We start from the raw sequence: 144,179 nt of genomic DNA on the forward strand, positions 1-144,179 counted from the left end.
GAGTGTGAGCTTCATCTGACTGGACATCTGAATTTTTGGGTAAAAGAGTCCAGTTTTCTGATCTTCACAAACGTTTGTGTTTTTACTGATTTTCTACGAAGTGCATGGAGACTTAACTAATACATTTTAACTGGAAGTTCCATCAGACTAGATTTAAAAAGAAAAAAAAATCACACACACACACAAAATATCACCCTATTTGTGAATTCAACAGAAACATTGATTTGAAAAAAAAAAGTCTTTCGTCATGTTTGCACTTTTTTTTTTTTAATTAGAAAATGGGTCCTTGATTGTTCTTTTTTGTTGTCAATTAGGAAGAGTGATGTCAGTGGAGTAAGGGCATTGATTTGTTTTTGGTTTTTTTTTAAATATTAATTTAATGAGACACTCTTTGCATTTTGTCTATGCGAAATAAAAGGGTCTTCTGCCTTTATTTGTGATGTCTTCTTCCATTACCTCCTGCAGTATTTGGTTTTCCCACAGTGTAATAACTGTGTCAATACCGTACTCTGAACAATGTCTTCTTGTACCTTGGGCAGAAAAGGAAAGCAGGGGCCATATCGTTGAGAAAAAAAATAAAAATGGGGTTCCCTTACCCACAGCTTTTTTGCTACCATGGGGCAGAAAACCAGAACGACGCAAGTCCCAAGTGCTCTGAATCAAACTCACACGGGACTCTCCGCACTCGCTTTATCTGCCACCGGGAAGCTTTCGTTTGGCCTCAGTATTTTTTGGATTAGGAGAAATGTGTCGATGTTACTTTACTTACTCCCTAGGAATGGATCTTTGGTCCATTTGGGAGTAGCACTTACAGAAATTAGTTGCTTACATAAGGACTGAGGAACGAAAAAAATTCAGTTTTTCCCGTAAGAGGAGAAAGAAGAGGAAAAAGTTATTCTGGGTCTAAGATAAATGTGGCTTTCTTTAGAGGAAAAAATCTTTTCATGGAGGACCTGTCAGCTCGTATTACTTTGTTGCATCTTTGATTACATGAGAAGTAATACTGGTTGTTTTATACCAAGCGTAAATGATTGAGTACCACAGCCGATGGGTTTAATACAACTGCCTTCAAGCCACCTGGCTAAGTGTCTTGTATGTGTCCTGGCCACCTTGGTGTGCCCTGACCAGGAGAACATGGTGCAGAACATCCCAAGTTGGTGCTGATGCAAACACGCTGTTCAGCACTGGCTGGAAATATTAACTGGGTTCTGAAAGCAATTCAAATCGGTAAGTTTGAGCAGGCTGAGGAACCCTTGTAATTTCCCTGGCTGGTGACAGTGTGGGCACTGCTAGTGCCAATATTTCTGCACCATGCTCAATTCAACTTGTTTTAGAATAGAAAAATGCAGTTCTGTATAATTACTATTATTAATGTAATTATGTTGCTATAAGGGCACTGAATTAGCGAAGTACTTAAGTGACTTGAAATGAATCAAGTTGTACTTTCATCCTTAGCTCTGTCAAGCCCAAATGCTAAAGACCCGGAAAGTCCTACAGGAGAAGCCAAATGAAGACATCCTTGAGGTATGTACTTCTTACAGACCTACAGAGAAGTGCTGAGATGTCACTCAGATAAAGAACCATTTCCCATCTAGTTTGACTATATGACCAATATGGTGATAAAGCAGATGAGAAAAGAAAGATAAGAAAACAAAACAGAAACAAAAATAAACAAAAATAAACACATAACTTTTATCTCCATAAAAAATAAAGCATAGTAAAAAATTAAGAATTGCCTATTAAGTATTTCCAAAAAGAATGAACAAACTGTGTTAAAAAATACTAAATTATTCATTTGCTTTGGGTTTTTTTTTTAATCATATAGAAACATTTTCCTCATACAAAACTCATGTAAGCTTGCAGAAATAAATCTATTTTACTATTTCCCATTGAGAAACTCCACAGAAAACTTGATTTTTATTTCATTTTTGGGCAACCCAGTTATTTTTGTTTCCCACAAGGCTCGTTGCAGTGTGCTTAGCTTGAGCTGGATGAGGCACTAGCACTGCATTTACAAATGAAAATGTATCTTCTCAGTAGCATTCAGAACTTTCAAGTCTCCATCTTCCATTCAAGCTTCCTTCTTGTCCTCTGAAAAAGAAGACAAAAAGCTTTTGGGCAAAATCAAGGCTTCATCCATTTGTTCCCATGGCTGTTGGCTTCCCTCAAGCACAGAGACGTATGTCCCACAGCAGCACTCCCCACCAAAACTCGCCTTCAGTGACAGACAAGAATGAGCATAAGATGGAGGGAGGAAATATTCACATTCTAAGCTCCTGGTGACTGCTGATAGTAGAAATATTCCAACATCTCCCTAAATCTACATTTGCCTGACAATCTGGAAAGTGCCTACTGTTCTTGACTTAACAGGGCTCCCTCCTCATCTGTATTCAGTATGCCTGGTAATATTCGGCCTCCTTATGAAGATGCCTTTGGGGGCCTCATATTCAAAGAAATTCATGGCAAGTCTCCTGCTGGTTAAAATCAGAGTGGAAATGGGCTGCTGCTCAGCACACGGAGGCTCAGACCTGCAGGGTGCCTGGCTCCATGCCCTGGCTCCAGCCAGTTCTTCAGCACGCAAAACTGTAAACATGTGCATGGTCCCCTTGGCTTGAGGGTTTTGTTGGCTTTTAATTTTCCAAACAGCACTGGAGCTGTAGAGGTAGTTAAACATGTAACAGAAGCTTTAAGGAAATTCCTGTCCCACCCTCATCCGGCTAAGGTTTGGAGGTAGAAGTAATCTCTTTTTTTCAGATCCATACAGCTGGGAGCAGTCAAGTCCCTGCAGGTTTGTAGGATGAAAATAAAACACACCGATGTGTCCCTGCCAGCATCACTGTAAACGCTTGGCTGTAAAAGAACCATCAAAATCCATGGATCCTATAGGTCTGCATACCAGTGTGTGATATAATTGCCCCATTGCACTAAATGCCCTCTTGGAAAATATTCATGTAAGTGAAAAAAAAAAAAAAGAAAATTGGCATGTGATCTCAAAAGATACTCCTTAAAGTACCATAACCTTGAGGGATAGAGCAGGCACACCTTGCACAGAACTGCAGCTTCATCTTAGTCCTGAGGGTGATAGAAGGCTACTTCAAAATATGAATTTAAGAGCCAAAGTTCTTCTCTGTCTTCTCTCTACTAAAAATCACACCTCTGTAGAGAGACTCATTCTTTTTCACATTATACTTTTCCCCATGCCCCAACCTCAGCTAACCCTTTAATGATTCACAGATAGTAATTAACTCTCCCTTTTGTCTCAAATGAGTTAGCAACTCCCTCACTCCTGCCTTTTCTAAGAACCCTTTTATCCTTCTTTATGCCATTACCATTTCACTTAAATTGCCTGATTAGCACAATTACATTAAACTCAGTACAGTTTTTCCTTCTCCTTGTTTTTAGGTTGGAGCTTACTTCTATTCAGAACCAAAGAAATTTTGACTCTTTAAAAGTTTGCTTTTGGTTGATTATTTTTTTAAACAGATGAGCTCCACAGCAGTGTTACCATAGCTAAAGGAGTTAGGAGTTATAAGCAAGTTCAGCTATTATTATACCAAATAACATAGCTGAAATACAAACAAAAGCAACCCTGGACTACTCTTTGGGACAACTGAGAGTCCAGAGGAGCTTTGTACAACCGAGTTTCCCACTTTCCCAGGCACCTGGGGGGATGATACCCATCTCTGACTGGCAGGGGGGTGAATGGCAATAGGTCTCTGCCTCAATCCTTGAGTTAAGTAATTTGAGGTGTCTTCAGACTTTGACTCCCTGGATAGACAGGTATGTTTGAAGACCGAGTTTTTTCAGTTGGTCAGGCTTGGGTTTGTTTGTTTGTTTGTTTGTTTTGTGGGTGTTTGTTTTGTTTTTTTTTGTTTGTTTTCTGAAGACATGAACAGTGAAGAGGTAGGATAAAAGGAGCAGCTAGAATGGCAGTTTCCTCCAGCACATCTTTTTACTGAGTAGGCTGAAAAGTTCTCCCAGAGAAGGGAGCTCTCTTTTAAATAAAATAAAATAAAATAAAATAAAATAAAATAAAATAAAATAAAATAAAATAAAATAAAATAAAATAAAATAAAATAAAATAAAATAAAATAAAATAAAATAAAATAAAGGCATACAGTTTGAACAGCCTGTTCATTGTTTTAGTGGTAGTCAGGTTATTTTAGGTCACAGCAGTTGCTTAATGGGCTGTCGTGGATAACTATGAGGCATTTCAGTAAGGAAAAGAGAGTGCTTTTCACCATCAATTTTCTCTGGGCTTGCCTGAGACTCCCAAGGGGAACCTCACCATCTCCCCAGAAAGAAAATGCCTCTGCAGGAATTTCACAGCTAACACTGCTGGGAGGTCACAAAGTGCCCTTCCTTGGGGTTTTTTGTACTTTCTGAACTATTCCTCCTTTTTTCACAATGAATATTATGGTCCTTTGTTTCAGGATTTCATGGCAGGAAGGTGCTAGAATTGACTTTAAAAAGGATCTATAACTATTTCCAGGGTTTGCAAGAGCCCTGTAAACTTCCCAGCAGGTCTGGGAGCATTTGGTATGCTGGCTCCCCACCCCACAAGAACCTCCTCCTGGCTCTGCTCTAAGTGCCTTTGCCCTCTGAGCTGGATGATTTTCCCCCTTGCAGGCACCTGCTGAAGGTGTTCAGTGCTTTTAAGGCCTGACAGTAGGTAAGCAAACAAGTGTCAGGGACCAGAGGAGGGTCACCAAGATAATCAGGGGGCTGGAACACCTCTCCTATGAGGACAGGCTAAGACAGCTGGGGTTGTTCAGCCTGGAGAAGAAAAGGCTCCAGGGAGACCTTATTGTGGCTTTTCAGTACTTAAAAGGGGCCTAGAAGAAAGATGGGGACAGACTTTTTAGCAGGGCCTGTGATGACAGTAGAAGGGCAAGGGGAAATGGTTTTAAACTAAATGAGAGGAAATTCAGACCAGAAGTGATAAATGATTTTTTTACAATGATGGCAGTGAAACACTGGCCCAGGTTGCCCAGAGAGGTGGTAGATGCCCCTGAGCAACCTGATCTAGTTGAAGATGTCCCTGCTCATTGCAGGGGGTTGGACTAGATGACCTTTGAAGGTTCCTTCCAACCCAAACTGTTCTATGATTCTGTGATTCTATGACCCTGAGCACAGAGTTGGCTGAACATAACCAGGGTGAGAAGGAGCAGCTTTCCTGCCTTTTGGATAAATGGTTTGAGCTTAAAATGAGGATTCATCTCTGGGATGTGCTTGTCAGGAGGAAGCCTGCTGCAGGTATTTTTTATGATGATGCTGGAAGAGAAATAAACACATGGAATTTCTTGCCAGTTACTTTTTAATGGCTTTGGGGTTTGTGGTTTGATTTTTCTTTGTTTCACAGAATCACAGAATGTTAGGGATTGGAAGGGACCTCAAAAGATCATCTAGTGCAATCCCCCTGCCGGAGCAGGAACACCTAGGTGAGGTCGCACAGGAAGGTGTCCAGGCGGGTTTTGAATGTCTCCAGAGTAGGAGACTCCACAACCCCCCTGGGCAGCCTGTTCCAGTGTTCTGTCACCTTCACTGAGAAGAAGTTTCTTCTCAAATTTAAGTGGAACCTCTTGTGTTCCAGTTTGAACCCATTACCCCTTGTCTTACCATTGGTTGTCACTGAGAAGAGCCTGGCTCCATTCTCATGACACTTACTCTTTATATATTTGTAAACATTAATAAGGTCACCCCTCAATCTCCTCTTCTCCAAGCTAAAGAGAGCCAGCTCCCTCAGCGTTTCCTCATAAGGGAGAAGCTCCACTCCCTTAATTATCTTTGTTTTCCTGCACTGGGCTCTCTCCAGCAGTTCCCTGTCCTCCTTGAACTGAGGGGCCCAGAACTGGACACAATATTCCAGGTGTGGTCTCACCAGGGCAGAGTAGAGGGGAAGGAGAATCTCTCTCGACCTACTAACCACCCCCCTTCTAATACACCCCAGGATGCCATTGGCCCTCCTGGCCACAAGGGAACAGTGTTGGTTCATGGTCATCCTGCTGTCCACCAGGACCCCCAGGTCCCTTTCCCCTACACTGACGTTGTAGGGGTCGTTCCCCAACCTATACTGGTTTCTTTGTTTGTTTTTAATGGGAAATACGTACACGTATAAGATCTCAAAACGTCTGTGACCAAGTGTGAAAGAAACTGATCTTGGCCTTGCCCATGGAAGAGTAATGCCAAAACTAATTTCTCAGATTACTGAAACAAAAGCAGAAAAAGAAAGGAGAAAGGAGAAAGGAGAAAGGAGAAAGGAGAAAGGAGAAAGGAGAAAGGAGAAAGGAGAAAGGAGAAAGGAGAAAGACAAAGAAAAGAAAGGAAAGGAAAGGAAAGGAAAGGAAAGGAAAGGAAAGGAAAGGAAAGGAAAGGAAAGGAAAGGAAAGGAAAGGAAAGGAAAGGAAAGGAAAGGAAAGGAAAGGAAAGGAAAGGAAAGGAAAAGAAAAGAAAAGAAAAGAAAAGAAAAGAAAAGAAAAGAAAAGAAAAGAAAAGAAAAGAAAAGAAAAGAAAAGAAAAGAAAAGAAAAGAAAAGAAAAGAAAAGAAAAGAAAAGAAAAGAAAAGAAAAGAAAAGAAAAGAAAAGAAAAGAAAAGAAAAGAGGTTTGAGATAAATTGTGAATGTTACTGGTTTTACATTGAAACTGACAAGTTTTCATTCTCTGAGTTTGTCAGAAAGCACAAAACACCTCACCCCACCCTGACCCAGTTCAAACCTTTGGACTCTTTTATTTAATTGAGAACAAGTAAGATAGGTGTTTCATAAAAGGACATCATGTAATCATAAGATAGTAGAGAAATCCACAACACAATGCGAAAACAAGGTGAAAAACCTTGAGAAATGCACTTACTAAGGAAACTTTTCATCAAAACTGTAACATACAGTAATATGATTTTGGAATATTGCTCAAGTTAAGTTAAGCTACCTCTTTGCCCCTGAAGTTTTTCCAACATGCTTTTTTTAACTGTTTATCCTGATGGGATAACAAAAATAGCCTGATTCAACAGTTCGATAGAGAAAGCAGGGGGTTTCAGTGCTAGTTTTAATATAATGGAGGCCCTGGTAGGCATGAGAAGGGAAGGGAACATTGCAACCAAGGGCTTGGAAATAACAAACACATTGAAACATGCGTTGTGATAGATCTTCCACCAGCTAGAGCCTGACTATCGATGATCCTGCAGCTTTTCCCTAAGGAAAGCACATGAGATTCACAGGGAGCATGAAAATCCTTTCTTCTCCCATCCCTTTGCAGACTACATCTTTTTGTCCTGTCCTGCCTGTGATTTTCAGAGGCTTTTGAGGTTGCAGAAACTTGAGGCAGCTGCCTCTGTGTCCCAGGGAACATCTTCCTCTTCTATTCATCTCTGCTGGTAGCATCTCCAGCATCTCCCAGCTCCTCTCATGCTGTGGTTCCCACATTGCCCTGACCGCCTCTGCTGCCCCACACTGAGTTCCACACCCCTGCAGCAAGTGCTGCTTCCTGGGGTGGCCACCACCCTGCTCCTATAAAGCCAGAAAAGTGGGACCAGGGGCTCCCCTGTGTCCAAAGCAGGTCCTAGTGCATACCATTCCCAAACATCTCAGAGACTCAAGGACGGAAACTCAGCTCTGATGGATGAGGCTCAGTGCAGAGGCTTCAAAGCAAACAGCCATCCTGCCCTTGGCACCCAGTGTGCCTGGCCAAGGGCTGCAACTCCCAGCCCTCCCAGGGGACTCACATCACTCCCATCCTGGGAAGAGAGCTCCCGTTACAGTAGACAGGATAAACAGTCTGGTAGCATTAAGGATCTCACCTCTGTTCCCAGGTGGGGACAGGTCTGCTGGAGCCCATCCTTATCTTTGCACACAGCAGGATGGTGCCTGATGTCTGATTGTCACATCCTATCTGTCTGGGCAGCCAGGGACTCACAGGAAAACAGGAGCTCATTGGGAACATGTTTGATTTTAATAACGTTATCCCAAAAGCAGGCAGGGATACTTCTGCTCATGAAGAAATGCATTGGAGAGCTGCAGGGCTCTGCTCTGTACCAGCATCTGCGCCTCTGTGTAATTACTTCAACATTAGCAACAGTAAAATTATATACTTCCGTAAGGAAATTTAAATTAAATGTAACCTAAATCAATTTGAACTTTAAAACACTGAGCTCATACCACCTGTCTTTCCTATAGAACAAATTATATTTAGATCCAAGGTCAGTAGCAAAGGGAAAGCTTAATTAAATTGGATGGCAGACTACACAATCACACCTGAACTTACCTACAAACAGATTAAGCACCAAAACCCATCTATTTTATTCTTCTATTCTTGCCTGGAATCTAGTAAGATTTTCTTTTAAAATGGCAACAGCTTCAGTTGCATTTCATCTTACATGTACGGAAATGAATGGATACCTTGGCAAGCTGCTCTCCACCAACCACAAAAGCTCATTCATTAGTCTCTGACATGTTGGTCCATAGCTCTTTGCACTTCTAATTAAATCATCATCCTTGAAGGTGAACCCTTTAGAGTATTTATAAGCAGAATCACCTCAGGTGGAGGAGCCATGAACCAAAGCAATAGGCAACACAACTGATGAGGTGGTGTTAAAAATAACTCTGCAGTTTTCCTGTCATTTCGAAGAGAGCTGAGACAAACTCAAGAGAGAGGGTGAAGCTGCTTTCAGGGTAGACTTTTTTTTGAGGGATACTTGGGATTTTGCAGCTAAAAAAGAGTAGATGTGACCACCTGATTGTCCATTTGCTCATGTGGGTGGCTTGCAACATGCAGGGTATGTCTGGGACTTAGACTGCTCTTCACTGACATGGGGCAGGAGTAGCTGGATCTCATTTGCAAGGCCAAACAGAGGGAGTTGTTGTACTGGGAACAGGTGGGATTGAAGGTTATTTCTGGTCAATCTGGCATTACAGAGCCAGCTGCCACCTGTGCTGTGAGTAGATTATCTATGATTACAGCATGTAGGCACACATGCAGGTACTCATAAGCATACACACCTTTTCTCATCTGCACAGAGAACGTCAAGATCAACGTGAAAGATATCACCACAACCTTTTCACTCCCCTTGCATTGCACTTGGTGGAAGGGGGCAGGGAAAGATGCTACAGCACCAGGAGACCACAGCAATCAGTCACTTCCAGTCACATTACTCTCAAGTGTCAGTCTTAGCTGTGCACAGACGCACAGGCTGGTGTTAACTATTTACGGTCCATTAGCAAATACTGTCCTATCCAGGAGACAATATTTCCTGGCTATTTTTATAACCTCAGACTTTATTCTTTACTCCTCACATCAAGAATCTGATCTTAATCCATTCAGCACAAGAATACAAGTCAGAGACTTTTAGGGGCAGATGCTGAGGTCAAGGTGAAGGGTGTCATTTACTCCAACTATGACTAGAAGAGAAATCAAAAAAAAAAAAAAAAAAAGATTGGGTGAAGTCTGAGTGCTAGAAAGTGCTCTGTATCAACCTTAAAAGTACAGAAAACCCACGATCCCCTTTACAGCTGTGAACCGCTTTTCAGGCACTCATCCACAGAGAAGGTCCCTGGGAGCTGTATTCAGTGCCATCCCATCCCCTCCTAATAGCACAGCAAAAACACATCAATTTCCATAGGCATCCAGAGCAGACATGGCAATGCTCATTGTTTGCTTCCTCAGGAGCATGTAGAAAGCTTTATGCCAAAGCTGACAATGTCATGAAGAATAAATTTGTCCAAAAGACTACTGCTATTAATTATTATTATTATTCAATAGATTTGTTTCAGCGTAACCTCATGATTAGAGTTCTCACTGGGAAAGACCACTCAATGGACCCAAAATTTTCATGACAGTCTCTCATTTCCAGTAACATCCGGCATAAAACCAGCCTGGTCTCCTGCCAGTTCAATCAGTTGTCCCTAGATAAATGAGAGTTACCTGAGTCTGAGGCTGTGAGGCCAACAAACCATATACTAACAGGCCTTGACATCCCATGGCATCTACCTGTTGGTAGCCTTTTCCTCCTGGATTCAGGGTCTAGCAGAGTTTTGTGGGGATTCACCTTCTAGGTGGGAGCTTCGAGAGTCTGTTCCCAACATCAGGGCAGAGCCCCACACTTTGAAAGGCCTTGGCAGCTTCCTTCATTTTCCTGGAAGCGGCTCAAGCCACCCTCTACAGCCACAGCAGGCTAGAAACAGAGAGGAAACATTTTGATTTTTTTTTTCCTTATAAAATAATGACAACTTTCAGAATTTCCATTCTGAAGATACACATTTCTCTTCTCTGCCCTGGGAGGGAAATGAAAGCATTTCCATCACTCACATTATCTAAAGAACAGAAAGCAGTTTTAGCCACATCCAATGATTATCACATTGACGTTTTCTCTTTACTGTGCTGTCTGAAAAACAGAGCAGTCAGAACAAGGCTGAGCAAGGACTGGGGCTCAGCAGGCTTGATGAAATTAGCCACTACTGAGCCCAGGGTGAAAACAACTTGCCTAGCGCTTCAGTGAGGGTTGCCATGCAGAAGTTCTTTAGCTGTGTGTGCTGGGCCTGAAAAAGGCTTGAAATTTTACCCTGCAAATTCGTGATTGCTGAAGTGACCAGACAGCTGAACCAGCAGAGCATTCAGCTGATGCTGACATGTTTAAACTTATCAGAGAGCTCAAGGTCTGTGGAAACTAGGGTATATCCCAGCCCCTGGGGCAGCTTCCAAAGACACTAACGAAAAGCACAGCTGCTGACGGAAAATTGCACATTACCTGTATGGGAAACAATTTCCAGTGCCTGAGCTCTGAAGCAGTCTTTAGAGCTCAGTAAAGAAGCCAAGAACATTAGCTTGGACCACATGAGAAAACAGAAAGTCTTGGCCATCCACCAAGCAGTATATTGACCTGTTTCTGGAATTGTAACAGAACAGAAACTCAGCTCCAAAGTCTGCATAGTCCCAGTAAAATGTACAGGACAAAATCTTCCTTATTTTTACAGTCACTGAAGTCCGAAAATCTTCAGTAGCAGTTTAAGATGAGAGAAGCAGGCAGGTAAGTGTGTAATTAAGAAAGTGGCCCACTTGGATGAAAAAAATGACAAAGACCAAGAGCTAAAACCTTGGCAATATTTGCCACAACTTTAAATTCAGTAGGGCTTGCCATGTAGACCTAGTTATGCAGAGCTGATGTCTGAGTCAAAATGATGCTTTACAGTACAGATTCTACCTTTTGCAGTTTTATTAAAAGTCAAAAACTTCAGCATTTAGTACCAGTTGTAGTGTCAAATATTATTGTGGCTCTGACAGTGACATGATGTCCCCTCAAAGATGGAAGAATTTGAGGTTGGATGTCTCTGAGCTTTTCATTTAACCTTATTCACACTGAGAAAATAGGACTCTCCCTTCTGAATAGGGTACACCACCATTTCTAGTTGGAGGTATATCAGGAGGTATATCAGGAGCTGTATATCTCATGGGGGGAAAGCTTCTGGTATGATCTTTTGCTGACACTTCTGCAGCACTTATGAGGAGTGCAACTGAATGAGTCAGAAAGCTCAACTGCCTTATCTGCCCCTGTCATACCTATTAGGAAGGGAAGGCTGCAGGGATCAGATGCTTTCTTCAAGGTCATTCTGCAGACACAAGACTTGAGCCTTCATTCGATTTTGCACAGGGCTTGATCCTGTTCAACCAAGCTTGGTGGCAGGTTGCCCAGAGAAACTGTGGTGTTTCCATCCTTGGAAGTACTCTGAATTTGAGCAGACAAGTCCTGAGTCACCTGAGCTATGCTGGCCCTGCTCTGAGCAGGGGAGGGATAATCCCTGAGGTCTCCTTTGGACTAAATTACTCTGTGATTTCAAACCAGAATTTCCCGTGGGAGCAGAATTGCAGTCGGAGTGCCTCAGCAATAAGGACCTGCTTTTCTCTTCATATTCAATAGCAAAACACTGAAGTTTTTCTCTCCTGACTCCTAGGAAGGAGTCAAATACTTCAGCCTTTGAAAAAGAAATCCCTTTTCCCTGGTTCTTTAGTTGCACACCTTGCTGGGGGTCATGAGGAGACTTCTGGCTTTAGGTTTAACATGTGCTTCTATCCACGAACCTAGCAAGTTTCACTTCAGCTTTGCATATATATAAATGCTATAAATATTTTCCAAATTCGGTCATAACGTGAGGTCCCAAAAATCAGGTGAAAGTTTGGCCTCCATCTCCCTATACCTCAGTTCATTGCAGTAAAGGGTGTAGGTAGTTGCTACTTCATCTCACCATGACCTTGTGCAAACTCAGATATGTTTGTGGAGCACTTGGATGCTGGCAACATCATTCATGAAATGAAATTAGAATCATGAAATCTCCAGGGAGCCAATTAATAATTTCATGTTCAGTTCAGCCTCTGAACAGTGAATTCAAAATAAAATACAGGTAGCATAAAAGAAATTAAGGAGTAATTTCCCATTCACTGAAATAGGCCTGGGCTGGGGGGGCGGGGGGATGATATGGGCTTACGAAGTCAAAACCTGTGTCATAACACATTTCATCACAGAGGAGCAAGTACCATTAGTACTGCAGGGGTATCTAATTCTGGCAACTTCAGATGGTTGGCTTTGCAACCTAGTTATTTTTTTATGTGCTTTATAGTGTGCAGAAACTTTCTGATGTTTTTATAACCAATGACCTTGTTGGAAAAGAACATCTCTGGTGTTTTAATGACTTTCAGATAACTTTTATAGCTGATGTTTTCAACCAGCAGAGTACTCTTGGGTCCAAACCTAAATATATTCTATCTAAAGAAGTGTCAATTTAAAAAAAAAAAATAATAATAATAAAAAAAAGGATGTCAATCACACCTCAACATTCCCCAGAGTGTTTGAAAATATCAGCTGAATCAATATATATATATATATATATATATAGTTGTTTAAAAAATTAAAATAAATAAATAAATAAATAAAATACTTACAGCAAAGTATGTTACTCTGGAGAAAAAGTCAAAAAGTTGACAGTTTTAGGAAAAAATAATAATAATAATATTTCCTATACTTTTAGCAAAAGCTTGCTATTTGTCCCTCATTTCCTAATTCAGTGTTTACTACATTATTTCTACATACATTATTTTCCTTATGCAGGTAATTTCTAATGCTGTATGAATATGTCCTGAATGTCACTAGTTCTTTTTTACTGAAAGACAGTTCTATTCCAACAGTCTTCATTCTCAAAATAGCATTTTCATATATATATAAAATATCCCAGGATTTTCACAAAGAGTATTGTACACATCAGAAGACATCAGATATAATCTTAATTCTTCAAACAGTTGAGCAATCCCCTTACAATAAGATTCAAAGGACAAAAAAGACATTTCTTTGACACGTGCAGACAAAACAGTTTCCAGTTGCAAATGAAAACTGGATTTATGGTACTCTTCTATCATTAAAAAATGATGGTGTGCTCATTCTGTTAGCTGACAGGATTGTAACAGGTTTTGCCATCTGTGATACTCCTGAGATGGTGGTGAGGACAGTGATGGAAACCTGCTCCTGGTGGGACCTGCTGTTATTTCTCTGGGTTGTGTTTGAGTTGTTTGTCCTATCACGATCCCAAATGGTTATAATGTCCCCTCTGGGGACTCTCCAGGAACAGTGACTGATGTGCTCCCAAGGTCAGGTACCACGACAGAGCAGCAGGACTGCGGGCTGTGATGGTGAAGTCATTGGAGACTGAAAACGCTGCTGCAGGCTGGTACATGCACATGGTTCTGTGCTGGGTTGGGGGCATATTTTTATTTTTTTTTAATGCACATACATTTTAAAGGTTATGATCTTCTGTGACATTTCCATTTCTCTTTTCTTGCTGGTGGTGGTTCAGCTGACAAATTTAAGCCAAAGTGTAATACAAATAACTGCTTACTGAGGTCCTTTGTTTCCTCTTATTGGCTGCCTCTGAGACCTGGGTAGTCTTCATGTGTCTGATCATAAGCGCTTCTGAATGCTGAGTTTGACCTCGGTCAACCCAGACAACATCTGTCAGATGGCTAAAAGCAACTCCTGACTGACAAATAGAAGAGTAGTATGACTATAAAAATAAGGGTGCTAGGTACAGCTTTTGAAGCTATTTGATCATATATCACATGAGAATACCCCATGAGACTAATCCTCATTGACACTAACTTCCATGTTTTATGAAACCTTTTTTCATTATCATTACACTTTTGGGGGACTGTTCAGAACTTGTCTGTCCTAAAGTTAACCTCCAAAGATGCTACAGCTTCTTCAAGAAGGCTTTCACCAAGCAGCTCCTGGGGAGAGAGATCCCTACACTGCCATGTCCCTATGTCCTTTCCCTGGGTCCCATGCTACAGGCCACAACCACATCCCCAGCTACTAAAATTGAATACCCCTCCTTTTCCAGCTTATGAAATTATATCGATCGTCACTATTAATTAAACTGGTCTCCCTTTTTTTATTATTTTTTATTCTTTTTTTTTTCTTTTCTTTTTGGAGGGCGAACATGTGACGGTGGGGATCTACCTACAGATACATACATGATTTTTCATCTCTATGTATAGCACACACTGTTTAAGTTACAGGCACTTATGTATGTACACATGCTTAAATTAACATATGCTTGTAATCACCATGTCTTCAGTTCAAATGCAGGTAGTAGGTAATATATTGCTTTATACATAAACATAGTTGAGGTAAAGCATATGGGGAATAACTTTTGTGAGACCAAAGGCAGGAAAAACAGACATGGTTTCAGGAAAATGTGTTCTTTTTCAGGTTATTTACATGGCTCATGTACTACAAGCTTGTCTTTCTTCCCTTTTTTATACCAGCTACTCTAATAGCTGTATCCTTCCCTGCAAACCTTGCTTCACCTCATAGCCTTAGCCCACCACAGCTACGTCAGGGCTAGTGTTGGCTGAACACAAACTGCTGCTTTCTCAAAGTTTTCTCACGGACACATCATTCAGCCAAGGTAAAAAACAGCCCCTGTTTCCTAACCGTGGAAAACTACTGTTATTTTTCTAGTTTGTGTTTGGATTTTTTTGTCCTATCATGATCCCAAATGCCGCAATGCGTAACACAGCTCCCCTCTTTGGTGAGGACACGGGGGCTTGAGGCCTGCTGCTGTGTGTGCTGATTGAGGGGAGAAGGCTTAATTAAATCTGTCCATCAGCAGGTGAAAGGCTTCCCTTTCTTCTTTATAATGGGAAGATACACAGGTAATTGCGTTTTCGATTTATCACCTGCTGTATCAGGGCTGCTGGCACAAGGCATGGAGGTGGTGTACACTGGGTGTCAGGAGGAAAAGGGGAGGGAAGATGTGGAGGATTTTCTCCCGCAGCCTGGTTTGGAGGACCATCTGGACAGCAGCCTGGGAGCAATTCATCAGCTCTGTGAGATGAAGCTGAGAAGCCAAATGTCTTTTTTCTTCTGTTAGAGCTAGCTAAAAGTAAACCAGATTCTGCTGCAATGAATTATTAACAGGAGTTCATTTAACATCGCTGCGATCTGGCTTAAGTACAGACAGGCCAAAGTGGTTTCCCAAATCTTATTGACTTCCCTAAGTGTCCTAGTAGAGGACAAAAATGTGAGTTTGTCAGCAGAAATAGCTGCTGGAGCAAACCTAACACAAAGCAAAATGAACCCTGGAGAAGGAAAATAGCAGTTAAATGGGGGTTCCTGATGTAAAAAAACAAAAAAAAAAAAAAAAAAAACAAAAAAAAACCAACACTGCAATGTTTTGGTTTTAAGTGGCTCAATAACAAAAAATGTGCTCTGACAGCCCTCTGATACACCAGCGTCTGTGGGGCATAAAGGTTTCCATTTGGGACCATGTATATGTTCTATGAATAAGGTATAAACGTACATAAGGGAGCATATAGGTATGTGTGCATAGCCAACCACCGTAGGTCATCTGTGCACTCCAGGGTCAGGAGACATGCTACACCCTCTCCTTTGCCAACTCTTCTGCCCAGTCAGTATTTCAATGAATCATATTTCACCATCTGCCTTAAGAGCTGACTGTGCAATAATGTGCGTGGTGGGGTTCACTTGGGCTGGTACACAGCAGCTGGAGAACATCAAGCATGCTATTCATGCATTTCAGGATAAATAAGTGCAACAGCCCAGGGATTTGGAGTATTCATCAATCATTTCATTACAGACTAAGAGAAACACACACAACACAATGTTTTATTTATGTTGCAAGCTGAAAAGACAACAGATGAAAATATGAGAAGGCAACAAAGAAGACAGCAGAAGTTAGCAAACCAGTTCTGCAAATGTTGCACCAGTTTTTCTCAGATCTTACAGCAGAATTTTTATTCTCTCCAATCGTTCCTCTGTGCAATGCTGTGTAATTCAATTTCTCACAGCCTCATTAGCTTTGTCAGCAAGGCTTTTAACTTCTAGTTTTAGCAACCACGAGTCCCAGATCACTAAGCGAAACGAGGGTATGCCTAAAGCCCAGGCTGTGAAGTTCAGTCTCCAAGGCAAAGCTCCCATTAATTCAGCATGGCCAGTACTTTTTGTAATGGATCTCCCGTAAACATGTCTGGGTAGCACACACTCTTAAGTGCTTTATCACATGGATGATGTAGAAATATTTCAGGATTCCTTCTTGTGTTCTTTAATATATGATAGCAAACAACAGGTATCTCTAAAAGAAGTAGTTGGAGGAAAAAAGAATCCGTTTATAACTGAACTGTTTAATGGACAAAATTTTAAAAAACAAATAAGTTTTGTGTTATTGGTACTTTTAGGAAAAAAGTAAAATATGCAAAGAGCCATCATCAGTCCATATCTGATCAAAGATTTGAAGGGCTGTGCCAAAAACTGTTACCACAAACATTTGTTAAACTTTTTTATTTTCATTTAATTTCCAGTGGGACAGTCCAAAAAATATCTGCAGAAAACTGTCACAGTCTGTGTTGGCACAGGGCTGCCCTCTGTAATTGCAGAATTTGGCAACATTAAATTACTGTTAAATTTGTATTGAAAGTGCTTCAGGAGGTAGTAAAATGAGGTGTTTGGTGGGCACGTGCACGCTTGTCTGTAACCAAGGATATCAGTGAGGACATCCTTCTTTCATGCAAATTGTTGACTTCAGTACTTCTAGTCATGAAATATGTGCTGAGTTTTTGTGAATTATGACACTTCATATCAACCAGTGAGAAGACCAAATACCTGTTTAAATTCTCCATTTTCATTCCTTTTATTCCTAATTTTTCCTTATACCCTAACAGTATCTGCAGTGACTGGTTTGTTCGTTCATTTCTAAAGAATGGTGTTCAGTCACGATTTTGAACGTTTATAGGCAGGAAGATCCTTGGAAAGCCATACAGCTGTAAATGGTGTGCTGTATATGCCAGGGCTAGGACAGGCAGATTAAAAGATGCATTCTTTTCAATTTCCCTAATGAACATGGTAGTTTCCTCAGTCTCATCAAGAATCAGTGTAAATTAGTTTCCTAAAAGAACTGCATTTTGCAGCCAATCATAGGGCTTGGTTACCACAAAATAATTTCCTAAATGGAAAAAAATGCACATTAACATGAATATTCAAATAAGACTGTGAAGCATTAAAGACCCATTTGTTCTACAAATATAACTGTGGTGACTTTTTGAATACGTTCTTTCTGAAAAGCAGTTTTCTACAGATGTGAGAGGCCAGAAATTATATACTTGCTCTAAGAAAAGGGGCAGTACCTGTTGTCTTGAAGGAGAGAAAGTAAACAGACCTGGGAGATCAATCTGGTTTTCTGCCTGGATTTTCAGGATTGCCATTCTTTATTATTTTCAAAAGAATAATCAAATCCCCAGATGAACTTCTACAAAATTGCTTGTGCTTCTGAGCTTGATGGACTAGTTATTCTAGTTATTTTTAGTCAGGTTTAGTCACTAGAGCAAGTTCTTTTTTTTTTTTTAAAGAGAGCTTGCACAGATCCTTAAGGATTTTTATAACAATTTAGAAGCACAGTAAAAAGACTCTACAGTACTCCTAATGCTTTCAAATTATTTAAAATTATTTAATGAAAAACTCCACAAAACCTCGCCAAGAAGCAATGTTATATGTATAAGAATAATAATACTTGTATTTTAGCTCAGTTACTGAAATATGTATTCTTTTGCTATTGATATTTTGTCCAAAATCTGGTACTTCACTTCGAAATAGTTTGGCCAATTTTTATTGTACGTCAGTAGCTATCAATTTTAGCATACATAAGAAAAACTCCAGTAAGTGTTTCGGTTCTGGTTTCGATTTTGTTTGCTTTATTTTCCTATAAGGCTTTTAATAGCTAATGATGTTCCTAATAGTTTTTTCATCTTTTGTAGAAAATTTATTCCCTTCAGTAACAAGATGCAGGAAGACAGTGAAGGAGAAGTATACAATGGACTTTGTAACTATATGTAGGAGAGGCTCTTCCTCAAACTGTTAACATGCTGAGCTTATCCTACATGTAACTTGCAACAGGTCTAAGAGATCAGATCACAAAGAAGCTGATCTCACATCTAGAAGCACTCTGAGTGAAGCAAATGCCCTCAGTTTTCTCCATAGCAAAGTCAGAGAAGGAAAAAAAATGGATTCATAATACCTTTGTGAGAAAGGCTGTGCTTAACATAAATGATAGAGAATCTGATCCACCTTCAGCTTTATTTCTGCTTTCTCTAAAAACTGAACCCCAAGCCCTTGATTCCTGCATAGTGCTCAGGAAGGAGCAGAACTGTTTTGAGGTATGTACATATATGTGTATATACACACATGTGTATGTGTACTTTAATATATAAACATTTGTTAAGAGAAGCGTCCTCAGAGTAATTCATGGAATTGGGGCCTGCAAAAATGACCCATTTGGGCCAATATCTTGCATATCAGTGTTTGTACACAGCAAATAAACATTGCACAGATTTCTGTTATATCCTGCCCTGCAAATTTTCCTTCTTACTTCCTTCTTATTTTATTTCACTGAGAAGATTAACACACAGAGGCTTAAGCATCAAAACCTGAGGGTTGTTCTTTCTTTCACACAGGCAGGCTGAAAGTGCATGTTTTTCTCCTTAGATGGCTTTTATGACTTGGAAAATGGATATTGCAATCTCAGAATGCAATTGATGCATGGTGCACAGATGCAGTGCTTTGGAAAACATTTGCATTGACTATCATTATGTTTTCCTAATTAGATGCCTCTGAATACAGATCTATTTCCAGCATGGTTTTTACATCAAACTGTGCAACAAATTCAGATCAACTGGCAGTTTAGCTTACCCAAATGCCATCAACAGAAGTTAGCTGAAATAAATTAAAGAGGCAGTAATGTGCTCGGAGCGTTAACATTAGCATTTCATGGCCTTTAGCTAGATCAGGCAATAAACAAACTTGAATTGTGAAAAGTTTCCTGCTCATGCGAACAGAAGGGCGTCTGATGGCTGAAGGCTGATTGCTGCTTCTCATCAGACACCATCACTTGCCTTTTCTTACAGGGTTTTGAGAACCTTAACCATGGCCAGAAAGTATCTTGATCTCCAAAAGAGGGTTAAAGGTAGGAAGCAGAACAAAGGAAGGTAAAATGGGGGATGGACGTAAAAGAAAACTTGCTTTGAACAAGCCGATGGAAGGAGCAGCTTAACAAATGGGATGCAGCATCTCTCCCTCTTGGGTTACTCACCAAAAGGATGGAAGTTTGCTGATTGAAAAGCAGCTGGTGTGGATTGTAATTAAAAGTTTTTGCCTCTGGTCATTCTTTAATAAACAGCTCATGTGAAACAGGGACTGTAGAGGAGCAAGACAGCCTCTGTTGGGATTTCTGGTGAAATTCAGAAGAGGTACCTATGTTTTCTCATTTCATCCTACTCTTTCCACCATCATTCAAAGCAAAAATGCCTTTAAGTACCTGGAGCTGCATATATAAAATACGGCTCAAGTATGATTTTAACTGTGTCCCGAGGCTGGTTTCCTAGAGCCACAGACAATCAGGGACATAAGTGGTGACACTTTAAGAAGTTCTGAGCACCCAGCAGCCCTTCCCACGGAAGGCTATTTGGTACTGATTGAAAGTGGTTCTTCTAGAAATGATCTATCATGGTGAGAAATATGATTTCGCTTGGTGATTAATGCCGTGACTTTATCGAGTGACTGCACAGGAGGGAAAGGGACAGTGCAGAGCTGGCAGCAGGCACAGAAGTGATGGGGGAGCTGCACTGGCAGGACAAAATTGTGCCAAAAGCTGAGCTGAGGTCTGACGAGGGGAGAGAAGACGTGGAAAAAAGAAAAATCTTACATTTCTCTAAGTTCAAACTGTGATGAATTGCTGTCATTTTGTGTTAAATTGTCCTTTTTCTTCTTTTTTTTTCTTTCAGGAACACGGATTGCTTCAAGTATTAGGACTAAAGAAGTATTGTAGCAGGATAGAAGTTCAAAATGGAATTATTTCAATAGGTGAACTATATGCTCCCTCAGCAATTGTGGATTGGAGCCCCACATTAGGGGTAATGAAGGAAGTGAGGTGCTTTCTGCCCTGGTTGAGGCAGATTTCCTGCCCCAGCTTTGATTCCAGATGAACAGGGAGTAAGTTTGCCACGGACAGTAAATCCTCTAGTGGAAGGGAGCAGGTGTGGGGTTTATAGTTCTCTATTGTATGTGGGTGGCACATCTGACAAAGAGAAAAAAACTGTCCGAAGTGGGAAACCACTTCTAGTCAATAGAAGTTTCTCAAAAGAAAAATTAATTTTTTTTAAAAAAAGACACTTAAAATCTGTTTTGTTTGTTTGTTTCCAGAAGCACTGTATGGAGTGACTACACCTACCTTGCTTTAATGAAGCACACAAGTACCAAAGAGAAGAGCAAATCAACCATGAAATTCCTGCTGCAGTGATTCAGCCTATACTATATGCCAAGACCTGGGCTTTCATCCATGGTGTCATCCTTCTAATGGGCTGCTCAGCAAAGACCCAGCCCAGAGCTCTGCAAACCGCTACCCAGTCTCCAGCACCTCAAAGACCAAGCTGCTGAGACCTCTGCTGTGCCATACTGCTGAGTCTGTGGATGATGGACTTGAAGACCAGTCAGAGAGGGGCAGAGAGTTGGGACTATCCAGGGAGCGATGGTGAGAGCTTCCCCTATTTGCCACCAACTCCTGAGTGACTGAGTTGGCTGCCACATGCTGCTTCATTTCCCCCAAATGATGTCATTGCTTGAGATCAAATACCAAGATGTTATCACAAAGAGTTTACACATGTGCACTTTACTACCAAAGGGTCTTCAGTATTCCATGTCATTTATATAAATGTGCCTTCAGCCATCACAAGAACTGCAACCTTAAAGAGCAAAAATTTTAATCCTGTTCCAGAAGATTACAGGTTTCTTAAACACCTGCTGGTTTTATCCTGGTAAGCTAGGCTAGGGTTGCTCTGGTATTTTACTGTAGCTTAGTGTTTGATGATCGGTTTATTCCATGATTTTTTTTTCAGGCAATAATTACTAGCTGTATGTGGCAAAGCATCTGGAGCCATTTTTTAGTCAGGCAAACAAAGGAAACAGAATAGTCAGCATGACCATGGTGTAATTTTGAGGGTGGGTTTTATTTATGTCAGCTGGTCAAGCTACGTCCTTTCGTGCACCATGATTACAACAGTAACTGCAAGAGTAAGGATACATCAATAAAGAAAATTGCACCTCCAAAAAGAAGAAAATGCAATGCACTTTCTGCAATGATATGTAGGTGATTTTGCATGGCAGAGGAGAGAACAGCCGTGAGATTTAGTACGGGTTTAGGAGAAGCCATTTCCCGCTCCTCAGCATGGACCGAATCAGAGGGGCTAATTGCAAGGCAGCCTGGAGAGCAGTTCATCAATATAGGACTGGCATAGCCTGTGAGAACAGTTTTAAAACCATTTTTGTTTAGAAATGTGGGAATACAGAAGGCAACATGACTGCTGTAGCATTAAAATACAGCATAGTATAGGCCATGCTTGCTCTCATCAGCAATTAGACAACAACAAAAGGTTGTTTTCCAAGACTTTCACACCGTAGAAAGACAGGCCTTGGTGGCAAGTGTATTTCATGCATTATCAGCAATATATCAGCTCCCTTGTCAGCTGAGGAAGTAAGCAAAGACTTGTTGCAAAGAGTGGAGCTTGCTTTTTCTGATGACTCAAGCTAAAACACTACCACAATGTTTCTAAAGTTTGTCTCTTGGTATACAATTAGTTGAAAGGGGAAAAGGTCTGCATAAACATCTTCAAGATTGAAGTGAATTGTTAGCAGTGTTCGTAAATATAATCAGTATACTACCATTGAACTGCCTGTAGTTTGACAACATATCTTGATGTGCAGCTGGTAACACTAAAGTAAACTTTGGAAGAAACCACTCTGCCTTCAAAGTAATAAAGAAAAGGGATTAATGCGTGCTCGTTTAGCTCATACACTGCAGAAACAACAAAGCACGCTCTCACTTAGACATTAGTTTAACTTTAAAGCCTATATGACAGGAGGCTTCCATCACATTTCCCTCTCTACCAGCAGATTATTCATGTCAGCCTTGACAATTGGAAATTTTTGTGGCACAGGGTACTCAGCTCCACACAGGAAAGCACAAAGAAACTTAATATGTTCTGCAGATATAACAAATGTCTTTTTTGTATCAGTTTACATTTGCTAAATCGTAATTCTTAAGCCTCTTAAAGATGGTTAACATGCAGATGGGTGAATGCTGCTTTTTTAATACTAAAAACTATGACAATCTTAAAATTAGAGCAATCTCTTCCTGTATGTGCTGAAGTTTGACATATTAGCTGAAAGTTAAATTGCAACAGAGAACAGATGACAGATTACTTGTTCATAAGAGCTACTCTTCTCTAAAAGAATATGCAAAGTTATTTAATTCACTGCCACACATTTGTTCTCAAATAGCTGAATTCGCACTCTGATTCTTGAGAATAAAATTTTTATTCACTATTTGAACTACAATTTCTGAAGGAAGGAAAAAGGTGACTTTGAAAACTGTAGACAAGTGCAAAGTGGAGAAACTTCTGATTGGCCTTTGTTTGTTTGTACTGTGTATGTGCAAACTGAAATATTCACTAAAGCATGTATGTATGTTGGGGAGGGCATCAGGAATCCTGTATTGGAGAAGGTCAGGTTCTATTTTCAAGTGTCTTAATTTTTCAAAATTCCAGCTTTCTCTTGCATTTAATAGTCATGGCATTTGCTGTGTAAATTCCTAACTTAAATATATCAGCAGAAAGACGACCTTGCCAGATTGCAGAAATATGCTAAATATTAAATCCCTTAAAGCTTAGGCTTCACTCACACACACAAAGAAGTTTCAAGAAATGATTATGAAACACAAATATGCATTACAGTTACACTGAACTTACATAAGATCTTAAACAAGAAAGTAGAAGTTTATAATAACTGCATTTTATATGTCACAGCCATAGAAAATTCAGAAAAAAAAATCTGGGATGCTAAAGGAAACATGCGTCTCTAAAGGATCCCTGTTTTTCATGATGCCCCGTATATTCACCCAAGAAAGGCAGTACCTCTCTTAGCAAAGATCTCTGTCATTCATTTCTCCTTAGCCAGATGCCAAGGCAAACAGATCAGTCACCAGCTCCTCCAGCTATTCCTCTCCAGGAATTCAATTAGAGAAAATGACTGCTTGGTGAATATACTTCCCATTAGCTTGCCCTGGACCTGGAGCTAAGCTTCATTTGTAAAGCAGAAACAGCCTACTCAGGAGGGTTCTCCAAAGAGTAATTTCTTTTAAAGGTTATGCACGTACTTTTGAAAGAGCTGAACACCTGTGCATGAGGAATTATTAGAGCTCTTACATGAAATGCAGATTTTGTAAGCATCAAAATATCAAATCCAAATGCTTTTGTCTTTCAGAATTTGTAAAATGTACAGGTGTTTGTACCCACACAGGCAGTATGTGTAGCTAAACATGACAGTTGGATGCTTTGGCCAGAAACTCACCTCATATCTAAATATCTCACATCTAGTATGTTTTAAAATTGATTGTTTGTCCACAGAAGAAAACTTAAAATAACCTGTACTCTGACTGCCAGTTTAGTTAATTAACTTAACTAGATAATCTTATAAGGTCTGAAGTTAAATACCATAGCTAAGAAAAGGTATTATCCCTGTTTTTTTCCTCGCTCTGACTTCAGTAAGTGTAACGGTTCCAAGACAAAAGACAAGGGTTATAGCCCAGTGCACAGAAAAGATCCCAACTACTTAAATTGTTCCATTACTGCAGTACAAAGACAATCATCCATCAACATGTCAACAATGTTTTAAAAGGTGGCTCTTCATTTTTTCCAGGAGAAATAGTGCTTTCTACATGACTCTGCAACTATGCTTATAAAAAGAAAAAAAAAAAAAAAAAAAAAAAAAAAAAAGTCAAAAAAAGTCAAAAAAAGACAAACCCTCCCACACTTTTAAACCCAGAAACTGAGACTTGCTTCTTGTTTTAGCAACGTAGCTCTTAGCAAGGTAGGTAGCAGAGATGCAGTACACTTTTCTAAAACTTCAGCTGACCACAGAGCCTCTTATGTTGCACCAAGTGGGAAAATAATATGGTTATTCTGTTGAACAGGGGATTTATAAAGAAATCTCTCTTAATTAATTTGGTTGATTGTCTGTAGGCGAGAAACAGATTTCTCTAAAATATTTGGTCCAAGTTAATCAGAGAAGCGTAGTGTCAATGTGTAGCAATGAGCTCTTTTTCCTTCTTTTCAGGTGAGAAGAAAAATGATTCTGTAAAAATTATTGACTTCTCAGTGACGATTTCCAACTGATTTTGACTGTAGAATGAAAATCTCTAAATTGCTATGAAGTGAAGTCATAAATATCCTGGCTTGTATAATAACAGCCTCATACCCTCATTAAAAGTGATGTCTTCAGCATCGTTTACTAATTTCTCATTTTTTCCAAGTTTGGTGAAAACTAGTTCGCAAGTAGTCCGCCTCCGATGCCTGGCCTCTGTTGTTGAGGGATTTATTAGATGTGTTTCCAAGTCTCCATTAACTGTGACTTTCCACTCTATTAACTATTTACATCTGGTATCGCATAAGCATTTCTAACATAAGCACTGCTGTAGTGAATGTAGAAGCTATATAAATAATGATGGAGTAATGGATTGGATCAACTCCATCTGGAAATGGGTTAAACTCCTCTCTGCCTCAGGCAGGAGCTCTTTCCATAGGACCAGCCCAAGGTGAGCTTCTCGCTGGAGAAAGAGGCTGGACACTGTCAAGGCGCTGTCAGAAGGCTGCTTGCAGCAGCCACTAAAGGACCTAAATAGGCAATGGGTCAGCTTGGTTTGCCCTCCAGGAAAAGGGAATTTCAGAGCCAGGAAAAGGCCCTGTTGCCCCAGAGCACAGCTTTAAGGCTGGACTCAACCGAGCAGATGTGTCCTGTGTGGTTGCAGAAGCTGAGAAGGATGCATTTCCTCGCCACACAGGCGGCAGCCGGGAGCTCACAGGGGCACATCCCCAGGCAGGAGGATTTCCAGGTGGCTGATTTTGTCCCCTGATGAATGCAGACACCGGCCATTCATCTCACATTTTGCAATCCCGGAGGGATGTCTGTAGGAGCTGCACCTCAGCAATACTGTTGTATCTGCCTGGAATTACAGGCTCTGAGCTTTCAAGACGTGGAGCAGGTCTGAGATTAATTCAAACAGGAGTGAGGAAAATACCTGTTCCGCAATACTGGTTCTTTCTGAAAACTCTTCTTGCAAGAAAATCTCACACAACTGCTACTAGACACAGATACATAACAAGACAGAATTTGTTTGGTTTTATTTTTGATTCAATAAACATATCAAAAAACAATCAGATGTCACTGCAGGTATGTTTATAAATGGATGGCTAATAACTGAAAACTGGTACAAATTAAGTCGGATTTATTTTGCTTTAAGTGAGACCTTGTTAATAGCAATGAAATGCACTACAAAGTGAGGCACTGCTAAACCTTCTTGCTTGGCAGAAACCTCATCCATCACAGAACTGCTGCAGTTGAATATAGCACATTTACACAGCCTATGAAAGATCTGCAAAAGCACTCAAGAGATTAAAGTGCATAAGTGCCAACGACTTTAAATGGTACTTGCTTTTGCAAATTTCATCCCCTGAGACTTCAGTAAACTTAATAATGCACAAAAATACAGTCTGAAGTGTGATCCAGCTTTACATAAGCTTGGCAAGTCTTGCTTTTGTTTTAATTTGACTGATGTTGTAAGGAGAAAACAAAAATGACTGCTGCTTTTTCAGAAATTTTCAAACTGGAAAGCAACCTTTATAATACTACTTACCTTGAGAGGGTCACTAAGACAAGTGTTCCCAAATGCCAACAGGTAAGATGTTTTTCAGTGGAAATCAATACCTTAGTTTATATCTGAGAAGAGACAAGTAAATGGAATTACCTGGCCTTGACTAATCGTCTTACCTACAGAACACCACTGCTGACAGAGCAGATGAAAATGGATTCACAAGAAGGTGTAATATAACTTCAAGTACATAAACAAAAGTAACCTTTTGATTTGCATCAGAGGGCTCAGCCTATTGTCTAAAAGTAATAAAAATAATAATGTTGACTCCAGCAACCCAATCAAGCCTCATCTGTAGTGTAGCAACAGAAAAGCTATTCATCTGGGAATGTTTCCGCAAGAAGCAGCAGGAAAGCCAAGAGGGAGTGAAATCTGGTTGCTAGGACAAAGAAAAAGGCAATACAAATGCATGCCTGTTCATGCCACAACAGCTGAGGCACTCCCTCAAAGTCTCACAGCAGCTGAGAAACCAGCTTTCTGTGTAAATGTGTCTTCCTTGGCCATATATGTTTATATTCATGAGATACATTTTCCAGCAAGGTTTTGCAAGTCTCAAATCCATCACCTACATATTACCAACTATTTCCAAGGCAGGGAGTGAGAAGGGCTGCTGCTCTGCAGCAATGTGAATTGCAAAGGGCAGTGGGTGATGCCTGCAAGGTTTTCTGATGAATTCCCTTCTGAATGAAGCAGTCGATTCCCCTGAGCACACACTGTATAGGGACACAATGCATCCCAGCAAAGCTGCCCACCCATGCCCACAGGTGGGCTGCATCCACCTGCATGAGCAGACTGTGGGTAGGCTCAGTTTTAGGGGACACTCAGGCAGAGTGATAAATCTTGAGGTGATAACTTTCAGTACTGGCAGTGGGGAAGCAGATCCAAGAGTTTTATTTCACTGTTATACGGCATATCCTCGCTTGTGCTGCAATCCTGCAGCCCAGCCCCCCGCTTCATCCTGCGAGGCTCCTTGTGCAGCAACATGGTACACAGGGCAAATGAAATTCAAGGGCAGAAACAAAGTGCAAGGCGTGCTGGTGCACCCAGGGCTGTTCTCCAGTGCCTGCTCTCCTGAGCACCAGCTGCACATCACTGGTGCACATTTGAGCCAGAGTTCTGACTGTGCGTTGGCACCGAAGGAATCTGCTGTGCAGATGAAAAAAAGGATGTTTATTGTTTTGCGTTTGTTTCCTCAGAAAGGCATTGTCTTTTTCTTATGTGTGCGGGTAAAAAAATGTCATCAAGAGAATTCCCCTTATCACTGTCAGGATTTCCTTCGCTGATTTTATTTTTATTCTTATGCTTTTTTCTTTGTTGCTAGTCCTAACCTTGAAGCTTTGGCAGCCATAAGCTATAAATACTATTGAATATTATTTGTTTAAATTAGTCTGATTGACTATAAAGCTTTCAGAATTACAATTTCAATGTGCAGCTCAGAATAAAGATAATGGACTTTTAATTCAGATGATGGGCATTAACTCATGTACGTGTGTAAGAACAGAGAAAATGTAGGTAGCTCTCTGATGCCAAGAAAAACTTGCATTAATATAGAGTGCTTTAACTATGAAACAACCATTTACTTCTTTTGTATAAAGGTATATAGAGTATGATGCATAATGCCTACTTTCCCCTTGTGTGTATTCGCTCAGCAATACTGAAAAAGAGCAGGAATAGAGGAGCTAATCATCCATCTTTTTGCTGTGCAGCAGATGTCAATAAACTGGAGTTTGTGTTCCATTCTATTAAAATCCCAATGTCCCAGGCAATAACGTATCTTTCAATAAACACAGGTCTAATGTCCATTGAGATGCAAGCTAATGCTGAGTGGAAAATGACTTCTGTGTTTACCTACTTCCAAATTGTATTTTATCCATTTTCATTTACCAGATAAAAACAAGTGATTGCCTTAACTTATCCTTCGTAAAGAGAAAGCCTCTATGATCAGAGGAATATTGATGGCAGAAGAATTCTAGCGGAATAAAATCGCTTTGCCTCTGAACAATTATTTTAATTTCTCCAAATATGATGTCTCCCGATCTGCTTTTTAAGGCCTAGATGCAAGAGATGGTTTGGGTGTTCTCCAGAGACTGTAGGTACCATATGTTGGGGGAAAGTCCAGAGGGCAAATTACAGGATGACTGACCAAATACTGAGATTTTTATTTTTAACTCTAAGACAGAATTTACACAGCACAGCTGTGATCACTAAATGCCTGCCAATTGTCTTGCATAACTTGAACACATTGCAACGCCTCAGCGCTTGCGATGTTGCCGAGGTATCCCCTAAAGACAACACTACACTGCTTAGTTTTACGTAACTGAATGGGAAATATCTATGTAATTCATTGTATCAGCCCAAGAGTGAGTGGGAAATGAAATGTTCCAGCTCTTCAGCATCAGGCAATCGCCTCCCTTCTCTGCCACCATTCCCCCTCCACCCACCCACTCTTCCTGCTGTAATTCTCTACCCACACTCTGTGACTCCTCCTTTATGCACTGTAATTACTTACATCCCCTTCACCTTTCCCTTATCCACACCCTTTCCACTACAGCAATCACCTTCATAGAAACCTAGAATCATAGAATCACAGAACAGTTTCACTTGGAAGGGACCTTCAAAGGTCATCTAGTCCAACCCCCCTGCAATGAGCAGGGACATCTTCAACTAGACCAGGTTGCTCAGAGCCCCGTCCAGCCTGGCCTGGAATGTGTCCAGGGATGGGGCATCTACCACCTCTCTGGGCAACCTGGGCCATTGTTTCACCACCCACATTGTAAAGAATTTCTTTCTCAAGTCATGTCCTGAATCTCCCTCCTTTAGTTTAAAACCACCACCCCTTGTCCTATCACAAAAGGCCCTGCTAAAAAGTCTGTCCCCATCTTTCTTATAAGGCCCCTTTTAAGTACTGAAAGTCCACAATAAAGTCTCCCTGGAGCCTTCTCTTCTCCAGGCTGAACAACCCCAGCTGTCTCAGCCTGTCCTCATAGGAGAGGTGTTCCAGCCCCTTGATTATCTTGGTGGCCCTCCTTCGCTCACCCCTCCTCCAATGCCGTGCTACCACCCTCCACCCCTGTGCCATTTCATCCTCTTCCTCACCTGCTGGGTCCTGAGAAGCTATGCCAAATTCCTGGACCGCTCTGTGCTTTAGGGTAGTGTGATGACTGCACAGTCCTTTGACTGATCACCTAAAAGGTCTAGCGCTGGTGCTTGTTTTTGGACTGCCAGGTGTTCTGGCAAGGAGGCTTGCTTGCTCAGGTCAGCCAGCTGCCAATGCAGGCAGGTAGATGTGTGCTCCCGTCAGCTAACAAATTACCCTACAAGCTACAACCACCTCAAGGCTATGCAGGACCGGGCTGAGTTTTGTGCAATTATCTAATAATCTGAGACTAAAAGCAAAGAGATAAATTTGTTCCTAGAAAGGAGAACTTTGTACTTCCACACAATATTTTCAGTAGAAGCACATAACACATAATGTGTTATGAAGACTTAGAAGTGCAAGTGCAAGCATTGTTTTTGGATAAATCGGTAAACGTGATTAATTTGAACAGTAGGAACGTGGCAGTATTGACTGTGCATAGAGTATAAGATAATGTTTGGCCATTATATCTTTTCCATACTTCTGTACTGTCTTGCTCACAGTGCTGTGGGATGGGAAATACTTCAGAAACTGCTTTATTTGGACTTGTAGATGGACCAAGTTCCCTGGGCATTATTTTGAGTGGAGACCAGACACATTTCCCATGTCTGACTGCATCATCTCTGCAGAAATGGGGAAAGTGCAACGGCAATAACCCTGGGCAAAACAGAGATGCGACCAGCAAGGTCCCCGCGGCCAAGAGGAGCCACTTTGCTGCCACCGCAACAACTGAGTTTGGCCACATCAGGAGGAGGATTAAAGGTTTGCCTGTGCCACACAAAGAAATGTGTCACTGTGGCTTGTGTGCATGATCTGAACTATTTGAATGTGCTTGGGAGAGATGCCAGTCTTCTGCAGGTGTGTCTGTTTTCCCCTTCCTTTAGTTATTGTTGTTATTAATCATTGCCACCATCTTGTGGTTATTTTTTTATATCATTCACTATATTAAATGTCAACTTGGCTCCCAAGAAGAAATTACAATGGTTACAGAAAAACAGTGATTTCATTTTGCCAAAAGCTGCTAGCTAAGTAGAGAAAGCCACTATATTTTGTGTACTGTGTCCCTTTATGCACCCTCCTCCTGTCACATTAGTCTTGAAGACTTCAGTGGGAATATTTATGGTGGAAACTACTACCGAATGTCAGTAATAGAATCAGTTTGGCCTTTGTGAAAGAGCATTAAATCACAATGCAATGAGAAGGGGCAAGAGTCCTCAGGCTTATTGCAAGAGCTATTTTTAGATATGGATATTCAGACTTTCCTTATCAGATAATTAGTCATCACAAGTAAAGGCAAGATAACTTTTGAGAATAAAATAAGGAGCCATTGAAACCTTTTCTGAGCTTCCAGTACAGGTTGATTTAGCGAAGATTGAAGCCTCTGTACCTGACTCTAATAATTTAGTAATAGGAAAGGGCAAAGCACAAAAAAAAGTCCAAACCAATCATAATGTCTGTCCAATTTGTAGGCCAAAGAACTGCAAATAAGGACATTCACCTGTATTTCTGTTTCAACCTGGTATTGCAGAGGTGCAATAGGGCTATAAAATTAAGAAAGGTATTTTACAGCCAATGTAGTCTCATGTAAAAAAAGAAGGGGAAAATCCTGACTAGACAGAGAAACCGCAGAGATGTTCCATATTCATAGGAAATTATGTTCTGACTATAAGCCCACAAAATAATGCTGTCAAAAAAAATGCCAAAAGCCATGTAAATTTGTGGTGAGGGGATCATCACTTGTAGAATAGTCAAGATAATGATGTTGCTGTATTTGGCACTGGTTACGTTTCATTTGGATGGCTGCATTACATTTCAGGCAAATAGATAAATTGGCAGAGTTCAAAGGAGAATAACAAAAAATCATGAAAAGGGTTGGAAAAGTAGACCTATGAGATAAGGTTAGGGAAACTGGGTATAGCTGGTCTGGAACAAATTAACTGAAATGGCAGCAGAGAGGATTTAGGTTAACTACAAACCAACCTTTATAGCTTTAAGGAAAGGTCAGCCATGGAACAAGCTGCCAAGGAAGGTTTTAGACTCACCATCAGTAGAGATACTAAAAGGCAGGAGACCATCTGCCAGGGACAGTTTAGGGATTTAAAAAAAAAGAAAAAAAAAAAAAAAAGAAAAAAGCACTGCCACAATTTAAGAGTTGAGCTAAATAGCCTGTTCGTGATTAGACTTTAATGGACTAAAAGTGGCATGGCTTCTCTCTTTAGGCTGAGTTCTTAGATCTTTTCACTGTGAAGATCATCTTGATAGTATAAACCAACACAGGTCAATTCTGCTGATTTCAGATTGGGAATGATACCTTCACTTGAATATTTACAGGGCATAGATGTCTAAATATTAACTGAATCACATCAATAATACACTCTCCCTTTTTTCCTCATGAGGCTTTGAACATGTGTATAAAGTTGATATTGAAATAAAGAATATTTAATTTAGGTTAAATCACAATTAAAATCTGAGGTTTGTCATATCCCTTAGTATTGCAAGTAAATAATGGGCTGGGCCAGGCCTGTCCAGTGATCTGGGGCTTGTGATAACCATATTCAAAAAGATTTCAGATCAGGTTAAAATTATGGTGACTGGTAAATGGTCAATAATGGATATAAAGTCATTTCTACATTGCTGTACAGTTATGGCACTGAGGTGACACTGGAGTCTAAGCACCGCTTGCAGCCTCACAGCAAACTGCTGTCAGGAGATACCTTCAGAAGATTCTCCTTGCTGTAAGTCAGCTGCTAGCTTGTGGGGTTGAAGGAAACATTAAGCAACCGAGCCCAAATAGCTTTCAGTGGAAATTCAGCTGAACTACTGGGACTTTGTTTTGGAAGTTTCCACAGTCAGCTGCCAAGTCTAAAATGAGAGCCGGCAGGTAATGACTGAGGGTATAAGAGGACACCTCAGGTGCCTCTCAGATGCAGAGACCTCTGGTTATGCATACACAAGAGCACAGCTACTGAGGGTGAGACATGTGCCACAGCCATGTCCCAAACCAGGGCCGTCTAAACCTTCGGGGAGAGTACCATGTCCTACCCCCTGCAAACACCTCCTCAAACTTTGGTTTTTAATGTATAAGAAACCACAACATGCTCAAGCTGGTCTTCTGCTGTGGGTGAGCGGGGACCATGGCCTCCAGCAACACTTGCTGTCTCACATAGGCGTGTCCCCACCCTGCTGCATGGTTCCTTGGGATCCAGTGGGCTTTGGACTGGTGTTTGTGAAGCACTGGGTGGCAGGTAGGATTCACTGGGTTACATTAACACCTCCTGGCAGTGGCCAGCTTCACACTGGAGAGCCTGTGCTCCTTTGAGGTGTGAGCCCTGCAATAGGATGGACATGAGCAGTCAGTTGTCTGAGCTGAAGAGAAATCGCCTTTGGATGGCTCAGTAAGTTTCAGCAGCATTTTCTGTTCCCAGCTGTGCTTCTCTGTTGCTCAGAGGATTCCCTTCTACCCATCCACCTCCACTGCATACTCCAGCAGATGTTTTCACAGACATATCTGGGCTGCTGTGCTCAGCCAACATACTTTGGAGCAATTTCAAGAAGGCTGAAAGCTGAGATGTTGTGCCAGGGCTGAAGCAGATGACACAGCTGCTGTTGCTAATGCCCATTTCAAAGAGCAGCCTGGTGGGCATGTCCTGCTGCAAGGAATCCCGTGGGGACCCTGCCGCACTCACCCTGGACCTGCCTGGGGAATCCTCACAATTTCTTGGTCTCAAAGGACAGATTTGAGCTCTGTTGTGTTGCAGCTTGGGTGACTGAAGGCAAATAAGCCAGAGGAGGGAAATGTCACTTGTTTCCATGGGGCCTCTGACCTTCATACATACAACCAAAAGCTATCTACATCCCTCTCTCCTCCCTAGAAGGGATACTGCGGTATAAAGATGGACGGACCCCTAATGTGGACAGGGAGACTGCAGGACACAGTGAGGCCAGCAGGCCCCGGGGGCAGGACTGTGGGAGCTCCAGCCAGGGGCAGGGCAGCCAGGAAGCACCAGGGCAACTCCAGACCCAGGCATCAGACACCCACCTTGGGATGGGCCAAGGCCAGGACGTGGTGGGCCCAAGCTTGGTGGGACCATGGCTGGGCAGGACAGGGCTGTGGGGAGCAGGAGGCTGGTCCTGCAGCAGCATCACTGGGGCAGGGGCTGATGGTCCTGGGGAAATGATGGGCAGCCCGGGGCCCTGGACAGGGTTGGGAAGCCTCAGGGGATTTACATGGTCCTCACCATGGTTAAGGTGGGGGGACCTCTAGGGGTCGTCAGGGGGCAGTCAGGGCTGTTGGTGACCTCATGGTCCTGACACGGCCTTCCCCTTCTTGTGAGTCTCAGGGAGCCTTCTTGTAAAACTAAGGAGCAAAGAATGGGATTTTTTGTGTAGAAAGCACCGATATAGGAATTTTTCATGTCACTTTTCATCATTCCTCTTTTCAGGTGATTTTTAAGAATTTTGCAGAACATAGATGTCACTGGAGTCCCACTGGTCACACCCCACTCCTGTGAGAACTGGACATGCCATCCCACCTTTACAGCTCCAGTCCCTTAACCAGTTGCTTTTCTGCAAGAGGACCTGACCATTTGCTCCCAGATGGCTTAAGATCTCTAAGAGGCATGCACGAGAGTCCTATCAAAGTTGTATTATGTCATATCAAAGTTTCTCTCGAGCTACCTAATGGAGACAGTCTTTGTAAGTCTCTGAACACTCCTAGAGCCCTTTCTAAAACCTGTTATGAATTTACTACTGCCTATTCCCCTGGAATTGAGGCCAGCATGAGCAATGGGTTGAACAAGGCAACTGCTGTGTATCTGAGCCTCTCTGCAAGATGTGGTTGAACCTCATCCATTCCTGGCAATGTGTTATTACTAATTTTTCCAGGTTATTCCAAACTCTCTTCTACTGGCCCTTCAGTCTGTGGATTAATTCCTTAGGCTGATGTGTTCTAAAAAAGATCTCTGTTGTGGGAGCCTCTGCTCTGAGCGTTAATGCAAGATTCATTTTAACTTTCTGCAAGCCCTCTAATTCCCCACATCCCCATGATGCTCCACTAGGCTACTGGTCTGAGGAATGTTTGAAAAAAGTTTCATTTACCTTCAGCAAGCCACAGGTTGCCTTTGGCTCGCCTTTCTGTGTTTAACTTGATAGCATTTTGTTCTTGATAGAACTTGATAGAATGCTCTTTTCCTCATTTGAGCATTCTTGTGCTTTCTGACAGTGTTTCTTTGCTTCTAATAGTCTCCTTTGCTGTTTACTTCTACAGGTTATTTTACAATCCAGGCAACAACGTGAACAAAGGATTTATAAGGCTCAGACAATTGTTCCGATCATTGAGCTGCAGATTATTCTCTTTTGGGACAATCTGACAGTAATTTGGAGCAGAAGCAGTATGGAAGTATCTGGGGAAGGTGTGGGTGTATGTGCTGGGAGTGATAACTCTGTTTCCTGCAAAATCTACTGCTCTGAATAATCTTTTATTTCACCTGTGGGAACCTTTGGTTTATCAGTACAGATATCGTCCTCATTTAAATTTTGCTTTCCATGACTTGGTTTCTCCCAGTTAGGTAGTGCCAGTGAACTACCGAGTTCAGTGAGTGTCTAGAAGTTAAAAGACCTATGTAGTATCTGGAATGTTGGAGTGTTCTCTTTGGTCCATCTTAATGAAGTTCCTAGTTGAATCAAACTCCTTTCTTCACCTCAGCAATATCCAGATAGGTCTTTGAAAAGTACAAGTTAGTGGTAAGAAAGGAAATTAAAAACTGCCACCTTAGATATGAACAAAAGATCAATGAAAAGCAAGATTCAGAAGCAAGAAAACTCTCTTCTCTCGGGAACATGAACCAAATTTGTGATGCAAACACATTTTCATAAAAAGGAAATTGTCTGACATGGGCAGCCACAATTAATCCAGATTTCATTCCAGTTCACTATTTCCTCCTTATGTTTTACGGTATATTAAGACTGTATTTGTAAGATGCGCTCTGAACTTCGTATTACAGAATACCCTTGTTGCCGAAAGACCCATAATTCATTTACCCACAGCCCTTGTTGCTGTGCTTCAATAACATAATCACTTTCTCTGTGTCCCAACCATATGATTATTCCTGTTGTGTAGGAAATTTAAGTCCAAGGAACGTCAGAACAAATATAAAAGCCTATTGCTTACCCATAGTTTTTATTCAATTAAGCAGCCATTACAGAGCTCATGCTATTTCAAATGACATAATGCAGAAGGCAAATGCAGTCCTTTATTACAGATATATGTTCATCTAAACAAAATGGCACCAACACAATCCAAACCCATTACAATTTTTAAATTATTATGCTAAGGCGATTATTATATGGTGAGCAGTCTCTGTGAAAGACAAGTAGGGAATCTGGGACCTCCACAAACCACACTTTCAGCAAAGCAGCAGTGTTATTTGGGGTTTATTTGTGAAATTCCTAAATGCAAAGAAACAGTGCACTATTTTCTGAGTACAAAGTACTTGTTTAAACCTTTTCTAAACCTTCCTATATATACACAATATGAGCAGCCAATTCCCAATCGGGTCTAAAGCCAGGCAAGATCCTTACTTAGATCCAACCTGAGACTGGTCTGTTACTCTTTTACAATAGGGAAAAAATAGAAATACTTCCCAATTTGAAACAGACATTGTTGTGGTTGCTTTTTGTTAATAAAAAACTGGACTAATCCAGTGGTAAAGTAAGGGACTCATATGAAGTTGAAAACAGAGCAGTGCAAATGGGGACAGGGAGTCTATTATGATTTACCCATCAAATACTGAAAATAATATGAAGAGAGATGGTATAGAAATGGTTACTGATTATGTATAAAAAAGAGAGTTTAGAGAGTCAGTTTCTGCTTTCACATACCAAAAAAAAGGGGGGGGGAGGTGTTTGGAATTGTGTTTTGGTTTGCTTTTTTTTTTATTTTTCCATAGCAGTCAGTGTAGTCCAAGCTGGGTAATTCTGAACATTATCATGCAAAGAGGAACAATGGGGACAATTTTCCCACTTAAACCACCTTATTGGCATAATTGCAAAACAAAAATAAACTGCTCACTGCTTCCTATACCTCTTCCCTTCATGCCAGCTTCTGTCAGCAACTTTTTACTTCCAGCTCATTATGAGAAAGTAATTTTATTGTCACATTTGGCTGGCAGCTGGAATTCTCCAAATGAGGTAAGCAGGGCTGAGACACGTGCTCTCATCCCTCAACAAAACCCTTGTAGCATACGGTGCTGTTATGTCTCCAAGCTTTACGTGAAAACAGGCATCTGGGCTGGGTTCATTTGTAATGCTGTGGTTGCCGGACTAATATGAAAAGACAGATGAAAGCAGACACTTTAATTACTTCACCCTAACTTTTTATTACAACATCAAGTAAAATGGTGAGTTACAGAGGATAACATGCACGAAACATCTGGGACAAAGTCACACACAAGCTCACGGTTTGTTATCTGCCAATGGGGTTTTAAATACTGATATTTTCTGTACATGCATCTTTGTATTATTTCTGATTTTCTTGATAAATCATTTTGGGATTACTATGTTTTAAGCTGTGAGGTAGCTACTAAGACTGGGACCCCGCTTTTTTCTTCTGGAATTTTCTGAACTGGGACTGTATTGCCACAGCCGCCCGCTCTGTCTCTGGCGCGTCCATGTCTATGTCAAATTCTTCTTGAACCTTCTTCTGCCCATCTGCTCAAAGAAAACAAAACAAAACATCAACAGTTTTTCAAGCCGTGATAATCACTGGACAGCACTGGTGAAAAACTCTGCCCCTCTCTCCTTCAGAGACACAGCTGCAACGGGAAGCACATTCAGATAAAAAACAGGAGCATATTCAGGAAAAAACCTGGGACCAGCTTTGGCAAAGACAGCTGATCAAATTGTCCACCCCCTCCCAGTAACAGAGTCTGTGACAGCCCATTGGTATCTTAGCCATGAGGAGTGATATTCAAATGGTGCTCGGCGGTCACCAAGCATCACCTTGACATCTCCTGTGCAGGGAGTAATGGTGAGGGGCAGAGGGACTCTCCTTTGTCACCCTGCAGGTAGAAGTTACTTATATCCACATGTTTACTCTAAAACAAATGTACCTTAACAATATTTTACAGTAGGGATTGAGACCCTGTGCCTATCACACCTTCTGCGTTACATAGGAGATTATACCAAGGTAAATTTTCATCCTTTTCACTTGTTTCCTGTCTCATCCCTTTCAACACCTACTGCTCTTCCCCTTTGAATCATTTATGTATGTTCAATCTCTGCCGCTGTGCTGCTTCCCTCACTTCTCTCTGGGTTCTATCGTTGCCTTTCAGCCTTGATCCTTGGCTCTTTGTCTTCCTTTATTCCCAGTTCTCAGCTCTTCATTCTACTGCATTTTGCCTCCACGTGCACAAGCCAACTGACTTTGCTGAATTTTGCTTCATCCACCTACATGTTAAAAGTACAGCTCTGGGAAAACTCCTGCCCTCACTTTGAAGATAACCCTGATCTGCCTGGACCAACAATGCAAGAATGCACATTCACTCCACTACTCTCATCATATCATTGAGCTTCTCTTCTCTATAAACTTGTTTGTTAAATTCACTTATATAAGTTTTGTAACCCAGTCCTGCAGTGAACATCATGCCAGGAGTCTGTAGACAGTTTACTTAAAACAGTTGTGGGAATTCACCCATTTTGAACCCCTTTGCTTTTTATCATTGAGATTAATAACTCCTGGATGCTCATCTTCAAGTACTGTTAATGTAAATCAAGGAAAACACTTTCAATGTATAATTAAAATGAAGAGAAACTTATACTGTCCTCTATCTCTCCTTCCCACTAGAAAACTGGGATAGCATTTCATGATTTTAGCATGTCTTGCAGTATTTCTTGCCCTTACTTTTTGTTCTTATTCAAAACTCATTTTTTGTGTCAATTTTCCATGACCAGAATCCACTCTAAACATATTCCACACTGATCTTAACTATAATAACTGAATAAATGCAGATATTTTAACATAAAAGAAAAGTCCACTTAATATTTTATTTTACTCAGAAGAACATTTAAGAAGAGAGATGAAACTGTAAGAAGAAAGAGAAAGTCTGGAGAAGAAGAAGAGCTTGAGAGCTTACTGAAACTTTGATTATATGGTATAATGAAAAGTTAGGTTATCAAAATGAAGATTTTATGGAAAAAAACAAGTCATACTAGTATCTCATCACACTTCCACAGCCATTAAATCCAAGAACCAGCACAGTTTGTGCAACTGTTCCAGTAACATAACCACTTCAGTACAGAAGTACAATTATTGCCTTATATTTCATGGGGAAAGGGAAGTGAGGGTCAGAAGTGATTACCTTATGCTCACAAGTTGTTGACACAGCCAAGGAGAAAACTGAACTCTTCCGTTAAAGCCATGTTATATACTGAAACTTAGAGTGGCTTGTTCAAGAAACAGAAATTGTTGTACCAGTTCCTAAACTAATAAGACAATAACGTTTTGTGAAAATTTTCCTGTTGCCAGATACCATCTTCTCCACATTGCTGTGTACACAGCAGAGAAATTGAGATATTTTTCAAATTTAAAGAGGACTTATCATCTCTACAATGACTTAGTACCGTTTTGTTGGTATTTTAGGGGGCTGGCTTTGATTTGGTATTATTGTGTTAGAGGGAAGTAAGACAAGAAATCACATTTTATATGGAAACAAACCAAAAAAGGGCTTCAAATCATCCTGTAAAAAAATGAAAAATTTTCAGATAGAACATGTAAATATAGACCTTTCATTTGAAATTTTTGAGTGAAAAATATCAATAGCCTGATCAGCTAGCTCTAACAGCAACCGCTTTGTGATATCATTAATAAGAAAATGAAAACTGTTTGTTTTATTTGTCTGTATACCAGAATGTGACCTCTACTAATAGGGTCCTCTTAACTTATTCTAAAGAGTATCACTTACGGAGAAATATTCTTATTTCTTATAGAGAAATATTTTATCAATATGTTTATACTAATAATGTAATAAACATTTAATCAGCTTTGAAATTGATGAAACTAATGTCTTCTCTTTTTTGCTCAATGATTTTCATTTTTGTTGTAACATTCTTTGAGGTAGGATCCTCCCTAACCATTCACTACACGCAGGCGTCAGTCTTAACAGTAGAAAACAAAAGTGGAGTTTATGCATCATTTTTAGATTTTCAGTATATAAATTATTGTCCCTTGGAAATGTTAATAGGGAAACATGGACAGATGGAATGGTAGACACAATTGGTTTCATACCTCTTGGAGAAATTTGGCTTGTAGAACTCATTTCCTACAGAGCCAAATCTTAGCAGTTTGTTAACTTGCAGTAGTGACTCAGCAATCTTACATTAAGGTTTTATAGACTTAAGAAAACACAGCATTTAGTACAATTTTTCTCTGAAATTTCTAGGGCAGTCAATCTTTGAGTGATGTGAATCATCATCACTGCCTTTAAATCAACTATGCTACAATAATTTACCACACCTGAAGAACTACAATAATTTAGCTATGATTTATGTACAATAATATCTTAAGATCTGTCTGACTTCCTTTTAATTTTTGACCCATTCTTGTTGAAATCCAAACCAAAATTCCTTATGAACTCTTTCTGTATTTCTCTTTTGCCCATCACTAAGGAGAAATGGTAGGATGAAGAGTTTTCAGCCATGACTTAGACTGGTAGATTAAGAAATTAGAAGTGTTCAAAAGAATCAAGAAATTTATAAAGTTAAAGAAGAAATTCATTGTTAGATTACAGATGCTATAGAAACATATGTATAATGATTATACATATACATACAATGGACATTATATAACAAAATGTATATCATCTATATATAATGTATATGACAGACTTGTGTTTTCTTTCTCCCTGTGCCCATCTTTCCCTTTCTCTTTCTAGATACATGCATGGTATGTCTGTATTTTAATATATAGAGAATATATATGAATACATATAGAAACACACAGACATATTTGCTTAAGAAGTTTTAAGTTCTTTGTTAAACTGAAAAGAGCTGGATGAGGTATCTCCTGCATTTTGGGAGTGGATTTTCTTGGAGTTCTCCCCAAAACATTTTCTGTTGATGACTGTCACAACACAGATACGTTAACAGATGGATTGTCAATCTGGAGAGAAAATTAAGCAGTGTGCCTTCTTTGGCTTTTTCTATGGTATGGGAAAAAGATTTTAGCTTTTACCTTGAGTTGCTTTACTAAAAGTAGCCTAATGATTTAAAATATATCACACCCTGCTAACTATACTGTTTCTGTTTTATTGGTTAGCGAGAGTTCACTGCATGAGTTCTACATCGTCACGGTAGAGGGGCTGGAAGTAGGTGGTCTTTAAGGTCCATTCCAACTCACACCATTCTATGAATCAAGAACTGATCCACTTATTTTCAGTGAAAACCCAGCCTGTGCTCAGGACCTTCACAGACTAGACCTGACCTCACTGCATCAATATGAGTGACCGAAAACCCTTTTGCACCCTTGCCACACTGGCTTTTATCTGTCAGTAGTTGTTCATGTATCTTATATATGCAGGCTATTGAGTTTGAATGCTCAAATATTGGAACTCATGCAGAGAACTGAAAGCAAGCCTGCAGAAATGTTCCTCTTTCATTCATTGTCTCCCATATCTAGATTTCCTTTCATAAGGGATCACAAGCTCAGAAGCAATTCGAAAACCCAGGAAATTTTCACTCTCAGTAGGCCAGGGCAGCACAGAGATAAGCACTTGCACAGGCTTTACTCTTGGACTTGCTTTTTTCATTCCTACTGGTGCGAGAAACCATATTGTCTGATAACAAGCCACCTTTTTCTAAGCTACTTTTATGTAGCAATAAAGGCAGATCTGGATTCCCACCTCATCCTCAGAAACACACACACTTTTGTTGATATCTACATTTTCTAGACAGATTTCTTCCACATGGATATCCAAGAATCCCTGGACTACCACAGGGCCACATGAGGAAACTAGGAGGAGCAAGACTGTTGTCAGTAGACTTTAGTTCACAAGCTACTTGTGATTTTGATTTTAAGGGATTCAGAAATCAAAAAGGGTTCATAAGCACCAGCCTGCACTTTCTGCTTTCTGAGGGGATTTGGTTTCATTAGCATCAAAAAAAAAACCAACAAAAAGCCAAGAAACCTAACCGTTCCTTCTACACTCAACTATTTCAAAGCTTTCCCTGAAAGATTTCTTCACTCTTAGTCCAAATTCCCTCTCCAGTGATTCCCACTCTTTTTCTGAACATGCCATGACAACCTGAGGGAGACAGTACATGGTCCCTGCTGCATTCTGACCACCAACAAACAGGGCAAGTGAACAGAACAATCCCACACCAACAGCCGTGGTTGGACATAATACAAGTCTAGTATCTGATGAGTTTTTCAAAAATCAAGTGTTTAATGTGGACTGACTCTGGCCATGTGTCAATTCAGGTACATCTGAGTTGTAGTGGAACAAACTCCTTGGAGCACAACATCAGCTGCTCAATGAGTCCCACCATCATAAGGAGCACCCTGTGGTCTCAGCACCAGTCTGGCACTACAGTCTACTTTGCAGGACTGAAGACTGAGACAACTTGCAGGGTGCAGATATTACTTCAGCACATGCAATAGACATCCCAGCAGGAAAGCCTGAAACACCACCTAATTATCTGTTTTTCAAATCTAACATCCTGAAAGCTCATTTCATATCCTTGCAATTGAAAAAAGATCTATTTATTCCATTTCCAGATGAAACATTATAATGCTGTCTCCGTAATCTGCTACAGTGCCTTACAATCCATTGCAAACGCTGGATGGATAATGAAGCTGCCTGTAACAAGGAAAACAATCAAATCTTACACACGAATCTATCCCACAAACTCTCAAGAAATGTAGTGCAAGTGTAATTATTCACAAATATGCCTTCAGCTATTTCTTTCATTTACTTTTCGGCTATAAAGTAAAATGAATTGTGACAACACTGGAAAAAGAAAACACTGCTTATTGCATATGAGCCAAAAGCAATCATTTGTGACCTTTGAGCACAGGCTAAACAGACTAGTCTTTTCTAAAAGTGTTTGTGGAAGTGCAAAAGCTGATGGGGTGGACTTGGGGGAAAAGCAGACGCAATCTTTATTCTCAGAATTTCTTCATCCTCCGGATGAATTATTTGTCAACTTCTTGAAAAATGTTCAGAATGAAAATTGCATTGGTTGGAGCTTCTAACTGGCATTTCATGTTTTAAGTGCCATCTTCTGCCCCTGCTCACCTGGTCCACATCCAGCAGGAATTATGGGACTATACTGAGGATGGAATATACTCATAAAAATACCGCATTTTTCAGGGGCTAAACTGCAGTATTTGGAAAAAGACTAAATGAAGCGTGGGACAGAATCACAGTGCCCCATAACACGCCGGAAACAGAATTTTGCCTCAGGCAGGATCATTACCTCCCGCTGCTCAAAAAATCATTCACGCTGTGACAATCTTTATGCTACTCTGATCCCAAGCTATTACACCAGTCTGTCCAATGAGGCAGAACAGTCCCTAATTAACGAGGACCAAAATGGGCAGGAATCTCACAGATGTTGACATTCATATGGAACATTATCTTTCTCTGATGGGAAGACTCATTTTATCTGACTAGGCTCCACAAAGCAACCAGCCAGCTAGACAAAGCATATGAATGCTTAGGTGTATGGAGGCCAGAATTAACTCCTTACGAGTACCGGTTTTGAAAGCCAAGAGTTGATGTGACCATTCTTCCCCTTCTGTTGAGTGGTGAGGAAGTGAAAGACAGGATCTCATTTTCCTCTAGGCGATTCAATCTAGCCTTTTCCTTCTGTGCAAGCTGAGGAAAAATATCACCATAACTGACCTTCTGGCTGAAGAATGAAGACAGTCTACTTCTCAACAATAAATACTCTACAGTCAGTTGCCAGGACCACATTACCCAGCAGGCTCGCTCTGAGCTTTAGTTTTGGTCACCCTGCTGGTTCCCAGGAGAGTGTCATTTCACAAAGCAGCCAAAAACATGGCAGTGTTGAGGGAGTGGACATTGCCCAAGCCCAAGAGAAGAAAGGAACCAGTACTGGCATGCAGCAGAGAGCCTTAATCTGATCTTGCTTCCTTTTATTTATTTCCTAGCTTTTTCTTTTGCTGAATGAAATGCTAAGTAGAGACCTCTCTGAGATCATCAGCTCAGTAGCTGAAGTTTGCTGTGCTCTGTGGTGTCAGGAAGAAACATCTCCCAGAGCCTTGAGCATTGCACCAGTTTGGTGACCTCACTAGTTTACGGTACACAGCTTGCAGCTGTGGTCTGGGGAGACAGGCTACTGTGAGGACTTTGCCTCAGCACCCCTCCAGTGATGGGGTGATCCAAAGAGAATTATTTCTATGAGGAGCCTGTTATAGCACAGTGGGCTGATGAAAGCTCATTAGCACAGTAGGCATGCATTTTGAGGGACAGATTCCATGACATTGCTGGCATGATGCAATATTCACATTGTCTAGAATGACCTTTCTGCATCAGGATATTATTTGCATTTCTGTTAGCTCTGTTTGCCTCCTGAGCTACTGTCTAGGCACAAAAATCTCAGAGATTACTTTTTTCACGTGTATGTTCCTGATGTCACAACGAAAAGCTCTATGAAATTTTAGTCTGACTTTCCCAGATTGATGCACTAATTTAAAGCCTTTGGTTCTTGTGATATTACTGGCTAATCTCCAGTTTGGTGGTCATTTGCAAAAGACCTAAATCTCTGGAAGCCTTGTAATTACTTGCATTACTAACACACTGGCCTAACGCTAACGCAGTATCAGGCCTCTGTGGAATTACGTCAGTGTGACAGTCCTGTGGCTCCATGATCTCCTCAGCCACAAGAGGCACAATCCCTTCAATCCTCTGAGCAGCAACCATGGGACTATGCAAGACAGAAATTCTGTTTTCTTCCCCTTCCTATCAATTCCTGCACCATGAGGTATCACTATCTGACTGTTATATAGGTAATCCAACTCAAATGTTCAGCCACTTCGTTTTTAAGGACAGAAATTTTCTCTCATTATCTTATGTTTTTTCTTCCTGCTCAATAAAGATGTTGCAGGGTGAGATACTCCACTTGTGACAAGGACTGCACCACTACATTTGTTCTTGTCTCTTCACTCCATAAAGTACTCAGATATTCAAGGGCTACCTTACAAAGTCACAGGCTGCCAGTTCTGTTTGAGTGTCAGTAGGTAGACACTCTATGGTGGGGACGTTATGAATTTACACAAGGGTGTTCATTTTCCATGGCTAGTTATTTGAAGGTAGCAGATGCTGAAGAAGTGTAATGTGTGCACAGCAACCATCTCTGAAACTGCAGAGAAAACCCTGGAGCTCAGCAGTCTCCTGTGACTTCAAAAGCACAGTGTGAAGGGAAATAAAGGTTATCATTAGTGAGCAGATTAAATGTAACAGCTATTTTTATCTGAACCACACCAACTGGCCCCTTATCATCACTCAAAGTAAGCCACAAAAGAATTAACATCCTTCGATTCAACTGTAAATTATGATTTGGTATAAAGAAGACGACATCATTAAGCAACCAGAATCTTTTCTTCTTCAAATTGGCCTTTACTTTTGTAATACAGTGTTGTTATCTTGAATTCAAAAAATTAGTTTTGCTGTAGAAAACAGTGGTCGTTCTTTCATTATTTTAAAAATGTTATTTCAGCATGAGGCTTTTGAAAGGTCTGATTAATCTTTTTTTTTTTTTTTTTATTTCCAAGTTGTAATGTAATAATGTTGGAGAGCAGCAATACTATTTCTACCATAAGATAAACGAACTAGCACAGAATTATGTATATTGGGGTAACATAATGAAACAGAAAGGAATAGTAATAAAATTCAGTTTACAAAAATTGTATTTTCAACTAATTTTTCACTGCAGATGAACTGATTTTGCTCAACAATTAATGAGACAAATCTTGTTTTTTCTTTAAATGCTAATATTATGCAAGCAATCATTCTTCATCTTCAAAATAATTAATGTATCACTTACAGACTTTTAAAAGGGCTTACAAATGCATAACTGATGCACAGATAGGTATGTAAGTCTTAATGGGGATCTACAAGGTATTCTTGGCATGAAACTAGCAACCATAATTAACAACCGCACGTGAAGACCAAACATTGTGGAAGTTTAACTAGGAACATAGCAAACTAAAATGGCCATTTTAGCTGGATAATCTCATCTCTTACTAGATAAAGCTGCATCTGCAACTGAGGAGCACTAGACTGACTGGTAAATGCAATAGAAGCCTCTAGGAACTAAAATGAAGTAGTGCTGGGGATCAAGTCCTGGCACAGTCAGGTCACTCTGTCACTGCAGAAGGATGCCCCACCAGCAGGGATAATACACTTAACCCTAAGTACTCTCCTCCAGGAGAGAGGGAGCCATGATCTTCCTCAAAAATTAAGTCCAAAGTTATGGGAGTTTCTTTTTGCAACTGCATGCATGTGGTCCTCAATATCCCAGCCAAGTTTTAAATGGGAATCGTTATGACATGTTCTTAATTTCCTGTGCAATTTCCACTTGCCACTTCCTCAGTAAACACTGCGCCTTTAAACAGCTTTGCTGTTCGACTGTGGAAAGAGATGCATTTCAGTAGTGCGTGAAGCAAGCTGCCCTCTTGCCTCACTAGTCAACTGCTTGATTAATATATGATCAGTTATTTTCCTATTATGGTAGCATTCAAGTACTCTGAGTCCTAGCTAGGAACCCTAATGTGGTTACAAATGCAGAACAATTAATTCTCCCACCCGTCCTCCACTCCTCAGTACCATGACCTCTACAAAAGTGTATTCAGCAATAAAGTTTAAAATAACAACAGGAGAACTTCCTCAAGGCTGTCTCCTCAGCTACTCCAGCATGCTACCACTGTGGCTCAGGCATCATCTGCAGCTTCTCTAGAGCATATAACACTCCACGCAGCCAGTGTCATGGCTGGGACTGTTCCTGCCTGGCTACAGTGGCCACACCGCATGGACAGGACCCTACTTTGCAGGCAGGGTGGATAAGAGCACCCTGGGGTTTTGAGGGAAATAGAGTTTTGCCCTATTGATGCAAGCAATGCTGCACCACTTTGCATCAAAGTCAGAGAAAAGGCTTTAACTCATTTAATTTTCTAATAGAGATGTAGCCTCCAGCACTTCAAAACACTTTGTAGCTCTAGACCGCTAGGCAACTGAATCAAAATGAGTTGGCACTTGCCATTAATAATGTGGTGACCAATAGTAAGTGAGAGCCCTTGCAAGGAAAATGCGAAAGAAGAATGTTTGTCTTCCAATGTGATCCTCCCTCCCTTGTGTTGCATAATGGCTTAATCTTCCAGGAATGCTTCCCTGCTTCGCCCCCCCGCCCCAACACCCCTCTTTACAGTTTATAAGGGTAGCTAGGGAATAAGCTAAGAGAAATAGCAGCGATCACAATATGCCACAGAGAAGAAGCAGAAAAAGAGGTTCAAATTCATGTACTGGCAAAGTGAGATGAGCTGAGGAAGATGGCATAGGTTATAGAGGAAAAACTGTCAATCAGAAAAAGGAGAGGAGTCAATCAAAAGAACTGCAATATGGAGTCAGAAGGTGTTTCTCTTCACACACAAAATGAAGAAAATGAAGAGCAAGATTTTTGCCCTGCACATCTTCAGAGTGGAAAGAGCAGTTTCTAGACATCACTGTATACCAGCAGATTTCTGTTAGCAACTAATGAGAGCGCTATTTTAAGTTTTCACAGTAACTTTAATAAAAACTGTTATATGAGAGCTTGGAAAGTCACAGTGAGAAGATATCCTCCTCTTCTAAAATCCATCACTAGATTTTAATTACAAAGTATGTAACCACACACTCAGCAGTGGACAGTATCAGGTATAGGAACCGAGCTTTGCCATTCAACATTACACTCTTAAGCAAAGAAGTAATTTCAGTATCTTCAATGCCTTATCACACAATATCAAAAAACACTTTGTAAGGAAGATTATCTGTAAGAAACATTTACTTTACTGCATAAATTAAATGCAAAAAACAAACAACTTACATTTTGTCCAAAAACTGCAACTTTTTTTTGCATGAACATGGGCACTGTTGGGTGAGGGTAACAGGATAATTACTTGGGCACAATCCCACCATGAAAAAGCCATCGCTTTAATACAGGTATGTGTCATGGGTTTTTAACATCTTGCACTACATGCCAGCTTGGAGTGCTTGTGGAGGCAGTTGGGCTGTTCTCAAAGTCTTGCAGATAGAAGAGGAACCTGTAAGGTTAAAGATGCCCAGGGAAGCAACTGGAGTCCTTTAGAAACAGAACAAAATTGTCATGGAGTACCTGATCCAGCCCACAGATTGAGCTGAACAGTCTAGGGCAGGGGTGTCAAATTCATTTTCATCGGGAGCCACATCAGCCTTGGGTTTGCCTTCAAAGGGCCAAATGTAATTTTAGTACTCTGTAAACGTAAAAGTAGTTGCATTTGTGTATTTGGCAAAAGAAAGTTTGTCACTCCTCCATAAAATCAAATGCATCCCACCAGTAGACCCCCAGAGATGCAATGGATATAAACCCTCAGCTTCTGGAGCAGCTCCAAGGTAGTTCAGTCACAGTCTGAAGAAAGACCAGCATACTCTGATAGACATCTATTTACCACGACACCTGAGCTGCAAGTAGATCCTACGTGCTCCTGCATCAATTGGCTTTGTAACTTCTGCTGCAACATCTACAAGTGCAACCAGATATAGAGCTGGATTGACACAGCCTGGCCCGTAGTCTTAATGAATGTTCTGTATAGCGACGTTCTGTCACAAAAAGTACAGAATTTTAGTGTCTCTGACTCCTGAAAGCACTTACCCAGCTGTAGTTTTCCAGCAAAAAGCAAAGAAAGTCTGTTGTAGAAGAGTCTAGGAAATTTCCACTGTTTTCTTTTGCTTCGGCTGTTACCCAAACAGAATCATTAACTCGAATTTACCGTGTCTCCATTGAACACAAAAATCCACATTTTATGTTTATTTCCCCCACAGGCTGGTTTTCTTATGAAGAGAGGGCCTCCTCAGGAGAATGCATGATAGCACTGAAACAGCAGTAAGGAAGAGACAAATCCTGTGGCAATATGGCTCTGAAAGAGGATGAGAAGGAATTATACACTGGAGGGTGTTGCCAGTGTATTCTGGGCTGTCTTGTCCAACAGCCATTTGGAAAGCCATGTTAAATGTTATACAGAACTCATTGGACTGAACATTTACAAATCGGATTCTAGCTAAAAAGCTGTGTCCAATTCCTGAGAAAAATTCACTTAACCTAACTTGGAATCATAGAATCATTTCAGCTAGAGAAGATCTTTAAAATCATCAAGTCCAACTGGAAAAAAAAAATAAATCTTGCAGGTGTTTACATCAGACCTCATCAGCAGCTCACTTTAGAAAGAAACTAATGGAGAAAGATGGGAAATGCAAGGGTGCAATTCATCTGACCTACTTTTAGGCAGATGTTTTTGGATAGCATGAATCTCACCCTTGACTCACCTTTCTATATTGTCTAGTTCTCTATTAGCTATAAAGGGAGTTCAAGGTGACTAGTTCTGATGTAGATATTGATCCTTAATCAAATGAATAACACTCCTTGAGCCTGAGTGGTGCCTGAATTACACATTGTGGAATTTCATATGAACACACTTATCTGCTATTTCATGTGAAATTCTTTCTCATCAAATAAATTATTTAGCCCTTATGAAAGGTACTACACTGAAACTGTAGAAGCTGAGAAATCTTATTTGCTTTGAGAAGGAAGAACACAAAAGAAAGAGAGGCATACCTTCTTACAATACTCCATCTGTGTGCTTCCATCCCATTGCTAGCAAAGAGAGAACAGCTCGCCTTCAACATAGGGTCAAAATGAACATTTGTTCTCTCTGCTGAGATTGCCAGTGAAGCTGCCAGTTGTGCAGCTGATCTGGATCCTCTCTTGTTCCCTCAGGAGCTGACTGAACAGTCTGCATACATTTCTCTTTTTATAGATATATAGCTGAACAGACAAAATCTGTATTAGGACCTCTTGTTATCCTTTCTATTTATTTCAAGGATAGTGAATTTTTGTGCATGTATGTATGTCTTCATGCTATGGAGAGACTATTTCATGCTCAAAAGCCTTTTTTTTTTTTTTTTTTTAGGTGTACATCAGTAAGACTTCTTACATTTCCCTAATAAGGGATTACAGTTAACACTACGACAAGCAATATCAAATGCTTCATATGAACAAGCAGGCAAATGACAGTTGCTGTGAGAACTGTAAATTGAATTTGCAAGCTACTGCAAACACTAAAGCTCTGTTCTGCTATTTAGCTAGTAATGAGGCAGGTGACGGCTGCTGCCATTCTGATGAAGAGTGGAGGTGCTCAAAGGAAGCTTGTTGCACCTAGCGTGTGTCAAAGGCAGCCATTACTTGACTGCAGGACTGAGTGTACATAATGGAGAAGAAATAAAATAGGTGAGTGAGATGTATTGGGTGTGCTGGAGAAGACAAGTACCTTTTAAAAGGTATTGCTAGCCATGCTTCTCATTGCTGCTCCAAGTGAAGGAAAGCCCGCACTGACATGAGACTATTGCCTGCATGAAGTGCACAGAAAACAATAGTGACCACCTCCTGGTGCAGTTTCCCAACATGAATCCCCTCTCATTTCTCCCTGGGTCCTGCACAGCACCTGTTGGCAAGGAGGAGGCAAAGCTTTGGCACAGAAATCTTAGCCAGTGAGCACTCAATAGAGAATTCTGATTTTATAGGACAAGTAAACAAACATTTTCTTTAAATGTCAAAGCACACAAGTTATTGCTTCATTATTCATTAATGGAAGAAATACAAGGCCCCCATACATCCTTGTTGTAATCTTTTTTTCTGTCCCCTCCCCTTCTGTAGAAACTGATACTAAGGTTAATATGATTATTGGTTCTGAGACAGAATGTGAGCATGGCTCTGCACTTCCACAAATTTCCTCTCGCGAAGTAATAGGAAAGACTTTATTGGCACATAGGAAAATTTACTGTTTGGCATAAGGGAGTAAAAAATGACAATGAATAGAGTCTCTACCAGAGTGGGAATGAATCCAGAAGGGCAAGGTGTCCTTCTCAGCAGCTTGTTCGTTACCTATAGACGGTTACTGTATTGTGAGGCTCAAGCCTGGAATTCTAACATGTCAATACCAAAGCTCTGTGTGATTTCTCATCCCTGACTTCAGTGCCTGTATTTATTGAATGAGGACTGATAGTACAGGGTACTGTGATTTTCCATGCCTTTTCAAAGTAGCAGAGATTAATAAGCAAGGTCAGGCACCAAAGGCACTAAACAGTAATTCAAATCCTGCCTTTACTTAATTTTTACTTCTCCTCATCTCATAACAAAAACAAAATTCCAGACCTTCTAGGTCCCAGGCACTGACTCGGCAACATCCTCTCTTGAACTTGATGCTATTTCAGATAAAAGGTGGAGGGGTTTTTCTCCCATAAGAATGCAGTTATATGTTCTGACAAATATCTAAGATGTAGATCATTAAGGCTGGGTTGCAGTAGGCTTATTCTCAGGTGTGTAGCACCTTTTAATAACCTATGTATTGATTAACCACACATTTTTTTTTTTCCTAATGTTGGTAAAAGCAAGCATGGCTTTCCAATAAAGTCTTAGTGAAAAGAGAAGGTAGATCCATATTCCTAGCTCTTTATCTGTATCAGGAGGTTATGGAACAGGGAAGTGAAAATGGTCTTCATTATTCTGACAGATGGTGCACTTAACAAACCCACACAGTACACTGAGGACACAAAGGAAGGTTGTACACGCTTGAAGAGCAGCACATTTCTGAGCTGCCAATGAAAGTAGTGACTATGAAGTAGACACTGGCCCACTGCCCCAGCTCCCTTCCAGCCCTCACAGCTGTAAAAAATGACTTTTGGCACCTGGAGCATTTTCTGCCTGCTCCTTCTCCAGAAGGGACTGTCCTTCCTTTTCTCACACCCATCTTGGTCCAGAAGCACCTCCTCTTACTTGGCAATCCCACCTAACAGGGTTCATGCACAACCACCCTCACTAAAGTACCCATAGTGCAGCCCCATTCACCATTACAATGTACATGGCCTTCAGATGGAGGAATAGGGGAGTGAGAAAACAACAATGATCCATATGCAGCATGTTCCCCTGTATGTCTGTGACTGGCTTTGGGTCCCCATAGTTCACAGTATCACAGCATGTTTGGGATTGGAAGGGACCCCAGAAGATCATCTAGTCCAATCCCCCTGCTGGAGCAGGAACACCTAGGTTAGGTCGCACAGGAACATGTCCAGGTGGGTTTTGAATGTCTCCAGAGAAGGAGACTCCACAACCTCCCTGGGCAGCCTGTTCCAGTGCTCTGTCACCCTCACTGAGAAGTTTTTTCTCAAATTTAAGTGGAACCTCTTGTGTTCCAGCTTGATCCCATTACCCCTTGTCCTATCATTGTTTGCCACCAAGAAGAGCCTGGCTCCATCCTCGTGGCACTCACCCTTTATATATTTATAAACATTAATAAGGTCACCCCTCAGTCTCCTCCAAACTAAAGAGACCCAGCTCCCTCAGCCTTTCTTCATAAGGGAGGTGCTCCACTCCCTTAATCATCTTGGTTGCCCTACGCTGGATCCTCTCCAGCAGTTCCCTGTCCTTCTTGAACTGAGGGGCCCTGAACTGGACACAATATTCCAGATGTGGTCTCACCAGGGCGGAGTAGAGGGGAAGGAGGACCTCTCTCGATCTACTTGTAATCCACCCCAGGATGCCATTGGCCTTCCTGGCCACAAGGGCACAGTGCTGGCTCATGGTCATCCTGTTGTCCACCAGGACCCCCAAGTCCCTTTCCCCTACACTGCTCTCTAATATGTAATTTCCCAACCTATACCAGAACCTGGGGTTGTTCCTGCCCAGATGCAGGACTCTACACTTGCCCTTGTTAAATTTCATTAGGTTATTCCCCGCCCAACTCTCCAGCCTGTCCAGGTCCCGCTGGATGGCAGCACAGCCTTCTGGCGTGTCAGCCACTCCTCCCAGCTTAGTGTCATCAGCAAACTTGCTGATAGTGTACTCTATTCCCTCGTCTAAATCGTTAATGAATATATTGAATAATACTGGCCCCAGTACTGACCCCTGAGGCACTCCACTAGATACTGGCCTCCAACTAGACTCCACACCATTGACTACCACTCTCTGGCTTCTCTCCTTAAGCCAGTTTGCAACTCACCTCACTACTCTATTGTCTAGACCACACCTCCTCAACTTCACTGTGAGGATGCTGTGGGAGACTGTGTCAAAGGCTTTACTGAAGTCAAGGTAGACCACATCCACCATTCTGCCATCATCCATCCACCCTGTTACATTCTCATCAAAGGCTATGAAGTTGGTCAAGCATGACTTACCCTTGGTAAAGCCATGCTGACTGCCCCTAATAACCCTCTCATCCTTGATATGCCTTGAGATGGCACCAAGGATAAGCTGTTCCATTACTTTCCCAGGGACAGAGGTGAGGCTGACCGGTCTATAATTACCCAGGTCCTCCTTCTTGCCCTTTTTGAAGACTGGAGTGACATTTGCTTTCCTCCAGTTCTCAGGTACCTCTCCCATTTCCCAAGGCTTGGCAAAGATGATGGAGAGCGGTCCAGCAATGACTTCAGCCAGCTCCCTCAGCACCTGCAGATGCATCCCATCTGGACCCATGGATTTATGGATGTCCAGACTGTTTGATTGCTCCCTAACCCAGTCCTCATCAACTAAAGCAAACTCCTCCATTGACCTGGCTTCATCCGGGGTCTCAGGGGTACAGGGCTCCTCAGGACAGCCTCCGGCAGAGTAGACAGAGACAAAGAAGGCATTCAGTAATTCTGCCTTCTCTGTATCTTCTGCCACCAGGGCACCCACCCCATTCATCAGTGGGCCTACATTGCCTCTGGTATTAGTTTTATCTGCTATGTATTTGAAAAAGTTCTTTTTGCTGTCCTTGACCCCTCTCGCCATCTGTAATTCTAACGAGGCCTTGGCTATCCTAGCTGCCTTCCTACATCCTCTAACAGCAGCCTTACATTCCTCCCAAGTGGCCAGCCCCTGCTTCCATGACCTGTAAACTCTCCTCTTCTGCTTGAGCATACCCAACAGATCCCTATTCAACCACGCAGGCCTCCTGGCTTCCTTCCTTGACTTCCTACGTGTGGGGATGCTCTGATCCTGAGCGTGGAAGAAGCAATCCCTGAATGCCACCCAGCTATCTTGGGCCCCTTTTCCTTCAAGCAGTCTTGCCCATGGGATTTCCCCCAGCAATTGCTTGAAAAGGCCAAAGTTAGCCCTGCTAAAGTCCAGAGTTGCAATTCTACTTGCTATTCTGTTCCTGCCACACAAGATGCTGAACTCCACCATCTCATGGTCACTGCAACCCAGGCAGCCCTCAACCTTTACTGCTTCAACCAGACCCTCCTTGTTAGTGAGGATGAGATCCAGCAGTGCTCCTCTCCTAGTTGGCTCCTCCACCATCTGCATGAGGAAGTTATCATCAATGCACTGGAGGAACCTCCTGGACTGTGGCTGGCTGGCTGAATGGTCCCTCCAGCAAACATCAGGGAAGTTAAAATCACCCACAACAACCAGGGCCTGTGACTGTGAGGCCACTCTCAGCTGCCTTGTGCTGGGAAGACTTACAGAGAAACAGAAAGAAATGACTTTAAGCTCTGCAGGGATTTCAGCAGGTGGTCACTACACTTGTTCATTCAGTGGTTGTTTTTTTTTTGTTGTGGTTTGCCTTGTTTGGGTTTTTTTGGTTTGGGGTTGGTTTTTGTTGGTTCTGTTTTTTAATTATTGTTTTTTTAATAAAAAATTGCAAGTAGGTGTTGATCCTTTATTTCAAGCACAAGTACAAAGAAAAACCCATACAACTTCCAGACAATGACTTAGGAAGTGCTAGCACAGTAAACCTCAACAAGGTTCCAAAAGATATTTTTTGCTATAAGTTTATAGTAAAGTTTCCCTGAAACTCAGAAGGTGTTAGAGTGGTTTGCTTTTAAATATAAAATGTTTTAAACAAAAAATGCAAAAACAATTTTAAAACAAAAGGCCTTATTGATGTGAAGTTGTCTGGAAGTAAAGGGTTCCTATTCTTTCTGTCTTTGATTTTACCTCACTAAGTTTTCACCTGGTACCTTTTAGCAACTGCTATTTAAAAACAATTTTATCAGGAAGGGTGGGCATTGATTTAATTAAGTGCTGCTATTTCAATTAGACAGTTATTAAACCCAGTGCCAAATAATCTAATTGACATGAAAAAAAAAAACACCTAACTGAGGCTAAGGAATAGAGGTTTTCTTCTTGCTTCAGTTGTATGTTTATTACACACATAAAGCTATTTTAAAAGAATATTAAGGTTTCAAAGCTGAGCATGAAAAAGTTAGTAAAAGACAAACTACCAACAGGCAACTAATTCAGTCATTTTTAGCACAGACAACTTTAATTCCATAAAATTTTCAACTTTGCAACTTTCATAGTCTTAGGAGCATGTTTGGCTTCCTAGATTTTAAGAAAAAAAAAATTGTATTCTGCTACAACATATGGACACCCACATGGTTCCTCAGAGTGACTGCTTGGAACTGTTAGAACCATCATGTAGAACTCTTGTTTTAATGAAGTAACTGATCATGGTGCTAGGCTGTTGTCTCCTATTTGAATGAGCAGGAAATGGGATGAGTTGCATATTTTGCAGATGGGTTTCATACAGCTGACAAGAAAGGAACAATGAGACAATGGAAGGCATGGGCTGCATGTTCATGAACTTCATTGCTCACTGGTATCTTCAGATGTGGTGGCTATTTCTGTTGCACCTTATCTGTATTAATCCAGAACTAGACCCAAATCTTCCCCAGCCTAGATCCTCATCATGGTTCCCAGCAGACCTCAACAATGCTGTTTCTTTACTGGGCTAGTCCTAGTCCCCAGAACCATACCAGGGCATCCCCTAATGTCAGAACTCCACCCCAGCCCCTTCCCACACTAGCTGGCTCCTGGGCCTCTTCCAGTTCTCAAATCCCAATCCATATTCCTCCCTTCCAGTCCTAGTTTTCATTCAAAAGAATCAAACCTTCCCTAAGACTTTGGAGTTCTAGTTTCCTGATGGACGTACTGAACTCCATCATTCTATCTTTGACCTCCCTGCTCCAGCTTCTGTGACAATCTGGTTCCAAGAAGGAGGCACACTACCTCCTAAGCAACTGTATGATGTTTTGGGAACACAGAAGGGGCACCACCATGTTCTTAGTTTCAGTTCCTAGCCAAAATGTGGTTTACAGAAGCATGTAACAGCAATTAAAGGAAACTATAATTTCCTTGAGCCTTGTAAAGACAGCCTCGGTTTAATTGTTTTAGTGCCTAATATTTGGCTCAGTGATATTGAGTTTTCATTAAAAGTAATTAACTGCTTCACTGAACTCATGCAAACATAAGACTTGTCTTTCTAAATATTTATAACTTAGCCAGTTTTGAAGATAGGAAAGTCACATTCCAGATGGCAAACCTTACATTTCTGTTCAAAATGACAAAGGTTCAAAACAGTCAAAAAAAAAGGCCATGAGAAATTGCTTTTAATTGCTAGACATGCTAGCATTTTGTTCAAGCCTCATTTTTTGAAACAACTGGAATGACTTTGCTGAAACCTTCCACAATAATTCTGCTTGATGCAAGCAATCAACATGACAAATTTCAGCCTAAGCAATTGGATTTTGGCAAGGCTATGTACAACTTGAAAGGGAGATTTTAAGCAGCAGCATTCAGCAGCTCTGTTAATTGGTCTTGCCACTAATCCAGATCATAATAAAGAAAATAAGTGTATATGATATAAGTAAAAGAATGCAAACTAAAATAAAAATAAAGGTTATGGATAGTTGGAAAAAATCTTTAAAAGGGGTCAAAAAGAGTGTGAATATTCCTGTGCTGATGTTTTGAGAGTTACCAGTAATTTCTTGGAGTTTCAACCACAGGGGAAAAAAAAAAAATAAAATAGAAAACAGTTAAGTCACTTGAAGTGATTACATGGAAGACAAAAATTAATCAAAGTTTTGCCTTATACGTTCTGGTTTTGAGCACTTCTCTGGCACTTAATTCTGCTACTCATTTAAAACTTCTCTAAAAACCATTTTCCCCTGTGTGAATTTAAGCTTTGACAGGCACTTTTTAAGTTCTGTTTGGATTTACAGATGTATCAAATTGTCAATAACACCAACCAGAAGCAGCACCTTAACTAACACACACAGCTGACCAACCTCAGATCATTACTCCAGCCCATGTTTTCTAACCTATATAGATTCATTTTTCCTTCCCCTGTTTCTGAGTATTACAGGCCCCATGAGCTTACAAAGTTAGCATCTATTAATAGAAGAAGGACTAGAAATGTCATGCATTTTCTCTGCATCAGAAAACACAAGCTGGGTTAGTGGAATGAGGACTTCAAGTTAGGACTTAAATCCCTGACACTGCCACTGTTGGCATGTGCCAAATGCACAGTATATAGCACATCCCAGTTGCACTAAAACGCACCTCATTTTCTTCACTGTTCAAATTTTAGACCTGAATGTAAACAGAAAAAATTAAATATTTTTTCTTCTCTCTTTTCTCAGGAAACCAAATATATCCGTTCTTCCTTCCCAAGCTAATAAGGCAGAGGCAACACTTAAAAACCTTGTTTCCAATCCCACTATTTTAAAGACTACTTTGTCTCTTAAATGTAGTGCTCTTCTTCCTGATGTTTCTTTACTGCCTATTCACCTGGCTCTTGCTTAAATCTAGTCTGGAAAACACTAAATGTTTTGTGAGACTGGAGAGAAATGAGAGACTTTGGGAAAGGGTCAAACGTGACTCCAAATTACAGCATTAGTTAGTAACCTTCTTTTGGCAAATGCATATTCTTTACTAAAGACCCAGACATTTGCCTGGGAAAATAAGAGAGAAAATTGGGCAGTTAGAGGAAGAAGTAGTATTTGACCTAGCTGTGCTGAAGAGACATAAAATTCTCAGGGATGAGGGTGGGGTAGACTGGGAGAAAGAAAGAGGAATGAGAGAGAAACATATCATGAAGGAGACAGTAAGAGTAAGCCAGAGAATAAACTGTGTAAAAGATGAAAAGAAAACTTTAGTTTTTATAAAGGTAAGGAGAAAATACGGAATACCTAACTTGACCCATCTTAGCAGCCTAGCCTGCCTGGAAATACCAGGAATCACTCCAGTACCTTGGAATCACCCCAGAGCATCCCACTGCATCACATACATCATCCCACTCTCATGGGAAACACTCACTGCTTGTGAGAACTGTGAGAATAAGGGGCATCACTATCTACTTATGCAGGATGATGACCGTTAAAGGCTTCAGTATAATGAATGCCTCTTTGGTCTTGCATAAAACAGCAGAAATCACTGCCAGAATAGCTATGGCAATTCGCACCAACTGTTTTCTGCTGCTTACCTCAAGCTGTGCAAGCTCTTCTGACCAGCAATAACCAGAACAATTTATTTATTTTAAACCAAATCAATAAGAGCTTCCTCTGAAGAAAGACACTGGGGGGGACAGAACACCTTTTTTTGAACTGCCTGAACTGAAAGTCTATATTGTTTATTTTTTGTTTTCTGGCATGCTTGGTCAAACTTATCAACTGTTTTGTCATATCCAGAAAACATCACTTACAACAACAAAAGGTATCCCTGACACTGGAAGAGAAAGCTGGCATCTCCAGGCTAGATCAATCACTGTCTCAGCAATCATATTAAAATGTTAAACTGTGATGAACCAAAGTGGAAGCTGTTGTCAGCCTCCTGCTGCTAAGCCAGGAACCTAAAAAAAAAAAAAAAAAAACCACACACACCACACACCAAAAAAAACAACAACAACAAAAAAACCACAACAACAACAACAACAAATACACAGCAGAATAGAAGCAGCTGCTGCTCTCTCTCAGATTAGTTAGATGCTAGTTTCTATTCTGCAAGTTCAATCAAGAAATCTGCCCCTAAATATGCTTTATGGTACTATATAATCCAGGATAAAACTACTTACAAGCATAGAAAATTACTGTGGTGTTCTATGACTTGTGTGAAGCTTGAAAATAGAGTCAGATTTATGGTAGTCATAAAACCTCTCCATGCCAAGTTTCAAGTAAATTTGGATGTATTTATACTTTGGAGAAGAAAACAATAATTTCTTAGTGATCTTCCATAGTACCCACTCCAAAAATAATGGTACTTGTGGATGTGCTTACATTTAGGTTCATTAAAACCTGAAGCTTAGAACCAAATGGAGTGGGAGTTAACATGCTCACACAAATAGACATACAGGGGAGAAACTATAAAGCAGCACTAGTATCTCTTGATGTTGCTTTCTTCACTGGGTTTTGGGTGCAGCATCTTCTACTACAAGAAAAGGAACTAATAAAAGGAAGAAATTAAGTATTTTAATTCCAACTCACTCTGGACCTCAGCCAGTCCACCATGTAAAAGAGAAAAATGCTGATGTTAGCAGGATTAATCTTCTTAAGATGATGAATAAAGACTAAAAGTCTACACTAATTCTGCTGCATCTGAGAGCAGCCTCTAGATTGTGTTGTTCACAAGGTCTGCCTGTGGCATGGGAAGAATGGAAGGAATGGCCAAAAATTAGTTTCTTTTTGATGTTCTTCCATAACTGAATTGTTTTTAGCTGAGACACTTCCAGAGGACTCCATCTTATGACTCAGTCTCTTATTTATGCGGTCCCTTATTTAAAAGCTATAAGAACTTAAACAAGAGTTATGACGCTTTTCTCTAGCATTGGGCCACAGTTTCAAAGAGATCCAACAGTGAGTGCAGACTAGGTCCATCAAAACTCCTGGACACAGGCAAAACAGCTTCAAGTCTTGCACCTAGTCTCACTGGGCATATGACCCAGTGTTCTAAGTATATACAGTATTGTTTATGGACTCTCTCTCCAGATTTCTTTCCACTGGAGTCTAGCAGAGCTGTTCCTTTCTCTTGAATTTGACAGAGAAAGGAACTTAAGCCAAAGGCTTAAGTTTGTCTGAGATGAGACAAAGTGGTGCTGATGGATAGAATGATGACTGATTGGCAAAGCCTGTATCTGTGTCCTCCACTGACAACATCTATCACACATTGATAAAAAGGTCCAAAACCACACATCTTTCATTTGTCTTCTTACCTTCTTAGCTAAAAAAAGCCAGGGATGCTTTTTTTGCCAGCTTCTTCTAGACAGCATGATACATCTTTGCCTCTCAGAGGCAGACCTCATGAGATACACACAAAGTTTAGTTACAAATAGATTCATTGCAAAGGTCACCAAGAAATTTTTGGTGGCAAAAGTTACAGCTGTCTGCTTTATGAACAAAATCATTAGAAGAGATCATAATACACGGGTGCTTTGCACTGTCTGCTAGTAATTCATCTGCTGGCTGCTAGACCAAGAGGTAGCTGCTTCAGGATGCCAAACAACCTTGAATCCAGCTGTCTCAGCTCTGTCTAGAGATCCTTTCCTATGTAGGTTCTGTCCCCTGGTTATTTGAGGTGAAAAGAGCAGGGGTATCTGATTCCCATCTGTGCTGTATGGACATCTGTATAAGCAAGGATGGGGTATATGCACTCCCATCATACCACAAGATGAGGCCAAAACATAATCAAAGATCTGGTTTTACATGTGCATCCACATTTTTTCTCAAAAGTACCAGACCTGACAACCTACATTCAGCTCAGTGAAATCAGTCTAAGGCCAGAAGACTAAATATATCTTCAAGCTTTATTGGTATCTCCCATCCCACCCTTCTGTTTAGCTGTGCCACATCTGCCACAAACTGGAGAATCCAGCCCAGAATTTTCTCCAGAGCTGATTCTTGCTACTTGTCAGAAACTTGGGTCATAAACTCACTGCAGTGTCTATAGGGATCTCAGGCCCAAACTCTTGAGGTGCTACCAATTTTAATAAGAATGGAAGTATTTTATGAACACCTAAATAAATAGTTGGGGCGGGGGGTTGTGTGTGTGAAATAAAAAGTCATGCAGCATTGTTTAGCTGGAGAAACCAGTGCCTATATAAAGCAGGCAGAATGAACAGAAACAAGCCCTTGAAAAACAAAAGCAGAGGAAAGGACCTGTCAAGGCTAATCTAAGCTTCAAACTGCAGAATACCAAAGCCACAATGTATCGGAATGTAATGAACCACCACTGTGCAATAAAACTAAGGATGTGCAGGTGATGGACTCTGCCCTACACATTGTGTTTGAAAGACAGGGTTGTTGCAGCACATTCTGAGAAATAAGCACTTCTGGAGAACCTATGACAGTAGAAATGACTTAGACTAAAAAGGACATTAGCAATCCAAAAGGCTAACTCTTAGCTTTCTGGCTATCAGTATGAAATCTGTAACTTAGATCAGAAACTGCGGAGCCAGGGTAGTTGCTGTTGGATTAGTACAGACGCATAACAAATTCCAACATCCTACATTAATGTATTGTTTTTCTGGCTGTTAGCCTGGATTTTAATTAGTTTGTGCTAATGAATACATTTGTATATGTCCACTTTTTATTGGCAGCTTTCAGAGGAGCTGGTAAATTGGTCACTGTGGAGTGCCAGTGTTTCACTAAAACCTAACAAAAAATTAATGCTTTCCCCACCTAGACTCAACCAGCAGTCTCAGGGGATTTTAAGTATAAATTAGGATGAAAGATGAGATACTCAAAGTACAGTTAGAGTACTCACTCATCATCAACAATTAAATAATGTTACTGTGAGACCCTAGAGAAGTGCTGAGAGCTGAGTTCCAGTCTCTGGACTACCAACAATATCTCCCAGGAGCTGCCAGAGCACCCTGCCCTATTTTCCACTGTGACTGTTGAAATGCCTTTTCCATATTCAGTGTTATCCAAGTTTCTTCTTTTCTTGAGAATTTCTCCTTGGAAAAAAAATTATGCATTTTTCTCAGTCCTTCCTATTTGTAACCCACTGTGGTCTGGGAAAAAAAAAAAAAAAAATGAACCAAATGTGTTTGACCAAAGCAAATACTTTCATCAGATCCAGTATCCTAACTAACAAAGACCTCAAGCCAGGAAATATTTGGATGTTTTCACATCCAGATTTCCATAGAGAAAATGGCTGGAAGAGCAGACATGATATGACCAGGATCAGTCAAATCTAAACAAGGATGGAGTTGCTTGAGTTTGGATTAAAGCAAAATTAAATGCCCATGTCTGAAAAAACCTGACGAGCACCCACTTAACTCCAGAGATATACAGGTTCTACAGGACTTTTATTTTAGCATTATCCACAAATTCCTCTGCCTTGATAGAACTGAGCAAATCAGAAGTCATTTTATACCTAAATCAGATCACAACACCAGGCTCTCTTGAAAAGTTCGTTCTGATAAGCATCATGTCACAAAAGAATGTTTCTCTGACAACAAATGAAGCTTTAGGTCTCTTATACACATGTACACCAGTACAGCCAGGCAAAAAGAATTTAACCCTTAACCTAGAGAAGAGTATAGAGTTTACTATTATAAATCCTAACAGCTCCTGTTCAGAATAGGAACCCAGGATACTTGTAAGCTTAAGTCCCACTTTGAGACACCCTTCTCTTGCATTGTATGGGCAACCTACGCACTTTACCTAAGGTCCTGAATGCCACTCTGAGCACCAAGACTGAAGGTGCAGCGTTGTGCTGGTTCATGTTCTAATTCCTTTTTGCAGTCAACTGCTCTTTGTTCTGGTCACTAGTTCAGCTACAGACCAAATTTTAATCATGTCTGTAACACTCCTGCTGTTCTAAATTCTGGTGCCTGCTTACACAAAGGAGCCTGATAACTACCAAATTACAAGCTAATTTTGGAGCATCAAGCTAAGTGCATTAAGACAGCTGTGTGCTATAAATTAAAATCTTAAAAACCTTCAGAAAAAAGTTATTAATTGTCTGCTGAGTGGCTAACTGACAAGGAACTCTACAGTGGAAAAACATTTTCATTTCATTTACAAAACTAAGTCTTTTGAAAAACAACAGAACAAAAAAACCTATCATATGAAGTCAGTATATACAGTCAAACCGAAGAGTGAGGTTTATGCAAAAGTAAATCCTGGTAACCACTGCTGTGCATTGATTGTGTTCCTCTTATTTTTCACTTCCACTAAATTAAAAAACAAAAACAAACAACAACAAAAAAACCACAAACACAACACAACATGCTGCTGAGCTACATCTGCCTCTTGTACCCTTTTAATCATCTAGAGATAAGTTTGCAACTCATGGACTTCCAGTGCAAATATGCTAACTTACATATGCCATTGACTCCAGTCTTGGTGCAGTCCCAAACCATCCTTGATGATATAGTGACATAATTGGTTTTACTAGGGTTATCTAGGGACTGGCTTGACCTGTGTCCTTCATTTGAGTTCCCTCCAGCAGCAAAGCAGAACTAAGTGTTCCTCTTACTGGAGTACTGAGGACAGCATGGCTTCAAATGATTGCCCATTTGTGGAATCAAGCCAGTGCATGCCAGCTACGTGCCAGTCATGGAAAGAAGTCTAATGCTCCCTGGTGCCCACTCAGGCAGCACACTGATAGTTACAGACTGATTTCCAAAAGAAGTATGGCACTTGTTAAAGGCATAATTTCAGTTCTGCCTTTCCTCATTAGCACTTGATGGAAACTCCAGCATATTTATGAGTCATCTAAAAAGCAAAAACCACCAGCATCAAAGCTTAATTATTGTTTTTTTCTTCATGACTTTTTTTCCCTCCTAATGACCTGGTCTGATCTTTACAGATCAGCTTCTCAGAAAGGATTAGGGCTTCTACCACCTTTCAGGTGCTTGGACATTCACAGCATTAGGCACTTCCCAGCTGCCAGCATCCCAGTGCTGTCAGAATCTGGATCCAAGTCACATTGTTACTGTTGAAAGGACAAAAACTGGGGGCGGGGAGAGGGGCAGCTCACACCATCTAGCTCAACAGGTCTGTGATCCTCTTATCTACTGAAACTATTAACTACTGTAACCAGGTTAAGTGATCATAGTTCCCTATTATTTCCTTGAGACATTTTTAATCTCAATATTGCAGAAAAGCTGCAGCTCTACTGATTTCTACCTCCTGCAAAGGAGTAGAATGTATGAGTGACCATGTGTAAGTATATATACTTATATACACGTGTTTATTTCTCACATTCTTAGAAATGCTGCAGAATTTTTGGGGTGCACTCAGAGAACATCACATGTAAGGAGGCATACAATTTTCCAAAGTTGTATGGAGGCACTGTGTACAAAACAAAGATCTCAAATTAATCAAGTTATTCTTGTAGCAAACTGGAAAGAGCTGGACTGGGTCAAAATTTGTTATTGTTATCTCTATTTTTAAATTCTTGGAAGTCACTCTGTTACTATGGTGGTGAGGACCATATAAGTACCTAGACAGATATTTAATACTCCTACTAAAAATGAAAGGGGTTTTCACATCTTAAAGCTAGCTAGGACCTTATCTGTAAGCAAGAAAAAAGTTTATTTCAAAATAATTTCATATTTTTAAGTGCTTAAAAAGTGAGCTTAAAAAGCTGAAATCGTTCTATGGTTGTACTGTTCTGCTTTGCTTTTCCCTGAGACTTCTGCATTCAGTTTGTTCTCCTGGTACTCCATCAGATAGGAAACCATTCTCTTCCTCTCCAGTGCAGTTTCAGGGAGGAAAAAAAATCCCAAAACAACATGCAAGAAAAAAGCTACATGAGACTATATATGAACATACACCCAGACACCTTTTGTGTGCATATGCTGAATCCTTTGTGTCAGATGGACTTATTTGGTAGTCATGAGAGTATTTATAAACGATAAACAACAGGAAATCTTGCAGGGGATTCCAAAGACAGGACATAAGCCAGACTATATGAGCACTGTTGGCTCTGCTAATTGATGAAACTTTCAGCAGAATTTTTTTTTTTTTTTAAATAGTTCTGCCTAAACACTTAAAAATGAAAGCTTCTTATTACCAGATGAAGTGCAGCAGTAATACACAGTGTCAGACCCAACTTGTCAGGTAACAAGAATAAGAACAGTATCTGCCCTCTTACAAGTATTATGTAAATTTAAATAAGGTATATTTGTTACTTTAAACTCCATTAGAGGATCCTCTCCATTAAACCAGATGGCCACTGCACGTGTATAGACACGTGAGGGTAGGTGAAGCTTCAGTACAGAAAGTGTCTACTTTATCTCACACTTTAAAACATTGCTTTAAAAGTTTGTTGCTAGATAGACATCAAAAGCTGTTGATACAAATTTTTTGTGAACAATCTGTCATTGTCATCACTGCCCCAAATAAATAAGCACACAGTATTCCTCTGAGAGGATGGACTTATACCTGGACTTAAGAAATGGAAATTCACCTAGGAGAGGAAATGAAGTTCTTGTATCATTCCCCTCTCTTCATTTCAGCATCCTCTCTAGGGAAGATCTGTGAACAATCAGAGTACTGTTAAAGGTTCAATCTGTCTTTAGCCAAGATGTTGACTGCCTGAAGAGATAAACAGACCAGTCTAGGCAAAAGATATACAGGTCAGGAGAGGACCTGAGACATTTAGTTTGGTTCTAGGGAAGCTTTATGTGTACCCATCCCCAAGAAAGCACACGCAAAAAAAAAAAAAAAAAAAAATTAAACAAAGTAGATAAGATTGCCTGCAGTGTTTTTTGCCGTGCATAGCTCTGCCCTGAGATGGGATTAGTTTAGAACTGTTTACTTAACTTTTGTCCCAGCTGTCATCTGAAACACTCTCAGCTACAGATCATGGTGTTGAGTTCACACAGGATTTTTACACCTTCCTCTGAGCCTGAGCAATCTGTACATAATCAAGTACAATTTATGTAATTACGCTGAAGGTTCAAACACTTATTTAGGCTTTGTGAAGGTGTTACATTATTTGATAGTTGCAGATACATCTAGGAATGTTGCTGAGACACAGACTTCCTATTTTAAGATATGGAGGATGAGGTACACCAAACAATTCTCATCTCACTTCCTAAATCCTCACTAGTATCATCTATGTTGATTGAGATAGGAGATAATTTGGCTCTGGACATAAGTTGAAAGAAGTGGAAGAAAGACCGCATTACAGTTTGGGAAATCTGGGAAAGACAAAATGCATAAGGCATTGCAGTGCTACAGCTCAGTCATTGTCTTTCCCTGTAAAGAATGCGACCTCTAGGCCTGGGCAGACAAAGCAAGCCATGTTCCATGAGATCCTTTGAATATTTACACAAATTAGCCTCATGTATTCCCTCCCTTTTCTAAATCTTTTTTCCACAAGTAAGTTTATTTGTAGGGCTGCTCCCAAAACCAGTACATTTTTACATAGTCATTGGAGAATATTAGTGGAAAATTAATTTCAAGTTCTTAAACAGATATTTATATTAGACCATACTACAATAATGATTCTGGCCTCTAGCCAGGAATTAAACCTATATTAAGCAAAGCACTCTACATAAATAACTATGAAGATGATTATTCACTCTGTCAGACCTAGCAAGATCCTTTATTGCTGAGTGCAGTACGTAAAGCGCAAAATTTCCCGAATTCCTTGAGTAGATGAAGCAGATAAATGGATGGTTTGTTATACTGCAAGATGCATAAGATAGCTTACCAGAGAGATCTCTATTCTACCACACACAATTGTTTCATAATTCTTTACCATTATTGTTAATGTTTTCTAGAAGTGTTTAGATTTGAGTTTATATTCTCCATTTTAGATGTAAAAGATAATTTATTAACTCTACTGCTTCATTATCCTTATGTAGAAGCATTCCATGGTGCACTATGTGGAGAGGAGAAAATGCAGAGCTTTTATTCATTTTTAGTTTTCTGACACCCCAAAGAGAACGTGCACTGACAATACCAGTGCTTGGGAATAAGTGAAGACTGAAATTAAAGGATTCACTTTTCAGTACAACTGACCATCTTGCCATGATTGTGTAAGCCTATTTCACTATAACATGTAAGTTCATGCAAAACCTGCTCATTTTCATTTCACTTAGAACCAGGAAGTTATAGAATTCATCAAATAAACACACATTGTTTTTATAAATATTCATATTGCTGAATGATAAATCTGATACTTCAAGAAAATGATTAAGAAATGATAATGAATAATAAAATGGCTTATGTATATCAGAAGAAAGTCAGAGATCTATTAATAGGAAAACATGATTCTAAAATTGTAGACAGAAATAATTGGCCCTGATGTAATTATTTCCCTGCCAGTTGTGCTAGGTTGTAAAGATTAGATTGCATCTTACCAGCTTGCAAATTACATGCAAAAAAATGGAGGGTAAGGTGAAACAGAATGAGAAGTGACAAGTGTCAGCCTAGAAAGAAACTTCATGACATTGCCAGGGTGGCAAGAAAGGTAGGGAAATCCTGTTTCCATTTAAGATGCGTTTGCACACAACAGGGCAGATTAATCAAACCAGGTCTTCAAAAAGGAAATGATAGCTTCTTATCCCATACTGACTGTATTAGCCAGATTCACACAGGAGGGAGTGCATGGGAATAGTAATGTTGTCTTCCCTTTGGATCTTCTACCATAGAGAACAGCATTATATAATAGAGTTTACAAGTCCATAATGACATGCACTAAATATGTCTTAGATTTCAGATAGACTGAGGTCCTTCAGGACTCAGTGAGGTTATAGCAGCTACAGTTACATGGCTATATTCAATAAGTTGCTTTTATGCAAGTGCATCTGTATGCATAGTATTAGTGCTAAGTACTAATGTGGTGTTCCTTTAAAAATAGTCCTTCAACCAGTTTTCACCCAGGAAAATTAGTTTGTGTAATTTACTCCCAATAATATTTTTTTTTCTTCCCACTCTAACAACAAAATGAAATTCCATAGACTTTGCTGACCACAATACATGGATGGATGGAAAAGCTACTTGGCATGATACAGTGCCCACTGAAGCTATCAGGAGCTATTCCATTGATTTCACCAGCCACTGGTGTACTATGCAAGTACATTGTAATGCAATAGTCACTCTTCCATAGGAAGACATGAATCACCATCTGATTTTGATCATAACCTGTAAAAGGACAAATGACAACTTGTTTAAAAGGTGAAGATAGACAAATGTCATCTAGGGTTTGCCCATCCAGTGAGGTCTTGAAAGTTAACAGCAAAACTCTCCGTGCAAGTAAAAGTTACTCCAACATGAGTGTCTATTCAGTACTTATAATGCTGACACAGCTTCAAGAACTACAAGGCTTGTTGCTGGCAAAAAAAAATTTCTATATAAAAGAAGGTATGGTGGCATATATTAGACAAAACAGAGTGGAGAGGAATCCTGTCTGCTAGTAATCAGTGCTCTGAAAGAGAAGAGGGAGCTTTGTCCCCCACACCTTATCACCCAGGAATCTGGAAGATTATTCCAGAAGGCAGATGAGGAAAGATAACTGCTGATGAATGAAGGTCCCATGTAGGTACAACAATCCATTCATCAACATTACAACCAGTACAGTTTGTGTATAGGATTTTCTTCTTGCATTATCACAAACTCTTGTACTGTGGCATATCACTGCTCTAATATACTGGCTTTTCTGAAGCTCAGTCTTTTCCATTGCTTATCCCCCTGAGACAACAAGCAAGGCTGCTAGAAAAAGGCAATGGCAGTTCAGTAGAACCTGGGACTAAGCCTATATTTTTTGTGATAGAATCCTCCACTGGAAGGGAGACTAGCTGAGAGAGACCACTGCTGTGTTGGTAAGAACTAAATACAACCAAGGATATAATGTTGCTATCTAGCAAAGGTCAAACAAGAACACATTCATAAGCATCTACAAAAACCATCACTACCATAAAATGAATCTTCAGAGATTTAATTTCCCTGAATGCTTTACAGTGACAGCAATGCCACACATCTTCAAAGAAGGAGAATACTGATTACCATGGTCATTAGTTTTCTTTTCTCCAATTTTGAGCCAGCCTAGAGACAGACCCAAAATTCATTTTCTACAAACAATGCACAAACAAAACTTGACCCATAGCAGTGTCTCCACTGTGTGGATCAAAACCCCTGAAAAGAGCTGAGCATCTTTATCTGTTGTTAGGGCTCGTATTAGCAGCTTTTCCTGATCTTGTAGTCAAGAGCAAAGACAGTGACAAGACTAGTTTGCATTTACAGATATTTTCATAGCATAACTTTCTTTTTATTTTTCAACAAGAAAATGAAAGGGTTTTTGGTTTATCTCCCATTCCCCGTTTCAGCAAGAGGTAAAGTTTCCTTTAGACAGGGAAACAGACATATGAAGAATCAGCTGGTTACAGCAACAACATTGCAGGCTTTTGGGCCAAAAAACATGTAACAGAGGATCTACATTGTGTATGTAGGCTTACAGCACACCCCAGTTTTCAGAGGAAAAAATAACTTCTGCTTGAGTTCTAACTACACAGAGCTAATAAGGACAAAGAGCTACATATTTCTGCTTCTTTGATTTAGAATTTAATCTCAAAGTTATGATTCTGCTTTATTTTCATGCAAGCATTTGGATTGGGGAGATCAGAGGACTCTGTTCCATCTCCCCTGCTGCTCCTCTATTTTATGTAGTTGACAGGTTTTTGTTATAATTTTATTACAAAAAATATTTGATATCTATTTGTCTAAGATTAACTGCACATCTGCCTGTTTATGTTATACCTAAAAACTATGCTACCACTAAATCATATATAATGGTAAATTAATGATGCAGCCTTTTCTCACTCAAAATTCCCTTTGAGAATAAAAGGATTTGGTTTTTAAAAGGCTGCAGGATCAGTAAATCTAAGCTAAACTTGACAACAGTACAGTTTTATTCGTGAAGAAATTCAAGGCAAATGAGCTCAGTTCATAATGTGCTCAAACAGTAAAGAGAAAAACATGCTTCCCATGCTGCCCAAATGGCTGACATAACTTTGCTTGCTTTCCTTTCCTGTTAACTTAAGAATGCAAATGGCTTTGCTGTCAGGGTATGTTTGTTCTCACTAATTCAAGATACTGTAACAAGACAATATTTATTTCTTTTTTTCCCCACACTAATTTGTATTTTATCATATTGGGAACATCATCTACAGATTTCATTTACTGTAACATTATGCAAACAGCCCTTATGGGAAAGTCACCTCTCTGTATTAGGAAAACTAAGCATGAAGGTTCTTAATGTTTTAGGATATGTTGCTTCAAAGGGCTCAAAAATTCTTTTCAGACCAACACAAAAACCAAAACGCTTTTTCAAAATAACCACTCAAATATTAGTATCTCATCTTGGAAAACCCTTGGCTTTTCAGATAAGTGACTTATGTTCTTCCTGTTTTTCAGTAGATAGTATGAACTACCAGAACATATTTCAGTTATAATTGGATGATAAAGCAGAAGCAGATCACATATTTCTATAGTTTAATCCTTGTCTTGTTCATGAATGTCTACAAACTGACACTGCCTTATATTTAACTGGGTATATAATTAAAACTGACCAAAATCTTTTCCTTTGGAAAATGTTTGACAGTAACTGGATTTCAATCAAATGATCATTTGTGTGTAAAGCATTTTTGCCTCCTACAGGAAATAAACTGAGATTTCATCTAAGAAACTATTGCTCATTTCACTGAAAATTCAGTTTGACTTACTTTCAGAAAAAAAAAAAACAACACTTCCAATTAGAATTGTTTGTGCAACCTAAGGGGCAGAAATCAGCTCCTGCTGGCCTCTTTGTTAGAGTAAAAAAAAAAAAAACAAAAACAAAAACAACAATGACTCACCCCTTAGAGCAGTGGAGCATGAGTCCAAATTCACCAGCCTATGTAGAGTGTCAGTTAGAAGCTTATTTGCCACATGGTCCTGCCATGTGAGCTGCTCCATCCATAGCCTACCCTTAGCAACACTCAAATGAGCTCCATGCACGTGGCTTCTAATTTTGATATCTCAGTTATAGGCCTAAAATTAGTTGGGATCAGATCACAAAAGCTATGTTTATAAGCAAGTCCTTTGTAATTAGTTACTTTTGTTCATCTTCCTCATTCCTGTAGTGCTGCTCATAATATTTAACCTTGCCTCTTGTGTCATTTTTGTACATACCTAACACTATCTTGCTCTGGTCTCATTTGTATCTGCACTGACTTCTACAGAGTCCTTTGATTTACCTAGTATAAGCTTGGAGTTGGGTCTCTACTTCAGTAGATAATTTGAACATACTAAAATAAAGGATACAATTCCACTGAATTCCCTTCCAGTTTTCAAAACACATTCAAAAGGTAAGATATGAAACCAGGGTGGGTGCTACTGCCTGACATCTGTCATTACAGTAAAATGATTTTGGCTCAATTCGACTCAATATTCTCCTTCCATCAAAGAAGTCTAGCCTTACCATTCTCACCAGATGTCTTGTCTTTTCCATTTGTAGCTCCAGACCCTTGTCTCTGGGAAGGGGAAGAAAAAAAAAAAAGTGGTTAGTACAAACCTGAATGTGCTTGTTGCCTCCCTTGGCATTACTAGCAGTTACAGTCTGTTTTCTCCTCAATACCTTGGATAGTCATTCTCTCATGCAATGTTGCTTTGAAACCCTACCAGTCAGAAAAGGAACACATAGTACCATCTGGGTACAGCTGTATAACTATGCTTGCAGCTACATAAAATTAGTACATTTAGTGATGAGATAAATGTAATCCAAGTCTCCAGCGGTACAAGAGTATGAACTACAGCAGGATAACTCCTCAGATTCCTGCTCTGCCTCCACTTCCATGGTTTTTCTGACTCAACTTTGGCCAGAGATTCATCCACAAGTAGAGATGGAACTTCCCACTTCACAGTGCCCAAGGAATAGCCTCTTGGCTTTCCATGAAAAACTGGTTTAAGTCACTTTTAGTAAAGTGACATGTAGCAAACACCACTGCAGTCCAAACATATAGCTCTGCTGTTGTGAATATTTTAGTGTGGTTACACTACTACATGACTTTCTAGCTTAGAAATGGTCACTGTGAAAGTTATGCAACATCCCCCAGAGACAGCATCTCACAGGTGGAATTAAGGTACCTTAGCAAACTACTACAGTAAATCTAGCATAATTTTGCATAAGAAATTCATGCTTCTATTACTGAAACAGATTAAATCATCCATCCTCTGGGGTAGCACATGTATAAAACTAGGAATATTAAATTCAGTAACAAATCCAGCTGCACTCAGCTATCAGATGTAGCACATCCTCATGCATCAGGAAAGCTAACAGCTGCAATAGCACTGCAAACCAAATGGTTTGTGCCAATATAGGGACAGTCATATTGCTTGTCTTCTGAAAATTCATACAGGCATATTTATCTTCAGGTATTTACTCAAGAAGATCTGATTAAAGCCTTCTCTATTGCTCTAGTGTCTGTCCTTCTCCCACAGTGATTGCATTTTCAATGTATATGAGGCTAATCAAGACAAATACAAAACCTTACTTGAGAAGCCAGAAGAGGAAAGAAAATTCTTCAAACCCTTCCGGAGAACACAAAAGAGCTACATATGGTCTGTCATGCATCCACATGCCAGTGGTAGAGTTTCTCATCTTCTTCCCTGTAGCAGACTTCCGTGCATATCTGTGTTCTACTGCTCTGCTTCATCTCACTCCATGCAATGAGACAGAGCATCCCTAGAGAAAACAACTCTGAGTCTATAACCACAGCTACAGTCTCCTCATAACATGGAAGTATATTTGTTTCTCCCCAGAGCCCCAAAGCCTAAGACAGAAGACTTTGCCTATACCATCAAAGAATGGGATTCTAAAGGGATAAGCATCTTTCACAAAAGCTTAAGTTAACATCCAGAAATCAATAAATCCACCCAACCACCAGTTTTGCTGAAGATATTAACCTTCATGCCATTAATTTAAAATTTAGTTAATACTTCCTTAATTCAGTTTCAACCCATATCTGAAACTAGATTTCAGTGTTAATCTACTGGGACCTCCTCCTCCTCCAAAAAATTCAGGATTTTCCCCATCTATAAAATCGTAACTATACTGCTTTTTTGTCCCTATTTTCAAATGATTTTTTCAAATTGTCTTATTTCTTGAGTGTTTCAGGCTATGCTACTTAGCCTTTATGAAAGCTTCTCTTTCTTCCCTGGGCTATACCTGTCAGGTTCGGTCTGCTATTGATGGAATGCTTGAATATGGATCCACACATTTATTTTGTGTCTCTGGATTTCCCCTCAGAGAAAGGGGAAAGTTGTCAAAGAAAATGAATAAAAACTTGGCTTAAGTTAATGAGTGTTTTTCTATTAATGAGGTCAAGGTTTTTCTTTAAGTCTGAAATCAGTCTAAGTATTCTACAGCCATTCCTTTTTTTGGTGACCACTGGACATATACAAAGCCTGGAAGTCTGCCAAACAAGCTTTGATAGTCTTTCCTTCAGTTACACACATATTTTGATCTATAAGCATTGTGTTGTCTTCCAAATGAGTGCAATGAATTTGAAAGTGAAAATGAGTTGCTCATTAACAAGGCATTGAAGCTTATGAAAAAGCCAAATACAATGTGATGATCCACCTTTTATTTCAACACATTCAGCGGACCTATTTCTTAAAACATTTTCAAGACACTGGTATTATTAGCAGCTGGAGTTTTTTGCTTCTTTCATCACCTTTCATGATGCTACCCCAGGCTGCAAAACAAAGCTTAGATTTTTAATGCCCTTTGGAGTACAAGAGGACTAAATGTGAGAAGTTACTAAGGGTATTTTCAAGAAGCAATGGATGAAAGCCCTCCAGAAGTTGGTATAACAGATATTGTCCTCACACACAACAGATCAAATTAAAATTGATGAAATACAAGAAAAACAATATTATTTCCGAGTGTGGGTTTTAAACAGAAAATCCAAGTTGTCAATGATATTTAAAAAAAAATAAAAGCAATGTAACTTTGTTTCCTACAACTGGCAGCCAGCTTCCTTCATTCAAAAATTGTTTCTAAAATTCCCCAGCATTTTCTAAGGCAAGCACTAGGACAGAAGCACTGAATAAACTTTCCACTAGACAATGAAGGAGAAAGAGCCAAAATGAACACGAGTGCAAAACCATAATGACTATACAGTAAAACAGGATAAACAGTTTTGTTGCTATGTTGCGTAGGAGGAAACAGTTTGACTGCTCGGAGCTATATTAATTTTTAACTCAGTGGTTTTACAGAACAAAAGCACATCATTAAAAATTTCTCCAAAATCAAAGTCACTCCAGTTTGTCAGAAGAAGGAAAAAGGACTACTGCCATATGCCCAAAATCCCAGTAAGAAAACAGAAAACAGGTTTTCTTTCCTGTTAAATTCTCAGTGCTATACACAGCAGCTAGCTAGTGTAGTATGAAAAACTGTACTAAATTAATCTCCTAGGTGTACAAACTAAGGCCAAAAGTGAATTTGCAGCCCAGAGGACTTTTCAAGAAGAATGTGAAATTACTGCAGCAGCTTTTCTACTCTTTCCTCTAGCCCCTCCTGTACCCCCAAGCATAACTTTTGCTTTTAATCTTACATTCTGTTCTTGTTTTGAAATAGCCTGATCTTTTCAGTTACATGTCCAATTACACCTCGGCATTAGGGATTGTAACCAGGTGTTGATTACAGAATCCTTGGGGCCAGAGGGGTTATTTGTTTTTTCAATGAGCCACAGAAAGCCCAATATCAGGGACATGAAACCACCAGAAACTTCTGACAAATGAGCCTTTACAATAATAACAAGACGCCCCTGGACATGTTCCTGTGTGACCTCACCTAGGTGTTCCTGCTCCAGCAGGGGGATTGGACTAGATGATCTTTTGAGGTCCCTTCCAGTCCCAAACATACTGTCATACTGTGATACTGTGATTATTCTGCCATTTCATCCCAATGCAGGATGAAGGTACAGCAGGCTGTATCCCAGTAAGGCAGCAGGTGCAGATTTTCAAAAGAATGTTCCCTCTACATTAAAAAAAAAGCATCCATGCATAGAATTCAGAGATCGGAAAGTGTGGAAAATTTTTGTGAAGTGAATAGCAGAAAGAGTCAGTGTAGATTTGACTCAGGACAAAAAATATAAGTCATGGAAACATTAAATGTTATTAGGATGTTCTGTACTCATTGGCTAGAGGAACAGCAGTGAAGTCTATGCATATCCTAAGCTTTTAAGGTTTTTTGCTACCAGGTGCATCCCTAACAAAAGGCATTACATGTGTGTGACAGAAGGAAATACATGTTTATACAATACAGCACAAAAATGGCTGTGGGTCAGCCTGTTGTGTGCCAAACAAGCCCTTATTCTGCACTACCATCTGTTCTCTGTACAAGATTTTATCTGAAAGAGATATAAATTGAATCAAAACTATTTTATAAGCACCTCAGTTTTTCATAACCTTCTACTTTAGAATTCATCTGCTTTAGCCTAAAAATGAAAAAAGTACTGAAAAAAATTACAAGTTTATTAAGTTTATAACCTTCCTTCAAATAAAAACGTCACTGCATCACTACAAATATTTGCTTAATGACTTTCCATGTTTTCCAAGTCAGGAGAGCTTACCAGTTAACAGCAGAATGATCAGGAGATACAGCAATTTCTACCTGCTGTTCTTCACAACTAAACAGTTCCTGTACTGTTCCTCAAATTAGGACAATTAAGGTTGACTTTGTCAAGGAACAAGGTAAGAAACAAAATTCTTAAGTTATATTTACTTAGTGTTGGCTGATCTTTGAACATACTGAGAATTTTAGACTACTGAAATATGACTCAGTTGAGGTTCATTAGACTATAGGCACTTAGTGTATACTTAGTGTATAACCATTACTGCCTGAAAGTTCATAGTACATTTCTTTGTTTTTTCCTAGGTAGATTTTTGAGGACATTACAAAGCATGCACCTTCCTACACACTAAATAATGAATTACAGAAATCTGGATTAAAAAAACGGAACAGAGGACCCTATCAAATGTGGGACCCACATAATTCACATAGCCTCCTTTTCTATATACCTTCTTGTCCAGGCATATTATATTCAGCTCCCCTGGTTCTAAAAACCCAGAGTTTTCTATGTTTAACACTAAATACAAAAACACTGTTTTTTGAAAAAGATAAGATGTTAAATTTATAAACAAACAGTGGGTACTGAGGGAGACATTAGCTACTGCTGGTAGATCAATACACTGTGTACATGCTACTTGAAAATAATTATGTGATGAGGTGATATCTTGAGCTGACTGAAATCAAAGGGAATTCTGCAATTGCTTTTCTTTCACACTCCAGTGAAGAACACAAGCTGTATGTCAGAAACTGGACAAATATCCAAAATTTAAGTAAGGGCAAGAACCAAAGAGCTATGACCTGGAATGAATGATTACAGTTTGTAGAATTTGGGACTTCAATGTGGTTAATTAGGTTAAACTCTTCTTATTAGAAATTTCTGTTTCACTGTTTGACAAGCTCTCTCTAATGTCATGTGAGACTTGAAACTATAGCATTCTGTATTTCACACCTTTAGATGTGAAAAACATTACTCTTAGCCACAAGACAGTATATATGCTAATAAGAACAAAAGACATTACCATATTTAAGATTAAAAGTTAAGATCAGGAAAAATTATGTTCCTGTGACAAAAAGATCTGTTTACTGAAGCTGCCAAGGGCTACCTGGCCTCTAAATTAAGGGACTGGCATTTTAGCACTATGGTATTTTTTTGAATTATAAATCAAAAAGCACCAAGATGAACAGATGGGAGAGAAGGTGTACCACTGGAGAGCCATGCACAAATTCTGCCATTTCACTCATTCTCTCCTATTGTAAGTCTTCTCAGAACTGGTCTGCAATACAGACAGATGGTAAATCCCAAACCAATTCTGTGACATACAGGTTCATTCACATCAGTAACAGCTAGTCACCTAAAGAACATCTGCAGACAGAAGTGAAGAATTTCAGAGAAGTTCTAATATGGTTATGAAAATTGCATTAGAAGCTACATAAGTAAGCTTTTCTCACTGATCTATTTGTGCATCTTTACCAAGTTCTTCCTCTTTCTTTCCATGTTTTTATAGACATGGTTCTGAATATTTATGAAATGAAAGTATCTTTCAAAACCTACACTTAATGTAACTGCTTTGAGTACAGGACACCTAGCCAATATTTTGTTTCAATGCTGGGTAAATCTGACAATATCTGTTACTTCTACCTTATACATCTTTGTAAGAAATCACATACAGATTCTGGACACCTGACAGAAAGGAAAAGTTTATCAACACATACTTCACTACAAAACAGTCCATTCCTGGTTATGACCAATGATAACTTACATTTCTGATAGAAGTGACTTTCTGGACACTACTGCTTTTCCCTGGCTGCTCTCACCCTAAGATCTCAGTTCCTTAAGATATGGCCTCTACTCTCACACTCTGGCACCTTCTCTGCATGCTCTTTTACAAAGGGAGTTTTCCACAGCCAGTTTTCTGGCTGTCATGCATTGCCAGGGCAGCATCATATTGCCAGAGCAAGAGTGCCAGAAGCCATCTTTCAATACTGGCTGTCAAAACTAAATCCTTGGCACTGATGATTTCTGTAATTGACTTCATGGGTCAAGCAATGTTCTGCTTGACTAGCTCTCAATTGTCCTTAATTTTACTAAGACTCTCCTATAGCTATTTTAATTAAAGCTCCACAGGTGGGCTAAGATGAACCAACAGCATTCAAACTGCAGTGGCTAGAAGTTGGCACAGTGATCAGCACTGGTGTTCTGTGACTTCTGTAGTCACTGAAGGCACATGAGCATGCAAACACATGCATATTGTCATGCAAGAAACCACAGTAAATTTGTCAGAAATTAACAACATAGCCATGGGTAACTACAGATTATTTTCCTTCTAGACACTGTGGACCAGTGCTTGGCTCTTACTGTTGCAATGATTTGGGCAAGATACAATCTCTTCATAATTTCCTTTCATCTTTCTATAAAGGACAAAACCTGGACCTCAGCATTCATATCCTCACATCTTTGACAGTCATTTACACTGGTGCAAATTAAGTCTCAAATATTACTTTCAAATACAGAAAGAAAGCACTATATTCAAGGTACACCTGTCCATACAAGCTGCAACCTGTATGAAAAACAGACAATTTACCAGGTTGACTGCTGATATACTGATTGCTGCATTTCTCCAGGAAGGAAGGCACATAGGTTTAGGTACTGTTTACTCAGGGTGAACCCACAACTCCTATGATAGAGCACATGGAGGCATGCTGGTGGAAAGCCCCAACCCTCATGTCAACCCACTGGACAGCCAGGCACAGAAAAAGCAATGAGAACTGAAGGAGTAACCTTGAAGCTGGGACTTCTCACAGTAGTTGAAAGATAGGGTTACAGTCCCTGAACCTGGGTGTTTTTGTTTGCAATGTGGTGATTATCCCTGTAAAACATGCATTTTATTCATGTTTATGCAAAAATGCATACTCCACCCAATGGGCAGAGTGCCTTAATCACAGGGGTGTTAGGAGAGTTAGGACATTTGCCTCAGTTTCAAGAGGTTTGATTTGTTCACTTTTGTCCAGACAGAGCTTTTGGTTTGAGATATGTCCTCAGAACAGGTACTTTGCATGTACACAGACAGAGCTTCAGCACCCGGAACACTTCCAGGTTAAAGAGCCACCTGATGAAAACGGGTAGAGAAAAATCACTGTCTGGGATACAGGAACTCACAATACTTTTTTTTTTTTAATATTCTAATATCACAGAGAAGACCTTTCACTGTGCCTCACTTTTTGCCAATGCCGGTCTCTAGTTTGTAAATCAGCACAGTAAAAACCTGCTGATTTTGTATTTTAATTCAATATAGTGTTCTAAACAGAATATTTACACCAACACCAAATGTAATAAACATAATTAGCACAAACAGTAGCTTGCTTAATATTTAGGTTATTTTGAATTAAAACATTATTAAGCTGATATTTCTCCAAAGACATTGTAATCACAATTTTTTTCCAAGGCACGGATTAACGGAATCTTTGAAGTTAATTTTGAAAGCAGCTGCAAGAATGTATTTCCCAAATCCTGTTAACTACCATGCCAACCATGAGAAGTAATCCCTCTTTCCTTCCCCAGGAAATAGAGGATTTGATCCTGCAAGGCTTATTTACAGGGATAGCCCATATGTGGACAAATAGTTGCCTTCAACTCACCAGAATTACTCACATGAGTAGGAAACTCAGTGCTGTATTGTGGAATTTCTCTAAACTGCATGTTATGTTATGTTTTGTTTAGCAAAGAGCAAAAATGGTAAAAATCAACTATAGAATATGCCTTCTCACACCACTTGCCTAAAAATTACCTCAGCTCTGATTTGCACATGGGTGATACAGCCCGTGTCCTAATTACACTGGAAATTGATAAGAAACATCAAGGTGACCCATGAGGAATATTTCAATTACATAAAAATTGATTAAGCTAGATGGCATAAATGAAGCTTAAGGTGGTCTTTTTTTCTCCTATTATTTCTTATCTATTGGTAGCACCAGACCTGGCACTACAGTGCCAGAAAGGGCATTTTGGGCAGGAAACCTGCCTTAAGAGCTCCCACTTCCCAGTCTAGCCCAATCTAGCCACACCTTCCCATCACCAAGGCATCATTTGTTTGGATATAATTGTTTGCAAGGTCACACAGAAAATAGGAGCACTAAAATTACTCAAGTTAAAAATAAATCAGAAGTGTTGAAAACAATCATTTAAATGATCCTGCTAAAAAAAATTACATAGTTTAATTGTTTCTGTTGATCATTTCAGTAATGTAGTTGGCATCTCTGATCCACAAACAGTTGTACCAGGGCAACAGAATAGGCAGAGTACTCTGGGGAGAAGGCACTGCAACTGGTTCTGGGAACTGGAAATCTGAGCAAGTCAGTGCTTCAAAACACAAAATATAGCATGCTGTTATCTCCCTCTGAGCTTGCATTACCTTCTAGCAATCTTTATTCCGCAACAGAGCAAATCATGGAACAACACAGGTACATCTGTGCAGCCTAAATTAAAAGCCTTAGCCACCTGCACAGGCAAAACAGACAGTTGATGGCAACTGACTGTGGCATCTGATTAGGAGCAAATCAGAACATTCAGGACCTGGGAACAGCATTTGGATTCAGATGGTCTATTGGGTATCCTTTAATATTAGCATACCCAGATAGGAAGAGCACCCTAAGCAAATTAATGGGTTAGGTCCTTGCTGAGCCACAATATAACGGATTATGGATGGTGTTTTTGTAACAAATATTTACTTTATATTTGATTCTTCCAAACCCTTCTGAAGTTCAGGGTAATTTAATTTGCTGAGCTACAAACTCAGCTGTAATTGAGTTAGAGGCTGTCTTAAAGGGACAGCTTGGGTTATTAATGGCAAAAGTCTGCACTGACAAATTGCTTCATATCTGATCATATTGGCTATTATTAAAACAGGCTGCTTCTTCCCAGATTGAAAAATTCTGGCTTTTTTCTTTACTTCCAGTTGTACAATTAAAAAATATTTTTCTCACTTATTCCTATTTCCTATATATTCAGAGGTAAACAGATGTTATTACAGTCTTAGACTGCACTAGCTACTGGGCAGCCAGGTTTTAAAAGGTATTAATTATGGCAGTTTCAAGCTGCCATGCAAAGGAACTTTCTGCCTTTACCCTAGGGCAAAGTCTTCTGATTTTCAAGACAACAGCGAGGATGTTTATGCATCACTAACTCTACTCCTCAAACCCCCAGGCAGGCAGTCTGGTCACTGAGAGCAACTCCAAGCAGCCCCAGAGCCATCCGCAGTTATGACAGTAACTTTAGGGCTACTCCAGTAGCAGGGGAATCACTGGACTGAGAACATTCTGCAGCCTTGGCAACGCACCCTGCCCAGGGGCTGCATAGAGAGATGACGCAAACCTGTTATCTCTGGCTCTATGCCATAAGGAGACTCATGCGAGGGGAACCCTGAATTGGCTGCTGAAGCTGCCTCAAAACGGGGCCTCACCTGACAGAGAATTTGTCCCACATTATTCAAACCTGTATCAGTACTGACCTGCTGAGATTTGCAGGAGCTGCTTTGTTCAATGCATGATGCAGTTCAGTGCAAAGCTGTCTTGGCACTATGAGTCTAAGCAGCTAAGCAACTGGAAACAACCCAGCCATACTAAAAAGGAAAACACAGGGTGATGCACAAGGTCACCTTGATTGCCAGGAATCAGAGAGAGCAATCAAATGCACACACAGCAAGCAGAACAAAAGTCAGGTCACTAGCTCTGTCCAAGAGCTGGCCAAAATTAGGGATTTCTGTAAATCAGAAGCTCCCAGGGCCCTGCAGTGGCTCAGTGAAATTGATGCTGCTATCGGCTTCATTGTTACTAGCAGCAGAGAAAATAAAGCAACTTGCACTGAGCAGCTGCAGGTAGTTCCCTGGTCCCAGGACAGACCCAGCAGATTACTTGCCCTAAGACTAAATGTTCTACAGTTCCTGCAGTGCTCTAACCATGGAATAAATCCAGGGGATGTGGTCAGGCAGATTCAGCAAGCCTCTCTCCCTCCACTGAATAGTATTTTCCAATTCAAGCTCAATAAAAACCTGCACATTTCTCCACTCCAACTAGTCAGTCATTACTTCTGCCTTCAGGTTCCCACTATGTATCAGGCTCTATCCTGCGCTTTGTGCCTTGTATATGAAGTGAAAGAAAAATGTTACCCAACCAGGCATTTTCACCTTTTGCAGATATGAACACAGCAAACTATCATGCAATGCCATTAAAAAGGATCCTAATGAGCTGCTCCAGAAGAGAGTCATGCATTTTGTTAATATTCTAGTGTATCCATCCCGTGACTACTCAGAAAATAGGTTCCTTAGCAGTTACCTGCAGAAGCAGATAAAACCATTCACTCAGATCCAGCTGTGTGCTGCCTGACACACTGCAGCCAGACAAAAACATCTATTAAAGGCTTACACCACATGACCTCAAAAGATACTGCTAGAATTCAGATAATTTGCACCTTTTGTTGTTTGCACCATTAATTCTAGATCCTTTGCTACCAATGTTTCTGCAAGTGCAGGTCCATCCTGTAAGTCCAGTTCCAGTATTGAAATGTACCAGGCTTCTAGTCCAAGCAAGGAACACAAGGCAGTGCTCAGAACAAAGCCCTGTGAAACAACACGGTCTCCTGTAGCCTTACTTGAGAGGTTCATTCAACTTGGTTTGGATATTAGTGCTATCCAATAGCTTGTAAAATATGCTGAAGGAAAGATGTGACAGCTAGCCAAGTCTGACTAGTAAATTAAAATTGGCATGAAGTTGGCCTGCCTTAGGCATTTGGCTGCCCTGCTTAAACTTCAGCACATGTGTGCTGGCACATGCATTTTAAAGTGTGCCAAGCCAACAATGTGTCTGCTCTCTTTTCCAGTGGTGAGCATATATCTGTCAGATCTGAGTGGAGTACTGATATGTATGAAGCAGCTATGAAGCTAAGTCTTATTTTTCTACCATGTCACCTGCAGAAAGATGCCTGCCTAGCCATCCCCACTTGCCTAGTGTGCTCTTCCTCCTCTTCCTTCCTAGGAAGTTAAAGATTCTAATTTGCAGCAGTTTCTACCTTCTGTCTCCCTTTACATCACATTTTACTAATGCATGTTTGAAATTCAAGGAACCAGATTTCAGCGTTATTCAGGTTTCCTTCCAAGACACAACATAGTATTTCAAATCTGAACAAAAGGTATTCTTTGCAGTATTTCAATTGGTGTTAAAATTATGTGCTTAAAAGAGTAAACATCCAGAGTATTCAGTATTTTAAAACAAAAATAATTTCATCCTGGGGGATTTGAAAGAGAAGCATATTTTCAACAAGAGAGTGAGACAGCAAGCATCCTATTACATGAAACATTCAAGCTAGAGAATGAAATGTCCTAGAACTCAAATGGAAGACATACTTGTGATTCTTGAGAATTATTTTTCTGTCTCTTTACCCCTCCTCTACTGCCTCACCCAGTGCTGGACTTCAGCATTTTCAAATGTGTTTTCAAATTTAGCTGGGCATTACATTCTGGTTCATCTCAGGCAGGCTTCTCTCCTTCACCAGACTGTGTTGCATCTGATGATGTCTGCACTCTGCTTGTTTGCTCTTTTTTAGAGAGAAGTTCATCGCAGATATCCAAAGCTCAGTTTCCTCTTCCCATAGTAGAAAAGGGCACTCTTTCATCCGTTCAACCAAACTTCTCCCTACTGCCCACTGAGGGCTTTTCTGAAACACACACAGCTTCTTAGAAGAGACACAAAGGTACAGCAGTGTGTGTGTAGTGGCACCCATCAGGGAAGGATCAGTTGAATGTCTGCATCAGAAACACCAATTAGCCACCAAAGCCAAAATTATTGTGGGAAAGTGCTATGATACTTACAAAAACATCCTCACATATCACTGGTCTTCCTTCATACACTGAGTAGGAATAGGTCCAATATTACTAAAATCCTCAAGAAATCAAAGATGTCCTCAGATCTATTAATTTTTGCCTCATCTGAACACTTGCACCAATTTAAGAGTTAAATTTCAAGGCTAAGGTTATCAAGATCATGATCACTTATCTTCTCCTATGGTCAGAATGTTTTCAACTACTATTCCAATGCCTGGTAATCCATCTGCTGTTAGATTCATAGAGAATAAGTCACCAACAAGGCAGATTGACAGCCAGGTGTCCAAACCAGTGGTACTTGCTGGATAGTAAGGCTTATTTTGTAGGTCACAGAGGACACATGCAGATGGCAAAACACGCCCATGTATTAGCAATGATACTGTCTGCTTTCCAGCACTCTACCCAGTGATTTTTTTTGAAGCTGTGAAGATCCCCAATTTCCTTGAAAGCTGTCCTCCACCCCCTACAAAACAAATGCACTTCCCGTGAAAAACTGCTTCACATGCAATCCTACTAGTTCCTAGTGGAGATGCTGACTTCACAGGACTGTTCCAGCTGTCTCACTGATTCACTCAAGAAAAGCCTTCTAACTTTTGTCAAGATTAACAAGCTTTAGCATAACATGGAATTGTCCTTTTTCCAGGAACAACCCTAGTCAGAGATAGCTTGGGAATTTCTGAACTGTGCTCCATCATTCACAGAAAAGATGCACCTAAAACCCCTCCAAATATCTCTGCACCAGTGTATACAACTAGCCAGGATCCCTATAAGCCTCCCCTCTTCACCCTCACTTTTAGGAAACTCATGTTGCACTGTTATCTAGCACAAACTTTCTGTGCTCAAGAGCACAGCAGTACATGCCCCTTCCAAGTTTAAGCCATTATAACCTGAACATTTGGTTCAGGTTTCTCTAGTTCTATTACTGCAGCTTTCTAGTCCTGCTGGCACGATCTAGCAGCCACTATCCACAGCACCATTAGAGTCAAACCTGCCAGCCAAAAAACAGCAAATAGTGCTGGTGACAGAACAGCTCAGACCTTTCTTTCAGGCATTTTGATGATAAGACTGTGTTAAAAACACTAAATGCACACTTGCATATATTTTGCTTAGTTAGAGCCCTGTCTCTCCTCACCTTAGAAAATCTGAAGCCTTCACACCCAGTGCCACCACCCTCCTCATCCACTTGCTGTCTCAGTCCAGGAATCTTTACAGTCTCCAAAGACAGGCAGAAGGACACCCCTTTTTACATTTTTTTTCCCCCTTTTCCCCCACCTTACTTTCAGTTTTAATAGAGGAGATCTCAAATATCATTCTGTCTACAGTTACAGTACTCACAGTATCAGCTACACCACTGGTTCACATCACATTTCACACACTATATACTAAAGTGATAATGTAAGAACATTCAGTATTTGTAAAGTACTTTTTCATTTAAGAGGAAAGACAGTTCAACTGTAACTAATATTCAAGGCAAGTAGGCAGATAATTTTCATTTATTTTCTGACTAAAATTGTGCTTCTTCCTCCAATTTTCATGTTAGTGCATAAATAAGGCTATATCCTACTTGGTAGGAATTAATCACATGAGACAGCACCTGCCAAAGACCTAGCCTATGTAACACTTGCAAGCTTACCTATAAGGAGAGTAGCCTGGTCTCAGAGGAAGCAGACATGGAGAGTGGGGGTAGATTATTACTTCAAATCCTGTCATTCAAAATAAATTTCACAACTGCAACTCTTCTGCAGTTGCTTGATCTGAGCTTATCCCATTAAGATTGCCATTCATTTTCCTATTAAGATAGCCTATACAATTTGTCTCTTCCATCTCTTTCCATAAGATAAATAAATACTAATTTTCTTAATTAAAAGTAGAAGGAGAAAAAGGATTTACAAGTTATGATTTGACCTCATTTCTCCTTATCTACCCTATCTTTTATTTAGAAACCCAATGTCCAAAGAACTGAAGAAAGAAACAGAATACATTCTCCCTCTAAGAAAAGGTATGTTTTTCATCTGCATTAGAGGATCCTATGGCTTGCATGGAAGAAAGTGTTACACAGCTCAGTGAATCTAAGGCTCTTTTGCAACTGACAGGATGAAGAAAGGCATAGCTTTCTTCTGATGCACACAAACCTCTTCTCCCAGTCCTCCTCAGCCAAGAAGTGGGTGTCTCATGATTTACATACCCAGTGTCTAGCCATTCTGTTATAAGTTAAAGTTACAGATAAGAGGTAAAACATGTAAACACTGACATATTCCTAGTCATCCCAAAAAAAAAAAAAACAAACCATGAAACAAACACCCCAAACAACAGCAGTACACAAGACAGACAAGAGCAAATAGTGGCCTGGAAATCAAATACTTCATTTAAGTCAATAGACAAGCACCCAACAACCTGCAATGAAAAGACCACCACTGTTCCTGTTTAAATTAACTGCTACTATACACCATATTTCATCATGAGCATGATCTAGTTACATAGAAATTGCTGGAAGATGACTCTTATAACCTTGCTGATGCATTAGAAATTTAGGGATATTGGACTAGAAACTAATATGCCTCTGCAACCTGAAATGATATTCTGTTATCAAGTACTGCAGGATAAAGGTTGGAGTTTCTGTTTTACAAATGCAGCTTTTGCTTTAAGTTACTCTTTTACAGGGAAACAGTACCTGAAGCACACTACTAAATTTAACTGCCCTTTATTGAAGTGTTATGTTGTTTGAATCTGTTGGCGTTCAACACATTCCAAGAAAACCAGCATATTTCTTTCTAAACAGGATGTCTGACAGTTTCACCAAATTAAGATCAATTTCCAACATGACTTCTGAGTGCTATTTTAAAAGATGCTTGATTCCACTGAAACCACACTGATGGAAGGAGTAGGCAAAGTGACAGATCTAAAACTTATTGTTCTCCCTTCTTCCGCCTCTTTCAAGAAGCAATTTACCACTCAGCTAATAAATAGATGTGAGTTAAAATTAAAAGCTGATGTTCATGTGCCTTCTCAGTTCCACCCCCATCCTATAATAGCTGCAGAATTTCCTCCTCCACCCTGCCATGTTCTTGCTGCACTTTTTAGATCTATACAGTTGTGTACCCATTCTGGGTATAACCTCAGTGAGGCCAATAGTTAACAGCTGGGAGTCATGGCAGTATCTGAAAAACACCCCCAGAAGGGCTCCCCTAAGACAATTGTCTGGCTTAGACAACCCTCAGGACTGTAAGCATGACACAAGAGAACAGGAGCTCCCTTAAAAAAAAATAGCACATTTCCCCCCCTTCAAACACCAGCCCTTTGATTTAGTGTTATCAGGATTATTGGTGTACAATTCTCACTTCAATATATAAATACATCTGGTTCTAAGACTCTAAATACCATTTCAGTGGAACAGATTCAACTGAACTCAGAGAGCAACACACAAAAGAATTCCAGTTTTCCCATATAACTACCTGAAGCAGTTAGAGTATAAGGCAGAATCTTTCACATATGCCTAACATGTCACACTTGATCATGTCAATCTCTAACAGCCTCCTGGTGACCACACCTGTCCAGAGTGATAGAGATATGTTCCAGGTTCTCCCTCAACCTAGAGGGAAGCAGACACCCTCTGTTCCTCTGCCAGCTTACAGGCATGCCCAAACCACCAGGCCATGTGTTATCACCAGTTTTGAAAACAGTAACAGCAGAGTCTGCCTTGGTGGTTAGTGTTTCACACACATCCCAGCGACTGGTAAATCTCAAATTTCAGAAAAAGCAGTCTTTTAGCCCAGTGTTAGGCCATATCACCTTTCCATCTTTGCTGCCTTGGCTGCCCAAGTACCTCCTACTGAAGGTGATCTGAGCTCCAAAACAGAGATTCAGTATTCCAGGCTGCAGAGGAGAGCTGTCTGCAGCTCACCCCCCATCAATGTCCTACACATCCCAGTTAACACAAGCCCCCTTCCTGATCTTTTTGAAGGTAGACACTACAGAACAGTTGCTACAGGATTCAAAAAGCTCAGAAGTACCATAAGGCAAAGGGAAATAGCCTGCTGTAGCTCAAGGAAGAAGAAAAGATCTGGGTTTCTTTGTATTCAAAGCCACACACACACAAAAAAAACCACATACACAACACACACCACACATTGGTGCAGATACCAAGTCCCTAGCTCTTAGCCACCCCAACTAAGACAACCTAAGCACCCTACAGAGTCAAAGCCTTAACAGCTCTTTTCATCTGCCTTATGAATTTTGTGTGCCTAGTTGCCTGAACCCTGTTTCAAAAAGAAATCTAGAATACTCTTGCTACTGCCTGGTAGCTTGACTGCTCCTCAAATACATAAAGCTGCTAGCTCAAACCCTGCCTTAGGTGGTGCGCATCAGCACCTTGACAATCAGTACAGCACTTAACTCACGTTGCATAAGGCTCTTAAAATGCAAGTTCTTCCCTTAAGTCATAGGTACCTCAGGCATGTGGGCTGATTAGGCAGTTTTCCCAAAGTTAGACACCTAAATAGCACATTAAAGCTGAACTCCTCCCCTACCACAGCAATACCTCTAACCCTTTAACATCAAACAGAAATAAATGCATCTGACAAGGCAATCCCTGCTAATGCTGTTTTAAACTCCAACTCCTTACACAGGCACTTCATCCCTGAGCCACTGGAACAGCATCCAGGTCTGTAACACCCTAATGTTTAAGTGTGCACCTTCCCAAGTCCAGACCTTATTCCTTATGACAGCCAGAATCATTCAACACAGGAGGCAAGAGTGGCAGTGACTGTTGTAAAAATGTTTGTATGATGAATGCTTCTTGTGAACCTTTGTACCAGAGGAATACTGTCACCATGACCAGACATCATGTGCAACATGTGAGACAACAGATAAGATGACAGGATTCCCTGGGGTGAATCACATTTATGCCAGCTGCAAGTCTAGAGGCTCACTGGTAAAACTTCTGGCTGTGAATAGAGATTTGGCATTAGCCTATGAGCTCATTACACAGGATTACTTCCTCCAGTTCATCCTACGTGACCAAAGAACTTTAATGAAAGAAGAGCTGTATCTCATGCGTGCTCACTGAGAACAGCTGTCAGCATGGTTCTTCTCTCTAGACTCATTAAAAAGAAAGGAAAACACCTACAGACCTAAACAACAGGCTCCTTGGTTATCTGAGGACAGACTTTCAAAGCTACTTCAACATCTGAAAATGCATTTCAGTATACAGTAACGTTCCTGAGCAGCTCCCAATACAGCTAAGTGATCTGTCTGCCTCTAAAACTAAGTAGCAAGAAGCATTAACCATGTTTTGCAACGCTACAAGGTAAACTCTTACACCTCAAGTTCCCTGTAACTAGTTACAGGGCCAGACCTTTGCCCAGCAGACAGAGCACCTTAAACACATTTTCAGACAAATATTGCAGAGGAAGCATCGTAGGCTTTTTTCTGTAGACAAGTTCTTTATCCTTCCTGAAAAATAAGTTAGCTGCTAGAAAACAGAAAAAACTATAGTCAGATTAATGGATGCTTCCTGTTCAGCTTTCCTCACCAGGAGACTGATAATCACTGCCCATATAGCAGGGAATAAGTTAATTTTGCTTGAAGTGGTAAAATAAGAATCCATGTAAAGTCTCAGCAAATATCTTGAAGGATATGAAAGCTCTCTTCAGAGATTCCTGCAACCACATAGGCTCCACTCAAATCCTGACAATTGTTAAAATAAAGTAAAAAACCTTCACACCCTCCTAACACCATTCTATTTAGGATAATCTTTTGATGGCTCTAGATGAGCCACTTTCAGTCACCCTGTCCTCAGATTTTTCTGGCAGATTAACACAAAGAAAAATATTTTTCATTTACAGCATGAAAAGTGAAATCCACCAAGACTCCATCCCAATCCAAATACAAACAGATGTCTGAAGAGCTTGCATTCTGTTATATTTTTTGACTCATTCTTTAACAAGAGTCTCTTGCAGTGAGGTGGTTTGGGGTGGTCCAGTTGCTTTCATCTGCCTTTTGGAAAAAGAATAATCTATTGATTAATAGCTGACAGGCAAGTAACAGCAAGGAAGCTTTTCTGCATTAGAGCTCTGAGTGATAAACTCTCCAACTCTGTCAGTTGAATGACAATAGCGCTGAAGACATTGAGAGCAGCACTAAGTGTCACACATACAGGGCTCAGTGCTGCACCAGTAAAAGAGACAATTTTCAGCTCTGAGGATTTGCTAGAAATAATGTTCTGTGAAAGCACAAGGAAATGTGTTATGAATAGAGAACCCATCCGCTGGTGTGCGGGATGATCTCCATGTTTATCAGGACTTTTAAAATCCAAAAGTCAAGCAATCTAACTATGAAGGGCTAATTTACTGGGCAAATATAACCTAGCACAGGGCTATAAAGAGAGAGTGCCTTGTAGAGTGCTATCTTTAAGAATTAGAATATAGTTGTGGCATCTCACAGAACACTTCAGCTAGCCTGGGTGGCAAAGGGAATTTGACACTGCATAAACTCTGTCCAGTTGATACAAATACAGGCAGCAACCAAGGAAAAGTCAGGAAGAGTTTGGTGCATTACACCTGGACTGCCTGGTCTCCACAAACAGCAGAAAAGCACCATGAGGATTTCCTCTGCTTTCCCCATTTAGCCTGACCTGCAAGCCAGGATGTAAGCTTCTCCTCATAAATACCTGAGCCAGAGACCTTGCTACTACATTACTCTGTCCCAGGTTTACACCTCATCCATCTAAAGGTACAGCAGAGTAACACCTGTGCAAAAACTAGTAAAATCTTACTTGATGTCACTCTTAATTTTGCTGCTAAGAAAAGAATGCACATCTGTTAATGAAGCAGCAGGTCTTTTCTAACAGGAAACAGCCTCCAAAACAGATGCTGGGTAAGGCATAGTTATCAGGTATCTCTACTGCTTCCCAAAGAAACAGTTCCACTAGAGAACACCAGCTAAACCTGCACAGCACTTGACTGACTACATGGCCAAGTACTCACCCTGCCTGGTGACACTTCTCATAACAAAAACACTAGTTTGCTCCAGAGAACTTTTCCACCGCAAAACACCACAACTGAGAATCTTCAGCTTATTTATTTATAAGGGTACAAGTGATCTTTACATGTTTGGCACTGTTTACATTTTTTTCTTTAACTGCAGTCCTTCCTAGGACACTATTTATAAAGTTCACATCAGCATCCAGCTACGAACAGGGCAATTTTTTCCATGAGCTCCAGCAGATAACTTTCATGCAACTTACTAAATCTGCATACGAAAGCACTAAATACATCTTTAAATTATTAGAGTTTTAAATGAATGATTCACCACTGATACACATGGTACTTCAAAGGGTAAAATATTGCCTTGAAGGCACATACACACCTATAGAGATCTCTTTATCAGAAGGCAGGGTTTAACAGAAGCTGCCTATTCCAGACTCACCACCCAGCAAAAAGACACCTCTCGGGTCCATCAGCTCTGCTGAGAGGAACAGCAGAGCCTCACCGCTTTCCCGCCAGGAAAGCACCCAGCCCACTCCAGCTGCTCATCAGAAGGTGACAGTTACGTCCAACGCCAAGTGCTGCCCCACGCCCCAGACGCTTTACGAGGGGCTGCAGCGGCTCCCCCCCCGCCCCGCCAAAGCCCCCGCCGGTGCTCTCCGAGGAGCCGCCTCATCCCACCGGCCGCCTCATCCCACCGGCCGCCTCATCCCACCGGCCGCTCACCTCGCTCATGTCGCGCGGCAGCCCGGCTCGCGACAGCCCAGCTCTCAGCAGCCCCGCCCGGCACAACGCTCCTGCCGCCCCGCGCCGCCCGTTAAGAAGCGGCGCCCCGCGCCCAGGCCGGCCCGCGCCAGCCAATGAGCACCGCGTCCTCGCCGAGCCCCCAGGCTCCCGTCATCCAAGAGGGCGCGGCGCCCCCTGGCGGCGGCGGAGGCGGCAGCGGTTTCCCCGGGCCCCTGAGGGTCCTCGTTCCCCACACCCGGGAACCAGCCCCCGCGAGTACTGGGACTGCTGCTTCTCTTTAGTGACAGAACCCGAGGGAATGTCAGGAAGATGTGCCAGGGAAGGTTTAGGTTGCACATGAGGAAAAGGTTCTTCCCCCAGAGGGTGGTGGAGCACTGGAACAGGCTCCCCTGGGAGATGTCGTGGCCCCAAACCTGACAGTGTTCAAGAAGAGACTGGACAACGCCCTCAGACACACGGTGTGAACTGTGGGGTTGCCATATGCAGGGGCAGGAGTTGGACTCGATGATCCTTGTGGGTACCTTTCAACTCAGGACATTCTATGATTCTATGAAGCACGCGGCAGAAGCAGCGCTCCCCTTCTTGGGGAGACCGCAGTTCTCCTAAGAGGAAAGGGACTAGTCAGCAAGGGAGGCAACGACTTCTGCTCGGGAGCCGGGGATGGAGCCCACCACCCAGTTTTGGGGTGGCCGGAAAATGCACATTAATGAGTACAGATCGGATAAAACAGCCAAAGTTTCACTGCTCTCCCCACCACCTGGCTTTGTTCTTTGTTACTGAGGAGCTCAGCAAGTCATAACGTGGGGCTCGCTACCATTTCTGTTGAAATACATAGCATTTCTCCACCTTTCAGCTTTCACAGATATATGGAAAAGACTCCTTTTGGTAATTGTTCTGAACAAATTATTAAAATAAAACTTTGGAAAGTGTGCTGTTATACTCCAGCATCCATCTTTTGATGGAGCACAATTACTATATTTGGCAATACACATTCAGATGCTCTGACTCATGTATCTATGAAGAAATATAAGTTCAATTTGCTCTGGGAATGCACTTAACTCCCTCAATTTTTTTCTCAAATCAATAAAAAAGTTAACGCATTATTTTGGAGAGCCTGAGAAGCTTGCCAAGCCTTTCCACTTCCAGGGACTACCATGCAGCAACCTCTTCTCTTCATCAAAATTTGTGTCCAGCTATAGTGGTAATAGAGAGAGTGAAATAAATTTTGTGAGACTTCTCTGGAAAACGTCCTTCCCCTTTGAATTGCAGAGAAACCGACACTGCAGCTTCACCTTTCTATACCACCTATCAGCAGATGCTCAGTGATGGAGGGGCACATGGAGCCATTCCATTGCAGTCACCAATGCCGCAGCTTTCAGCCTGCTCCTGCCTGAATGCCAGCCTGTCCCTGGCCTGACCAAGCACCCCTCCCAGCACTCTTCTCAGCAAGGGTGAGCTGGGGTCCTCCACCTGAGGTGGGAAGAATATAGGGATGCTGCCCAGGTGTGTAGGGATGGGATCAGGAAAGCTAAGGCACAGTTGGAACTGCATTAGGCAGGGAATGGGAAGAATAATAAGAAGGGATTCCACAGGTACACTGGCCAGAAAAGGATGATTAAAGAAAATTTACCCTCCTGGTAAATAAAACAGAAGATCTGGTGACAACTGATATGAAGAAAACTGAGGTACTCAACAAGAGCTATGACTGTCATCTATCTGGACTTCTCTAAGGCACTTGACACGGTCCCCCACAACATTCTTACTGCTAAATCAGAGAAACATGACTCTGAAGGATGGATGGTCAAATGTAAAAGGAATTGGTTGGATGACTACACCCAAAGAGTTGCAGTCAATGGTTTAATGTCAAAATGGAAACCAGTAATGAGCAGTGTCCCCTGAGTGTACTGGGACCAATGCTGTTTAATATCTTCATTAACAACATAGTGGGATTGGTGACACTATCAGCAATTTTGCAGATGACACCAAGCTGAGTAGTGCAGTTGATTTGCTTGAGAGAAGGGCTGCCATCCAGAGGAACTTTGACAGACTTGAGGAGTGGGCATATGTGACCCTCATGAATTCCAACAAGGCTAAGTGCAAGGTCCTGCACCAGTGCCAGGGCAACACCGGTGGCAATACAGATTGGAGGATGCAGGGATTGAGACCAGCCTTGTGGAGGACTTGGAGATACCAATGGATGAGAAGCTGGACATGATCTGACTCACAGCTCAGAAAGACAACCATATCCTAGGCTGCATCAAAAGAAGTGTGGTCAGTAGGTCAAGGGAGGTGATCCTCCTGCTCTACTCTGCTCTTATGAGACCCCACCTGCAGTACTACCTCCAGCTCTGGGGTCCCAGCACAATAAAGGTATAGACCTATTGAAGCAAGGGCCATGAAAATGGTCAGGTGAATGGCACACCTTTCCTGTGAGGAAAAGCTGGGACAGTTGGGGTTGTTCATCCTGGAGAAGAGAAGGCCCTGGGGAGACCCTATTGCAGCCTTTCAGTACATGGAAGGGGCCTTTAAGAAAGATGTAGGGAGACTTTTTACCAGGGCCTGCAAAGGGCCATGGATGTGGGGTATGAGGGAGAAGGGGTAGAAAGGTGGAGGGGGACACAAGTTGGGGCAGGGGTTGATAACTGGAAGGTGGAAGATACATGGTTTGACTCCTTTTTTCCTTCAGGGTGGTAGAGAAGTGGAGAAAGCTGAGGACATGAGTTGAAAATGGGCACTGGAGACCTCAGCCAGAGAAGGACGTGAATTGTCTCTGAAGAAGAATGAAGAGTTCTGCCTTTATATTATGATTGGCCTCCCAACTTGGCAAGACATGACCTGCCTACCTTTGTGAATCCATTCATATCCATTTACTTGGACTAATAAACATGTTATTATATCAACTCAGAAGCTTGTTGCCCTGACTTCTGGACAGGAAGAAAATGCTAAATCACAATTTATCCTTGTTCTGGAGAAATTTGATGGCTCATGACAAGGTAAGAGCCAATGCAATTTTCAGTCACTGATGTGGTTACTAGTCTAAGTTGGTTACTGGGACTGTCATGGTCTTGATTTTCAGTGAGGATACCTGGGATCCCAGTCTTGCAGGAAAGTAGAGGGGTGGGCAGCATTATGTGAATCCATGCAGCGTTCATCCAGCAGCAGGACAAGGATTTCCTTTTGCCCCATTAAACACAGTGGCATATTTGCAGTTTGTGACATTATTCAACTAGTATTTGATCGTCTTTAAGCTGAGCTAGTGTCGTGTTTGCAAACATGCATAGTTTCATTAAAAAAAAAAAAACAGTTTGTTCACAGCACAAGGCGGTTGGAGAAGAATCATCTCACCAAATGAATGAATATATGATTTTTAAGTACAGATTAAGTATGAATCCTGCCATTCACAACCTGGGATCATAATGCTGCAGGGACTTTACTTTTCATGAATTTGAAACCTGAACAGAGCTTCCTTTTTTTTTTTTTTTTTTTCCCCTGAGGCTTCTCCAGTTTACTAGTGAAAAGAAAAGAGGGGAAAGACCCCACTGAAAATATTGTCTTTGGCCGTCTTTTATTATGGCAATATTTCCAGGACCTCTACCAGCATCTGGCATTTTTCATCTCTCGTTGTGAGTGGACCAAGTGGGCAATAAGCGTCGTAAGAGTTCAGTGCATGAGTAGCAATTTGTTCTGCAGCTTTGGGAGTATCAATATGTTGTAAGGACCCAAAGTAAATATGCTGAAGTGCAGCCCCTGAAGAAGCTTTTGTATTATGTGACAACATTTTCCACTGAAAAGTAATTGTGGGTATATTGCATTAGTATTCATGTTCTGAAGAGGAGTGCTGTGTACAACATACGCAGGCACGTCGCAAGAAGAGCCAGAGGCCACAAATGCATTGCAAAGAGTAAGTTTTTAGTTACCTCTCTGCTGAGGGATCTCTGAAGTAGCACCTAAGCTTCCAGGCAGAGGTGACAGAGGCGGGGACACAGGTGCTGGTCAGTTCAGCCCTGCTGGAAGATCTCCAGGCACGCTGAGCTCGCCTGTATGTCAAGGCTTCAGGCAGGCATAGCCTCCCGCTCTTTCTCACAACAAAGCAGGAATCTCAGACATAGTGATAAGGTGCCTAGGGTTTCTCACAGGCCTATGTTATCTAACACAGAGGTTCTACTCATCAAGCACACAAGGTCAGTAAAACAATTAGTGTGATGTATGTGCTTTTTCTACAGACAGGTGCAAGTCACTTGAGCATATTTACATTTAACTAATCTCCTCACCAAATCTTCTGCTATATTCCCATACAAGTGCCATTGGTCTGTCAGCTTCTGCGTATAAGGCACAATGCTAACACAAACTACAGAATCACAAAATTAAAGGGCTATTTCTGACTAAAGGGCTCACAATCACATGGTGATACAGACCACTGAGAAAAAAATCTTTCAGTTCCCCTTGACACTGATAGGAGTCCTATTGGTTTTGCTCTTCACTGTCAAAATAAATGTGTCAAATTCAAGAAGAAAATCTCATGGTGATAATTCAGGCTCTACTCCACTGTGCACAGAGAAGCATGTTAATAAAGAAGTCTCTTTGTACTAGATTCAGCAGAGGAACATCTAATGTTTCTATGTTCTGACCTTTTTTTTAGGAGTTGGCAGCTTCCAAGGCACAGTGGAGAGGACACTGAGCTGCATCTGGGGAAGCCCAGAGGTCCCATGGCACTCAGCCCCACAACCTCACTGCAGCACCCACCCACTGCAGGACATCCCTGGGGTCCCAGCTCAGCACCCATGCACAGGACTGCTGTGGGCTGGCATTGCAAGGAATGAGGTCCCAGATTAACTATTGGGAGAAGTGGAGGAGGCTAGTAATCCCTTCCTTCTCAGGGCCCTGTGTTAAATTTGAGTTCATAACCAGGTGCCACTCTTTTCAAATATAGCACCAGGCACAGTCTCTTCTTCCAGAGCAATGACACTGATGGCAATGGCAGTGCCCTCCATGCAATGATTCTCTGAGGAAAATTTGCATATACTGCAGCATGCAGTCGCAGAATAAAATGCAAAATGCATAAGCCAGCCTCAGATGGGTTCCTGAGTGGATACGGGACTCCCCTCTCTCTTTCCCTCTCCCTGTGCAGAAATCTTGTTTCCTGCCTCCCAGGTTTGTGTATCATACACTGGAGAAAACTTCCACAGCCAATAAAAACAATTTAAGTATAAACTAAAGGCTGAAGTGCTGTGTGCCTCTCCTGCTTCTTAGTATGGACCCACTGAACCCAATAGCTCTTGAACATACACACACTCACACAGACACACAGATAGATCACAATCTTGGGTACAACCTGAGCTCTGAAATTCTGATTTATGAGCCAGCTGAGTTTGACATATCTTGAGCCCTGGAAAAGCAGCAGCAACTTGAATTTTTCAGAATGAATTTAGAATAAAGATAATCCTAAAATTTGTTTTATTTATATTCCATCATTTATGCTGTCTGATGGTACCAGGTTTTAGTTTTGAGGTACTCCTTTGCTGGCAGTCTTTCTAACCTATGTCAATCCTTTAACTTACAGGTGCCCTGAAGCTCAGCTTTTACCTAAGTGCACAGCTAGATAGTGATGCTTCTAAATAGAGAAAATGTTCTAAGCAAATGTATTTTCAAGAGCTATTATATTCTGAAAATTGACTGTTAAAGTACCACCTTCTTATTCATCATGTCTACACTCGGTATGTGTTCAGTCTTGTCGGCTGGTATATGACTGCAGTTTTACTGCCTTTTACTCCCACTTACCTGAAAGACTGAACAGGAGGAGAGCATTTGAGCTGGATCCTGAAGCAGAAAGCATCATGGACTTCAAGAAGTTTCACCTGTGCAAGGGGACTGAAGACGGCTCTTCTCTGCAAGACTGAGCAAGGCATTATTGGAGAACCATGTGTTACATTTATGAAACAAAAGAGCTAACTGTACACTCAGTCTTTGTAATGGCAATGACACACAACTGCACGGTCTTGCTTTCAATCCCACCATTGAAGGCATCTACTGAGTGAAGTTGTTTTATTAGAAGTCTGGTTATCTGCAGAATTTCTACAGAAGAGACAGTAACACAAAGTGTGGGTGAAGGTGACAGCTAAGGCTACTATATTTTACAGCTAAAATTTGATTCAAATAAAATCAAGCCCAAAAAAAGCCAAAATGAAAATGTGACTGTGCCTTGAAAGAGATTCTATATTCCATCAGAGCAGAGCCGCTCTGTTTGGCAGAATATGTTTGAATTTTGACTGTGACTGAAAAAAATGAAGTTTCCAGCACCTGAGATCAGTACACTGAATGGAAACCTATGCCTCTTCCTGGCTTTACACTCTCTGAATTTTTAGAGAGAGGAATGATTTCATACAAACTTTATGAAAAAAAAAATAAGTAGTCCATGTTGCAGCTGAAATCAAGTATGTTGATTTCAAATGGAAAGTTTTAGTTTTAGGAAGATGCTTGCCTTTGAATACTGGAAAATGTAAGAAGATCTGGAATGTGACCTTAGTTACAGAGAACATGCTGTAATTATAGCTTTGGTTTGCTCCTTGATAGTAATAGATTTAACAACACAGTCTTAGAAACTGTGTGATGTATGACTGGTCATTCATACATATCAGCTAATTTTCCCAAGTAAAAAAATTAATGTAGCAAAAAGACAGTTTCCACAGACTTAACCGTCATTAGTATGTCTTTTTACCTTTGATTAAGAGGCTACTGACTGTGGGTGGTTAAGCAACAAAATACCTTTGAAGATCTGGGCCTTAAGGCTTTTGTTACAATATAACCTTTGTTCCCATGAAAGAGGAATGAGTCAGTCATTTCAACAAAATCTTATCCTTGCCAGTGTCACAAAAACATCAAATATCATTTGGAAAAATTGACTATTTTCTAAGGAGAGTTGCATGACATGATTTACTGTACAGTGTGAGTCATCTTCTATCCTAAAAAAAAAGTCCAAAATATCCAAATATAAGTGTAGATCCTTCAGTCTGGCCAAATAATTCAGAATGGTGCAATTCAGAGATCTGTCTTTAACTTTGGTGTAAAGAAAGCCATTCTCGGTTTAAGCCAAATTCCCTAAACCTTTTGAAGGCTGAAAAGTGTTGTGGGTTTTGACTCTTTGATTGGCTCTGCTTTGCAGAAGCCGGAGGATGTGGAAATTTATAGCATTCAGATGTTTTTTGGCACTTACCCATGGCAGTTAACTTTTTAATTAAAAGGTAAAAAGACAAAATAATTATCAGTTAACAATTTTCAATCTCTGTACAGACAAATGAATTAATGTGATTTAAAAGATCCACAATTATAACTTGCAGTATGGAGAGATAAGGAAGTTTAAAGTTTACTTCTTCCCTTACTTTACTTCAGTGACTTTGGGGAAATTAAGGGCAAATTCTCCATGCTCAGCACCTCTTTCTGTGCTCTTTGGATTAAACAAACAAAGGAAAAATCAGACTTTTTCTCCCCAAAATTGTCAGTGGCATCTTGCAGAAATAATTTCTTTCCAGTACAAGCTGAGAGCATCAGGTGCTGCATATATATATATACACAAATATATTTATACATATATGCATGTTGTATATGCCAGGGTGAAATAAGACTTCTAGGAGAGTCTCATTGGCTCTTGACTGCTGCAGAGGGGTCAGGGACCCTTTTCCCCTTCGGAAGGGCTGTAGTGTACTGCAAAGGTGACATCAATGCCAGCATTAACTTCTGCATGAAACTGAGGGATCAGCATTCTCTCCTACTCCAGCTGCAGAAAGCTGGTTTGGCCAAAAGTAAAGGGTGGTGCTACGAGACCCCCTTCCGCTGTGCACCACCCAGCACTGCTGCTGTGATTACTGGAGCTGCTGGAATTTTTGTTTTCGTTTGATCTCTGTAACAGCTGGATTTCAGAAAGGTTTCTCCCCTATTTGCTTTTCATCATTAGACAGAGCAGAGGCTTCAAAACAACCTCTGATCTTTGTGTTGCAGCACTCTCAAATTTTGCCAGACATTTTACAGGAAAAAAAAAAAAAAAAAAAAGTCAAGGCATTCAAACTCTTTCTATCCACTTGCCCTAGAAACCTTTTTAGTGCTGTATTGATAGTAATTACACATAACATATTCCAGTAAAAGGAAGCTGAAGTCGCCAGGTCAAAGTTATCCATAATTAGCAGCTGCTAAAATGAGGGTACCACTGCAAACATACTTCAATTCTTCTCTTCCATCATGCAAACACATGTTGAGGTCCTTCACTTTCTCAGAGAGCAGGAGCTTGCCTCTGCTGTTCAGGCTGGGTGAGCTGAGTGCATGGATCAAGACTGAGCAGTTAGCTGGGGAGGGAAAACATTATCAATACACATAGGAAGGTCAATAAAAAGCAGAAGGATTTGTATCTACTGCTAAACATCTGTTTAAAGTGTATTTGTGGATATGTGAAGCTTTGGCATTTTCAACCTCAGTTTCTAAGGCTTTTTGACCCTTACATGTCTGTTTTTTAAAAGGAGCTGGTTAGCATCAACATTGTAAGTAATGTTGGATGGAGATAGGGAGCATGATACAGACTTGATTCTTCAAGAGGTCCTTTCTAGGTCTATTTCTTACATTTAGTTTATTCACAAAATGAGGTCTGTTCCACTTGTCAAGGCAAAGATATTTAGTTAACATTCCGAAACTGAACTAGTCAAAGAAAACTTTTACAATCAGCACTTTTTAGTTTCTGAGCTGTGAAGCACAACAACAGACTGAGACAGATTGTGCTGCCTTCTAGAAATACCCATTTAGTAATGGGTGTGCTCAGGGACCCAAAACCAGGCACTTTAACACAGCCTGTTCTGTGCCACTGAGCTAAATCTCTCCTTTTAGCAACAGCTGGTTTGCTGAGAGGAGTATGAGGTATCAAAAAGAAAAAAAAAACATAAAGTATGTGAGGAAAACACAGCTATGCATGTTCAGCACCTAAATACCTAAGCTGATGAATAGGTACAGCTAATACGGCTGAATCTTTTTTAATGATGTTGTTTGCATTTTTTATATTAAGAAATTATAAAAATGGAGATGGAAATAAAAGGGACTCACAGCTGACTGAAGATAATGGATGACTCCTCACTAAAAGCATCTCACTTTTAACAGAGGAGAAATCCTAAGTTCTGTTTCCTTCATCTTTCTTCTATAATGTCTGTGTTACCAATAATAACACCTCATTTAGCCATTTCCTATGGGCTAACGGTGACATTTCAATTTAATGGTTGATGACTTCTCTGAGGGCCCTGTCCAACTTCTATGCTTGCTAGAAAGTGCACTGTCTCTGACCCAGTATCTTTAATTGAGGTGCTATTAAGTAAAGGTTCTTATAAAGGTCAACGTAACTCTAAAATAGATTCATGAACAAAAAAGAGGTGTGATTCTCTGTCCTGACTCACTACAGTGCCATTTTATTCAGCACAGAGTTTTCCTTGGTGGTATTTCCAAAGCACCATCAGAAGGTGAGCTTGGAGGGGCTGGGATCCCCCTGTGGACCATGAAAGGACAAGTTGCCCTTGAGGGAATTTCAGGACATCACTGACCACCCTGATTTGTGTCCTGACAGGGCATCACTCTCTTCGCCTCCCTCTCCTTTAACTTTCTAGTTAGATGAGGGAAAAGAAAGCACCCGAAGATATTTTTTAGCTATTGTGGATATACCCTAAGGGCTGACACAAAAACTCTTCCCATAAAAGATGACAGTCTTCTATGGATGGCAGCGGGGGAGGGTGAGAACAAGGCCAAGCTGTGGGATCCCCCAGTTCCAGCCTCACAGGCTGTGTGTCTGGCACTGTGCAGCTTCTACATTTTTTTCTTCTTATCCTCCCTCTTGAAAATGCAAGCTAGGTGACATGTCGCTTGTTTAACACTTGTTGCTCTACAGAAATTAAAAATAGCTGCATCGTGTTACTTAGGACTAGAAAAAAAGTGCAATTAGATGTAATGCATTCTTGTGTAGTGGGTTTGTCCCTGTGCAGCTCTAGTGCAGTGAAGCATAGGGGAGTCTAGCATTTACCCTGGTACTCTGTGATTTGACCAAAATAAAAGTCCAGTACATGCTCCCTCAAATGATCAGAAAGAAAATCATTTTGAGTCAATTAAAAGCAGTTCAGCCACTACAGTGGACTTGGCAGCATGACAAAGCACTGGCCTTGTCCCTAATGGACTAACTAGATCTGATCTCAGCTGCAAAACTCCGTAGTAGTCCTGGATTTACATTTTGTCAGGCAGTCTGTTTTTGCGAATAGTAAGTGGGTTCATTTATGTAATTGCTAAAAGGAGTTTGTGAAGGTCAGTGAAATCTAATCCCAGGTTCTCTTAAATATTTAGTTTATCATCTCTTTGTATTTAAAGTTTCAGAATCTGAAACTTTAATGATGTTATGCAACTGTAAACAGGTGAGTTCACCTGATATTGAGGAAAGGAAGGGCATTAAATAACACACCTCTTATCCAAGAAAGGCCAAAAACTTAGCAGCTTCTTTTACAGAGGACGTTGCCATTTGGTTGAGCATTTATCTACCTTTTTTCATGTTTCAAATAGATCCATAGAATCAAAGAATAATTTAGGTTTGAAAGGGATCTCTGGAGGTTGTCAGGTTTCCCAGATCAGTGTAGGGCCAGCATCCATGAGATTCTTGTGTTATCGCAGGAACAGCTATGAAAGACAGTCCACATAAGAAAACACAGTGCAACATTCTGAAATAAATTTCTGGACATCATGCTCAATGGATTCTGACCTAGAGCTTGGAGATTATTTTTGTTCATTTGCATTATCTTTGTTAATAATGGAATGGAATTACATATGTAAAAATATTTGAATACAAATTTCAGATTATGAAGGAGAGCTTCTATGTGTACAATAAACTCCTTGTAGTTCCTATCTCTAGCACATTTTCTGTATTTGAAGGAATATCTTAGCAGTGTTATACACACTATCAGGGTTCCCACTGCCATATGGTCACAAGCTGTTCATTGGGTGGAGAACCAGTCTATGTAGTTACTTGGTTGTGGAGTTCTATCTGCACATGGCTGTGGGAAACTACAGAGGGTCTGTGGAATCCTTGACAGAGAGTATGGGAATAGAGATCAGCCTTGAAGATATTAAAGTTTACCCTTGAGAAGGATGGGAGTAAAGGAGTATCCGGAGATATTAACTTGTACCCGTGAGAGAGAAGGGAGTAGAAGAGTAATATGCATGATAGCAAAATTAGCCAATGAGATGTTACTGCTGTAACTTCTAACCAATAGTGAAGAGACACATGAATTGGTAGAACTGTATAAAAATGCACTTGTAGCAATAAATGTCATCTACTACTTTCATCCTGGAAGAACTTGGTCCATGTCACTTTCCGTCTCAACCGCGACACATGGCTGTACCAATCTCGCACTGTAAGTGCCTCTGAGTGGTGCACCTCTAGAGGCCACAACACTTCTTGGCCTTTGAAGTATGCCCAAGATTTCTGGGAGGCAGAAAATCTTTGAATCCAGAGCCTAAGGGCAAAGGCTGCCTAATGTTGGACCTCTCTTACCCTGGTGTGGGAGGAAATCCCTGCTGGTCCTGCACTGCCCCGCATGGGTGACTCGAGATCTTTAATGAATTCTGAAGCTTTGCTTCCTAATGGGATTTTCTGTTGTTGTTTGATATTGAGAGGTCAATTTGATGAGGCACTGATCAAGCCAAGGACTGAGAAGTAGGTGAAAGCGTATTTTATATATATTCTCAAGCTTTTGGATGATAGCTACTAATACCTCATTAAGCAAGACAGTTAATGACACTCCCAGTTCTGCATTTGTAAACAGTTTGCTGCTTAGACCATGTTTAAATTCAGTATTAAAAAGAAGTGACAAAATACTGTCGCCAGCCTATGTACCCTATATCAGCAATATATGGGGTTTAGTGGGAAAAGGCAATTATGATTAGTACAAAACTGGAAAACTAGTAGTGCATGATTTGACTCTTGGGACAGTTGTTATCAGAATAGGCCAGTATCTGGTCTCAGTCACTCCAGAGGATGTTCAGTGTAATGTCTTTAAACAAAACGGTTTCAAATGAAGGAGGTTTGGTTTACGATGGTAGAGAAGACATGAGAGTCAGCTTCTCTCTGCTTTCTGCTGCTGAAATGCATCTTTCCTGTCCACATTCTCCTTCCTCCCTTACTGCTGCGAAGGAGGGGGAACTGTTTTGGACTGCAACCAAAAGCATTGTCAGAATATGTTTCTTGCTAGTTTCAATTAGTATCATGTATGCACATATGCATGCACATAAACATCCCAACTCAAGTCCATTTCCATATTAGATATTTATTCCCCTTGTTTCATTATACACATTTCTAATTTAAAGGAGGACATGACTGATACCTAGAGAACAAAGTAACCATTATGTCCTATGCAGTTTTTGTATTATAAATTATCTTAGCCATAAAATACATTAAATAACGTACCTTGCTATTGAGAATCATCATGCTCTGTGCATTGAAATGCCAATCCTAACCCAAGGGAAGGAATCATTAATTGGGTAATGAAATGGAAAGCGTGATAATAGATTTATTACTTAAATTGTTGATTATGTCAATTGACCTTTTAGTTAGATCTGGAAGCCTTCATAAAATCCTCTTGCTCCTTGACAGCAAAGAAAAAAAAAAAAAAAAAACAACACAAACCACAAGCCTGTGCTAGCAATTATATTAATTTGACAAGTGTGCTTGCGAAGCAAAAAACACAGCAAGAGGAGTAAACTGAGTTCAATGAACTCTCACCTATGAGGTTTCCAGCATAACTTCAGCTCAGGCAGCGTGAGCTGAATACTCTGCACTGTGCACTCACGGTAGGAAAAACAGTGCAGTTACAGCCTAGCACTTACATGTAAATCATTGCAATTATAGGTTATTTAGTTGATGTTTTGAATTAACTTGGTCAATGACCCATGAGTGTGTCTGGAGGCAATGTTACCCTGGAAGATAAACACAGAGAAAAGGAGAAATGGCATGCACTGTCGCTTGCCCACTGCAAACTTTCGTCATTAAGCAGCTGCAAAGGGTGCAAAGGACATAGTTGTCTCCTAGACAAATCTTATCCAGTGGCAGAATTAACAAAACCAAGCAAAACAGTGACCTGAGTAATGTAACATCAGTAACCATAGCTCATGGCTCTTCTTATAGTTTCCATTTCAGAGCACCATCAATGACTTCATAATCATCTGACATTAACTGTATCTATCTCTGCCCTATCAAAAGGGATTAGCAGTTGAAATTAAGGAAATCAAGGCTTTGTAACTTATTGGCTATGAAGTTGCTGAGTGTAGCAATACAGCAAGAGAAGAAAGAAAACCTTCCTGGTTTGGTGGATGATCCTCCCAATACGCATTACAAAGTCTTCATTAATTATTTCTCATTAGGTTCACTGCAATAATTGAATCACATCTGCAATGCAGGGCAAAATTTGTCAGCAATCTGATCACTGAGGTTAAAGGGATATAGATTTAATTCCTTATTATTTTTCTGATGCCATGTAGCTGGTCACAGAGCTTCACAACCAGCTGAGGAGTCAAGGCACCTGTTCCGAGGGATTTGGGTTCCCAATTAAACAAGTGAAGCTATGAGATGTGACAACAAACTGAGGGCAGAGGGGAAGAAAAATGCAGAGAAGGGAATAAAGAAAACTTTTCTGGAAGGAAACAAAATATTGTTTGCAGTAGTGCAGCTTAAGTATGCATAGTTCAGACATGACTTCGTTGCAGCTGCTCAGCAGGAGAGCACTTACACCAAAGAGGTTTCTGGACACAGATCAAATTTTCTTTAGCCATCTGCTCAGGGGCAGTACCGCGGTGCAACAGCAACGAGTGGCTCTGGCCTTCCTGTGTTGATGCACACAGATTAGTAAAGACAAATGGCTTGTGTCCCTCTTGCCTGTACAACCACTTGGTAGACTTGTGTTCCCATGTTACATGGCAAAGTGAGAGGCTACCTGGCTACTCCATTTGAGTAAAGGGTGTTCCCACCTGTGTCCAGGGAGGGATGTAAGGCAGCAGCCATACTCTGGTCATTGCAGAAAGAGACCCTGTGGCAGGACCAATCCAGGGCAATGCTGTGCCTCATTGCTTCATGGTGGGATTGTGTTTAAATCTGGAAGCATTTCTGATCCTAAATGGGCTGAGGGGGCTCCTTGTTGTAACGTGCAACCAGTAGGAAACTACATAAGACGTACTAGTGAATTTATGGCATCTGGAAAAACAACTTTTAAATCTGTCCTCAATATAACCTTTCTTACAATGGGAATTCCTACAGCTGTTTACCAGGAGACTGAGGACTTCTGTGCAGCTCAGAGAGGGCCCAGCAGCAGCAGCTGGTGTCAGGGGCAGCAACGTGGGGCTGCTCCACCAGGCAGGGTCACTGCCAGCTGCCAGGAGCAGTGGGCCAGGGGCGTGCAGGTCCTCACAATGGGCAGGCACAGCCCCACGGGACACAGAGAGCAAGAGCAGAGCATCTCCAGCAGCTGCCACCAGGTCAGTCAAAAGCCCAGATGACAACCCAGGTCCATAATGGGAAGCTGGTTCAAGGTCCAGCCAGCAAGTGAAGGGAGCCAGGGCCAGAGAGGTGCACAGGCTGGGGCTGTGTTTGCCTGCAGGGGGGTACCACAGCCCCCAAACCAGGCAGCACAGGGTGCACAAGCAGAAGCCCTGTAAGAGACCACTCATCCTCACAACTCAGCTGTGTTCACAGATGTGTGACTGATGGTTACACAGCACCACCGTATTGGAGCAGAGCACAAACACAAACACAGGCAGCTACACCCTTAGATGTGTAGGGTAGAAGAGGCTGCAGGGGAGGATTACAGAGAAAAATGGCTACAGAGCCTGTTGACATACTCAGGGCTCTGACAAGCTTCTTATGGATGATATCAAAATTGCGTATGAAAGCTAAGTTATTTCATTAGTTCTCTCAGGACCTCAGCTATAAGATATCAGCTCAGAGCAGTAGAAATGTATGTTCTCTACCACAGCCACCTCCTCCTTTACCTTGCACTTTTCAGCCCCTGCAACTTCCCAGTGTTCCATCATCTTTAGTACATGCATCTTGTACACACATTAAATACACACAGCTAATATTTATATGTTGGAAAAAAAATGTAGAATATGGAAGCCTTGGAAGGAATATGGTTATTTGTAGCTCTGGATAGTCCTACCCAGTAAGAAAAGTCTTTTAATTTTAAAATAGCCTTACCCCACTGAAATCAGCAAAGATTTTGTATGAACAAAGGGAAAAGAATCTTGACTGCTCTGGCAATGGATAAAGGGAGTAGGGAAAAGTAGCTGTTCCTCTGCCAGCTCAGATGCCTCCCCAATCAATTGTGATGGTTTGCCATAGATACTGCATCTCTCAGAAGGTCTGGTTTGTCCTCTTTGAGTTGTTCATTTCACACATGGAGACTCTGAAGCAGTGATCAAATATAGAGTCTCTTCTGAGCTCAGGCTGAGGTACCACCTCCTCATAGGCAGCATCGAAGTGCATGGTTGACAATGTAGAGCTTAATGAGGATGGCTTTAGAGCAGGGATGTCGAGCTCTTTTTCACCAGGGCCATATCAGCCTTATGGTTGCTTTCAAAGGGCCAAATGTAATTTTAGGACTGTATAAATGTAACTACTACATTGACATGTAAGCTTATGTAAGTTTCCTGCTTTAGAGGATCAGGGAGCAGCCCTGCAAATTTCCAAGATGAAGATATCCACAGAAATGACTGCTAAATTTTCTTGTATTTTAACAGAATAGTCTCTGTTTTGCAGTAATGCAATCCAGAGTCCATAGGGCTAATTTTCAAGCTGCCCCACTACTCTTTCAGTGTGGATCAGCAATTACCATGAAGATTACTGGCTTCTGTATAGGTGCTGCAACAAGCAAGAGGAGTGCTGAGATAAACATAAAGGGCATATTGTTCATTTGAACAAATTGTATGGCTTTGTAGTAAAACTGGATAAATGTATTGCCTCATGAAGGGGGACTCATTGCCTGTCCTTTGGAAGGAGAGTAGAGTAACATCTACGTGAAATTCTGTGTCTCTGAAGAGTAGTATGGAGCAGTCTCAGCATCTGGCAGCTCGTAGCACCATGTGAATTCTTACTCTCCTGGGAAAGAAAAATGCAGTCCGCCACCATCTCTGAAAGACTAACAGCCAATGGACAAGAGCTCTGACCCACAAGTCCTGCTTTGCCCTGGCACAGGAGATCTAAACCAGGTGGTAACAACACTGGTGTCTGCAGCAGAAAGACCCAGGGAGTGTGAACACACAGTCTAAACGAGTGGAGCTGAGAGCACAGCATCAGTATCTGACTGGAAAGTCGTTGGGAAAGAGGGGATCGATAGCAGAGATGAGCTGATCCGAGATCAGAGCAGCCCCTGGGCATTTTGTGTTGGGAAGCTAATGAGCTGAAGGCAGAGCTGAGATTGATCTGGTTGGCTTCTCTAATAAAAATATCTCAGTATTGTTTTCCCTGGATTTTGGCATTCTTTCCTCCAAACAAAAACAAACAGAGTGTTTTCCTGGAATACAGGATTTAAAAAAAAAAAAAAAAAAAAAAAAAAAAAAATCACTTAGTGTAAGCCTCATTTGAGGGAATGATCATACCACAGTGGAAAATAAACAATATAAATAACATCTGTGTGATGTGAGTTCTGCTATGAGAGCTAACACCAAATGCCACTGGAAGCTCCCAGACACTAATTCTCTGAGCTCAAAAGGAATAGCCTGTTGCAATATTCCTCTGTGCCAGCAAATTTCCATATTCATTTAAATAACTATCTGTGCTAATCTAGCATAAAGCACCGTGGTTTCCAGGATAATGTAAAGGAGTTGTTAACAACATGCACCTCCCAAAGAACAAAGAGCAAGCTGAGGAACGGGTAAGAGAAAGCTGAATTCCTCAAGGCAGAAGGGCAGGAACTTTGTTCAGAGCTGCAGACAAGGGCAAGTGCTGGATTTTACACCTGGAATATGCCGAACTTTGCTGTACATTCAGAGTGGGGGACTATATGCTGGAGAGCAGCTCTGTGGAGAGGGATCTGGGGGTTCTGGTCGATGGCAAGCTGAACATGAGCCAGAAGTGTCCCTGACAGCCAAGAGCGCCACCCGTGTCCTGGGTGCATCCAGCACAGCATTGCCAGCCGGGCCAGGGAGGTGATTGTCCCGCTCTGCTCTGCACTGGTGCGGCCTCACCTGGAGCACTGTGTGCAGTTCTGGGCAACACAGGATAAAAAGGACATAAAGCTGCTGGAGAGTGACCAGAAGAGGGCTATAGAGTTGGTGAAGGGTTTGGAGGGGAAGCCATATGAGGAGTGGCTAAATGATGGATGGAAATACACAGCTGTCAGTGTGTGTGCACAGGCTGGATAAAGTTTGCAGGTAAAGGTATTATGGTTTATTGGTTCAACTGGTGTTGCTGGAAGTATTAGGTAAACTTTCAGGTATGTAAGCCCTTATTCAGGTCTGAAATAGAAGCAGCAGTTTTCAGAACTAAATACAAGCTGAGAACAAATGCTCAGATGTTAGTTAGGTATGTGGCAATTAGGCCTTTGTTTAAAAAAAAGATATTTGGTAGCTGTGGAGAGGAAAGGACGGTAAAGAGGGAGAAAACTGAGAGACAGTGGAAGTCAACGTTAAATGAATCTGCTTATGACCTAGGGCAAAGAAGAGACAGGTAGTTTATAGCCTGGGGAACAAGAGCTGATCATGGTGAGTAGGAAGAGAGCCTAATCATAAAAGTCATATCTACTGAGAGCGTGCTCTTCCACATCAAGTGGCTTTATGAATTTCAATTCTCAACCTCATCTTTCGAATGGGTTTTTGGAGGCTGTTCTTAAAAAAAGTATTAAGATACCCAATATGTTTGGAGATAAATGTGCCCCTATTGGCAGTTAAGGTTTTTTGTTATAGCTTGACCATATGAGACCATTTTGGTGCATACTAATTGCTTCATTTTTATTACACAGTTACCACGGGGCCACTGGATTAATTATATTCTCATTCTGGGAATTTGGGTGTGGGATTTCGTGAAATTCAGGGAGGGAAGGTTGGGGTTGGGCCCCATTTTAGATGGGTAAGACCTGTTTGGTTGCAGAGGAAAGGGTAATAAGATGAGTTATCTGCAACACTTTGAGGGGACCATCCTCCAGTTTTACAGGAACTTCTGCTGAGGAAGCTTCTAGGAATCTGTGTCCTTTCTGCCTCACACAGGGTCCTTTTGAGGAAAGAGGCAGGGAAGCCAGTAACCAAAGATTTCCCATCTCTGTCACAGGGAGGTCCAGATACTTGAGAATGGTGTATTTTAGGTTAGCAGCACCATGTCTTACATATTGTACCAAATAAATATTGAACATAGAAGTTCTATTCAATCAGATCAGTAAGAAACCAAATGTTTCATCAATATTGTGAGTATCCTTGAGTAAGAGTTCGTCTGTTGATTCTGCTCAGCCCACACAAACCTGAGGGTCTTGTTTACTGTAAAAAGAAACCTCCACATGGAGCCAGTGTATTTTTAAGTGGCTTTGTACTAAAGGTAGCCTGAATTTTCTGTGAAATATAAAACTGGTGACACAATTTCTGGAAATCTAACTGCAGAATGAAATACTTTTTATCTCCAATGTTTTTTTTCTTGCATATACATGTCTGGAATTCAAATCAGAACATTTTGTAAAGAAATGCGGAAGGGTTTTATACTATCAAACTGTGCACAGTCTGTGAGTGGTAAAAAACTAGATGTTTCTAGATCACTAAAATGTCCCTCAAGTCATAATTATAAATTGATATGCATGTGTACAAAAGATTGGTGTCTCCATAAAGTGCCTGAAATTCAATATTTTTAGTCTACTCTGTCTTCTGAAAGTGTCTGTATATTTTATGTTCCCTGTGTGCTAAAAATTGTCTCTGTATTTTATGTATTGTTGTTTGTAGAGCTGTATTTGCAAACATAAGTAACAGCTAGTACTGGAGATGATATACAGGCTGTATAACATACCTGCAGAAAACAAATCTGGAAGCATACAAATGCTCCCAACTATAAATTTTGAGGACACCATAAGAATTTTCAACCTCATGCTAATGTTGTTGAAGAGTACACCACAGCTGTGTGGGATGCATTCTTGTAGCTGGCAGGAAGGAAAATAGCTCCAGACTCTGGTTAATGTGCACTCTTCCATGGTTGTGGTACATAATTATGCAAAAAAACTTTGCATTTTCTAGTCAGTGGGATGAGCAGTAAGTGTGGTGTAATTTCTGTTGTTGCTGCATGTTGTCCGCTGGCAATCATCTGCTGGCAAGTGGTCTCCGAGGTCAGTGTGGCATGATGGAGAACTCCCGGCTCCCAGGCAAGACACACAGCTGGAGGGTGACCTGGCTGCACGCCTCTGATGTCCGACCGCCCCAGCTTGGAGCAGCCAGCAAGCTCCCACATGGTTCCCAGATTAGGGGTCTCACATCAGCTCATTCACTCAACAGTAGCACCAGGAGGTGCTTTTGCCCAACCACAGGGTGAAAACCAGCTTGGGAAGCACTGTTGGTGTCCTCTGAAGAGCCTCAAGCACCAGGTAGCACAGTGTGGAAATCAGAATGGGGATTCCCCAGAATGGAAGGCACCATATTACTGACACAAGAGTTTATCTTTCTGCTCAGAGCATGTGTCCTTTTGCCCGTGTTCTCAATATAGCCATTTTTTATTAATGTGGAAGGATATAGATCAATTAAAGAGAAGTTTTTCTTCAGTTCTAGGTTGGCTGCTTAATATAACACCAGATAATACTGAAGCAAAGCTTGAAATAAAGGGTTTTGAGATAAACACCACAGTAGAGTTTGTTTCCTTTTCAAAATATATTCTACTTAATCAACATTTTGTGCTGGGAAAAAAAACTGCCTTCAGGCCGTCTTCATTTTTGTACCACAGGGTTACTTTTCTGAGAGCCAAAAGACGTGCTAATCATGCGTGAGCACAGCAAGCCAAAAGTCCTTGTTTTTCACTCCCAAGTCACAGGCCGCTCTATCCCTGGGCCTGTCTCTCTCATGCCACGGACATCCTTCTAATAAAGTGGATTTTTGTTTGCAGTTGGGTTACAATGAGCTGCAGCAGTAATAGGAGATGTCAGCAATACCAGAATAAGGTAGGTGTTTGTTTCTGTCAGTGGAGGGTTATTTCAAGGAAAAAACACAAATATTCCACAATGTAAATTGCTTGTATTTTCTCTGTAAAACCCTATAGCTATTTACATACCATTCTGCTGGTACAATTACATTCAATGGGAATGCATTTTGAAGGTCCTCCTTAACCAAACAAAACATAAAGAGTGTAGATGGCAAGAATTTAAAACAGCTTTGTAAACAATTGCACGTGGCAGACCATGAATTGGCCTCAGCACTTATTCTGACAGACTGACTGAAAATGCGACTAGCAGTACAAAAATCTGTCCCAATTCAATGAGATGCCAAATGCTAAATATGCAAAACAACTTATTTTTCCTGAGATCAGGTTTCAAATTTCTTATTTTTGTTGCACAGATTATCACTGAAAGTAATTCTATGTAGCAGCTTCTTTCAGCACTGAAAGAGTACCTGCATTGTTTCATACAAAAGATTAACATGCAAAACACTGAATAATTCAGAATTCTTTGAGTGGGTAGAAAGACGAGTACACTGAAAATAACTTGTTTTTTTTGGAAGAAGTTTGCCTTTTTGTAAAATCTAAGAAGATTGAACTTTTTATTATGAAATACAAAATTTCAGACAAAACATTTCAGCTAGAAATAATATTTTTTTAGATTGGGAAGGCACATATAGTGTCCGCATGTCAGATCTGCTCTACTGACTAGGTTGCCTAACTAAAGGGCGTTTAGTGTGGTCATTACCAACTCTGTCCCTGACGTCCATCATGAATACCAGCAGCTGCCATTGCTGGCACCCAAGCCATTTGGCTGCAAAACTTGGCCCACGAGTAGAAGAGAGACAAACAGCATTCAGGCAATAACCTTAAAAGTCAGGAATTTCAAATGCACATTTTACAGCTTCAGATTTTCACATTTCAAACAAAACAGGATTTTTTTTGGCACATGGGTGATTGGTTTTTACTTAACACTGGAACACTGGATTTAAGATAAATACCTTTAACAAAAGAATGTATGAAAATGAAACAAATTCATTTCTGGTCCAAAGACAGTTTGGAAATTTCAAAATAACCCTCATGAAAACTTCCCTTGATTTTATTACAGAACGGAAATTGAAAAATATTGTGGATCTATAATCTTGAAATGATCAGCTGTACATAGAGTACATTAAAAAGTAATTCATATGGTATTAACCAGTATTAATTATTAACCATTTATTCTGAACTAATAAATGTCTTGCAGCTCTAGTCACAGGTCCTGCTGTGGATAACCTCACATTTCTGCCTGATAGGAGTTTTGCTGATTCTCTTGGGACCCAAAGCACATATTCTTGCTCTTGTAGAGTCCCATCAAATTCATTGTCTATGAAGTTAAGGCTGTCATTTATGTCCATTATGTTGCTGAGATAGCATATGCCTCATTATAAAGGTTGCATTTTTATTTCATTACATGAGAAAAGAAATAAAAATAACTTAGAGCTTACACTGAGAGAATTGGTGTTAACCTTTCCCTGCTGCAGGAAGCCAGCCACACGTATAAAATGCAACAGATTAACAGAGAAATTTCCTGGAGAAGTCCCTCCTAAACAAGTGTCATGTTTCTAATTTTCTTTGGGTTGATTGGATAATCAGTAGGTCTTTGAGGCTGCACCTATGGGAGAGAAAAAAGAAGTTACAGAACTAAAAGATATCCTAGAAAACAGCACCACAAGGGTCCTCAGGAGGTCACCTGCCAACTTGTCACCCCAAAGCATCATACCAAAATGAAATCTATCATCAACAACCCATTGAAAATCTAAATACAATGGAAAATATGAACAGCAGAACAAACTAAAAGCTTTACATGCAGCACACTTGAGGCAGTTCTGGGAACGCATTAGTTGGTCTTATGCTGTCTGAGAACTTCTTGTGAACTCTGAAGTCTGTATTGTTTTCAGTAAAATATGATGTTGGGCTTTCCCCCTCTAGGTCTCTTCAAGAAACTACCCATTAAGCTGTAATAAAAACTTAACATCTGACATTGCTTTCCTAATACATTACAAATTACAACAATAAGTACAGGACCATTTTATTTATCACAGTATCACAGTATCACAGTATGTTTGGGATTGGAAGGGACCTCAAAAGATCATCTAGTCCAATCCCCCTGCTGGAGCAGGAACACCTAGGTGAGGTCGCACAGGAACATGTCCAGGCGGGTTTTGAATGTCTCCAGAGAAGGAGACTCCACCACTTCCCTGGGCAGCCTGTTCCAGTGCTCTGTCACCCTCACTGAGAAGAAGTTTCTTCTCAAATTTAAGTGGAACCTCTTGTGTTCCAGCTTGATCCCATTACCCCTTGTCCTATCATTGTTTGCCACCGAGAAGAGCCTGGCTCCATCCCCATGGCACTCACCCTTTATATATTTATAAACATTAATAAGGTCCCCCCTTAGTCTCCTCTTCTCCAAACTAAAGAGACCCAGCTCCCTCAGCCTTTCTTCATAAGGGAGGTGCTCCACTCCCTTAATCATCTTGGTTGCCCTACGCTGGACCCTCTCCAGCAGTTCCCTGTCCTTCTTGAACTGAGGGGCCCAGAACTGGACACAATATTCCAGGTGTGGTCTCACCAGGGTGGAGTAGAGGGGAAGGAGGACCTCTCTCGATCTACTAACCACCCCCCTTCTAATACACCCCAGGATGCCATTGGCCTTCCTGGCCACAAGGGCACAGTGCTGGCTCATGGTCATCCTGTTGTCCACCAGGACCCCCAGGTCCCTTTCCCCTACACTGCTCTCTAATATGTAATCTCCCAACCTATACTGGAACCTGGGGTTGTTCCTGCCCAGATGCAGGACTCTACACTTGCCCTTGTTAAATTTCATTAGGTTATTCCCCGCCCAACTCTCCAGCCTGTCCAGGTCCCGCTGGATGGCAGCACAGCCCTCCGGCGTGTCAGCCACTCCTCCCAGCTTGGTGTCATCAGCAAACTTGCTGATAGTACACTCAATTCCCTCATCCAAATCGTTAATGAATATATTGAATAATATTGGCCCCAGCACTGACCCTTGGGGCACTCCACTAGATACTGGCCTCCAACTAGACTCCGCACCATTGACTACCACTCTCTGGCTTCTCTCCCTAAGCCAGTTTGCAACCCACCTCACTACTCTATTGTCTAGTCTGAAAGACTGCTCTCAACATCTCAGTGTTTATCCAAGGCAGGCTTTTTTTTAAAGTTCCCATGACTGGCATGATTGCACTTCCACCGACAGCAGCCTGTTTTCAAACCAAGCCCAGTGGGATCTGCGTAGGGCAAATGCTAAGCAGTTATCAAAACCCTATCCTCATTTGAAATCAGTGTAATGGATTTCCGGTACTAATTGCTTATGCACTTTTACAAAATACCATTGCAGAGGAAACGACAAAGAAAAATTAATTCTCAAATGCATCCAAGAAACATATGCTGTGGGTATTTAAAGGTAGTGGTGAGACCTCAGATAGATAATTACAAAGTAGCTCTAAGGAATGAAAATTTCTTAAACCTGTATCTTCACATAGCTTCCTAAATGAAACACTACAGTTGAATAGTTTGCTGTGGCCAGACCCAGTGTTGGTTTTATCTTCCTCCAGGTAGATGGTATCTGCTGGCTACTGTTCATCACAACTTCCCCACTTGGTCTCAAGCACTTGGAAATCACTGTACATTTCAATGTTCTTCCTAGTAGAATTTTTTATCAAGCTCAAACTCTTTCCCGACTATTGACCAATCTTTCTGTAGTTTGTTTCTGAAGCATTAATCATGTACAGTCTGTGTTGCCTTGGTATTCTTCAAGTATTAAACATCTTAAATAATGCATTTGGTACATATACATTATTGAATAAGCAACAGAGGAAAATGCCAGATAAAAAATGTGGACAACCTGTCTCTGGTGTTTAATGAGCCCCAGCACCTCAAGGAAAACCATGGGATAAATATAACTATCCTAGGAACATTTCATATGACAGCTGCCTTCTGCTTTAAACACAACTCTCTCCTCCCCAGCCCCCACCCTGTTTTGTTGCTAGAACATACTGCTGTTTTCTAAATTTACCCTTCTTTACTGTTTATTTCTACAGAGAAGAGAGGAGCTCTGGGAAGTAACAGGGTTGCCTGTCTCTGCTCAAGAGACGTTTTCTGAGATCTCTCTGCTGCACTTAGTTTCTTGCAGTCCAGAAATGGTCCAACCACCTGACGGGTGCTCGACAGAGACATCACTCACTCATTTCCAGAGCACATCAGAAGTTTCCTATGGTCTGTGTTACCCTGGAGATTAATATATGATGAGATTGGCTCCGTTTATGGCAGAACAGTTATTTGGCATTTCCTGATCCTTAAATTACAAGTCTGCTATGGCAGGCTTCCTCACTAGGGCAGAGGTTTTGAGAAGCCCTCTACTACTGCTCCCCCCACAAAAATAACAAATGTACAAGTAGAATGGAAAAACAAATCTGAAAAAAGCTGAAGGCAAGCATTACATTCGTGGAAAGCATGTATTCCCAGATAATGTGGACTGTCCTTTGAGTATAAAGCACACCAAACTGGTCAGCATATTGAGTAACCAGAAAATTTCAGAGGGAGTCCAAGGGCACTTCACAGAGCGCCGTCTCTGAAACTTCCTGAAAAAGCTGATTATTTGAATTCCATGCTTTGCAGAATACTGGGGTAGGAATATCTCTCAGATTTTTTTGCATGAAAATACTGTATTGCACCCAAATTTACTAAAGAAGAAAAGAAGCTAATCAGAAAGTTCATCAAGTAATATTGTCAAAAGAAACAGTACTTATGGCTACTAGTAGGCAATACTACTGAAGATTTTTCTTTGTGTCTGATTTTGAATGGGAGGGAGTAAGAGGATTTGCACCAGCTGGATCTAGACTGCCCTATTCTTCCCTGACAGCACTGCGGAAAATGTAACCCAAGCAGGTTTCTTTTGTTTAAAAAATATTATCTGCATGAATGAACCATCCATTTCCTGCCCCATCATGCCATTTCTCCTCACCACCAAAGGAGGAACCGAGCAGCAAGTTTGCTCCTGGGATGGGGACTGTGTCCACGATGGCCAGATTCCCCTCTGCCTTGCTGCATCTTTCATAGCTATTTGCTTTAGAACAAATGCCTTGGGTTACTTATATTTTATTCTCACTGTGCTCTGATATCAATTAATGAATAACTGGTTGAATTTCAAGCAACTCATGCTGTGTACTGGCCCATTTTCGGTGGAGCTTTCTCTAAAGTAGCACAGCCTCACTGAGACTGAAGATCACTGGATGTAACTTCACTGAAATGGAGGATCAGTGACCTAAAACTCATTTTCTGATGCTATAGGAGATCTCAGATACAAGACATTGCAAATACAACACGCAGACAAGGAGGACTACCACAACCATTTCATATTTAAACCTTGATAAACTACAGCTGTTAGAGCCTTTGCTTGGTTTTGACTTCAAAGTTGTTTCTTCTTCAGATTAATTCAGTGCTCTACTAGTCCTGCCAGTCATAGTCTGAGAAAAAGTAGTTTCATTATTCATTACATTCTATGCAATGAAAGGAAAAAAGACGGCTCTAGTGGCTTGCTGCACAGCCCAACATTACAGGAGAGACTTTCTAAGGTGGTCCCCTCTATCAATAAGGATATAATATTGTCAGCATTTCTTTTACACAGTTTTAGATCTCTGTACTGTCAGCTTGGCATCTAGTTAAACATGGATATTTGACAGTCGCATGTTTCAAAGTCTGCCTGTTGACTTGATTTATCTGCCCCGGACGCCTTTTTATAGGGATTCCTATAAAGGGACTACTACACTGGGAAAAGCTTTGCACAGTTTGTTGGTTTGTCTGGGGAAACAGATGTCCAAATCTTGCCATCTCTTCCAGCTCTTCTGCCAGACAAAAAGAGAGCTAGCAATACATGGATGAATCAGAAGGTAAAATGAGGGTGTGTATCAGCTGATTTCAGGGTTTAATCCTTCAGTGGTGTTTTGAATATGGATCTTCAGTCAATGAAAGAAGGACTTCTGCTATTACAAGCATGTTTTAGCCATTTCTGCCACCTATATGACATCAGTGATATGAATGATGAACACACATCTGGCGTTACGAAACAGGTTTCTGATCTTTAAACTTATCTGACAGATGGCAGCTCCTCAGACACTGATGCTGTGGAAATGTATGATAAACTGAAGGTTTTGCCTACTATTAGCCAGGAAAAAAAAAAAATCCAACTCTAATTGCATTAGAACAAATTGCTGAGATTAATGTGGTAGGAGTGCTTCCAAATGTATCTGCATGCATCAAAACTTTCATTTCTGGAACAGAAAATCAGAGAGACACAGCTTTCTGCTTCTGAAGGTTATTTTTCCCCCTGCCTTTAGTTTTTAATTCTCATTCTGAATTCACTTCATTTACAGGAAAACACCTGCCCAAAAGTTCTGGATACCCTAAAAATAATTCAGATACACCATTGCTTCAAATAGCAAACTACAGTCAATACCCATAGTCAACTTTTCGTACACTCAGCACATTTCCCTGTCCATCAATAGACAGACAGTCTGGAAATTCCTTCTCCTTTTTTATGGGTTAATCCCACCCACAAAACTCCTCCCCTTCTTCCACAGACATCTTGAAAAACTACACTATAAACTGCACCTGTCTTTTCTATATCTGTATCATCAATATTTATTACTCTCTTGATCAAGATATGCTGACCAATGAATATCATAACATGACATACTCTACAGTACATTTCATCAGTAGGGGTAAAATTATTTGCTGTCATCCATTTATATTTCTATTTTATTGACCTTTTGATTCAATTTTGATAGCTTAATTTTTCTTTTCAAACAATCCTCAGAGTCAGAGCAGTTATATACAGTGCAATAAATGCAGGTACAATTCATCATTCATTTCCTTCCCAGCATAAAACCACAACCACAACCAAATAATATTTTGAGTTTATAGAGTGTCATTTGGAGTAGTTAAGAAGAAAAATAGATCCTTCCCCATTAACGGAGCCATGACTCACTTTGGACTAGAAAGGAGAAGTGTGGCTGTGGTGGCAAGTGCAAGCCTCATGTGGCTTTGCTGAAATCAGCTGAATTACACCAGGGGTGAATCTGGCCCATGGTGAATGAGCATTTCCTCTTATGAAATGGTCTGCTGATTTGTCATGGAGACATTTATGGCATAGTAAATGGAATAATTCTGAAGCCTGTGTAGGCGACTGTCCGTTTCTGCAAGATGCTGAGTCCTTAGAGCTCCTTTTGTACCAGTGGAACTTGGAAAAAATGGAGTTCCTTGGAGGTGGAACTGAAGACCTAGCAGAACTGGCCCCATGGCCCTTGTTGAGGTTAAACTGCCTACAGGACTGCCCCAAAATCTGCTAGAGCCAAGGTAGGGGATCCTCCTCATTGCACTTGGGTTTTGGAAGGAACTCTGCCCAAGGGTCAGAGAATGAGAAATGGCCCCTTGGATGGGACCTTGATCCCTAACACTCATTTGGCCTGGAGCTCAGCCCTGGGACTAGGAGCAAGGATCACTCTCCTCCCTTTGCTGACAGTAACAAAATATGCAATTAAACAGAAGCCTGTAACTCTACTCTCCATTTGACCTTTTCTTGGCTAATGTAATCAGAATGAAGACCTTGCAGCACCCCTGACTAATGCTCCTGGCCTCCTCTTCCAGTGGCTGGTAATTTTTTCCTAAGCTCAATAATTTAGTTCGATATTCATCATTTTTTAAATGCCTCACACACCTTTTTTTTCCCCCTTCTTCTTCACTGAGGTATTACTTTTCCCTAAGACGATTTGCCAGATCTCTTGTTCGTGTTGTGAATTGATCACTGTAATTTCTGGGCAACATTTATCTTCCATGAACATTTTGCATTAATTTCTGATACAAAGAGCTCGAATGGCCAGTAGCTGACCTAAGCGATTTTTGGTTGTCACCTTTTTCAATGAGACCAAGCAGGTATTTCAGAATTTGTACCTGGTTAGCTCTGTGGGCAAGGACTTCTGAGTAAAGAAAACCTGTGATGCAAAGTCTCCCCTAATTTCTCAGATCATTTAAAATTGTAACTCTTTACATATGCAAAAGGAGGGAACAAATTTGAAGCTGATACCCTCAGGGACCCAGGAAGACTTCTTAGTGCCTCTGACCTGTGCTGAAATTTTCCATCCAGTTTTCTCCTGAGAGTGGGAGGAATGGTCTGTGTAACACATAAGATCATCTCTTTCCAGTCAAAATGCTAACTTGAAAAATCTTCATTCACTGCAATTGCCTTGCATCTCATTCCCACATCCATGAGCTTCTTTAAATTTTAAAACTCTCTGTTCAAACTTGGCCCATACAGACCTATTTTCTAGCCTTGGGCTGTGGTTAATCCTAATCCCCCAAGGTGACAAGGAAGCCACAGAAATCTTAACATCTTTCACCTCGCAAAGGTGGAGAAGGCTTTAGGACTTCAATCTCTGTGACTCCACCAGTAGATGGTCTCTTTGTTCCCTCCCCACCCTGCTCCTGATGGAGGACTTTGGTTCTTCACTTCTTCCTCTTGACCTCCATAGAAGCACTGCAAGGACATTTGCTTGTTTTTCTTGATTATCCAGGGAGAGAGAGGCAATTTGCTGTAGTCCACTCCTTTATGACCTCCTTCACTATGAAAAAATTCTCCGGATAACTTCTCTTCCTCCTGTTTTTTGTTTGGTTTTTGTTTGCATGTTGTTCGAGATTTGGGTTTTTTTTAAAACCCCTGTTTCTCTTTAAAAAGTCCAGAAGAATAAAGATGAAAAACTTTTGGAAATGTTTGCAGTACTCAGGCAAGGAAAGCCAACTGAGAAACACAACTTTCTGTCCTTAGAAAATGCAGTGGCATGAAGGCAGGAGTTTTCTGAAGAAGTTTTTCTATTCAGCACTAATTAGCAAACACTTAAGGGGCTTGACATCCGATTTCTCCTACTCGACAATAAATATAATGAATGGCCACCACAAGTTTTATTATGCAATATATTGGCAAAAGTGGTGATTGGACTTTATTGGAATGCATCCAGTAACACTGTCAGAAAACCTCTACTATGCAGTTAACAGAGAAGGTTATGAATGTAAAAGAAAAACACCTTTTTGTCTGGGAAATTTTTTACTACGTTGTGTGTAATGCCACAAATATAAATCACGGACTGAATATCCACAATTTAAGGTAAACCTTCATCAACCTTTGTCAGCTCCTGCATATACATGGTGGGGATATCAATACATACCGAGAAGCCCTGTTCAAAATGAGAAATAGTTTGTCTTCACAAGCCATTTTTAGATTTCTAAAAATTCCTCAAATATATGGAAAATAGTTATAAATAATTTTCACCTCTAGATTATCTCTTGGTATTTTTCAAAAATGTGCATGCATTTACTGATGCTGCCAGAAGCCGCTTTAGCAGACTAGTACCAAATATTGTCCAGGGACAACGGGTTTAACAGAAACAGTTCAACTTTATGCTGTGTGCCTCTGTGTGCAGGGGGCTTGCACTAGATGATCACAGAGTCACAAAATCACAGAATCACAGAATGTTATGGATTGGAAGGGACCGCAAAAGATCATCTAGTCCAATCCCCCTGCCGGAGCAGGAACACCTAGATGAGGTTACACAGGAAGGCGTCCAGGCAGGTCTTCAATGCCTCCAGAGTAGGAGACTCCACAACCCTCCTGGGCAGCCTGTTCCAGTGCTCTGTTACCCTCACTGAGAAGAAGTTTCTTCTCAAATTTAAGTGGAACCTTTTGTGTTCCAGTTTGCACCCATTACCCCTTGTCCTATCCTTGGTTGTCACTGAGAAGAGCCTGGCTACATCCTCGTGACACTCACCCTTTATATATCTGTAAACATTAATGAGGTCACCCCTCAGTCTCCTCTTCTCCAAGCTAAAGAGACCCAGCTCCCTCAGCTTTTCCTCATAAGGGAGATGTTCCACTCCCTTAATCATCTTTTTTGCCCTGCGCTGGACTCTCTCCAGCAGTTCTCTGTCCTTCTTGAACTGAGGAGTGATGATCTTTGAAGATCCCTTCCAACCCAAACTATTCTATGATTCTATAAACACTATTGTTCTCACTGTGGAGCTCTCTGAGAACACCCAAAGTGGATCCCTGTCAGATGACACCAAACAGCTGGATGCACCCTCAGTGCACAACCAGTGCACATCAACCATCCATGAGCACCCAGTCAGTAGGAAACAGCTACAGCTACCTAAAGTTATTGCTTTCTCCTAAGATGTCTACGGGGTGGATAGAGGGTCCTCAGCACAAGCTCTTTTGCTTCTCAGAGCGGACTGTGATGTGCCACGTGTCTTGTGCATGTAAACGTAGCTAATGCCTTATAATGCTGTACATAAGTGTATTGAACACTGTCTGAAACTGTTGCTCAGGGTTATAGATCCCCACTGAGCCCTCAGCTGTTTTGCACATGGTTTTCAGCTTTGCTTTAATAGTATTTTGTTTGATGAGTAATCAATGTCAAATATATTAACTGGCAGACACAAATAGATCAGTATGATTCCTATTATTTTTACTGTTATTATTTTGATCATTATTTTAATCATTGATTGAGTACTTCTTAAATTTCATTGTGTGCCAAAAGAACTAGATGCACTCTGCTATGATTTATATGCAATGTCATCCCAAGACAGATTTCTGCACTGTACATGTTGAAACAGCTCTTCAAAAATAAATGAGTTATCACTGTGTTGGAATGAACTTGGTATCACATCACTGCCACTTTCTCAAGAGAATATTGGCAAAAAACATAATGAAGGTGCTAAATGTATTTTACAAATATATGGCATAAATTAGGATCCACATTGCTGTTGTGCTAGAAACTCAGGAAGCCCTACACCACCCTTCAGAAGAGACAAGTAGAGGAATAAGCACTGAGCTCTGCTTCTTTGCTTGTTAGCCATGTGGAAAGGGGCCAAAGATCGAGGGTGGATGAAGTGTTAGCTCCATACTTTCCCTTCCATCATTTACTGCTGGGATACCAAAGTTCTCTAAGATCAGTGTAAAGTACATGACTGAAGCAAATTCTGCAATGTGGAAGTGTAATTGGAAAATACAACTCAGAAATGATCCAGACAAAGTGCATATATATTACTATATCTACACCGGATTTTGTTTGTTAAAGGAACTTTTAACCCTGTCTTCAGCAGTGCCTCTATGTTCCATCCACATCTCCTCCAGTCTGGCAGCTGGGGAGAACAACAAAAATATTGCAGACTTCCACTTTGGCAAAGGTACCTTTATAACAGAATTATTACATGTCCAGAACAAAGCAAACCTCTACATTCTAAAGGTATAATCTATAATATATGCAGAGGTGAGTTCTCAAAAGCCAAGCCAGAGTTACTCTGACTGGCTTAATTAATGGTAATAAGTGGGTTTGTGGATAGAGAGGAGGAGACTTTTTAATCCAAGGAATGATGAAAAGACAACTGGCTTTACCTTTGGGAAGTCTATCCTAGCCAGGGCTACCTAGCATGCTGGCCAGCAGAATTTGGAGAAGGAAAGATACGAAAAGTAATGAAAAAGAAAGAGCAGACACTGACTGAAAACCTGTCAGACTTCAACGAGCATTTGGACAATGCTCTTAGTCATATGGTTTGGTTTTATGGGAGTCCTGTGGGGAACAGGTGGTGGGACTCAATGATGGGTCCATTCCAACTTGATTCTATGCAGGGAAGTCTGTGACTTTGTAACTTTAGCCCGGGAGGTGGGGTGGAAGATACACCAGGGTTCTGAGGGCAACAGATGTGCAACAAAAGCTTTGTTAGATATTTCTTCTAAATATCAGGGGTGGTTGTTTCTCCCTCACCTCCCATTCCCCTAAAAAAATCCATCTGAATCCAAGGCTAACATCTAGGGCACCTATCCTTATAAATCAAACATTCAGGAATGCTGAAGGGTTCATTCCGCTTATTCAATTACAGCTGTAATTGACCTACAAATCTCTACCTCCACCAAAAATCTGTGTTTGGATATAGTACAATACATGCCATGCGAAAGTAAACAAACAAACAAACAAACAAACAAACAAATAAATAAATAAATGTCAAGATATCAGCATTACTGTTACCTTTGATGCAGAACTGGTATGTAAATCTTCAGCACGGACAGTAAACTTTGGATACCTTGGGAGAAGAGAGTAAATTCCTGTAAAAAGAATAGACAAGATTACTTTTATTTGGTGTCCACCATGGCATGAACCACAAGCCATTTGGTAATACAGCTAAATATGATTTAATATTGTCAGCCAAACTCTAGCTAACTCATTTGGTAACACTAGGTTTTTGTAGTGGGGGGAGGAGCTTACAGGGCTGACTTCTGTCAGAAGACACCAGGAGCTGCCCCCATGTCAGACAAAGCCTGTCTGCTAGCCAAAGTTGAGTCCAACAGTGATGCTGGTGGAACCTCTGTGATAGCATGTTTAAGAAAGGGTAAAAAATCCTGTGCAACAGGAGCTGGGAAAGAGGAGTGAGAAAATGTGAGTGAAACAACCTTGCAGACACCAAGGTCAGTGAAAACGAGGGGGACAAAGTGCTCCAGGTGCTGGAGCAGAGATTCCCCTGCAGCCTGTGGTGCAGACCATGGTGAGGCAGGTTGTCCACCTGCAGCCCATGGAAGCCCACAATGGAGCAGGGATCCATCTGCAGCCTGGGGAGGACCCCAAATGAAGTCTGTTTTGCCTGTGACAGTAACTAGTGACTGATATCTCTCTCCTTATTTTGATTCACAAGCTTCTCCATCTTATTTTCTCCTCCTGTCCTGTTGAGAAAGGAGTAATAGAATGACTTGGTGAGCACTTTGTGGCCAACACAATACCACATGCTCTTGATATCTTCCCACTGCACTTATTTCTTCAGAATTTATTTGTTAGAGAGAAGAGGATGTATGCCTGGATTATAGACTCTGAACAATAATTTCATGTCACTAAGTGTTTGATTAAACGTTTTGATAATAACATGGTGACAAATGCATGTGGTGGGTAAAAATATGGTGGAGATTTATATTTTCTTTTGAAGACTCTTTGTGCTTAAGGACTAGAATTTATAATGCCATAGTCATTTGTCAGTAAAATTATTGTTCACTAACTGGTTTTCCTTCCTTCCTTCCTTCCTTCCTTCCTTCCTTCCTTCCTTCCTTCCTTCCTTCCTTCCTTCCTTCCTTCCTTCCTTCCTTCCTTCCTTCCTTCCTTCCTTCCTTCCTTCCTCCTTCCTTCCTTCCTTCCTTCCTTCCTTCCTTCCTTCCTTCCTTCCTTCCTTCCTTCCTTCCTTCCTTCCTTCCTTCCTTCCTCTTTCTTTCTCTTGTTTTTCATTCTGTTGATGGTAGTGGATTTCTTTTGTTTTTACCGAGCAACTGCAAAATATTGCCTAAATTAGCTATTGTATAGGAATCTGGTACTCCCATCTCTAGACCTAGATGTATTGAAGACCAAAGGCATTTAAAAAAAAAAAAAAAAAGAGAGAGAGACTAAAATTAAATTCAACTGCAAAGAACTATTACATTTTCTCAATACCTTTGAAGGACCATACTCTAGAAATCCCAAAATATTCTTAAGAGGTTCAGGTCAGACACAAGTCCTTCACATAGCATTGTGAAATCTTGTAATTCAGCAGCTTGACATGTTATCCAAAATGCCTACGTTGAAAAGCAGTTTGACAATATATGGTTCAAGAGCCTAGACTCACTTGGGTCTTCTTCTTTGTTCCACAGTTCCTCTGGAATGTATCCTTGATTTTCGCTACCATGCCTTTGCCTGTTTCCCAAATTTCCATCTTTTTTATTCTCAGCTGAAACTTTTCTAGAAACAAAAATGGCAGTCATTAGAACTTCATTATGATATGAGAACTCTTGTGTGTAGGCTACAGAGAAAAAACTATATGATTTACTTCTGAAAAAATACGTACAAAAGATATCTGAGCCTCCGAAGGAATTATCTAGTGCAATTCTTGACCCATATAAGTATTACATGTGAAATTCAGCTAAGAAAGTTTCCATCTGCTGCATTATCAGCAAGCAGACAAATAAATATTCAGTCTTTGAAAAGCAAAGATTCTGTTCCAGACCATAGGGTTTGTAGGAAATTAATTTTCATCTCTAGTTCTGAATTACAGAATATCTTGTGGCCCAATATGGGAACACCAGCTAGGTCAATTAGCTCATCATTTTTGTGATTTGAGCCCACACAATTGCAAAAGCAAAGCATGTTAGCTCACATCACCACAGATAGCTCCCAAGTGATTCATCTGTACATTTCAAAGTTAATCTTTCACTTTGAAATTTACTTTAAAAGTAAGTGTAGCCACAGTGAAGTTGACAGAACTTCCTTGGTTAAAGTTAACACACCTCTGAAATTGCAGAACAGTGACCTGCAGAGCTGAACAGTGAGAAAAGTGACATTTTACTCAAAACTCTTATGCTACAAGAGATGCTACTATTCATCTGTTCCTACAACGGACTCTTCTCCAGGATAGTCCCAGGTCTATCTTTGCCTAGGTTTCACGTGTGGCAAGCACGAATTGGCAGGATTATGACAAGCCAGGAATTTGTAAGGGAAGGGGGAAACATTTTTGGTGTGCAATATTTGTGGAAACTGCTGCATTTACATTTCGTGTTTAGTAGCAATTACTTTGCAGGTCCATAGAGCTTCAGCTGAGCATTACTGATGCACACATAAATCTGACAAGCCAGCTATGAGTATGTGGCTTTTTTTAGGAGATAATAAAGTTAGACACCACTAAGAAACCTGTCATGTTGCTAGAAGACAAAAGCAATTGTTTAGGAATACCACCTTCACGTTACATGATGCTGTACTGTCTATTTTATCTGATCCTTGGATCTCAGCAAACTCGATGTAGTAGCCAAATTGAAAACAGCTACAAAAAAGTGTGGGAGGTACAGAAAGATAGCCAGCAAAGTTAAAAATAAATGTGGGAAGTAAAACAATATATCCCTGGTCTCACTACTTCTTTGATGCTACTTCAATGCAGCTTCCAAATTCTGGACAATTATAATCCTTTTTACTGCAGCTAGGTTCCCTCCAAGAAAAAAAAAAAAAATCAGAATCTACAAAACATGTGATTGTGAATAATTCCTGTGATTTCAGTGTCGTTGTTTACATATGCTAAAGCTCTGCAGAATGGTCAACACTGAGTTTCTAATGTAAAGCTAAGCCATAGGCCCTGGACTCATCCCACTACTGAAGTACTTGCTTAAGCCTTTGCTTAACATTCAGCATTTGTTTACAGTTGATGGGAAAATAGGAACTTTATTGTACTGAGATCTAAAACCACACATTCTGCCATGAAGATATACACGTATTTGCCCAGATCAGATTCAAAGAAATAGGGAGAAAGTAACATTATGCCCTATTCTGGACCTGTTCAGGTTGTCCGAAAGGAAGCACCGTGCACACCTGTACTAGCAAGGCAGTGTCCTGGGAAGGACACGGACCTGGCCTTATCTGTCCCCACTGCTGGGCTGATGCTTCCCTGCATGTTCAACTGATTTTGCCTTAGCAGGGTTGACCCTTGCAGAAGGCTTTTGTCAGAATCAAGTTAGAATCCAAGCCAAAAGGCTTTGTAGCACCTCATTTGCAGCAAAACCAATACAGTAGTGATATCTGCTTTTGGTCTCCCATTTCCTGCTGATTTAGTCCTACTTTATTTATATAGCTGCACTTGGTAAAATAAACAATCTAGCATCACAAACTAAGAAATCACATGGAATTTTATGGGTATGGCATGACATAATTATAATTATTTCCTCAAGAGAAAATAGTATTTACCTAATGTCCTCCTTTAGTTTTGTATCAATAAAAAGCTGCACAAATTAAAATCTGTCGACAGGCCTCTGTAAAATTTCTGCTCCAGAAGCCATTAATGAAGTTGGGTATCACTGAAGTGTGTGGCAAAGTGGTGCAAGGTTTTGTAAACTCTTTAAGAGAGGGGGAGTTAAAAGCCCCACAAGTGTAGGCGAAGTATGAACTTAGAATGCTCACAAGTAGCTCAGATAAAATAACTCCAGGTAACCTCACTGACATGTCTGTCACAGCCGCACCGGTGCCAATAAGTAGGATCTTAATGCTGATAACCATCAGCTTATGATTTCTAACGTTTTCCAACTCAATGTGATAATGTATCAACAGCTTTGTACTCAAGCACATCTGAGCATCACTCGCTTACACGTTGACACTCATCATCCTGGCAGCTTTGTTTATTTATTCAATTTTCATCAGACTAACGCTGAGCAACCTTAAAAGAGCATAGGAGACGGTCTAATTTCCTTGCCAATCCATCCGGATTCGTTTGCGAGCGGGCTTCTCGCCGGGAGGCGCGGCAGCCCTGGCGCTGCTGCCGGGCTGGCAGTGACCCCCTCCGGTAGCGAGGGACATCGCCCGCGGGCAGCAGCATGCAGGCAGCAGCAGACAGGCAAGGTAGCACGCAGCTTGATGCAGGTAGAGCTCCTCCCCTTGCCTGCCCGAGACACTGGGGTGGGTACAGCAGTTTTTAAGTATTGGCTTTGCCCGTCAGCTTCCGTAGGAGCATATTTTCAGTTTGTAATTGCTGTGCTTGCTGAATCAAGAGAGTCAATGTTGGGAGGATTTTAGTTCTTTTCACCCAGTTTGTTGTGGGAACAGACCTCACAACCTGCTGCGAGCTGTGGCCCTCGCTTTTTGCCTCTATAGTCAGTCCCCTCCCCAGCATGCTGCCCCCACTTCCCCTGCTGTGCGTACAGAAATGGGCAAGGTCTCACAGCACCTGGGGGTGCTGGACAACGGGGCATGGAATCTGGCACATGCCTCTCACCGTCCTGCAGCACCCTGAAAGAGCTGAGTAAAAACGAAAATTCTCCCACCTCATCCAGCTTACCTTATCTCATTTTCATATGTAGATCCTGAGGGGAAAAAAAAAAAAAAAAAAAAGTGTTTTAAATGCAGGAAAACAAAATGTGAACTACTAGAACTACTACAGAGCTCCTTTTAGAGCATGAGAGCATGCACTGCATTCCAGCTAACACAGGGGTATCTCTCCTCCCCACTCTCCTCCCCATTTACAAAATTGCACAACATCCCTGTAAAACAGCTTACACAGAAGTTGGAAATGAGGCACACAGCACTGAATGTGTGCTTCAGCAAAGAACCTCAGCATGGGAACTGCACACCAGTGAAAGCTAATGTGCTCCTGAAAAACACTTGCCTTTTTTAGTTACTGTGAATGGCTGACACTGATTACTTTGGAACCAATTTACAAGAGGAACAGCAAGGTGAAAGCAAGGAGCATCTTAACCAGATCATAGTTAAAAGCAGGATCTGTCTGTTCACACTTCTGTCTACAGGTCTTTGCACAGCACCAGAGGTGACATAACTAGGAGATTTATGTCTAATTTAAGAAACTTTTTAAAGTGCAGATCAATTGTGAGGCTCCACTTACCTTTCTTCTTTAGGCAGCAGCAGCGTACAACAACTGCAATAATAATGATCAGAAGAACAATACCAACAACCGAAAGCACAACTGCAAGTACAATAACCCACGTGCTTCTGCTGTCTTCAATGTAATCATTTTCTGTTAAATTAAATGGAGAAATATTGTACTATCAGAGTGTCAAAACATCTTTTTCAGAATATTTACCTTTTTTGTGAGAGGCTATTAACTGCTTGTTGATTATTTAACACGGAGTGTCTGTTTTCCAAATGACAGATTCTGTATTTATGGATGGTGCCCAAGAATTTAAAATGTTTCCATATGCAAATTCTTTATTGCAACAGTAACTTTTATGACAGCTACTTCTCTTCTGAAAACACAGGGCTGCAATTTTCCAACCTAAGGTTTATTTTGTAGGTATGCTGGGCTTCTCAGCATCCTTTGGAGATGTTTGAGGTTGGGGAGAGAAGTTATGATTCAATTTAGATGTCTCTACTTCAGATACTAAGTATCTTGCCTAGCTGCTTTTCTCAGTAGAAAGAAAATAGGTGTTTGGGTTACAATTCATTTGGCCAAATGTGTGTGTGTCCCTTTTGATGAGACTAACAGCTCTGAAAAAGTGTCCATTTCTGCCCACAGACCACAGCAATAGTCTCAGGTGACTAGTACAAGTGGAGATCTCCAGCCTGTAGATACAATTTTCTGATTAATTCCATCCTGGGATTTCTCTCACTGATTTGAACAGGTGTTTGATTTTGGAACATACTTGGTAGGTTATCTATTACCCACTTAAACAGCAGCAAAGAACAAAAACTGTAAAGAGTAGGAGTGTTTGGGAATACGTAGCTACTAACCCATCTTATCTACCATCCTTCTCACAACATTAACCTATTCCTCTGTCTTTGCTGTAATCTACAGTGTTAAATGAGGTGATTTAAAGATAATTCAGTGTCTTGCTGAAATCGGTTGCTATGACCAAACAGTTTCCTACAGAGCTCCCGTGTGCACAGAATTTTAAAAATATAGCATATTTCCTACATAGTTGGATGCACAAGAAAGGTGTCAGTTCTGATTGTCACATTGTCCTGCCAATTGGTTTTGAACAAGTATTTCAGAATCACCTGATTCAGCTACCTGTTGAAAAGCAGCACCAAAACAATATTGACAGTTTCTTAGAAAGAAGCTTCCAATCCAAATTACAGGTGTAAGACACATCCAGACTTGACAAAATCCCTTCTGTCACGCTGGGTTTATAATTGTCATTTAGGCAAAAGCTTAAGCCTAGTATTAACGGAGGAGCTAAACAGACCTGCACAGGCCCATACCTCCAGGCTGGCTGCCACACCAAGGTATTTCACTCCCGTCAGGTTCAGTTTACATACCAAAAGAGTATCATGTAAGGAGCTGAAGTGAGAAGGACAGGACACAACACAAACACTCCCAGCACTTCAGCATTGTAGTTTCTCCCCATTTTTGGAGGATCCAGAAAGTGGAGCTGGGACCAGCAGGTGTGAATGCAGGACCTGCCAGTTCAACACGCAAATAGGGGTGCAAGAGAGGGGTACTAAGGCATGAGGACTTTTAGGCCTTTTAGTAAATCCACAGCAAGTTACGTGAGATGCTTAGCGTGGATAAAGCACTTTTCTCTATCTATAGGGCCCATCCTCTGTTGCTCTCTGGACCTCTGGGCCCTCCCAAAGCTGCTCCAAAATTTACCTGGGCTAAGTAATATCTGCAGATAAAAAAAAAGATTTTCTGTGGCACATGCTGGTAAGCAAGGAGAAACCAGAGACTGGAAAAAGCTGCACATTGCTTCTTGGAGCTTTCTGGCTAACTTACAAAGCAAAGGAAGATCAGGCTCATCTCATCTCATCTCATCTCATCTCATCTCATCTCATCTCATCTCATCTCATCTCATCTCATCTCATCATCTCATCTCATCATCTCATCTCATCTCATCTCATCTCATCTCATCTCATCTCATCTCATCTCATCTCATCTATCTCATCATCTCATCTCATCTCATCTTCTGCAGGTCACAGACCAGTTAAGTCAACACTGATGCCCAAGAGAGCTTGGGCCCAGCTAAGGGACTGCCTTGAACCTCATTTCCCAATAAATTCTCTGTGAATGCATCTGCCAGGATGACTCTATAGGAGTTCCCAAATCTCAATCAAACATCACTGTGAGTGAGTTAACTCTGAAGGAGGAGTGACTGACATAAACATGCATCACCTTGGATGGAAAGGTCTGAGATTAAGACTGATCTAGAAGTGCAGGAAGGTAGGATGTTCATTGATCAGGAGAAGGCTGGCTGAAGAGAGCTCAGGTTTTTGTTTGCAGTTCTTGCAAATGGACAGGTGTGAGGAACATGGAGGAATTTGATTCCTCAAGCTTTGAAGTGAGGGCTGAAATTGATGTTGCAGTAGTTTTGGGAAGGATTCCTTAGACGTTTGAAGCTAGTCATATTCTTTCCTGACAACAGCTAGCTAAGGCTGAGCCTGTATATAAAAAGTCAGACAAGCTTTGAGACTTCAAGTATGATATATATATTATATATCTTCCTCTGTCATATATGCCATGTCTTTGTTTCCTTCTAATAATTTAAAGACTTCATATGCTCACATCCTGACAAATTTTCAGTGTCTGCTCCTGCACAATTATTTTTCCAAAGAGAAATGAATTATGGTCCTTTACAATCATTAATTATATACTAATTGTGCTTCATGACATCTGTTTTTCGCCTCTTCTGATTTACAATGAGTAGCTATGGAAACTGATGGTGGATACCTCAGTACTTCACAAATGAGTAGGCAGGGGAATTTATTAATTTCCTCAGGATAGTTCCATTTTGCTTAGTCAGTAATTAGGATCAATCTGACTACAAGGATGTCAAATTAAGAATGGTGAAATTACCTTTTTCAGCTGCATTAAAAAGCAAGTATTTCTGAAAGAGGCTTGCTAATAATGACTCATACTTAAAACACAAGGCACAGTTACTCAACCTCCTCAGTTGTTTGTGTGTCGAAACTTCTATACCAAACCCTTCATCAATCCACTATAAGAATGTCTTTGTATGTGCCACGTTCAACCGTTACAGAAGAAAAAACTGTTCATTAAGAGAAGCTGTCAGCATGATTATAGCAGTTTACAATGCTCACCACATCATGAAAAGAAACATAGGTTCAAAGACCTACTCTGAACAGAAGACAGCTGAGGATGCATAGACCTACGGCAAAAAAAACCTCCATATAATCTATACATTTCCTGTACCACAGGATCAGGCTAATAAAAGTGATATCACTGTAGGCTGGACTGTGTCACTGTAGGAGGCGGTGTACCTACACTCAGTAATCTCAGCTCCTCTCATGCAATTAGTGCTTCCAGTTCAGTTTGTCTTGAATCTCCTCCACCTGACAGATGAGACACTTGGCTAGTCCCAGTAGAGAAATGTTCCTAAGGACAGTCTGGTATTGTCTCCCTTGTCTGCATGAAACACTGCTTACCCACAGGGAGATATTTCCTCTTACTCACTCTTATTTTGTTACAGTTCGGAAAACAAAAACATTTTTTGTAGGATTCTGTTAGATTGTGAGGCAGATCTGTAGTGACAGTCCCGCTTGCTTTGTTCCATGCTGGCAGTACAAACCGGGTAAAATCATCCTTTTCACAATGAACCTCTTAATACTGTGAATGTGTTAAATTACAGAATTTTATTTTCATAGGATGTCAGTGAGGCCAAAAATCAGCAGCATTACAGAAAATGCCGACAACCTTAGCAAAAATATTTAGGGTTATAAAAGGTCCTGCTAACTGTTCTTGAGAGATTTGACCTACACCCCTGCTTGGATTAAAGCTACCTTGAATTTACTTAAATAAAAGGCAATAAAAAGCAACCAAATGCACCCTCCAAAGAATTCTACATATGTTGCTGCAGGACTTTTCTTCCCTCTTCTAAGATGTGAAAGAGACCATGACAGGAAGAGGAAAGCAGGGCCAATGGTTTGTTGATCTCAAGTAGACTTTGGGATAAGGCTCACAAATATGAAGATTCTCTTGACGACCTGATTCTTGTTCTGTAATGGGTGAATATACCACGTACGAAGACTTTCTTACAGCAGATAAGGTACACAGTACAGAAGTTCCTACTTTTAAATGCTGCCATCTGCAGTTAAGTGCCAGCCTCAGTGCAGTCCTGGGGATGTTACCACCATACTACAACAGCTCCATCACATCAGGTCACCGCTCACATGGAGAACTTTCCGTTTGCACCTGAAGTACTAGTACAGAATCTGTTTCAGGTTGTGTGCAGAAATGGGGAGTAAAACTCAGGCTTTTTTCCAAGTCAGTGGTAAAACTGGTGTTGAATATTATGGAGAGGGGTCTGGCTTTGAGTAAATGAGGCCTAACACATCATGTTAATATGGCATGCATGGCCTAATCAGGGATATTTAAGATCTAAATTCATTAGATGTTTACTTGATCAAGGAACAAAGGCTGGTTTTCTTAGCAGTGAATCCATAGTAGGAGCCAGTGGCAGATGCACTGCTTGATTTGTCTTGCTCAGTCCTAAGTTGGAATTCATGGTTCATTAGACTTGTAGCAGTCCTCTCAAAGATGTGAATTTTACTCTACCTATGTATCAGGTTGCGACTACTGGGCCTTAGTTCTATTCCCTTTGCATATCTCGTGGTATTTAATTTGCAAATAAAAGACTTTTCAAAATAAAACAAAGCAAAACAAAACAAAAAGCACAGTTCTAAATATAGGCATTACAGTACAGGCACTACAATATAGGAAAAGTACAACAAACATTCACTTACCCATAGTAGAGTTGACAAAAATAACAGTTACAGTTGCATTCTGAGGGTTAGGGAGTGCTTCTATGTCAGCTAAACAAGTCAAAATCTCAGTGTCCACCGGAGTCAAAGTTAGGATGCTCAGGGCATTGTGGAGGCCATTAGATCCTTGACTTTGCTGGGTAACATACCTTGACTTATCAATGAAAGAGTCATTTCTCATCCAGGCAATGTCTGGAGCTGGAGCCCATTCTAAGGCTTCACAAACAATTTCAACTGTTTTGTTCTCTGTTACTGTTAAGGTGCTATTTTTGATGAATAAAGATCCATTAACTGTAGGAGGGAAAAGATGTTTTGTTCCTTCAGAATATTTGGCTGCATTGCTTTCCTGCTGATCATTTTAAATCTTATCTTGCTACCTAGAAATAGCTATGCCTTGAGATATTAAGTCAAAAACAATCATTATTAGCACAGGTATACCATATGCATGAAATAAACATGCAGATATTACAACTTCATGGACACATTGTTTGGCACGTCTAAAGCACAAGTCTCAGGTTTCAGTACCTTTCCAATAAAAAGCAAGAAATTAGACTTTTTAGCAATCCTGATATATTTCCAGCTGAAGGACAAAATAATGAAATAACAGTGCTTCTCTGTAAGTTTTAAGTATGATTGGGTTTTATCAGGAAATGTTTACAGGTAGATGATGAGATGTTCTCATTGCATAAAGCATCTTCTTGACAAAGGCTAGTGTCATGTGGTTAGACCTTGCTTTACTGGCTGCATTCTGTCGCTATTGATGTTTCAGAGAGGAGAAGAGGTCTCATGTACAGGGGCCTGATATGCAGGAACTTTTTGTTCTTTGGAAATGGAAGCTTGCAGCAGCAATTGTATGTAGAATATCACATTGTATCTCAAGGGCTTTACTTCTATGTACCATTAAATCAAACTCAAATAAGCTAGGCACAGACCAATTCCTGAAGGAGAAAGGAGAGAGATGTGCTCTAAAGACAGCAGAAGGGTCATATAATAAGATGTGCATAGGGGTAATCCATACTGTTTCTAGCCAAAAGATAATTTTGGAGTGACTGCTTCTGGGCCTGATACAGCCTTCAGGCATTTCGGTGCAATCCAATGACAAATAAGAGATGTAACTGGAAAAAGCAAAGGCGGTCATAACCTTTGTTAATGGCACTCTGAATGTGACTCTGAAACCTGCTTTGAGAGTAAAATTAAGACAAGGAGGACAGGAGGAAAAGAATGGTAAATGAGAACATGTACTCCTTCACAGGGATAATTTGAGCAATCCATCAGAGGATTCCTTTAAGTGCAGTATAATAAAATAGCTTTCTATTGGTGGCTATACGCACCTTGAACAGAAAGAAATGCAAAACTGCTCTCATTAGGTTGCTGGGTGCTGCATTCAATTTTTCCAGAATCACTCAGCTGGGTGTTGTGGATGATCAGCTCTGAGGTAAACCCATTGCTACTGGTATAATTTCGAGAGGTGAAGCGGTCTGATGTTTCAATGGCTCCCTGAGGATTGATGACAGTGAGGACAGGATTTCCATTGAACAGCCAAATGAGAATTAGCCATCCTGCTGACACAGTGCAATTAAACCGGGCATCTGAACCAGCAAGAACTGTTGCATTTTCAGGGCCATTTATGATAGAGTAACAAAAGCCAAGACCTGGAAGGAAGAAAAAAATACAGTCTCTAAATACATATACAATACCACCACCAAAGGCCTCTGACTTAATTTTTACTGCCAGCAATTTAAGACTAAAAAGCCAGGTGCTCTGGTTCAAATAGAGTACTGGGGTATTAAGCACTTAGTCATGTATCAGGAAAGGCTGTTGATTCAGCTAAACTGGCACTTCACCTCTGACAGCTGTCAGTACCTGATACTTTCAGGAAAAGATTCTTGCCTCTTTTTCTATAATGCCTGTCAGTAAGTAGTTAAAGGTATGTATGGTGAATGGGAATTACAACTGAAGAATGTTAATCCCACAGCAGTAAGCAGTGGTCAAATGCTACATTGTTATAATGGATCCCCAAGCCAATCATTACAAACCCAAGAAGTACACACTTATGTAGTTTAAAAGATCTTAACCAGTTCAGAAATAGAGATGTATAACCTAACTTTCAGCTCCATCCTATATTACATGGCTTTCTTTAAAGATGCATTCGAATTTTGTCTCTGCTACTCCCACTCCGAAATCACATGTCTCTCTTCAGTGATTCACTAAAAGGCTGACTCACCACAGAATCACAGAATGACAGAGTGTTTGGGATTGGAAGGGACCTCGAAAGATCATCTAGTCCAATCCCCCTGCTGGAGCAGGAACACCTAGATGAGGTTACACAGGAAGGCGTCCAGGCAGGTCTTCAATGCCTCCAGAGTAGGAGACTCCACAACCCCCCTGGGCAGCCTGTTCCAGTGCTCTGTTACCCTCACTGAGAAGAAGTTTCTTCTCAAATTTAAGTGGAACCTTTTGTGTTCCAGTTTGCACCCATTACCCCTTGTCCTATCCTTGGTTGTCACTGAGAAGAGCCTAGCTTCATCCTTGTGACACTCACCCTTTATATATCTGTAAACATTAATGAGGTGACCCCTCAGTCTCCTCTTCTCCAAGCTAAAGAGACCCAGCTTCCTCAGCTTTTCCTCATAAGGGAGATGCTCCACTCCCTTCATCATCTTTTTTGCCCTACGCTGGACTCTCTCCAGCAGTTCTTGAACTGAGGGGCTCAGAACTGGACACAATATTCCAGATGTGGTCTCACCAGGGCAGAGTAGAGGGGAAGGAGAACCTCTCTCGATCTACTAACCACCCCCCTTCTAATACACCCCAGAATTTTGCTGAAATAATAGATTTTCACTTTTAGATAGGAAAACACATATATTCTCTTAACTTCAAGTAAATAAAGGAGTGTATAACTGGTCCCTTTTCCGTAACTCGGATTGCTACTGATTTTTTCCAGCCCCAGCATACACCCTCTATGCTCTTTCCCCTATTCATCTGCCCCTTCCCCTATTTCTCACACATGCATCGCATACCTACTTATCCACCTTCTCAGGCTTTCTGTTAACCAAAGCTGCTGTAATTCATGAGTTTTGCTTCCTCAAAAGGTAGTATGAATTTTGGCTGCTATCTTTCAGGACTAAAAGCTCCTTTCTCAGAAGGCATTTTTTTTTTCTTTCCCTCCTCAGCAGACCCAGGACCTTACATTGCCCTCAGAGGAATGAAGGCACAGATGCTGCCCAGGCAGATGGTGGATCCCTTGCACATGGAAAAGCAGAATCACTCACTTCTACCAAGCAGAAAGCGAAGGAAGGACAAAAGCAGAGACAACCTTTTTCATAGAAGCAGCTGTGACTTCAGTCCTTGAAACAGCTGGGGGAAATGGTGCTGTTTCGAAGGTGGGCAAATCTTAAACTGTTGTTCAGAGACAGGACATTGTATAGCCCAGTCTTCATGAGGGACAAACCGTCACACTGTAAGAACATCCCAAATTAGTTGGTTGGTGTATTAGGGAACAGGACTTGAGAGAGCAGCTTACCAATGTCTTTCCTGTATTGAGGATCCCAAAATGGTACCCTGTCATGAGCCAATCACTTTACTAAGTCACTGGACTGGAGGAGGAGGGAGGACTGCCATTGCACACACTACTATCACTAAGGTCCATCTCAGGGAACCACCTGTGCTCTGCATGCATGCCACTTGGCACAGCTCTTCCTCATCTCCCCGAGCTGCTGTCATCTCTTCACCTGCCTCTAGGCTCAGGTCATCTCCTTTTTGTCCTAGTGCTCATCTGCAACTCACTGTGAGGGAGCTGCTCTTTGATGGAGGCACTGACAGGTTTCAGTGGCAGGAGACCTCAGGAAGTCTCTAGCCCAACCCTCTGCTCCAAGCAGAGCCATCTTCACAGTTGGGCCATTTGCACAGGGCCTTGTCAAATCAAGTTTGGAGTATCTCCAAAGATGGAGATTTCCAAGGTCCCTGCAGACCAAGCAGTCCTGCCAGTGAGATCCACCTCATCAGTAGGGTTTTTATCACTTACTGGGAAACATTCACACTGAGGAAGCATCAGGACTGCCAGGGCTACCCTTAATGATTCAGGCCGCAGTCTGCATAATTACCGCAATTACATACTGTAGTTCACAGCAATCTAATTAAAACCTCGTGTCTGCAAATTTGGCCTGAATATAAGTGTTTGATTATTTTTCAAGAGAAAGAAAGACTGAAATGGCCATTACTCGCTTGCCACAAGTATTCAGGACAATGAAGTGATTTTTAAAGGTTTCATTCAATCTAGGTTTTGTACATTTTTTCATTAGTGGATTAATTATAAATTACTGAAAAATTCATTTTTCATTCAGTCAACAACTGACATTAGAGGGGAGAATATGCTGTACTGTCTCACACAAAAGACATGTTTGATAGTTGTATAATTGGAACCAAAGCCCAATCTCAGTTACGACATTGCAACCAGAGCCTCAGTGAATGCACCCAGGGCATAAGGTCTGTAATCTCATTGCTCCATTGTCAACATCATTTTCTAATTCCCAGCTCACGCTCAATCCTAGGAAGTGTATATCTAACCAGGTTTGTGCCATGAATTGTTCTTTAATACAAATAGCTCCTCTCTTCCCTCCCACCTGCCACATGTATTTACAGACAAGAGCCTTTTCATTCTTTGTTTTGAGGGTTATACAAACCTAGATTTCCCTGGTTCTTTGCATGATAGACTATGAGTTATCTCATGTTTACAAAAACCTTTACAAAAATTTTCCACTTTCCTGGGTTATGTTACCACTGCCATGCACCCTCATTCTCCAAAGTATATCTGTGTGTAAGCAATAAATCTTTAAATGAAAAGCAAACTTAACTTCCACTGATAGTTAGTAAATCAAGATAAGATATTATAAAACATATTTCTGTTCAACTTAAATGGCTCATTTTTTCCAGTAGCATTTATTCAAAGCTCTCCTCAGACTTGTAAAGGTGAACCAAAATTATTTAAAACATGAAACAACCTGAAGATTAATTCAGCAATCAAATTATGTGCATGCCTTACTACATTGGTTTACAAATAGTTAGCTCAACAAAATGCCTAAAAGCCATGTCCTCCCTTTTCTATTTGTCACTTCTTGAATGTTAGGAACTGGTCACATGCCTGTAGATGACATCATATACAGAGCTATGGGTTTTCTAATGAACATGCACTGATGAAGTGCATTTCAGTGAGACCATTTGTCACATAATATATCCCTCTTCCCTGATGTTCAACATCCAGTTGTCATGGTTTCTATTCATAACTTACATTTACTGAGGTTGAGACACTGTCCTAAGCTCAAACATGTCTTTGAATTATCTATTTTTTCTTGACTCATATTGTAACTAGCCTTCACAATACTACTCCCTTTACATCCGTGGTGTGTATAACATGTTCGTGTGCTGAGATTTTTTTATTTTTACACTTGGCTTGAAGTCTTTCTGACTGGTTGAAGTGGACATAAACAGCTACCATGATGACAGACACAGCTACAAACAAACTTCCTTAGAGGTAACACCAAAATGCCTTTAATTGCTTATGGAACAGAAGCTGCAGTACTTACCCACAGTGCTCCTCTTAATGCGAACTGATCTCTGTGCTTTTGTAATTTATTTCCCTGCCTGTGAAAACACTGCACTTTTTTAAGCAGCCATGGTTTGCCATGGCTCTGAATAAATGGTGCAACTTTCAGTACACTGCTAGCTGTTAATTAATCATTTGCTATGAGGTCGTGTCTGTGAGTTCCATTTTACTCTTGAAATTTATCCCTAAACATAATCAGTGATCATTTGCTCTAAAAATACATGGCTAATATTGTTTTTGTTTTCTTCAGGCAGTCAGGACAGTATAGGTAGGTACGTATGAGTTATTCCTTCATTTATCTAATATAATATAATGATTTTTTTTATCAGTCCATCGGTATAGTAGGATCTACATCTTTTTCCGCCAACCATATCTGCTGGAGCAATAGATGGTCTTTCACTGACTTCTGTGAGCTGGGAACAGGTCCATCAGCCCTGTATGGGGATCCTATAGGTGGGAGGAGGACTGAGGAGTGGGACATAGCTCAGCCTTGCCTCCCTTTACATCTCAGTAAAGCCCCAGCACAAGTGAAAAAGAAGCTTCATGAGCCTTCTACACCAGCTGCCAAAACATTTTTGGTTGTTTAAACTTGGCTTCTTTATCTTTTTGCTCTTTATTTTTTATCCTGCAATAGCACGTGGAGTCCTGAACCAACAGTGCATTATTTTGTCCAACCCGTGTACAAACACTGATAAAGCGACTTCTGTAAGGTCAAAAAGGACATTCATGACAGAAATGGGATCTAAACCCAGTTACTAGTTCCTTAAGCCAGTGCTGTAAGTCCATTTGCTGGACCTTGTTTCTTGCACTAAGGAGAAAATTTTAGTGCTAGTTTCATTTGCATGCTGCTTGAAAAAATATCTGGCAGATGGTGGTTTTTAGACAAATTAAGGCCTCAGGCTAGATTGTCATTGCACTTTAGAGGAATTACATGTTCAGCTCTGATCCACTGGTTTAACATCTGCTTTCCCACACACAACCAATACGAAATCCCATCTAGGCAAATATCATCTCTGCTGTTAGGCTATCTTCATATGTTGCACTGTCCCTTGCTTTTTGAAGAACGAAGTTGTATGAGGACATTTATTCAGTCACTAGTGAAAGTTTGACTAAAATTATAGGTATTTATGGTATTTCAGTTGCTCAGTCCTTCCCAACAGCATGCAGAGTACACACCAACTCCTTTATGAGCTGTTTGTTCCCTCCGCTGTCACACAAATCCACTGTCATATCATTGCAGTTTTGAAGAAATGAAAATGCATTTCATTCCCTGAATGGCACCTGCACTGAAGGAACCTCACTTGCCACAGAACTGCCCTGGTCCTTTGTCACTAATGTTTTTACTTCCATGCTTGAACTAACTCTAAAGGATCACTTTTTCATGCTGAAAGTTTCAGCAACAAGGGCATTGGGATGTGCCTACCTTCTTTTCCATCCCTCCTCTCCTTTGATGACTCTTTCTTTCCTCTTTTATAAGAGACCTATTTGGATACAGTGCAGTAAAGGGCAATATGGGCTTATCCTTTTGCCACAATGATTCCTTTTGTTCAGCCTCATTATTGTATTTCAAAATAATATTCCACTCTGTACACATATTGTGTTTCCATAAACACTGCCTTTTATCTTTCAGTTTTTGCATCCAATCTCTGTCTTCCTCCCTTCCTTCTCTGCTATTTCTGTTTCAATTACTACATTTTTTCCTTACGGTATGTTCTAAATTCCTTTTTCTTTTCACTCATTCTTTATTCTCTTGCTCACTCTACCCTGTCTTCTGTCTTCTCTGCCTCATTGCTGGCCCACTGCTTGAGCAACAGCTCTGCAATAAATCGTTTTGGATTTAGTTGGATTTTTCTTCAGCTCAAGTTCATTTAAAAAACCAATAGCCCTGCAGCTGAGCTTTTTGAACACCAAAATAGGTTAGAGCTTGTCAAAGCCTGCAGAGAATGACTAGTTTGTTTGCTTATGTTAACAGGAGCTTTTTGAATGCTTACAGGATGTTTCTGACAAGTAATACCAGTCTACTGGTACTTGGCAGCACACATTTCCACCCACCAGCACACAAACCTCCCCACAGCCCCCAAGTGTGTCTTCCCGTCTCTTCTCTCACTCACTGTTTGACAGCTGTCCCCTGTAGCCTCTCCTGGCTTTGTTGCTGGACCACTCCTCTGGTCCTGCACTGTCTCCTGTCTCCAGCAGTGAGGGTCCCCAGGCTGGGAGCACCGCAGCAGCACCACCATGGATGTCCCAGCAGCAGGCTGGGACCCTGCACTGGTCTGCAAGGCTGTCACTGACAAAGGGCGCCCAGTGCCCACCCAGAAGGATGGGTGTTCAAAGCAGCTGTGCCATGAAGCTGCTGCAGCAGCCCAGCCACACCGCCCACCCTCGCCGCTCCTGACACTGCAAGAGCAGCAATGCCCCTTTCAGGTGCAGCACTTGTCTCTCCGCAACAGACTTTTTGTTGTCTGCTTTGGGGTGTGGGCACTCCCATGGCTGCACCACACAGAGCAGGCAGTGTCTGCTACCCAGTACAGCCCACAAGTGGGGCAATAAAATGCCCATTGAAGGCATTTTGACTGAAAGCATTAGTGAAGGGTAGCAGACATCTAAAACAGGTAGTACTCTGTTCTGGATGCTTAAGAAGACAGTATAAGAAACAGAAAAAAATAGGAGGGGCAGGTGCTAAGCTCTTCTCTCTGGTGACCAATGAGAGGACGCGAGGGAATGTCAGAAAGATGTACCAGGGGAGGTTTAGGTTGGACATGAGGAAAAGGTTCTTCCCCCAGAGGGTGGTGGAGCACTGGAACAGGCTCCCCAGGGAGGTGTCACAGCCCCAAGCCTGACAGTGTTCAAGAAGAGACTGGACAACGCCCTCAGACACATGGTGTGAACTGTGGGGTTGTCCTGTGCAGGGACAGGAGATGGAGTCGATGATCCTTGTGGGTCCCTTCCAACTCAGGACATTCTATGGTTCTGTGATTTCCTGTTACATGGTCTTAGTGTCCAACAATAAGAGATCTAGAGGCTGCCCGAGCCAGCGGTTGCATCTGCACCTATAGATCTATATTCCATGCTATTTGTTTCTAGCTTTTTTCAGCTTCTTTACAATTTGGTAACCCTTATTTTATTACATACTGTGATGAAAAGTATAGTCTTTAGTTTGCCTTAAACCTTCTTTCTGATAGTTTTACTGGTTGCCTCTAGTGTTTTTGTTATAACCATTTCTCCATTCAGCTCCACATAATTACTTTAATAAATCTTTACTGTTTCTTCCTTTCAAAGGCAGAAAAATATCCCAGTGAAGGCCTCCTCATACCTTCGATCACCTCTGTAATACTTTATACCATTTGCAGACCTAATGAGTGGAAGGGCTAACAAAACATTTAGTATTCAAGACACAAGCTTTATATGGATTCATATAATGCCAAGTTTCATTGTATTTCCCTTGCTGAAGAGCGTAAGCAGAGAATTTTTCTCTTTTTCAGCATTTTACTCTCTTTCCCAGAAATGTATTCTATTCCCCCACTAGATATGATCAGTTAAGTGATGCTTTGTGTTAAAAGTGTTCTGCTCCTTTATTACTCACACATTTGGCATCGTGATATTTTATGGCAAATCTTCATAGTCTCTTTCTGGATTTGGTTGCCCTAAGTAGTTCTGCACCACCTGCAAAGTCTGCCACCTCACAGTTCACTCCTCTTCACTAGGTTGTTTAAGAGCTTGTTGAATACCACACATCCCTGTGCAATTCCACTGGGAACACCACTCTGCTCAGAAAACACAATGTTTATTCCTGCATTGTGTTTCCTTTCACCAGTTATTAAGCCATGATAATACCTCCCCTCTCATCCCAATCAGCTTTCTCCTTTCAGAGCCTGTTAAAACCCCAGGTAGATCATAATTTTAAAAAAAAAAAAAAAAAGTCAACTTTGTCTCCAACTAGTCACTTTATATTCACATTTTCTTTGAAGCTCTGCCACCAAGATATCTTTTATCTGAATTGACTTTGAAACTCAGGCGTGTGAAATGTAAAGTGGAGGCAAACTAGTGAAATGATAATTTGCACATAGTTCTGGAAGCAAAATCAGCTTCTGATATTGAGTTCTCTACAAATGCTCCCTCAAAAGCAGTTTGGAACAGGCAAGAGGAAGATGAGAACAAGGAGAGGAAGAAATAAGTGGGACATCCCTGCTCACTGCAAGTGCGAGAGGGCAGCCTCCCCACCTCCTCCCCACCCCATCCACTGCTCACTCCTGCACACTGAAGTCCACTCTAAGCCATTAGATCATTCAGGCTTGAAATGCAAACTTAACCATTTCAAACACTAAATAATTCCCCTCTGGGACTGACAGTTCAATCTGATATCACCAGTAACTGCTGTTTACACAGCTTTAAAATCAGTTCACACATTTTGTTCACAGTGGCTCATTTCACAGGTTATGAATGTGTCCTACCTGGCAGCAAGGCAGTTAGGATGAGAGGAAGTAAAATGAATTTCAGGAACCTCTCCATTGGAGCATTCTATCCTGGTCCCGAAGGCAGAAAGCCACCAGCAGTCACTGCATACTTGAGAAGAAGCTGAAGAACAGACTGTGTCGAGAAACTCAGTAAAGAGCTGCTGCTTTGTGTCCTGTGATAAAATGTGACTTTATGTGACCTATATTACCAACAAGGGGAGAAGATTAAGTGAGGGAGGGTTTGGAAGGAGAGCAATATCTTTTCTCAAAACAACTGTTTCAAAAGAAGTAGAGGAACTTTCTTGAGCAGAGAAACCTCACCCTGTGGACCTTACATCTTTCATGTGCTTAGTCCCTCCTGGCTCTTACGACATTACTGCTTCAGGATTCACTGTGTCAAGGGAGCTCCATCTGCATCATTAAACTTAATAATGAGCAGCTGGGAAAAATAATTCTCTAAGCTGCTTGAAATTTCATGTGTATTGTGGGTGCACCGTCTGTGCTGCTTGTGGCATCCTGGTAAACTAATGAACCCTCTGCTGCACCACTTATTGTCACACAGGGCAACAACGCAGAGTGCCAGCTGCTCCCCTGGGGTCGAGGGGAGCAGACCTCCATTCAGAGAGATTGTTACCTCCCCCCTGTCCTGGAAAACTGATGCCTCCTGCACCAGGCAGCCTCTGGGACAGGAAGTGTGAGAATATTTCAATGCACTGCTACACCCAAAAAGATAGTTTTGCCATTTTTCTGTGTGCTTAACTCCAAAACTAGGATTCCTGCTCATGTATTTCCAGGGAGAGCCTGGTACCATCATTGCTGTGGCAGTCCTGTCAGGCCCCTGCTGCACAGGGGTCACCCCAGTCAGGAGGAGCAGCTCCTGCCACGCTGCTCTCTCCATCCCACCTGCCTTGGGGCAAGGATGAGAAACACCGTATCTCCTCCCAGCTCCCCGGACTGAGTGCTCAGAAAACCTTCTAC

At 40.9% G+C, this 144,179-nt stretch overlaps 3 protein-coding genes across 3 annotated transcripts in view; 1 reads left to right on the forward strand and 2 right to left on the reverse strand.

Moving 5' to 3' along the window:
* Nucleotides 1-406, forward strand: part of DSCAM (DS cell adhesion molecule) — a 471,903-nt gene extending 471,497 nt beyond the window's left edge. The window contains exon 33 of the mRNA XM_082049341.1: nucleotides 1-406. This exon is cut by the window's left edge and continues 527 nt beyond it. The gene's annotated coding sequence lies outside the window, so the exon portion shown is untranslated.
* A 36,379-nt stretch (nucleotides 407-36,785) lies between these two features.
* PCP4 (Purkinje cell protein 4) lies at nucleotides 36,786-90,751 on the reverse strand. The gene is made up of 3 exons (XM_082061475.1): nucleotides 90,648-90,751; nucleotides 70,913-70,964; nucleotides 36,786-37,141 (listed from the first exon to the last, which is right to left on the reverse strand). The coding sequence occupies exons 1-3, from the start codon at nucleotides 90,654-90,656 to the stop codon at nucleotides 37,014-37,016; spliced, it is 189 nt and encodes a 62-aa protein (XP_081917601.1). The 5' UTR covers nucleotides 90,657-90,751; the 3' UTR covers nucleotides 36,786-37,013.
* Nucleotides 90,752-112,212: 21,461 nt separating this feature from the next.
* On the reverse strand, nucleotides 112,213-143,326 carry IGSF5 (immunoglobulin superfamily member 5). The gene is made up of 8 exons (XM_082056873.1): nucleotides 143,199-143,326; nucleotides 134,477-134,797; nucleotides 133,128-133,436; nucleotides 128,314-128,445; nucleotides 127,753-127,777; nucleotides 124,570-124,682; nucleotides 122,958-123,034; nucleotides 112,213-112,480 (listed from the first exon to the last, which is right to left on the reverse strand). Exons 1-8 carry the CDS (start codon nucleotides 143,254-143,256, stop codon nucleotides 112,412-112,414), a joined length of 1,104 nt encoding a protein of 367 aa, XP_081912999.1. The 5' UTR covers nucleotides 143,257-143,326; the 3' UTR covers nucleotides 112,213-112,411.
* Nucleotides 143,327-144,179: the final 853 nt, after the last annotated feature.

This window comes from Streptopelia decaocto, assembly GCF_964273445.1.
Source record: "Streptopelia decaocto genome assembly, chromosome: 1".
In the NCBI taxonomy this organism is placed as follows: domain Eukaryota; kingdom Metazoa; phylum Chordata; class Aves; order Columbiformes; family Columbidae; genus Streptopelia; species Streptopelia decaocto.

Bases quoted from the DNA above. Each gene is read 5' to 3' on its own strand.
- IGSF5 (XM_082056873.1), bottom strand. From the start codon at position 143,256: ATGGAGAGGTTCCTGAAATTCATTTTACTTCCTCTCATCCTAACTGCC. The intron at 134,798-143,198 runs GTAGGACACATT...TCTTCCTTCCAG, and splicing joins CCTAACTGCCTTGCTGCCAG to GTCTTGGCTTTTGTTACTCT. The intron at 123,035-124,569 runs GTGAGTCTAGGC...TTCTTTTTACAG, and splicing joins GAACAAAGAAGAAGACCCAA to GAATTTACTCTCTTCTCCCA.
- PCP4 (XM_082061475.1), bottom strand. The intron at 37,142-70,912 runs GTAAGGCTAGAC...TTCTTTGAGCAG, and splicing joins CAAGACATCTGGTGAGAATG to ATGGGCAGAAGAAGGTTCAA.